The sequence below is a fragment of the Marmota monax genome, unplaced genomic scaffold (genome assembly GCF_021218885.2).
Source record: "Marmota monax isolate L192 unplaced genomic scaffold, Marmota_monax_Labrador192_F-V1.1 WCK01_AAM20220418_F8-fsc00018, whole genome shotgun sequence".
NCBI classification, from domain to species: domain Eukaryota; kingdom Metazoa; phylum Chordata; class Mammalia; order Rodentia; family Sciuridae; genus Marmota; species Marmota monax.
The window spans coordinates 8,065,479-8,209,657 of NW_026692201.1; the positions used below are offsets into that span (position 1 = coordinate 8,065,479).

The window sequence follows — 144,179 nt, forward strand, 5'->3', positions numbered from 1 at the left end:
ACCAGCTGGCACCACTAGAGCGAGGAGAGAGCCCTCAGTCAGCTGGCAACTTCCCAGGCTCCCCCCTGCCCTGCCCCATAAAACCATCTGGAAAATTAAAATAAGAACTTGTGCGTCCTACCAAGCTCCAGGGATCCTGTGAGGGACAGGGAGAGACTATCCACAAGGCCCTCACATTCCTAGAGGAGGTTGTCCAGGAAAAAACTATAGTCTGGCTTCTTTTGCCCTAAGTAGCAGAAGTGAGCCACTGGTCAGTGCTCTATTCAGCTGCCCTTGACTGTCTTTGGGAGCCACTTCTACTTCCCTCCCACCTGATTGAACTTTCTCCCAGGCTCCCACTCTCGCCTGCTCCTCCTCCCTGCTCTCCCCTCCAGCCCAGTCTGCAGTTCAACCCCCTGAAAAATGAGTTCAGCCTTGCTTCCAACTCGGTGACTCTGCCTTCACCCAGGAGAGTGCACACGTGGGAGGAGAGGGTCTCAGCTTCTGTCTGCCTCACCAGCTCCCTGATGATGCAGATGTCTCTGATCAGAGGCAGAAAGTGCTAGACAGTACAGCAGGAGGGAATTTTTGTTTCAAGTTTATTTAAGTAGAAACCTGGACTCTCACTTGATGAGAGTCAAGTGTGTTATTCCCCCAGGCTGCTCAGAGCTGTTCAGAGGCAGATGATGAAGCCAGGTCCCCTCACACTTTGAGCAGCATTGGGCATACAGCTCCAGAATCAAGGTGGCATTTAGCTGGGCTTTCAGGCCAGCACCAGCAATTAATCTACAGTTAGGCCCCTGGGAATTCATAAGTAGTCACAGCTCAATTTGGAAATGCACCTGAAAACACCCGAACCACCAACACGGGCGCTTCTCTGTACCGTCTCGCCCTCCTGCAGGATCTGGCCAGGCCCCAGGGTAGATTCCTTCTGGTTAATTGCACTTTTCCTGGCAGGGCCTCTAGACTCATGAAATCTGTCTTTTGCCAAAGACAAAGAGTACAGGCAGCAGCTGATCAGGTGCCATCATTTTTTAGTGACATCTTCCTGCCCCCCCCCCCCAATTATAGTCATACAACTCATTTTAGAATATTTAGAAAATGTTGAAAAGTACAAAGATAGGAATAATCTTATAATCCTACCACTCGGAAATGATCAGTTTGAGCATTTTGGAAAATGCCCTTCCAATTTTTTACAAGCATATTTGTGATCTGTATAGAATTATACATTGGACTCCCAAACTCCCTAATATTAACATTGGAGAAAAACCATTTATCCATGTTAATAACTCTTTGATTTCTAATAGTGATATAATTGGTATCCTAAGGATTTGCCATTATTTTGGGTGGGGGGTAAGGGGTGTATTGGGGATTGAACTCAGGGGCACTCACCCACTGAGCCACATTCCCCAGCCCTATTTTGTATTTTTTTAATTTAGAGATGGGGTCTCACTGAGTTGCTTAGCACCTTGCTTTTAGCTGAAGCTGAATTTGAACTCATGATCCTCCTGTCTCAACCTCCTGAGTCGTTGCAACTATAGGCCTACACCACTGCCTATTTAGGATTTGCCACTATTACCACTTACCCCTATTGGGGGCATTACTTTTTTTTCCCATCCTAATTCAAATCATTTTATTCTGGTCATCTTTCTACTGAAATCTCTACCCCTATGATCTCTATTTCCTTAGGATACATTTCTGAGAATGAGATACTGGAGTGAAGAGTTAGAATACCCCTAAAATTTCTGATAGATACTGAATTGATTCCAGAACACTTTACTGAATCCATCCCCCTGTAGCATATCTTCTTTTATTCTTTCCCAATTTGGTAGGTTAAAGATAGCATGCTTTCCAGCCTGCACTTTGTTTAGTGAAAGTACACTGTGGCTCAGTATTTTTTTTTTTTTTATGTTTAGCAGCCATTCAGGTTTCTTCCTCTGTGGACAGTCTATAAGCATCCTCAATGTGTGCATTTTAAGGAGCGAGAACAAGTCTAAAGGTAGTATGCATCACTACAGGATGGTACCCACCCATGGCCTCTGGCATGCTGTGGCCACCATGCTATTGTCATGGTTCCCCATGACAGTTGCCTTTGTTATTGGACTCCAAGTATTTCCACTCAAACTCCTATTTCTGGGTGCTGCCCTTACGACAACCCAGTGTTCTCAGTATCCTTCCTCAATTAACAATTACCTGTCCTGGGCCCCATTTCTTTAGCCACCTTCTCTATGCTAAGTTAAAAGAAATGGATTTGAACAGATTAACTAACCGAAGCTAAATGCTTTTGCCTAGTCAAAATGTTGGCCATGCACAAAAGCTTCTTAACAAGTGACCCTGCCTAGGAGTCACAAGCCAGGATTTCAAGTGAGTGAGGTGGAAGTGCATAAGTCCCATTTTGTAGAGAAGAAAAGTATGTCTCCAAAGTTATCCACCATAAACGAGGGGAAAGAAAACAGAGTTCATCCAAGTGCCCATCATGTGGGCTTGATGCCACAGCTCCCGTAATTAGGAGGAGCTGAGACACCCAGTCCCTACATTCAATTGTTACACACCTGATGTTCTAAAGAAGTGTCTCTCAATTTCAGTGTGGTTGCTGTTTTTATTGACAGTTTTCAGCAGAGAGAGGGATTAAGAAGACAAAATGCTGCCAAGGATCATTTCTGCCAGGGTGAACTGGAAATAAATTCTGTCACTTAAATGCAACCCCAGGTCTTGCCCAGCCTTGCTCAATCCCCAACTCAGGAACCAAGACACGTGTTGTAAAATTTTCTTCAATGATATTAGCGGATTAAGAATAACCCTCTAATATTTCTCACTTGTTTATTACTAACCCAATCTTTTTTGAATTTTCAGTTTTCAGTATGTACCTCTTTAGGCTGTAATACAAATGACACCATGTTGTAATTTTTGTTTTCTGTTTTCTGCAACTAGACTTTGAGCAAGTTAGGGCAGACCTCATTCCTTTTCATAATCCCCAAATTTCACAAATGAAGGTAGTCAACACAATTTTGTTGAATGAAGGAGTAAAAATTTTTCTGAGTTAACTGCATAACTCATAACTGCATAAAATATATAATTTTGTCATTCTACATTTACTTCTTTTAAGGTCTAATATCAGTGTGGTGACATTTAGTAATTTAAATCCAATTGTATTTATGAGGGCCAGGCAAGAGAGTACAAAAAATAGAGTCCAAGTGGAGGTATCCTCTGCAAGCAAGGCTTCTTTAACAAACGTTTAGTGGGATTTCTACCACTGCTAACAATGGGGATATTATAGAAAGGAGGGAAATCTTTTACGCACAAAGTTAATTCAACATTGAAAAGGAAAGAAGACGTCTGTTATGCTCACACGTAAAAGAAATCAACCATCAATCTGGTCTTGTCCAGGAAACCCAGGCTGGGTGAGGCTGAGGCTGATGGATCAATGTGGGGAGTATAAAAATAGGTCCCTTCCCTTTGGCCTCTCTGGCACGCCATCTTGTCTCGTTCCTCTTTGCACAAGCTGTATTCAATCAACTTTTAAAAGCCTAAAACCAAGTTTTCCTGTCAGAAAGGCCAGACTTTCCATTCCATTTTGCACTGTGGATGTTCTACCTGGGCCTAAGTCAATAACATGGATTTTCTGAGGAAGAAATAGAAGGAATAGAAATTCTAGCCCTGAGTCTCCCTCCCCTTACTGGACAGAGAGTGAGACAGAACCATCAGTTCTGATTGCTATGAATGTCATCAGAAACTTCCATTCAAATTCTCCATTCCTATCTCAGGGACTTGTGTGTCATATCTCCATGCCCCACCATCGTCACACCCAGGACTCCATGGTGAGAGAAGGTGTAAAAGTCAGTGTATACCTGCTTTTCCCCTCAAGGTGGGTGGATACTAAGTAACAGAGCTCAGAAACTAATGGCTCCCTTGCCAATAGGATGACATTCTCCTCCAGTGACCCCCAAATGATCAGAGCTCGGCTGTCATCCCGTTCTGCACATGAGCTCATTCATGAACTACATCCCTTGGGCCAGGCCTGCTTGGATCTGGAGGGAGATGCTGTAAACAAGAGGATTCAGGTTTATGGAGAACATTGTGGTTTGGATATGAAGTGATCCCTGAAAACTCATGTTTGAAACAATGCAGGAAGGTTCAGAGGTGAAATGATCAGGTTGTGAGAGCTGTGACCTAATCAGGGATTAATCCATTTGATGGATTAATGGGTGGTATCTGTAGATAGTTAGGATGTGACTGGAGGAAGTGGGGGCATGCCCTTGGGGATAGATAATCTCTGGCACCCTGTACTCAGGCTCTCTGCTTCCTGGCTGTCATGAATTGAGTATCTTTCTTCCACCATGATGTTCTGCCTCACCTCCAGCCTAGAGCTATGGAGTCAGCTGACCATGGACTGAACCTTTGAAACCATGAATCAAAATAAACTTTTCCTCCTCTAACTTGTTTTTTGGGGGAGGTTCCTGGGGATTGAACTCTGGGGCACTCAACCACTGAGATACATCCCCAGCCCTATTTAAAGACAGGGCCACACTGAGTTGCTTAGCACCTCCCTTTTGCTGAGGCTGGCTTTGAACTCACCATCCTCCTCCCTGAGCCTCCTGAGCCACTGGGATTACAAACGTGTGCCACCATGCTTGGTTTATCAAGATTTTGGTCACAGCAACATAAAGTGGATCACAACAGAAACTGTGACTCTCCAGCTCTGGTCACCTGCAATTGCAGGGTTTTTCACTACAAGGATGAATATTTTGCATGAGGAACAAAGTGAAAGGGAAGACTATGTAAGGAAATGCTTAAGCCAAGACTCCAGAGTAAGACAGGCCAACATTCCTCTCCTCTGTCACTTACTCTCTGAGCCTCAGTTTCTCCATTTGTAAAACAGGCTAATACTCGTACCTATCTCATAGATTGGTGGATTCAGGTAGAGTGGTTAACCTGGGACCTAGTGCATATTAAATGCTCTATAGTAGGGTAATGGTGATGATGTAAGTCTAACACAAAGAAGAGAAAGGAACAAACACCAACTGATAATTACCTAGGACCAACTGTCCCCAATTTCAGTGATCTCTTTCTCTGACTTTTAGTTTTTCTTATCATCTGTCAGCACACTTCACTACACTGTGGCCTTGAATTATATGATCCCTGGTGATTTTAATTTATAAAGCAAGCACAGTGTATTAGTGTTTGCTTTATAACTATTAGTGTTTGCTCTCCTGAGGCTAATAGCAAATAAACACAAACTGATGACTTATAACAAATTTATTATCTCACAGTTCTGGAGGCCAGAAGGCTGAAATCAAGTTGCCTACAGGGCTGTGTTCCCTCCAGAGGCTCTGGGGGACAATCTACTCCTAGCTACTTGGAGCTTCTGGTGGCTGGCAGCATTCCTTGGCTTGTAGCTCCATCTGTCCAATCTCTGTATATTGTTTATATTACCTTCTATTCTCTATCTTTTTCTCTACTGTGGTCTTTTATAAGGATACTAGTCACCCAATAGATAATCCACGATGATGTCATCATTTAAAGATCCTCATTATATCTGCAATGTTAACATTTATAGATCCGGGACTAGAATATAGGCATATGTTTTTGGGAGCCACCAAATCTTAGTCTTTTCAGGCAGCTATAACAAAGTACCAGAGACTGAGTACCAGAAATGTGTTCCTTATAGTACTGGAGGCTAGTAAGTCCAAAACCATAACATCAGCAGATTTGGTGTATGGTGAAGGCCCACTTGCTGATTCATATGCCACTGGTCCTTTCACCGTGTCCTCATGGTGGAAAGGGTCAGGGATCTCTATGGGGTCTCTTTTATAAGGACACTAATCGCATTTATGAGGGTTTCCCTCTCATGACCTAATCATCTCTCAAACAGTGGGATGGATTAGGGGTTAAAACTTCAACTTAAAGAATTGGGGGTAATACACTCAGTTCATTGCTCCACCATTAAGCCCACTACTCATGGTAACTAGGAGCATGGACTTGAGAAGAAAACTGACTTGGATTTGAATACCTGGCACCTATCCCAAATCCATCACTTGGGTTACTATGTTAATCAGTTTCTGTTGCCCTAACAAACACCTAAGACAAATCAATTTAGAAAGTGGCAAGGTTTATTTTGGCTTACAGTTTCAGATATTTTGGTCTATGGTAAGCTGTGTTGCTTCTGAACCTGTGGCAAAGCAGAACATCATGGCAGGGAGTGTGTGGTGGAACAAAGCTGCTTACCTCATGGTAGCCAAGAAGCAAAGTGAAAGAGGAAGTGACCAGTGTTCCAATATCCCCCAAAGACCTAACTTCCTTCCACTAGGCCCCACCTCCTGAAGTTTCCACCACCTTCCAATCATGCCACCATCTGGAGACCAAGTCTTTCACACATGGGCCTTTGTGGGGCTTTGCAGATCTAAACAGCAACAGTCACCTTTATTAATTACTTAACATCTTTGAACCTCAGCTTCTGGAAAAGAGCCAGCAATACTCATTCCTCAGTGTTGTTTGTGGGAATTAAACAAGTTAATATGACAGAGGTACTCAATCAATGGTAGCTTACCCTCCTAGGCTGCAAGCTGTGAGAGCAGGCACCATCTATTTGCTTCCTTTGCAGATCTAACACAAGTCTGCAGACAGTCCCTCTTCAGTGAAGACAGGATGACAAAGTGGCTGAACAGGTGGCCTAGACAGTTACTGCCACTAATTACGTGGATTACATGGGGATTACGAAAGTTGAGTTCAAATTCTCCAGGAATCTAAAGGAAGCTATTAGAAGGTTTCAATATTGACCTCAGCCTGAACATTGTGTGGAAAAGCTGAGTGGACTTTGGACAGAGAATAGGGCCACTAGGGCAGGCATAGAACCATCTGTACTCATCATCCCTTGAAAGCTCTCCTGGTGACTTCATTTCTGGGATAGGAGAGCAGATATTCTGGAGAAGCTCCAGCATTTCACAGAGCATGACCCCTAAATCCTATTGAGGGGCACCTTTCCAGACCACAGCTAGGAATTCACCTACTCATTTCCCCTGTCCCAGAAGGGCTAGCTGCTCTAATCTATTACCAACATTGCAGCACCTCTGAATATCCTAGGGAGATGGTTTAAATGCAGATTTCTGGCCTTCAACCGGACTAGCTGAATAAAGCTTTACTGGGGTGGAAATAGGAATGAACCATTTTAAACAAGCCCCTGAGGTAATTCTGATTCATTGGAGAAAGCCAACCATAATCATATCATAACTCAACCCATCCCTGGGCATGGACCTGAGCTCCAGGCATTCTACCTACAAAGCCAATATGGAGAGTAAGAGTTTGGGATTCAGACAGTATTAAGGTCCTTCATATAATAGTTGGGACTTTGGCAAGTTACTTGACTTCTCTGGATTTCAGCTTCCTCTTCTAAAAAAGTCAGAATAATTTACATCAAGTGTTGTTGTTAATTAAATGAGAATCACGTAAGTGCCAGTGCATAGAGATTGAAGCAGAAGATGCTTCTGTTCAGCAACCCACTTACACTTCTTCACTGATACATGGCTAGATTATATTTCCCAGCCTTCTTTGCAACTGAGCATGACCAAGTGACTAGTTCTCACCAAGGGAATATAAGATATAAGTTATGGTGCCTTTTCTGGGCAAAGGTTTAAAGAATAGATATGCGTCTCCATGTTCTCTTTCACCTTGCATGATTTGATGCAAGTGACAGGCCCCAGGGAATTGGGGGAGCTACAATATGGAAGGAGCCTGGGTGCCTAATGCATTGGGTAAAAGAAAACCACCCATCAACCATAACACCTGCCTTGGATGTTTTTCAAATGACATAATAAGGTCAAATACCTTTAGGTTCTAATTTTTTTTATAACCAATAGGTAGTCAGGAAATGTTCACCCTCCCTCCTCACTTCCAAATAAAAGCCACACATTATACTTCTTATCCTAAAACATCCTCCCTCCAAAAGCAGAAAGTGTTCCAGCATAATTGTACCCTTAATCAAGTACATCTAAAAATTTTTTAAAACCTTCCCCATGAAGGAAGGCAACAGAGGTTTGTCATGAGACACCAAATATACAAATGACCAGGTTATATATATTATAGAACTCAGAGCTGCAACCTGTAGCAACTAGGGTAGAAGCCAACCTACTATCTGCAGCAACTGCTCCAGGAGGCCAAACAGTGTAATGCTTGTAGTAATAGGCCCATGAAGGCCAGCACTTATGAATGATTGACACTTTCCCTTCCAACTGTGAACTAACCAGAGAAAGCAAAAAATGTTCTTCTAATCAATCACATAGAATGCTTCACTGCTGGCTGACTTACTTCAGCTTCCCCTGGGCCAATGACCTCTAATCAAGGAATTTCTAAACCTTCCCTCTTCCTATGATAATGCCTTCCTGCTCCTCAGCCTGCCTTTCAAGACTCTGCTAAGTGAAAGAGATGGTGGTTGACTCTCTTGCTATAGTAACCTCCAAATAATCTGTTCTCACTTGGATGATCTTCATTTATTCCCCCAGTCCTTATTTTTCAGGCAGATTTAGGGCTCAGAGATATAAGGAAATCTCATAAAAGGCTGCAGGAGTGTTTCATGCAACCTCAAAGAAAGTGGCCGGGCCATGGGAAGACCCTAGAACCAGAGCCTGGAAAAGCAATCACAGCTCTTTTCTCTTGCATCTTCTCTCAGATAATGTTCTTGAATCTGTCTTCTTGCAAACAGACTTCTCTCTGATCCAAATGGCAGAAAACATGAGCATGGATAGGGCTTGTGCTTGTATGGACACCTGAGAAGGATAATTCTGGGTCCTGATTCTGCAGACCTTGAGTTGAGTGACATCGTAAACAAATTCACTAAGTGCCCAGCCCCCACCCCAGAGCAGAGTGGTTGCCAGCACTCCTGTTATAAACCTAGCAATCAGAAGTCCATTCCTGTGGAGGGGAGGGGAGAAGAGGACTGTCCCCCACTCAAAAAAAAAAAAAAAATATATATATATATATAGGCAGGCAGACAACCCAACAGGAGGCCACCCCTTTCCTGATGTCATAGTGAGACAGTGACCACGTAGTTAATAGACTCCACATCTTCTAGCGTACCAGTGTCACTGACCAGCATGGTCTAGTTACTGATTTTCCTTATGAAGGCACCATTTATCCAGTTAGTGCATCCAGTCTTATGTTAGGGGATAAGAACACAAAGTAAAGGAAAATCAGAACCACAATCTCTGCTCTCAGGCTGCGGCAGGGAGAGCACACCACATAAGTGAACAATTAATATACTGTGAGAAGTGCTGTGCTCAGTCTCTAACCTAAATCAGATCAAGAGCTGGGTTGAGGATGTGGCTGCCAAGAAATGTTTCCTAGAGAATGTGATGCCTGAGAGGGATCTTGAAAATCAGGGAAGTTGATAGAAACAAGTGAAGAAAGAGTGTTCCAGGCAGAAGGAATGTTCACTGCCAAGAAAGGGTGTTTGGGGGAAACCAAAGTTTATCGTGGCTGAGAATAGATTGAGGGTGTCTGGAGATGGGGAGACTCAGTTGGGCAGTGTTAGGATGGCTATAGGCCTGAGCCTAAGCTACTCCATTTTAAAAACTCCAGTTTGAAACCTGCAGTCTCACCAGGCACACCCACAGAGCCCTCCAGAATGACCTCAAACATGTTACTTTCCCTCACCCTGTTAAACAGATGAAGCCCCTGGCAGGCTGTCCTCGCCTGATTAGAGGGAAAAGCGAGAAGATCAGGGTGGAGACCACCAGACCAGATGTTTCTGACCCTAGGGTAAATGATGTCATGGAGAAATTCAGTAATAGCTGATAAGGATTGAAAGCGGGGTCAAAACCCCCCAAATTTAGTGTAAGTAATAGAGCAAGTGAATAAGGATTCAGCCAGCCGAAACAAGGAGAGCCTAATGAGGACCTGACATCCCATCACTTGTCATCGTTTCCTGAGCCTCTGCATAATCCTCATGGCTCTCAAACTCTACCGCCTCATCTGGTCCTTGGTGAGAGCCGCAACTCCTCCCTGCGACCCCCTCCTCAACCAGTCGTCCATTCCACGTCAGGAAAAGCCTGCCTTGATTCCTGACCTGGTCACCTTGGTCTGAGTGAGTGTGCATCTGCTGGACATAAAGCCTAAGGCTTAAGACTTTTGAACTTAACATGCAGAGGAAATGTCTGTCATTAGCCTGTCATGATTAAGTGTGTTTTACAGTGCTTAGAATTAACCTAGAATTGTATGCTGTGAATTGCTTATGTCTATTGCAGTGCCTAGCATTAAGGATTGTGGGTTTTCTTGATTAAGAACCTATAGAGTGAAATTGTATGGAGTAATTTGAGTGAATAAAACATTGAAAGGGGCAGAAGCACGTGGACATTCTTTATTTCTCCCCTTGACTGCATACGTCTCAATTTTGCCCCTTCAGACAGGCAGTTGTTGCAGTAACCTTGGAATCACACAGGTGGCCTAAGATAGCAGCCTTGTATATGGAAAGTGGGTGGGATGAGGTGGAGTGGGGAGGGGAAATACGTAAATGAGTTATGACTTGAAATAACAGAAAGAAAATGTGAGAAAGTCACAGATTTTGTCACTATTTACTTGGCAAAACCACAAGCCTGAATCAAGACCCTTCCTACAAATATGAACTCAAGTTTGTTCAGATCAGACATTCTGTCTGAACAGGCTGGGGTTGTGGCTCAGTGTACAGTGCTCACCTAGCAGGTGCAAGGCCCTGGGTTGGATCCTCAGCACCACATTAAAAAAAAAAAAAGAAAGAAAAGTATTGTGTCTAATTACAACAAAAAATTTAAAAAATTTTTTTAAAATTCTGTCTGAAGGGAGAGGAGCTTATGACTCATCAGTGTAGCCTAGTGATTTGTTTTTTTAATGTCTATGGGACAAAGGAAGATAAGAGCACTTCAGAGTCATCACTCTGAACATTCAATTGATACACCGAAAAGCCAAAATGAGAGGAGGAAAAGGGAAGAATCAAAATCTGATTTAATATTGCCCAACAAGCAGAACTGGGACAGCAACAGCCAACTAGTTGCAGATCCAATTTGGATTATAAAAAGCTGATTTCTCAGTAAGATGGGTCCTGACTGTAAAATTGGTACTAAGTATAAAATCAGAAGCAAATGAAGAGTCAACTAAACACAGAAGTTTTACTCTGACAATACACAGTAAAGTCCAAATTGTAAGTTTCCTGCCAAAGAGAAATATAATCTTCCCTGGTGACATAAATCAGAACTCCATGACATCACTCAGATAACCACAGAAGAATGTATCCTGTAATGCAAGCAGCCTTTCCCTACCCAGCTGACCAACAGTCACCATTGATGAGTTTAACAAACACTCCATTTCATAGTCTTCTGAAGCTGACATGAACAGATACATTCAAATAAATATTTTTAACTTCAATTTTGTAAGATGCATTTATTTTTTATTTTATTTTATTTTTTGGTACTAGGGATTGAATCCAGGTGCTCTTAATCCCTGAACCACATACCTAGCCCTTTTTTAGATTTTATTTTAAGACAAGGTCTTGCTAAATTACTTAGGACCTTGATAAATAGTTGAGGCTGGCCTTGAACCTTTGATCATCCTGCTTCAGGCTCTCTAGCTACTGGGATTATGCTTTTTTTTTTTAAGTATCATTCTACATATGCCACTTTTCCTGTATGAAAAACTACAAATTAGCTACCCACTACCTTTCTTGTCCCAGGGAAGTTTACAATTTTAATCTGATTACAAAAGAATTTTTTTAAAGTTTTGATTAGCAAACTTTGATCTGGCTGCAAAATAGAGAGATATTCATTGTAAAAATTTTCAAAGAAAGCAAAATCACAGAATTCTAATGCCCAAAAGCGATTGCCTTCTGAAAGTTAAGACATATTGATAGCACATACCAGGGAAAAAATAATAACTTTTTAAAACTTCCTTAATCCCTATTAAGGTGGATTGTATCATTGTCCAAAATATCTGCTGCCCCACCTTGGGGGAGAATAAAACTTCCTTCTCTCTGCAGCAGCCTTGAGTCTGTGACTTGAGCCCTTCCTTGAGGATTGAATATCTACTCCACCCAGTTGACCTCAGGAGTAATCATGACATTTGCTTTGACAATGCAGTGACAACAGAAGTGATGTGTGCCATAGCTGTAAGAATCATCACATGGTTATACCATTCTTTCTCTCCCATGTAATCAAAAGTATCCCAATAGAGACTGCAGCATCAGTCCCAGAGTAGAGCTCAGAGTAGAGCTGCAGAGAGCCCACGAACTGGACTTGGGTCACTGTAACCCACTGAGACGGTTGGAGTCGCTTGTTAACACAGAGTAACTTAGCCTACTCTGATACACCTACATGCAAAACGTCCACTGAATCCTTTAATGTCTTCAGAGATTTTGTGCAAAAGAAATAAATACTTGCTTGCCACTTATATTTCATACATTTATATTTTAAAACAATTTTGAAGTTTTAAAATTTGTGTTATCTTATTTACAAACCCATTAATTTTGCTAATAGTTTATCACCTAATTTTACATTTTGTTTATTGGAGTTACCTGGGATTGAACCTAGGGGTGCTCTAACACTGAGCTACATGCCCAGCCCTTTTTATTTTTTAATATTGAGACAGGATCTTGCTAAGGGCCTAGCTAATGTATTGGGGCTGTTCTCAAACATGTGATCCTCCTGCCTCTGCCTCCTGAGTCTCTGGGACTATAGGCATGCATCACTGCACCCAGCTAAATTTTATGTTTTGATGAATTCCCAACTGGCTTACAAATTTGAAAAAGTACACCTAAATATTTATCAAACTTTTAGTTTTAGAAATTCCAAATTATTGGGCTGGGGATGTGGCTCAAGCGGTAGCGCGCTCGCCTGGCATGCGTGCGGCCCGGGTTCGATCCTCAGTACCACATACAAACAAAGATGTTGTGTCCGCCAAAAACTAAAAAATAAATATTAAAAACAATTCTCTCTCTCTCTCTCTCTCTCTCTCTCTCAAAAAAAAAAAAAAAGAAAAAAGAAAAGAAAGAAAGAAAAAAAGAAATTCCAAATTACAATAAACCTTTAACTGATTTTCTTCAGACCTTCGAAAAGCCAAATTAGTCTTACATTTTCTAATATAATTAAACTCTTACACTTAAAACTAAAATGTTTATTAAATCTTACTAAACCCCAGCACACACAATCTAAATGTAATACTATCATTTAAACATTGGAACACTGTCTCCAAACTTGATTATCTGTATCTTCTTGAGTTTCTGCTAATATGTCAGTCTCTATGCACCTTAAAAAAATAAGAAACAGTACACAAAATAATACAATGATTACAAAATTTCTTTCTAGATAAAATTCCTAACTAGACATAACTTAACTTGTCATCAAAAGTCTTTGAAAGTATTTTGTGTTCTGGCAATAACAAGATATTCCAAACTCATTTTGGTATTTCCTGTCCTAAAACACAAAATATACTTTTTTCGAGTCCAGCCCCTGCTCTGGACTTTTGGTTGGAATGTAGATGAGACAGGTCTGTGAAGCAGCCCCTGGAGGCCACAGAGGGGAAAGAGAGAAATTCACAGTAATTTTTGGCCTGACATTGTGAGCGGAACCAACATTCCAGTGTTCAAGTCCATGTACCACATCTGTTAGTCAAATGCAATTCCTTCCGGACATTGCAGTTATACAAATATAGGGAAGCCAGATGGAAGCTCTACCTGGGAGAGCAAAGATGGCCTGAAGGGCAAAGTTGGGGGTGGGTAGACAGTGAAGAGAAGGTGGGAAAGGGAACTGGAGAGGAGAGATCTGGCTGCTTCTGTAAGAGCAAATGCACTAGGTAAGGATTTTAGGAAAAGTTGGCCCATTTTCCCCATGTGTAAAAATGTGAATTAGAATAGAAACATCCATAGGACCATTGTGAGAATTACACGAGACACACATTAAGTGCTCACCAAATGCTAGCTATCATTAATTTTACTTTATTCAGCTGGGCCTCCAGAATGGACTAGAGCTAGAGACATTTTTAAGGAAATCCAGAAAGGCCATTCAGTTTTGTCCTCCCTTCCTCCCTCATTCACAATTGCTCCCCTGCACATCTGTTTTAATCCTCTGAATTCCTGAAAATTGGCTTATTGTGTCCATGATGCCTAAAACAGTCACTGACAACATCTTTTTAGGTTTTCTCAATTCCTTCATTCAAGTCAGCAGCCAGCCTAAAGCTGCGCTCTTCCAGTTCCAAGTTCAGATTTCTAAGGAGAGGCTGCCCAACCTGATGGAAAATCCACTCCTAGACCAATTAACCGTAGCTACAACCAGGCTGCTCCTGTTAAAAATGTGGAAACACATCTCAAAGTAGAGGGGGGGCGGTCCTGTGAAAATAAAATGAACTTGGGCACACTTCCTGCATGCGTGTGCGCACATATGCACTTCACACACGTGCAAGCTGGATTGCGCTACAGTTTTCTACATTGTTTTCCATTTTACAACATAGAATGATACAATTTTCTATGACACTATTTTTATTGTATCACTTTGATGTATAGGTGTGAATCTTAATTCTATTATTTTTGCTTTTACACACACTGTAGGATCTTCTTATAACAAAATAAGAATTGTGTTAATTGACTAGACTTAATTTCTTAGGGAAATTCTTTGAATTGGAATTGCCAGGGCCAAAGGTGTGTTATTTGTAAAGAGTTCTGATACACTCTATTAAGTGTGTATTAAGGCAATCTAAGCCACTCACACAACACACACAAATGCCATTTTCTTTCTTTCTTTTTTTTTCCACAAATGCCATTTTCAACAACATAATCTTTTAAGTTAAAAATTACTTGCCATTTTGGTGAAACAAAATGAACATTATTTTTATGATTATCAATTACCTGTTCTATTAGAATAGATATTAACCCTTTATTGCTTAAATTGCTTAATTTTTCTGACCCATCATAACCTTGACATAGTTGTAGTTTTTTTTTTGTTTTTTGTTTTTGACGTGGGGTGAGGGGGGCGGTTTTCTCTTTGGATCAAACCCAGGGCATCGAGTACGCTAAGTACATGCTCTTCCATGAAGTTATATCCCCAGTCCTTCATATACTTTTTCAAGTTTGAATACCCAAATCTCTGCTTTCCAGCGCCTAACTTTATATATGCCTACAGGGTATCATCCTGTACCTCCCAACCACCCCATTCCAAACCTCACTGCCCAATTGCATAGATTTTAGACATTTCGATGGGCATTTAAAGCCCTTCACAGGGCACCAAAATTTCTCTAGCATTATCTTCCATTACAGTCATTCACAAATCCTTCTTTTGCTTATTCATTTATTCACCACCTATTTTGAACAGCTATGATATGCCTGGTGTCATTCTAGATGCTGGAGACATTGGAATAAATATAATAGATAAAAATCCCTGCCCTAGTGAACAAATAAGAAAATGAATAGTAGGTCAGATGGCGATGAATATAGCAAAGAACAGAAAAGCAGGGAGGTGGACTAAGGAATTGGAAGAGGGTAAAATCCTAGAGTGGTCAGGGTGTACTCCACTGAAAGGTAATATTTAAGCAAAAGAGTGAGGATGGTGAGAGAACCAGCATAGTAGCAGCAATCCCAGTGAGACATGTTAAAATAAGGGAGAGTACCTGCGGGAGCCAGAGGGGGACACACATCTTATAAGCATGAACACCAGTAGGGAATCCAGTAATGCTGAGTCCTAGACGGGCAAGATCATGTAGGGTTTTGTGGGCCCCTGTAAAGACCCTGGCTTCTCCTTTGAATGAGACAAGAAGCCAGTTAGAGGGTATGGGAAATTATGTTTCCCAAGATAGCTGTTAAAATCTCACACCTCACAGTCTTTTCCATGATGACCTTGCTACTTCTCTAGGAAGAGAACAGGTGGATGGATAAAGAAAATGAGGCATACATATGATACAACACTATTTAGCCTCAAAAGGGAAGGGACTCTTGCAACACGTAACAATTTGTACGAACCTGGAGGACACTCTTAAGGGAAATAAGCCAGACAGAAAGATGAATATCACATGATCTCACATATGATATCTTTGAAAAGTCAAACTCATAGAAGCACAGAGAACTGTGGTTACCCAGAGGATTGAGATAGAGTTGGGTGATATTAGTCAAAGAACACAAACTTTCATTAAAACAGGAGGAATAAGTTCAAGAGATCCATTGCATAACATGGTGACTATTGTTAATGTATACTTAAAAATTGCCAGGAAGATTAAGTATTCTCACCATAAAAAGAATATGTATCTTAATTAGCTTAACTTGACCATTCCAGAATGTATACCTGTTTCAAAACACCTTATTTGATACCATAAGTATATACAAGTTTTATTTGTCAATTAAAAAAAAATCAGCAGACACACTATAAGGCCTGATTAACATGTGAATCAATACCTTTGGAAAATATTAACTGAAGGACTTGAATTATATGTATCTAACAGAAGGAGAAAAAATACCATGGTTTTCAATTTTACCTTTTATTAAAGTACAGAGTTAACAAGTTTTGCATTTTCTACATAGGAAAAGACTGATCAACTTCAGATGCTGTATAGAAAAATTAGCATTCAAAAAACAAATACAAATTCATAATCGGCTTTGTAACTAAAAGGAAAAATAGCTATTTCAAAAGTTAGCAAAACCTAACCATATCACAGACCTTTATAAACTTCGAACAGTAGATTTACCACACCTATTGCAGTTTCAAATTCTAATATAGCAAAACGTAACCACAAAATTTGGCTACAGCTAATTGTTCCAAAAAAGTTTAAAAAATTAACAAAGTTATGACTATAAAATTGTTGGTTTTCTTTGCAAAATAAAAAAAGCTTAAATCTTTAATAAAGGAAGACAAAACAATCCTCTTAAATTTCTTATAAATAGCTCTCAAGACATATATTACGCATCTGTTGTAAGCTTTCTTTACCTGAGGGAATTTCCCAGGATCCTTTATCACAAAGGATTACCTTTGAACAGTTCTATCATTTTATTCACATGAATGATTAAACTTCTAAGGAAGTGGATTTGGACATACGCATTCTTAATCTTCCCTTCCCCAATTAAGTTTTTTTCTGAAAGGATTTCGTTTTAAAACAAAACCAAAAAGCTTCTTTGGTAAAAGCCAAATATTTCAACCTTTCAAAAATGACGGACTCTGTGAATATCTACTGAAGAAGAAAGATCTAAAGATCCGTGTGAATAGCTCTATCATCCCATGAAGTCACAGGTCCAACCTGAGAGAACCCTTCTCTGCCTGAAATGTAAAACTCAGCTTATTCGCAAGATGCAGAGAACATCCCATGGAAAATTCCATGAGCCAAGAGGCTACCTGCACTGTCCTTGACGGAGGAGGGTCCACTGGTCTTTCTAGGTGTTCAGGTTCTTATTAGCTCAAGGCCAGAACCCTCTTGGTTGGGGGCAAAGCCCTCTTTCAACTACAAGAGGTGTAGGATGTGAGTGTACAACAAAACGAGATCTTATTCAGAAAGGCAAGAGAAAGAGAAAAAAAGAAAGCCCAGGAAGCTTAAATACATGCCCTGGAATTCCCTTCACAGGATAACATGAAGCACCAATGATGGTAAACTGTCTGGCAAAAATTAAATAAGAACGTCATCTTAAAAAGGCAGAGAACAACAATTTGGGGAGAGGGGTGATTAACTGGAGGCTGAGGTCATTCACAGTGAAGGATCCTCTGAGGAACTGCAAGTCCTCAATGTGGGAACTCCCTTGCTGGCCATTACTCACTGGAAACAGAAACCCTAAGAGTCCCAGTGACTCCACCCTCCCTCCCGCCTACACCCATAGTCTATCTACTCAATAAACCTCTGGCAAACAATTTGTAGACAATTTCCCAAGAAACTGTGAAGACAAAACCATAACCAACCAACTAGTATTACAAAAGCTCAACTCAGTAATGACATGGCAGGTTTTCTGAAGACTTGAGATTTAGAAGATTGTCTCTCGTCTTCATTCAGGTTACATGTCTACCTACAGTGACACTCCCAGGAGTCTCCCTCATGAAAATGAGAGGGAGAAATTTTCCACATCAGATGAATGGCACAGGGGAAACAGACGCACAGTCTCTTAAAATCTTCAGCTTTCATCTCCAGAGGAGCCTGACCAGCAGCTTCAGGAAAGGCACCTTTGTAATCAGGTACAAAAACTTGGAGGAAGCAAAAGTCTGTTATTTTTTTAAAAGACATCAGTGAGTTAAATGAACACCACTGTTATTGCAACTGAAGCAACTGGCACAATTTTTCCAGTTTCTTAAGTCTCAATAACACAAAATGTAGTTTTTTTTTTTTTTAAACTATCAATGTTGATTCATCACCTGAATATTGTTTCTCATTGTTCATAATCATTAAAGTTGACTTCTTGTCTCTACACCCTAGGTTCTCAGAGTGCAACCATCTATCTGTGGCCATCCCAGAACCTTGCTAACACTGTCAGTTGAAAATAAAAATGAGAAGGACCTTCATCAGACCTTCAGAGGAGAACACTGTGCCACAAACCAAGAGTTGTGCGGCTACACAACGGGGGTGGGCTGGGCTGGCTAAGATGGAAGCTGTGAGGGGCATTATCTTCATTTATGTTTCTCTGAGCCTCTTTCTACAGAACAAAGGGGCCAACAAAGGCCAGCCCAGGATGCATGGCCTTGTCAGCAGGACCCTGACCTGGCGTAAGGGTCAGTTCTAAAGTTACCCCAGCTGGCTGCCAGACCCACATGGGAAGACAAATCAAGAACTCAACTAGATCTCTGCAGGAAGAAATTCAAGGAAACTGCCTGTGATTCTACCTTGGCTATTAAAGGGCTTCTTATGGTGTTTCCTAAGGGTGACCTTGGCTGACCGAGAGCCCCCAGGTCACTGCACCAGGCACTGAAGTGGCCTCTGCCAGGGGGCTGCCACACACAGCCTCATTTCCTAGACTGTCACTAATTCATGGAGCTTGCTCTCCAGTGGCTTCACTAGAGTCACTCAGACTTGGTGTACAACTGTTCAACTGTTTATTTGGTGACTTTGGATGCAGCTTTGAACTGCTCAGCATGGAGTTCTGCCCTACAAAAAAAAATATGCATACACTGACATAGGCATACATTAAGGGCCTTTTAAGACTGAATCTCAAACACTATAAAAAAGGCAAATTCCTAAAGGAATTCACTCCTGTCTTTGCTTCCTCCTTGGTATTTTTTGAGAAGACGGCAAAGGAGTGAGTAGAAAAGAAAAATCTGAGTAATTTCCCCCATTAGCACGTTGGCACATGGGAGCCAGGTTTAGGTGAGACTCAGTTCTACTCAACTCATACAGAGGGGCACAGAAAAAGGGTCTACCAAGTCTTCCAGGAGGTTCAAAAAGAGTCTCATGGCATTTCCACTGGTGTGAACTCAGGGATTGAACTTAGGGGTACTTGGCCATTGAGCTACATCTCAGCCCTATTTTGCATTTTACATAGAGACAGGGTCTCCTGACTTACTTAGCGCCTCACTTTTGCTAAGGCTGACTTTGAACTCATGATCCTCCTGCCTCAGACCCACAAGCCGCTGGAATTACAGGCATGCACCATTGCGCCTGGGTCCACTGGTGTCTTTACTGGAGTTACACTGAACAAACCTCCTCCCTGATAAGAACATCCAATACTGAAAATGTACATCTCACATAGCTGCCAAAAGTCAATTCTCGTTTTACTCTACAAATATGTATTTTGGAAATTTCTCTAGCTGTTGTTTATGGCTTAATTAAATATCCCCAACCACCCACCTCTTCTTCTAAGGATATTTAGTTACTCCACAGCTTCTAACAGACTTGTCTGGTCAGCCCTGTTTGAGAGGCCACCTGGGATTTTCACCTCAGCAAATCTACTCCAAGGAAATGAAACCACAATGGACATTAATAGTGTGGTCACATTACAAATTCAGGAAACAAAAGCTCTTTTGCTTTTATAATTTCAAAGGCTTCACGGTGGAGGAGAAGCTGAGGGGCTAACCTTTACACTTGAAAGAGGGGTGCAGCAGATTTCAGCCAAGAAGAAACTTTTTGTTAAGGTCCTTAAAGTATTATTAATTATAGCACGAACAAGTAAGAACCATAGTTCTCCATCGCTTAGGCAACGAAAACATGAATGTTGTTCTAGAATCACATGAACACCACCATGGATAAGTGCCCTACTTATTGCAGTAACTTGGATCAGGTAGTGTTAACATGATGGGGAAACACATGGACAGTGATGGCAAATTGTGCTTTTCACATTATTACAAAGATGCTAAACCCAGAAAGGATGAGGGGACCTCTGGAAGGCCAAGGGCAGAGAGGGAAAGCTGTGATTCCCAGCATCACAACCACAAAGGGAAACACTTGGGGACCACGAGGAGGCAGCACTGAGGGTGGATTTAAAGACAGGTGCTTCCTCTTGTTCCCTATAAATACTAGGGAGCTGTGAGCAGAGCCCTTTGGGGAAAAGGCTCCAGGAAGTGATTCAGGAGATGAAAGTAAGAGAGACAGGGGTCTGGATTCTCTTGGGGGCTGGAGACTCAACATTTTGCTTGCTTTTTAATTCCAAGAATGGGAATAACAGGTCACACAAGATAATTTTTATCCCTGTAAAAAGATGTTATACCATTCTTTTGGTGACAGCATATCCAAGTACCACTACCCAGTTCCTAAGGGTAAGACATAAAAATGCATGTATCACAAGTTCAGGTTGGTTGGAAATCTCAATTTCTTCAGGACAAATTGGTAGTTTCTTTCTGAATTTCAGAATTAAAAAAGCTCATCTGGGTTTTTTGTTTGTTTGTTTGTTTTTTCCTTATCCCCCTGAAAGCTTTTTCAGACACATTTAAAATAGCCAGGGGATATCAGCTTTTCATAAGGCGCCAGTTGCTGCTCAGACCCTGGTACACTTGTTCAAAGGACAGCTCTTCCAGCGCAGCCTGCTGAGCGAAGTGGCCAGCTGCCATCCTCACACGGAGAACTGCCTAGAGGGACAGCAGAGGGGAGCGACCAGCGTCCACAGGTACAGCAGCACGCACACCCAGCAGGAGGCCATCTTGATCCAGAAGATGGACCAGCTCCCACTGAAGAAGGTCTCGATGCTGGCACTTTCATAGCTGTTGGAAATAAGACATCCAGCCATTAGAATAGAAAGGAAATGAGGGGAGAGTCTCTGCCATTAAGGGCCTCCCTGCTTCCCGTCCTCACTGAACTTTCTTTAAAAAAAAAAAAAAAACAACCCCACTGGAGGTATAATTCACACCCATTTAGAATGCATAATTCAGTGGCTCACAGACTTGTGCATCATAACTACTATCAATTTTGTAACATTCTCATTACGCCAGACCTGCACACCCCTAGTTCCCCTACCAAGCTCAGTTCCCTGGTCCGCCTGCATTCATTAATCTATTAATCTGTCTGTATGGACTGGCCTACTCTGGACATTTCATAGAAATGGAATCATGCAGCCTCTGTGACTGGCTTCTTTTTTTCTTAGCTTATTGTTTTCCATGCTCTTTTCAGGATGTAGTATGTACCAATACAGGTTGAGTATTCCTTATCTGAAGGCTTGAACCACAAATGTTTCAGAGTTTGGAGTTGTCTCAACTTGTTTGATAACTTACGATAGACAGATTTTGGAATATTTGCATGGACATTACTGGGTGAGCATTATTAATCTGCAAGTCCAAAATCTTAAATGCACCAAAATAGGAAGCTTTTTGAGTGTAATATTAGATTTCAAAGCATTTCAGATTTCTGAATTAGGGATGCTCAACCTTGCTTCATTCCTTGTTACAACTATATAATATTTCATTATATAGACTTGGCATATTTTTTAATCATCAGTTGTTGGACATTTGGCTTATCTCTGACTTTACACTGTTATGAATTATGCTGACATTAATATCTGTGCACAACATTTTAAATGAATATAATTTGCGGGGGGGGGGGGGTACTGGGGATTGAATTCAGAGGCACTTAACCATTGAGCCACATCCTAAGTCCTATTTTGTATTTTATTTAGAGACAGGGTCTCACTGAGTTTCTTAGCACTTCACTTTTGCTAAGGCTGGCTTTGAACTCGTGATCCTCCTGCCTCAGACCCCTGAGCTACTGGGATTATAGGTGTGCACTACCGTGCCCAGCCATAATTTTCTTTTTGTCTTTTGTTTTATACTTCAGAATGGAATCACTGGATCATATTTGTGTTTAACCATTCTAAGAACTGTCAAAATATCTTCCAAAGCAGCTTCATTTTACATTTCACCAGCAACACAAGAGGGTTCCAATTTCTCCAAATCCTCAACAACATTTGTCGTTATCTGCCTTTGTTAGTACAGCTCTCTTCACCCTTTCTTCTGCATCCCAAGTCAAAATTCCCCAGGAATTCTCAAAGCATCACAGGGAAGCATTACAAGTTCCTTCCCCTCCCTCATGGAGACATTCGGGGATGGCAGGCATGGTGATCCCAGCTACTCAGGAGACTGAAGACCACAAGTTTAAGGCCAGCCTGGGCAACTTAGTGGGAGCCTTGCTCAAACTAAAAACTAAAAAGCTCAATAATGGAGCATCCCTGAGTTCAATACCAAGTATCACATACACGACAAAGGGATGTTCGGGAAGAATATCCTCAAAGAAGTCTTTTCCTATCAATGGGTCTGAAACTTCACCCCCACCCGACTGGTATTTTTCATCCCCTTGCCTCATTTTAGTTTTATACCCAGTGCGCCTCATTTTATGACACTGTAATTGACTTGAATCATGATGTGTCTCTCCCACTAAGCTATCAGTCCTGCTACCTATGGCAGGGTGACACAGAGGATCCATTTTCTGAATCAAAGACAGTACAGAGAGCCTGCTATCTTTCTAGTGTCTATCCTAAGTTATCAAACAAATTGCGAAACAACGGAAACTTTGGAACAGTTTGAAAAGTATGAATTTCCACATAGTAACAGAGAAAGTCAGGTCTGTTACATAGCAATAACTTAAAAACTAGAAAAAAAAAATCAGTACAGTGGCACATGCCTGTAATCCCAGCTCCTCAGGAGGCTAAGACAAGATCATAAGTACAAGGCTAGCCTGAGCAACTTAGCGAGAACCTGTCTCAAAATAAAATTTAAAAAGAGCCAAGGATGTAGTACCCAGTAGAGAGCCCTGCATTCTATCCTAGTACTGCACAAAGAAAAAAATAAAAAAGAGACAACATTTGAAGTAGGAAAAACAAAAAAAGGATATTTTCTTCTTTTAAAAAAAGTATTTTCCTCCATTGCTATTACTGTGTTTTTTAATCAGCCTTGTGGAGTTCATCCATTATTTCTCTTTTGTTTTGTTTCTGGGTGCTGGGGATGGAATCCAGGGACTCTCACTCTACCTTTGAGCTAGACCCCCACTAACCTTCCAACTCTTAATGCTGCAGTAAGCACCACCAATTCCCAGGGTGAAAAGGACGCTGATCAACAGGTAAGGACTGTTTGTTCTTAAGGCTATGGGTACAGCAAGACCTGGAGAAGGGTTTAGTTCCTCCAGGAAGTCTGAGCTACATCCTGGCACTTCAAAAAGAACAACACTTAACTTAATTTTTTGAATAATCAAGTGGGTCACTCACTGGAACCAGTTGGTAACAGTCATCATCACATACAGGGAAGCCAAAAAGAACACGAAGTGGAAATAGGAATAGCTGTAGACAGTGCCTCTCTTCTCATCATAAATGACCCGAGGTCCCTCTTTCACATTCTGCTGCTCTTCGGTATCTGCAAATCACAAAGGGGGCCCAAGCGAAGAGAGTCAACATGAGCACACCTCCGGTCTTAGCACTCATTTCTGTCCCAGTAGCTGCTGAGCAGAAAAAACTATCCAGAGCCATCTTTCCCCCCACCCTCACCCCATAACTCCCTTGATCAGAAGAGTCACCAAGCACCATGTTTATGTTAGCAGAGCAAAAGAAAGAGAGCCCTTAAAGACATAAAGCATATTAGAAGCAGAAAGGGAGAGAATAGCCTCTGGGATCCTCCCTTCCAAAAGAGCAGTAGTTCAAGGAACAAAATGGCCCTAAAATGAAATGTCAGGACCTCTTGGATTTTCCAAATCCTTCCTTTAAAAACTGTATGTTCCACTTTTCTAAGTCTTATTGTATAAGTTAACTTCAATACGAGTCAGAATACAGACTGATTTTCCCCACCAGAATATCAACACAAACAAAGCTCCTTGAGGAAGAATGAGAAAGTATCGTGGAACAAAAATTTCCCCCTTACTGTTCAGGACATTAATATCTGGATTGCAAATGCCTACAGTGAGAGCTGCGAGCCCACAGGGCCCAGGGACACACGGAATGAGAGTATGCCACTTACCCACTCCATCAGGCCCGAAGCAGAAACAACACCGAGCTACCTGGGAAAGCAAACGAAACACAGTCAGACGCCTGGTTTTTGCTTGCTATTTCCTCATCAGTAAAGAACTAGGGGACACCCATGTGCCAACCCTGCCCTGCTGGAACCATGGCTTAGGCCCTGAGCTACACACTTCATCCTCTCAGAAGAAATGATTAAGCACATGCTGTTTCCCAGATAGGCCAGGTTCTGGTGACTGGAAACACCATGGACATGGAGATGTGTCACCCAGACCTCCTCAAAGGGCTTGGTGCTCCCCCCACTGAGTGCTGGGAATAGAGCCTCCAGATAACAGTTCCCTAATACTGCAGGTCGGCAGCAGATCTGTCCAGCCCCACAGCCAGCGCCTGCCCACAGCAAGCCCTATCTGGGCTTCCCCCAAGGAATGATAGACCAAGCAGGCAGAGAAGAGCCTGCTATTAGAACCATCAGAAAATTAGGACCCCCAGGAACAACATGCTCTGGGTCATACGAGCACCCTCTGGGGTTAACGAGGCTTTTCCAGCCTATACTGCCCTTCAACTTCACCCTCTGCCCAACTCTGCCACCTCATAAGACAAGAAGTCCCCCTCTTCTTACACTCCCTGCTAGTATGACCTCATCAAATCCTCTTTAACCTTTGAGATTAGGACTATTATTCTGTTTACATTTGTAAAAACCAAGTTAAATAACTGGCCTGAGTCACCAAACTAGCTCAGTGTCACAGGATGGAGACCACAGGGTCTATGATTCATAATAAATGAGATAGGATACTAACAAGAGTAAAGCTGACAGAATCTGAAATGGGAAAGTTAAGGAATTTGGAAGGACAAGGCCGGTCTACATTTCCTATCAAGACAGTCTGGGAAGTGTGGGGTCATCAAAATTTTCTGGCAGAAGACATATGAAGTACAAAAAAAACAGCCAGGCCTGAGGATGTGGGCGCTCTGGACTTTGTCCTGTTTGAACCCCTCCAGGCCAAGTCCTTGTTTCCCTCCTGAGTGGTGAGTAAACATGTAATAGAGGTATCAGCCTTGACAGAGTCTTGGAGAGTGTGACCTGGTTTAAGATTCAATATGCTAATTCACTCAGTGAGCCCAAGACCCGGTAGGCTGAGGTCCTAGTTCTTTTGAAGCTTAAGTTACCACAAGAAAATATCAGCCCTTTCTTTTAAAAGGTGTATCCTGTGAAACTGGAGAACAAACTGACTTGCTCAGAGGGAAACCCACTGGGCCGTTTCCCCACAGAGTGAGAAGAACAACATCCTCTCTTAAATCTAACTTAGAGACTTGTTTTTCTTTGAGCTTGCACTCTGTACACAATAGGGACATTGAAACCATAAGCATCTAGCCTCAGCAGGTGGCCACCCAGTCAGTTGTGAGAACAAATGCCTGCCTTAGAGACCATTCTCTACTGTATAGTAGGCAGCAACCTATTCAAAGTCCTCACAGTTTTCTCCTTTAAGTGACAGAAAGAGTTGGTGAATGATGCTGGCAGAGTGACAAGCCTTCATAATAGTCCACTATGTTGGGGTCAGGTGCAGGAAAGTCCATCCCTAGACACCCAGCTGCAGAGTAAAGTGCCCATAACTGGACAGACACCAGGGCTCTTCCATCCAGAGAAAATCATTAAAATGCAGACAGTGGCTGGATGCCAGGCAAGGCCAGCAGCAAGGACCAGGAGACATCAGCTGAGCGCCTGGGCAGCATGGTCAAGAACACGGACACTGGGGCCTCAATTCGAGGTTTCTATTCTGGCAAATTGAAACCTACAAGTTTAAATGACTTAACTTTTCCATTCCCCCTGCCCCTCCCCCGACCCCCCGTGACAATGGAGATACAGTTAGCAGGTCACTAGGTTTTTGTTTTTGTTTTTGTTTTGTGTGTGTGTGTGTGTGTTTTTACAACATTTAAAAAGAAATCACATATGGAAAGCTTAGAATAGTGCCTGGCACATCAAGTGCTATCCATCCTAGCCACCAATGGAACCCTTGCTCCATGCCATTTGGGGGGTCAGGACTGAGTCTTTTCCTGGCCACCTCCATCTGCTTGACCTTTCTAGCCTTAGTGAATACCCTAGAAAGAGACTTTGACCACCTTAATTCTTGGGACATGCAGGAGAAGGAACTGATGGGCCTGAAATCAGTGCACTCATAGTTCATAATTCTTTACCCAATGACATGCCCACCTGATGGACCTGATACAGTCAGGTGAGCCCATGCATTTACCTGTTCAGTAGTGTCTGTGCAAGACACGCAGTTCCCTCACTTTCCCATCTTTCTCTCCCTTCAAAACAACTGTTACATAACCTCATAGTTACACTGCATATGTAGGGCACATCAGAGAAAACAGATGAGTGGAGCAAGAATTAACACATACACACACACACACACACACAGAATTTTATGACCAAAGAAAAATTATGCCAGTCTTTGGTGGAGGGTGGGCAGTAAGATGCTATGCAAAAGGCCAATACTATTAAAGGAAAAATTAAGAATTACTTGTTTCTTTGTGTATATGGGGTGTGGGTGTGCATGTGCTGGGTATGGAACCCAGACCCTCTGCTTGCTAAGCACTACCACTGATCTATATCCCCAATCTAGGTGATTTATTGTAATCCCATACTATATACAGGAAAGGGTGTGTGTGTATGTGTGTGTGTGTGTGTATTATTTTTTCCTGAGCAGATAAAGAGGATCATGGAATGCAGATTAATAAAGACACAAACACAAAAGACCTTCCTGAGAAGTGGATCTTGAGTTGAAGCAGGAAAAGAAACAAACTTACTTCCAGTTCAGGAGCTGCATATCGCCCCTGCAGAGCATCAGAACTTGATCTTGTTGTTGATGTCAAACTAAGAAACAAACAAAACGTCAGCAGGACATATTAACATGGTCTGTTGCCTAGAACAAGGGAAAACTGCATGGCCACTGATCCAGTGAGAGACTTACTTATAAGCTGTTCTTAAACAAAAGTACAGTTGCTGTCCTGGCCTCATCTGCAGATTAAATCAACTGCAGATCAGAAATATCTGGGGTGGTAATGTCTACGGTGAACATGTAAAAAAAGAAAAAATCCCCTTTCCTTTTTCCTTTAATAACACAATATAATAACTATTTACATAGCATTTGCATTGCATCAGGTACTATAAATAATCTGAAGATAATTTGAAGTATAGGGAGGATGTTCCTGAGTTTACCACATCATCTTATACAGGGGCCTTGAGCATCTACAGATTTTGGTATCCATCTCAGGGTGATGAAGTCCTGGAACTAATTAATCCCTACAGACACTGAGGGATGGCTGTAGTCTTTTTTTTTTTTTTTTTTTTTTTGTACTAGGGATTGAACCCAGAGGTGCTTTACTTCTCAGCTACATCCCCAGCCTTTTAATTTTTTTTTTTTTAATTTGAGACAGGGTCTCACTATGTTGCTTAGGGCCTCACTAAGTTGCTGAAGCTGACCTCTAACATGCAATTCTCCTGCTTCAGCCTCACAAGTTGCTGGGATAACAGGATGAGCCACTATGCCCTGGGGTAGTCTATTCTAATATCCCACTTTATTCCTAAACTGACTGTCCAAATTCTCCAGCTGATATCTTTTTATGTGCATTGCATTACAGCATTTTATGCAAAGGGAGGTATAGAGAAATACGATTGCCTTTTGGTACTCTATCTTGGCTTTTAGTATTGGTTTTTGCCTCTCCTCCCTCTAATGTCAAAACAATTTTCTGATTTCACCTTTATTTTTCCTTCCCTATGAGTAGTCTTACTTAGAGGGACTCAAAAGCTATGAGGGAACCCAGAGGTAGCAACAGAAAGCAAAAGTACGAAAGCAAAAGTCACAGTTATTTACTGTGATAGTCGCCTATGCCAGAAGGACATTTCCCTTTGGAAATTTAACACAGAATAGCTTTCAGCATAGTTTTAAAAAAAAAAAAAAATCTTCTCATAATTTTCCCCACATCTAGAGAGGCAAAATGTTATAAAATTTGGTTTACAAGGGTAAAGCCTTATTTTTCTCTAAAAACAAAAACACAGAAACATTTTAAGCAAATATAAATATATATAATACTTAGGGTTCCAGTATTAACTTGATAGATTCATTAGCAAATATGTAATGAAGTTCTGTTGTATGTCAGGCTGCCTTCTGAGCACTGGGACTTAGAAATAAAAAAGGCAACAATCCCGCCTCACAAAGCTTCCGAGCTTGCTCAGAGATGGGTGACAAGTGTTGCTCTCAGGAAGCTGTTTGCTAGTGGACAGGCACAGAGACTCATTTTGATCCAATAAACCCCATGAGGCAGCATGGCCTTCTTTGCTCATTTTCTTCTTTCCCAAAGAAAGATCAATGAGCTACAGAGAAACCATAAAAAACCTTGCTCACAAAGAGGTCCTCTGGGATCCACCCACTTTGCTGTTCTACAGTCCACACAAGTCCAACAGCCTCACTTTTATTTCTGCTTTGAAGTGACAGATGCTAGTGCAGGCCCACTCCATTCCCACTTCCTGACTTGGAATGCACATATCTGCCCCTGCACTTAATTTAAGAGTGCCTAATATTTGGTTCATATGAATTATGTTTTAGTATAGTATAGAGTTTTCTCAGGGGCAAATGTCATTTTGGGGAGGGGGTACTGGGGATTAAACTCAGAGGCACTCAACCACTGAGCCACATCCCCAGCCCTATTTTGTATTTTATTTAGAGACAGAGTCTCGCTGAGTCACTTAGCACCTTGCTTTTGCTGAAGCTGACTTCGAACTTGAGATCCTCCTGCCTCCGCCTCCCAAGCTGCTGGGATTACAGGGGTACGCCACCAGACCCAGCTGTAACTTTTAATTTTAGGATGAGATTGACACCTGAAATCTTCATCTGAAAGATGATAAATGAATATTCTTCAAGAGATACACTTAATTGTTAATTGTAATTCCATTTATAATTTTTTTTAATAAGACTGTTTCAGAAAGACAAAGCTTCAGATTCGAACACATTTGTCACTTCCTTTCTTCTATCAGAGAGCACCAAACATGGGGAAGGTTTTATTTTGACTTCTAAAATATTAATCTCTAGTTCATCATTTAGTGCCATGATTTCTTTTTTTTAATATTTATTTTTTAGTTGCAGTTGAACACAACATCTTTATTTTATTTATTTATGTTTATATGGTGCTGAGGATTGAACCCAAGGCCTTGCACATGCGAGGCGAGCGGTCTGCAGCCCCAGCCCCTAGTGCCATGATTTCTATAAGTAGATGTTAACATAAAATAAGGTCATAATATTCAGTCACAGCCTTTCCCCAAGTAAAACTCTCTTCTTGGAATTATCAAGAACATATTGATTTTACAAGCTCTTTAAGCTAGGAAATTCTTATTGTCTGCATGCAGGCTGCTACAAAGACCCATCTATTTGGTCAGCATAGCATAAGTAGCTATAAAAGAATCCCCAAGTTCTCTTAAGGTCTTCTCTTCCAGGGCTAAGGTATGTGTGACTTTAACCTGGAACTTCCTGAGGGAATAGGGGGAGACTAACAGCCTATGGCCCAGGCAATGCTTCATCTTCAGAAAGCATCTAACTCACTATAGCATGTTCACCATCCCAGGACCCACAAATGCCAGTAGAGCCTCACAGCCATTAAGAAATCCCTCAAAGTGTTGCCCTCCTTCCTTTCCCCCACCACTGTAGTAGGCCCAATCTCTTCCATATTGGCAGAAGGATGCACAATACAGGTTCCCCTTAGTACCTGCTTTAGTTGATTTTGGAGCCAGCCAAAGACCCTTGGGTTATTGAAAATCTCTAAGCAACATGTGCAGACTTTGCTACTAGATGTCATAAATCCTGTCCTCCCTGACAAACTCACAAGGCAGGCCTAAGAGGGATGGACTTATAGAAAGAAGCCCTGCAAATGGGCCAAGGTGAGATGGGTCCAAGTTGGGATGCTCCTTTACAGCCATCATTCCTGGGTGCAAGGGATGGGAGCTCTGGAGACGTGATGGCCACAGGTGGAGAGCCAGGAAGTAAGTTTTGGCTGAGCCCTTCTTCCTTCTTCCTAGCTGAGATGGCACTGAGTACAATCTGCTCTCAGTGACACCGCAGTAGCAGCCCTCATGAGAGAGAGAGCCCCAAAAGACTTAAGCGTCTGAGTTGTGGACCAGGGAGACTCCAGAGAGGTGAGAAGAAGAGAGCTCAGTGGGCTGAGCCTTCCAGAACTTCACAAAAAGTGAACCCCAGGCAATCTGGGCCTTGCAATGAACGCTGGTGATTTCTGTCTCCCTTTAATTTGCACACTACTCAATCTCCTAACTTCCTACAATTTCTATCAAGAATTATAGATATCTCTGCAATCATGTTCAATGTGGCCTCTTTTTGTAACCTCATCCAACCCTTCATTCTCTTTGAGCCATGGAGGAAAATGTAAACTTGAAGAAGAACTGAAAACCCCCAAATGGGCCAAGGCCCATCACTTCTGTGAGAGGCCGGTTTGTAATTTGTTTAGACGGATTTGTGATTTGTTTAGAGCCTTCTCAAAGCTGACGCCTCCTGGGGCTACAGTGAGTAATTACAGCAAACATCAATCATCAGACCCCCATATGGCACTTCACTCACTCTTGAGAGGAATAAACTGTCCATCTGCACCGAGCGTGTTCATGCCTCTGGGTTAAAGAAACATCTCACAGAGTAGGCTGGTTACCCTCAGCTCCACTTTGTGTGAGCTGCTATTTTATATCTCATCACTCCATTGGCTACTACAGTTTTACAGTTTAATTCATGGCATTTAATAAGCTTTGTTATTGGCATTTAGACAGATTTTAAATGGTAGCTGTCAGCTTTGAAAATTGACATCTTTGGTGAATATCAGATTAGCCCTGCCTGACTTCCATTGTAATGCCTTAATTTTGAAAGAGACATTTTATGTATCATCTCTCACTCAAGGGCAGATTCAAGGGTGGCTAAAAAGTGATTCTTTATGCTTACTAGAAAACCCAAGATGTGATTGAGTGAAAATTCCATGCTGTAAAATAACTCCAATTCCACGTGGTAATTTTACACAACACATTAAGTAAAATCTTTGCTATCTTTTTTTATAGTAAATTCAAATTCTATTTTGTCTAAGCGGTAAACTACCCCCCATCCCATAACCCATTGACCATCCAGCCCGGTTTTGCTCTGTAGAGTAGAACACACCTGTAATCCCAGCAGCTCAGAAGCCTCAGTAACTTAGCAAGGCCCTAAGCAACTTAGTGAGACTCTGTCTCAAAATAAAAACATTAAAAAATTTTTAAATGGCTAGGGATGTGGCTCAGTGGTAAAGCACCTCTGGATTCACCATCCAGTACCAAAACAAAACATAAGGTTTTACGTTGTAAAATACCTTTGTATTTTTTATTTTATTTTTTGTAATACAAAAATTAAAAAGATATGCTATCTCACTATTAAAAAAAAAAGCTGTTAAGAATAAAAAGGGGGCAGGGAGAAATACCAGTTATCTCTAATGCCACTATTATTATAAGTGGTTTATTTTCTTTCTGGATTTTTTCCTACATGTGTAGATACAGCTATATTTTATTTTAAAAGTGGATATGCGGTTTAGTAACCTACTTTTCTTCCCCTGATTTACAAGCATTTTGCCTGCCAATACAGAAAACAACTCAGTGAAAAATCATGAATTGAGCTTGTTGCTGCCATTTCCCCTCAAAGCCCAACAATAACAGACTCAGGAAGGAAAAGCTTACTCAAGGAAGGAAGAGCCAAGAATCAGAATTCAAAATCTCCATAACTTTATGGGTATTTTCAAATGTTCCACTGAATTGGGCCTGAATTCCATTTGCTAATTTGTAGAAAGCAGGTACTCAGTGAACAATGTGTGGAATAAATACAAAAGAAAGCACAGAAAGTGGCCATTATGGTCCCTTCTGCTGCAACAAAGAGACTCTGTCACTATGGGACAGACTAAGGACCAATATTAGACCACCATCATTCTAACTACCTGCAACATAACAAGTGTTCTCTGGCTGATACATACTCTGGCCTGTGTCCTTGTGGGCCCCCTTCTAACAGTAAGAGTAGTGAGAAAAAGTGCCAACATGCTCAGAATGACATTTTGTTTACACACTCTATCACCACCAGGACCGTTTAGTTTCAGTAAAAGGAAGATATAATGTGCCCACAGCAAGGTGAAATTCTTATACGCTGAAACATTAACAAACAACTTATAAAACACACAGAAGTAAAACCTACTTGTGAAAAAGTTACTGTCAAAAAGAAGCTTAATTGTCAATGAAATATGTAAGAAGCCATTCCTATCCTTGACTATTCTTTCCCTAGCATTTTTGAAACCCTTTCAAAGTAGAAGGTTTTTTCCACATGAGCATCTGAAAGGCATCTACTCTGGGAGGGGCTGCCTTACCTACTCACAATACTGTGGGTTTTAGCATTAAAAAAGGATATTTCCTGTCTTTCCAGGACAGAATGCACAGAATGACCATGTATGCAGAGCGCTGTACTCTTTCAGCAACAACAGAACAAATGCGATTTCCCTTGAATTAAAAAAGTTGCCAGAATATTCTGGCAATACACTAACTCTTCCTTTTTGTTCCCTTGCTCTTCAAGAATGCTATAGCAACTAATATTCAACTGTCTTTTAAAGGGCATTAGGTAACATTACTACAATATACTGTGTGTTTATTCTTACTTACCCCAATAAATACAAGTAAGGTAAACAGTTCCAACATGGAGAGTTCACATTGTATCTCTTTGTTACTTCTGGCCATTTCTCCCTTCTTCAGATGGTATTTGTTTTGCTGCTTCACGGGTGCTGAAACTTATTTAAATTCTTTTCTTATAATTTCAAAGTCTGCAAATTGGCCTCAAGGAACTCCTAAGACTTACCAAGAATATAAGATGCACCCAATCAAGAGGATAGTACCCAGCGTAGTCACCAAGTTTTCATCTCTATATAGGTCCTGACCAAAGTTGGGCACACAAATGGTAACATTCTTCCCATGTTCATCCAGAGCTTGTACAGAAAACAAAGTAATAAGAGTTCAATTAGAAAAGCCTATTGTAATTCACAACAGCATTCATTTGGGGAAAATTCAGGTAACTCTAGTGTGATTCCTTAATCATTGGAACCTTCTACTGTATCGCCAAGTCTATTCAGACTAGATTTTTGTTATTTCAATGCACCACTCTTCCACATTGGCAAACACTTGGAGCGAGACTCTCACATTCCAGATTATTGCTAAAGGGAATAATTGAAGAGACTTTCTCTTTTTTAGTACTCTTCAAACAATACTGAAAAGAAAAAGTCAGATCCATTTTTCACTTGATTTGGGAGCTGCTGAAGACAGAGGGGCAGGGTGCTGAGGCCAGTCACAACTAACTCACAGGAGCAGTATAAGCCTCCTGGCCCAGGCTCCTAAACCAGAGAGGTCAATTTATGTAGGTAACACAAAGGTCCTGACCTCTTTTGGTCTATAACTTAGGTCTGAACTTTGAAAAAATGTGAAAGGCTACATATAAAGATTTCTGTAAGTGGGGCCCAGTGTCACCCACCTATAATTAATTCCAGCAGCTCCCTAGGCTGAGGCAGGAGGATCACAAGTTCAAAGGCAGCCTCAGCAACTAAGCAAGGCACTAAGCAACTCAGTGAGACTCTATCCCCAAATGATATATATAAAAGGGCTGGGGATGTGGCGCAGAGGTTAAGCAGCCCTGAATTCAATACTGGGTACTAATGAGAAAAAAAAAAAAAAAAAGATTTCTATAACATTACCACCAGTGGTTATTTACTTTTTGTCTATCCTGCTGTGGTTTAAAAACCTCTTTATCCTTAGGCCAATGAAAATTTTTGAACAAACTATAACTTTTCTATTTAAGTGGTGCCACCTGAAGAAATAAATGTGTTTTGCTATTTTTAAGTGATATTTGCTATTTTAAAAATACTGTAAACAAAAATCCCATTAAGTAAAAACGAGATTAACATACAAACAAAAGTCCCATTAAGTAAAAACTGGAGATTAATATACAGTCATAAAAGAAAACCTGAAAGAGAAATGGATTTAAATAAACATATAGAATCAAAATAGGCCCTTTTCTTTTTTAAAAATTAAATCTAGAATAGTCTAAACTTACTGTAAGACTTCTAATTATATCACTTTTCATTATAAATAGCTATAAAGGCAATTCACAAAAATAGTATCCATATATGCTAAAACCTTCAAAATTATCATTGCCTTTGCTTTCAAAATTTAAAAGACTTCAATTTTCTAAAGAGACTATATTTACTCATTTAATATAAGATGAAACATAGCCCCAAACACACATATTCTTATGTGTTGTGTGTATGTATATCACAAGTAATAAAGGTAAGGATAAAATATAATGAGCTTGAAATCAAAAAGAAAACTTGATCCTTTACTGGCAATTCTTAGGAGTCTATATTAATATCACAGGATATGAGTGTTTTTAGCTTAAAACCCCTTTTTAAATAATCCACAATTCTACAATAGTAGCAACTAACCCTTACATAGAACCTACTATGAGCCAGGAATGGTTCTAAGTGATTGATATATATAACTTGAGAGCATTCTCACTAAATTCTTAAAAGCACTCTAATGAACCAAACTATAAACCCAGGCAGTCTGACTCCAAAGATCACACTAACCACTATGTTCTGCTGTCTCTGTAAATAAATGTCATTTAAGATGAGCAGTTGAGGTCACCCACCAACAAGTGGTGGATCTGGATTAAAATCCTGTATTCTGCTTCTTTCTCCTGCCATATCTTTCCATTTTGTCTCTGTTACAGAGAAATAAGCTCCTAAAGAAAATTAATAACCAACTAGAAACATAAATAAAGCAAAAAAAAAAAATTCCTTGAGAACAATACAGCAGCAAAATACAAAATAGACTAACAGCAAGAAGACCCAGAAGAAGGAATTTTCATTATAGCCCAAGTCAAAGACTTTGTTTCTTGAAAAAGTCTAGATCATCATCTTTGATTTATTGAATCTTGGATATTTTAACAACAGCTCATGAATATATTCACACCACAGACACGTGCTTCTAACAAGGCTGGCTTACCTACTTCTACAGGTTTGCTAGACAGAGCTGAGAAAGTGAGGTATGTGACGTAGCAGCTGATGAGCCCTGACTGCAGCAGCCCAGAATGTGGCTGACCTAGAAAATGACAAGAGACAGAGTGAAGATCAGTCTTAATAGGCCCCCTCCCCCTGCCCCAGCCCCAATTACATTCTTTCAACTTGAAGGCGCACCTCTGGGAGAGAAAAGACATATATAATGTGTTTCCCATATAGAACTTAAAATTCAGGGGGAGGGAGTTATACACCCAGCCTAATGCTGCTATTTCAGACATGCCAAATTCTGCCAAGTTCTCCACCAACACCTTATCAAAGTTGTAACTATCCATAAACACACTGCTTAGTTCCCCTGAGGTTTATAACTTTAGTTCTTAAACCACAAGATCAGGAAAAAAAAAAAATTACCACCATTATTTTGTGACACCACATAATTTAGCAGAGTAAATAAGACAGATTTCTCAGGGTGTGCATCCTGGATGATTCTACAAGATTATTAGATACTCTGTAGTCCAAGATGGCAAACCCTCCCACCCCTACACACACACACACACACACACACACACAATACCTTATCTGTCAATGAAAAAAAAAGGGGGAGTGGTGGGGCACACTAAATGAGTACAAAAGATAGTCCAGGCTAAAGAAGAAAGGTATGAGGCTTGATATTCACTGGGAGAAGAGTTTTAAAGTTATAATATTTAAATTAAAACTTTGTGTTTGGATCATTCAGAGTAACCAGTATGTGCCAAGGGATTTTCTCTTTTTTGGTAAAATTTTCAACTATCTGTTGACATGAAAATATTCAGCCTTCCCTCTGGTTAAATTTGTTTCCAAAATGATCATTCTTGAATTATAATTATCCATAAAGGTATAGAAATAGACTCACTTATAATATTGCTCTTTGGCCTGAGAATAAGACCTGACTTAGCAACTAATGGCATTAAACCAAATATTTCAAAATGTTAAACCTATTTCAAAAGGTAGGGTTTAACCCAAAAGAGATTTTAATCTAAACGCCAAGAGTTTGATCACTGTTTTAGAAAGGATTCAAGTGGGCTGCAAACTTACTGTCCGTATTTGTCTTTTCCTACCTGGAAATCTGAATGTCCTATGCATGTGAAACATCTATACAATGAGATCACTACAAGAAACACCAGACCAGGAACATCTCTCTAACCCAAAGAGAAAACATCAGAGACATCAGAGGTAACGTACAAATGACAATTCACACTTCTACTTTCTGAAGCAATTTTCAAACCACGTGGCCTATTCCTTTGGGGCTTTGAAACACCCTAAGCAAGGTCAGGCTCCCATGTTTCTGCTGACTTCCTTGAAGAAGAGCCTGGGCCTGAGGAAGGTTAGCTAACAAGGCCAGCTGCTGCCGGGATAGGAGTTCCTACTTCCTGAAGCCTAGACCACACTGTCCTTGCTATCTCCACAGCCTTGTGTGAAAGATGACCCCAGAAACAGCTCCTTCCAGAGCCCATCACCTAAGTTTCACCCAGAGGTCACAGACAAAACTCATAAACAACTTGCTTAACATACTCTAAGTACACTTCCATTTAAAGCCTCCTTCATTAAGTTCATTAAGTTTACCTTTTTGGCCACAGGTAAACCTGGTTATCACAGGTACAGAACATGAAGAGGAGACTGGCACCCCATCCCTCCTACTGCTGACCCATCTACAGTAGGTTAAAGAATGGCCCTGGTTTCACAAAACCCCACTGAGTTTGTTCAAAGACATTTAGAAACGTGGAAGAAAAGAAAAAAAAAAGTGTGCTTACGATTCTGGACACAGGGTGAGATGGCTACCATTGAAATAAGCAGGCACAGGCCTCCGTTTAATCCCAGGATAATCTTGTTCTCCATGCAGCCGACTTTCTGTGTGTAAAATACTGCCATCACAATCAAACCCCCGACGGCAACAGAGTACATGATGAGAGTCACCAGGGACAGAGAGGCATACCACAGCTTGTTACTGGTGGTGCCTGCAGTCCTGTTTCTCCAGGAAGTGGGTAAAACAGAGGAGAGAGAAGACAAATCAGTGAAGACCTCCACTCTTGCATGTTTTCCATCCCTCGGGCATTAACTAATGCCACCAAGTCCCATCAAGGCCACCATTCCATGTCAAGAGACACCTTTTAGCAATGATTATGCTCCATCACAGCTAGAAAGTTCCTGTAAATATGTGAACTTCTTGGTTCAGAGTAGGAATTTTCTCTAAATACTGAAAGAATTTCATTTTCTGATTCAAGTATACTCATGGACTGGGAAGAATACCCATAGAGTTTATTCTAACGTCTCTACTCTACGTGTGAAATGTCCCGGCACAGGTGCTAGAAGTGTTAAGGTAGGAGGCAAGGGTGGCTCTTCCCTGAGGTTCTCTTCAAGTTTCTCTATAGATGTAGAATCCAGATCTGCCACAGTTGCTTGCTCCAAGAACTGTCAGCAGCTCCGCTAAGGTAAAGCCAATTTGAAGCAAGTCTGGCTGGCCCCAGCTCCTTTCTCGCTGTACTAAAAGGAGGATTGGCAACTGGATTGGAAAATAATATCAGAAAATATTAAAGAAGAAATGGGCATTTTTAAAAAGTAAATGCAATCAGGCAAAGAAAAAATTTACTGGTATGAACCATAAACAAACTCCTTTGAAGAATTAATGCTATATATATAGTATTAATAAAGAGATATGTACATGTGTGGGTAAATATATATATATATATATATATATATATATAGTATTAATAAAGGGATAGGAAAAATAGATGGTTTAAATTCACAGAAATTATTTAAAACAAAGAAGATTGTTTCTAAATGCTGAATGGAGGAGAGAACATCAGGGTGACTGGATTGAATCACTGTCATCTGCCTCATGACTCAATTCCTCTCTGTGACCACATTCTCCTGAACTGTAACTCAGAAAGCAACTCGCTTAACGTTTTCATGAAACTGGAAAGTGTTCAAACAACCCAGCTAAAATTTTTAATGATGGAAAAGTTACTGCTGCCAGAGACAAGGAAAACAGGAAGGAAAGGCCAAAATGATAATGACCATCGTATTCCTGAAACTAAGCCAGGAATGTCACAGAATTATTCAAACATAAAAAGCACATGAAGGAAATGAGAGAAAAGGAGACTCAAAAAAGGGGGGTAAATTACAGAACCAAACAATAATGGAAGGACACAGAGTGAATTATACATAAAAAGGTGACCATGGCTGACTGGTATGTGGGTAGGAGGGTCTGACTTTTTCTCCACTAGATGTTATTTGTATATGAAGAATTTTCTTATAGTTTCAGATTTATATTCCCAAAGTTTAATCTTCAGCCCTAACCTGTCCCCTGAACTCCAGACTCATATTATTCAATGTCTCCACTGAACGTTCTGATTGGCATCTCAAACTCAGCATATCCAGGCCAATTTCCTTGTGTGTGCGCCTCCCTCCCCCAAACATGCTCACGTGCAATCTTCCCAGTCTCAAAGAACAGCAATTGCAATCTGCCATTGTTGGGAGGAAGGCAGGGCAGAAACAGAATAAAGAGTTACAGTCACGCTGGACTTTCCCTGCCCCTCCCCCACACCAGAGCCATCTCCACTAGTTCCATCTTCAGATTATACCAGAATCCAACTGCTGCTGCCACCTTTCTCCAAGCTACCTCCTTCTCACCTGAATCATCACCCAGGGGCCTCCTTACCTGCACCTGTGACCCTCCCTGATCTTAAAAACAGATTAGATTATATTCCTCACCTTCAAAACCCCTGGGAGTCCCATCTTACTTAAACACTAAAACCCCTAAAGGCACAGCAATCTGGCCCAGAGCCGGCTATGATTTCATCTCCCTCATGCTTCCTTTACCTCTGGGTCCCAGCCATGGTGGATGCCCCTTTGCTCCTTAAAGGCATCCAGCAAGTTTAAGCTCAAGCTGAGTCCTGCCCCAGGCTCTCATTCACAAAAGGATAGCCTGCCCTCCTCTCCCAAGCCCTCTGCAGCTTTATTTTTCACCCGTGTACCTATTGCCTATTTGCCTGATTCTGTGTTGATGTCTATCTCCCCTCAGGACAATATTAAGTTCCACAGGACAAGCCCCGGTTGTATTCCCTGTAATACTGCCACTGTCAAGAATGATGCATAGAAAATGATAGGTGTTCACTTCCAAGACTGTCACCTGTTTTTAAAAATCACTTTTGGTGGTAATCTTAACAGAGAGGCTGCTATCCTGCTACTCCAACTTCATTTGGTCCTCCTGATGTCCTCTTGTTTTTGGAGACAGCCCAAATAAGGACTGTGATCTATTTATCTTTATACTCTCCATGCCAACCACAGTGCTTTCTGGCACACAGTTAATACTCTGGCTAAATGCAAAGCACTGAGATGGAGAAAAGAAAAGAACCAGGCAACCTTAGCAGCATGCGGGCATCAGGCTGGGATGTCAGCAGGGTTCCGGCTTAAGGTAGGGTTAAAATTAAACTAAACCAGGAGAGTGAATTTAAGATCAGTATATTTAGAAATATGTGAATATACTACCTATTTGTACAAAATTGGAGCTAGAAAAACATTTTTAAACATCTAGGTTAACCCATCACATTATTTTACAACGCCTAAATCAAGGTCAGAGAGGCCAAATAATCGACCTAAAGTGAAACTGCAAGCTAGAGGATGAGGGACACTAAAATCTGCATTCTCCTGCTTCCAGGTCCATGGCATTTCTTTCTCTTTCTTTCTTTTTTTTTTTTTTTTGTGGGGTGGGGGGATACTGGGGATTGACCTCAGGGGTACTTGAGCCACATCTCCTGCCCTATTTTGTATTTTATTTAGAGACAGGGTCTCACTGAGTTGCTTAGCACCTTGCTTTTGCTGAGGCTGGCTTTGAACTCAAGATTCTCCTGCCTCAGCCTCCAGGGCCGATGGGATTACAGGTGTATGTCACCACACCAGGCCCATGGCATTTCTATCCTCCTGCTTTGGGGATCTTCTCCTTCTGAATATATTCACAAGAAACGAAACTTAAATGGAAATGGAATCATCCCAGATACCTGTCAATGGATGAATGGATCAAGAAAATGTGGTACACACACACAAATGCCATAATTTAATTGTTCTCTATGAGTTTTACTCATCCATAAAGAACAATTAAATTATGGCATTTGCTGGTAAGTGGACAGGAATGGAGAATATTATGCTGAATGAAATAAGCCAGACTCAAAAAGTCAAGGGTCAAGTGTTTTCTCTCACGTATGGAAGCTAAGGCAAAGTAAGGGAAAGAAGGCAGGGGAGGGGGTGTGATTGGGTGTCAGAAAGACATAGGAAAGATCAGTGGAGTAGAAGAAGGAGATTGGGCTGGGGCTGTAGCTCAGTGGCAGAGCGCTTGCTTAACCTGTGAGGCCCTGGGTTCGATCCTCAGCACCACTTAAGAATAAACAAATAAAATAAAGCATTCTGTCATCCACAACTGAAAAAAAAAAAAAAAAAAAAAAAAGAAGAAGGAGGAGAACAACAGGAGGGAGCAAGAACCGGAAAGGGGAAAAGATACAGAATGAATGTAACAAAATCATGTTATATGAATATACCACAGGTAATTTCACATTAATGTATATGTAGAAAGTACCAATCAAAAATAAATAAATAAATAAACAAGCGAAAGGAAGATTAATTGAGTAGAGGAAGAAGAATAGGAGGGAGGGAAGGAAAAATGGGGGAAATAGGGATTAAAATCAAATTCCAGGTGCATATGATTTTGTCAAAATGAGCCCAACAATTGGGGCTGGGGTTGTGGCTCAGTGGTAGAGTGCTTACTAGCATGTGAGAGGCACTGGGTTGGATCCTCAGCACCACATAAAAATAAATAAATAAAATAAAGGTATTAAAAAAATGAATCCAACCACCATGCAAAACTATATACTCTAATAAAAAGTTTTTAAAAAATGAAAAGTACTTTTGTTGTTCTATCAGAAGCATATTTTCTAGGTTAACCTTGTAAGAGTTTCTCTTTAAAAATACAGGAAGGCAGGTGTGGTTGCACACTCTAGTAATCACAGCAACTCAGAAGGCTGAGGAGGAAGGATCACAAATTCAAGGTCAGCCACAGCCCCTTAGCAAGATCCTGTCTCAAAATAAAAAAAAAAAAATAGGAAGGGCTGGGGATATAGCGGAGTGGTAAAGTGTCCCTGGGTTCAATCCTAGTACCCAAAACCAAAACAAACAAATAAAAAACCCTGGGTTTGATCCCAAGGATTGCAAAAGAAAATAAACAAAAAACCCAAAACCAAAAAGACTACTATATTAGATAGATATAAAAGAAAAGAACAATATTAGTAAGCTTCCTATCTTATTCCTAATCTTAGGTAGACAAAGCAACTACAAATGTGTTGACAAAAAGGGTTTTTGTTGGGATTTTGGCCTCAAAGTCAGGGTAACAGCAACATTATTTGTTTCAAAGCTCTTAAGCTATTCTTACTGAGTAGTTTCTAGAAAGTTTTTTAAACAACCAAACTCTTCCAAAGTGCCTGTTAAAATCTGGCATCAATAATTGGTCCCAGGGCTGGCGTTGTGGCTCAGTGGTAGTGCGCTCGCCTAGCAAGCGCGATGCCCTGGGTTCAATCCTCAGCATCACACACAAACAAACAACGGTATTGTGTCCAACTACAACTAAAAAATAAATATTTAAAAAATAATAATAATAATAATTAATCCCAGAAAATGGTTTCGGAATCATTGAAGTTAGAGTGAAGAGGCATAAGTATTCTCTGAGAAAGGCTATTTTATGGGCAAATCAGGTCTTCAGTCTTTAAGATGCTAATATTTTACCATGAAGTACCCTAATTTTAGAATGACATGCTTATTTTATCTTTAAAAAAGTCACAGTGAAAGAACATACATCAAGAATTATTGGACCAGACAATGGTGCCGCACACCTATAATCCCAGCGGCTCGGGAAGTTGAAGCAGGAGGATCAAGAGTTCAAAGCCAACCTCAGCAATTTAGTGAGGCCCTAAGCAACTCAATGAGACCTGTCTCTAAATAACATACAAAACAGGGCTGGGAATGTGGCTTAGCGGTCAAGTGCCCCTGAGTTCAATCCCCAGTACCAAAAATTTTAAAAAATAAAGAATTATTGGGGAATGATATTAATTAATTAAAATGCATTTCCAACATATTATGGGTGTTTCTTCTGTGCAGAAGAGAAAATAGAGAGATACAGGGCTGGGGATGTGGGCTCAAGTGGCAGCGCGCTCGCCTGGCATGCGTGTGGCCCGGGTTGGATCCTCAGCACCACATACAAACAAAGATGTTGTGTCCGCCGAAAACTAAAAAATAAATATTAAAAAAAAAAAAATTCTCACTCTCTCTCTCTCACTCTTTCTTAAAAAAAAAAGAAAGAAAGAAAATAGAGAGATATAAAACTACAGTTCACCCATTTGATTTGTTTTATAAGAACTCTATTGCCTCAAAACAAGATCTAGGAGAGACCACAACATGAATTACTAGGTTTTGAGGAAGACTAAAAACACAGAAAGCATGCAATGACTTTACAGTATGACTCAACTGGGAAATCCATATAATTGTAGAGATTAAGACTTTAAAAAATTCTAAAACATCCATAGTGCTGTGTGTTTTGACTATGTAGTATGCTGTAAACATTTTAAAAACTGGACTTATTTGACTGTGTTTAATCTAATATTTACCAAATACTAAATTATTGTTTTAATTTTTATGTGTATGTGTGATGCTGGGGATTGAACCCAGGGCCTTGTGCATGCAAGGCAAGTACTCTACCAACTGAGCTATATCCCCAGCCCATAATAAATTATTAACACTATCTTTTTACTGATGTATCCCTGCAACCGTATCTCATTATCTGATTTTTAAAATACAAAAGCAGAAGAAAAGAACAACTACCAAGCCGAAGAGTATATTCAAAATAAAAAAATATTGAGAGAATTTGAACAGTGTATTTGTTTTGCCTTACCCAAGTTAAAAAAAAAAAAAAAAAAAAAAAAAAAAAACTCATTCATGACACTTTCTGATTTTTTTTTTTTTCAAAATTCAGTATAAAAGAAAATGATGCCCACAAAATCTACAAAAAAATAAACCCAAAATCTTATTGGGTGTAAGAAGGGGTTATTTTGGAAGCAAAAATAAAGTAAAACCAGGTGCAGTGGGACACACCAGTAATCCTACATACTCAGGAGGATGGTTGGTTAGAGGCCAGCCTGAGCAACTTAGTGAGACACTGTTTCAAAATTTAAAAAGGGCTGGGGATGTAGCTCAGTGGTTGTGGCCCTGGGTCCACTCCCTAGTGTACAAAAAAAAAAGCAGTGGGGGTGTGGGGACCTGCAAAGAAATTAAGACAGAAAGTAAAAGAGAAAGCAGTTAAGCGCTTGGTCCAAAATCAGAGAGAAAAACAAAACACCAGAATCACAAAGAGAATAAATTTGGCTTTAGAACTTGGCCTGTTGATTGTCTGGTTACCATTTTGGGGAGATACTAGGGATTAAACTCAGAGGCACTCAGAGGCACTCAACCACTGAGCCACATTCCCAGCTCTATTTTGTATTTTATTTAGAGACAAGGTCTCACTGAGTTGCTTAGCTCCTTGCTTTTGTTGAGGATGGCTTGAACTCTGAATCCTCCTGCCTCAGCCTCCCGAGCTGGTGCTGGGATTGCAGGCATGTGTCACGATGCCTGGCAAAACACACACAATATTTTAAAAGGAGAGAAATAAACTGACACATGCCAATAATCCCAGTGACTCAGAAGGCTGAGGCAGTAAGGACTGCAAAATTTGGAGGACAGCCTAGGCAACTCAGCAAGACCCTGTCTCAAAATAAAAAATAAAAAGGGCTGGGGATATAGCTTTGTGATAGTTGAACCCCTGGATTTAACTCCCAGTACCAAACAAACAAACAAAAAAAAAAAAGAAAAGAAAGAATGAGACAAAAAAAAATACTATATCATACACTTTACAGAAGATGAATCTTCAGCTCCATAGTAGTTTGTTTTGTTTTTAATATTATAAGGATAGAAGCCTAAGATAAAGACGAAGTCTAACCATGTTTAGAGCCACCACAAAAACTGCAGAGCTGGAACTAACAGGTACCAGCAATGGGATCAGTGTGGCTAACTTACATCACTGGTTGACAAGAGAGTCCAGGGGAAAAGAACATCAAAAAGTGGGAAGAAAATAAGTGTAAGAGGAAAGGGCAGAAATGACAGAAAAATAGTATTGGTAGCTTAGTGGCAGAGTGCTTGCCTCGTACCTGTAAGGCTCTGAGTTCAAGCCCTAGAATCACACACAGGCAAAAAGGGTGGGTGGGGGCCATGTTGGAGAGGTCCAAAGCACAGATGTGAAGGAAACGTGCTGGCACAGATTGTTTTTGCTGTAAAGAGACTGCTCATCTCATGGCAGAGCCTTTCTCAGAAGCAGGCAGTTTCTCTGAGTCAATGAGCGAGCTGGCTTGGAAGCTTTTCATAAGAGCACATACCAGTTTTTGTTCCATTTATGTGCAAACTCCACAATCAGAAGGAGCTGGATACCTATAAAGATGAAGCCTCCGAAGGCTCCCACGTAGCGCCAGGCTGCAAAAGAAGACCGCAAGGAGCCAATGAGAAGCACTCCGTGTGTTCAGTTCAAAAGAAAGAAGTAATTTTCACTGAATACTCATTGTACCTGTGACACATTCCGTTCCCACACAATCACATAAGGGGGGTACTATTATTAAATTCTCTTGCTTTCCAGATTTAAAAAAAAAAAAACAAAAAACTGAGAGGCTGTGTGAGTTAACAAAGGCTCAAAGCCAGTAAAAGGCACAGCTGGGATTTGAACACAGGCCATTTGGCTCTGGAGCATCAAAGCTTACGCTCCACACTAAACTGCCAGACACACTGACAGATGCAGTCATTCACACTATCCACAGCGGCCCACAATTTAAAAGCAACGACACACATCACCAGAAAAATCAAGGGCTTAATTCTTACTGGCTAAGGAGTCACCAGTATCCAGGGAGGAAATGAGGTTCAGACTTGGGGGACAAGAACTGAGCTCTCCTTTTGGCTCTGCCAAACAGAAGCTATGACCTTGGGTGAAGAAATATGTCACGTGGGCTACAACTTGTCCGTGAAAACAACAGAGCTGAGGACTGCTGGGTCTCTTCTCATTCTAAATATACTATCCTAAACATGCTCAATATACATAAAAGTAACTCTGGAGAATAAAACCTAGCTCTAAAAATCTACAGATAAAAGCAAGACTTGGATACATATTCTTATGAAAAACTAGTATGATCCTAAAAATTTAGGTGGACCTATCTGAGGGAATTGGGCTGTTCCTTATGAACTGGTATGATGTGAAAGTTTTTAATATTTTAATTTAGAAAAGTGAATCCATTTGAGTTGAACAGAGTGTTTTGAACTACTGAGATTCAGGGTCCCCAAGCCCCTTCCACCCTAGCTCCTATGGAGAAGGGGGCCCTGTTATAGCTATGATTACAGGCCTCGTGTTAAATGAATTAGGTGGGTTCACCAGGTAGGGTGGCAAATGCCTATATTGCCTCAGCAACATGGGAGCCGAGGCAGAAGTTTTGCAATTCAAGGTCAGCCTGGGCCCTGAACTTTAGCCAGACCCTGTATCAATTTAAAAAATAAAAAAGCTCTGAGGATATTGTGGTAAAGTGCTCCTGGGTTCAGTCTCTGGTACTAAAGAAAAGAAGAGAAAAAATAAAAAGAAGATGTTTGGTGGGGTTCTGTCAATAAGGAACCTAACTCGATGGAGGCTTAGAAACAGATTGGAGGTGCTGGGCACAGGGGTGCACACCTGAAACACACCTGCAACCCCAGCCACTTGGGAGACTGAGGCAAGAGGATCACAAGTTTGAGGCCAGCCTCAGCATCTCAGTGTGACCCTGACTCAAAATAAAAAATAAAAAGGCTGGGATATAGCCAATGGTAAAGCACCCTGGGTTCCATCCCAAGTACAGACTAGAAGATGCCTTCTGTATCCCACCTCCACTGCTAAAAGGCTCTGTTTCCTGTGCACTACTGGAGGAGAGAGGTCTCTGTGGGCTGGTGGGGTCAAGCTGACATGCCAAACAGGTTTCCAAACAAATTTTAAGTGACTCATTTTCCCTTCAGGCCAATGACCTTAAAATAATCATTTCAAATCTTCAGCCAACAGAGACACAAAGGTCCTCCTAAGAGTGCCTGTAAGTGGGGGGCAAGAAGAGGTGCAGGAGATCTAAAGTGTGGGCAGGTAAGGCTAGATTGATTGATTGATTGAGGCCACAAGAAAATCAGTAGTTCAAAATATCAAAGGCCTCCTGGATGAGGCCTTTGAACAATTTCACTAAATGGATAAAAATAAATAAATAAACAGGCACCCCCCAACTCCCCATTTGTACCTTTGAGAAAGGTCTCCTGGTCTGGAATGAAGAAAGCTCCTGAGCACATGGCCCCCAACAGCAGAAGTTTAAAGAACCAAAAGCTGGGAGGGAGGAAAGGAGAGGAAATGCATTTAAATGATATTCAAAGGAGAACAAAAGACCTCTTGGAAGGTGGCATGTCAACCCATGATTCTGCCATTGCTAATGTTCTCTCCAAATCGAGGGGAAGTAATTAAGTGACTGAAGAATGCCTTTTCTCATAATTAGACACGCTTGGAACAGCCTCCAATTGTGCAAAACACCACTTCATTGCAGGACTGGAAGTGACCCAGAGGAAGGTCTTAGTACAAGAAATAAACTCTTTGCCTCCATTGACTTTCTCATTATGGTACCAGGTGTTAGAAACAGCATTCTGACTGTAAGGCCACTGGGTAACAAACAGAAGTTGTACTTTCCTCAAAATCAGGATCAACTATAGGAAGAGCAGTTAACATTGTCAGGAGTAGAAGGGACCCTGGAACACCATCCCTAATATAAGGAAGGAAAAAGCAACCCCAGGGAGACTGAGGACTTACCCATTGTGAATATGGGCTCTGCAGCTTTTACTGGTGTTGATTTTCAAGGTCAGCAGGCAGAAGAGAAAGAAGAAACACGCCATTCCAAAGCAGACTCGGTACACTGCAGAGTACCCCACCAGCGTCTCACAGGTGTCACCAGCTTTAATGCCTTTGCAAATATCTTCAAAAAAAGGAATCTGAGGGAAAAAATAGTGTAGAAAAGTTGTCTGTTAAAATGGGGTTAGAAAAGCTAGGATTAGTAAGTAGCGCACACCTGTAATACCACCTACTCAGGAGGCTGAGGCAGAAAAACTGTAAGATCAAGGCCAACCTGAGCAACTTAGCAAGACCCTACCTCAAAAACAAACAATAAAAAAGGGCTGGGGGTGTAGCTCAGTGGTGAAGAGGACCTGGGTTCGATCACAGGCCAGGAGTAGCAAGTGTGGGGATTGGGTCAGATAGGGGACTCAGGGAATGTTCATTCAGACTGAAGTCAAAATCCACTGTGGAAATGAATCAGGTATGTAACAAGATGAAGATTGAGGAAGAAAATCTTCCGGAGAATTTTTCTTAATTTTCTCTGAATCCTTTTTTAAAGATGCACTCTCAAAAGTACGACTTAGGGGGCTGGGGTTGTGACTCAGTGGTAGAGGGCTTGCCTAGCATGTGTGAGGCACTGGGTTGAATTCTCAACACCACATATAAATAAGTAAATAAAATAAAGGTCCATCAACAACTAATAAAAATATTTCAAAAGAAAAAAAGTACCACTTAGCTTTTACTTGCTCCAAAGGTTTCTGAAGTTTAGCATCAGAATTTTCATTACATTTGTAATACGTGATTATATTTTTATTGAATGCACAAATATAGGGAACAAAAAGAGAGAGATTACATTCACTAACACCTCATTCTTCTTGGGAAAGTAAACAATCTCATGGATAGGAGAATTTTATTAGTTCACATATATAAAATTGTGTATATGCATATATACAACACACATATACATTCATCTGATCCTACACATATGGTAGGATATATATATATATAATACATATATATACACATATATAATATATACATATATAATACATATATATAATATATACATATATAATATATATAATATATACATATATAATACATATATATTATGTGTATATATGTATTAAATATACATATACATATGTATTATATGTGTATCTATAATACATTTATACACATATATAATATATACATATATGGTATATATAATACATATATACACATATATTATATGAATAGCTTTTTAAAATAAAATATTTGGGCTAGGGATGTAACTCAGTGGTAGAGAACTTGCCCAGCATGAGTGAGGTCCTGGGTTGGATCTTCAACATGGCAAAAGATAGGAAGGAGAGAAGGAAGGAGAGGGAGGGAAGAAGGATAGGGAGGGAAGAATGAAGGGAGGAAGGGAGGAAGGGAGGGAGGGAAAAAGGAAGGAAGGAGGGAAGGGAGGAAATATTGTACATGATGTTCTGTGGTATTTTTCCCCAAAATTAACAGTAAGTCATGGAGCTCTTTGCCTGTTAATATATGTAATCCCACCCCATTTTTTAAACCATCATATTTTATAGTAAGGCTAGATAAAGATGATGATCATTCCCACAGTGACTATTTTTACTGTGAAGGGGTTTTTGTTTCATTTTGTCTTGTATATTTATTGTCTGCTATTACAGACACTGGTTCAGTACACATTGCTGGACATGCCTCATTGCAGATCTGCCATTATTTAGGCAGCTTAGACTACTGAGCTAGAAATTAGTGGGTCAAGTGGTATCTACATTTTAAAATTTCAAGACATAAAGCTAAATTATCCTTTTAAAAGGTATAACAACTTACAAAATCTTCCACAAAGAGAACAAGTGTTACAGGGCTGGGGTTGGCTGGGAAACTGAGGCCATGCTCCCCGCTCCAAACCCCAATTCTTGCGATCATGTCAGAAGGATTTCAGACATGTTGCTCGGAGTAACAGGCATGAATTTATTAGAAAGGGAAAAGGAAACACTCTTGAGAGAGAAAGCAGATCTTCAGAAAGAGGGCTGGAGCGCCCCTCCTGCCCTCTGTTTGATTGGGAGTCCCAGTGTTAGCGGACACAAGTGCAAATGCTTTCTTTGCCAAAAAATAATTTATCTGCAGTCCTGCCTGGCCTAAGGGGGAGATATTTGTGACCCTTTTTACAGACCAGATCTTGAAACTCAGGGAAATAAGGATAATTCTTCCTAATCATAAAATCTCTAAGAATGTATGATTAAGAATCCAATTAGAATCTGTCAGAATGGGCCAAAGTGACCTAGAGTTGTCATGGCAGTCAAGACTTAAAAGTCTCATATCACCCTCCTGTCAGTCAAAAGTCAAGAGGCAGACTTGGGCAGGACTCTCTGGAAACTTCTCTGGGATCCCCAATAAAATTGGAGTACAGGAGAGGGCCCACGATCTCCCTTGAAAGTGTCCCCTTTCCCTTTTCCTATCCCTTCAATAAACTCAGGCCTGTTACCCTGAGTGACGTAGGTGAAATCTTTCTGACTTGAAGGCAAGAACTGGAGTTTGAAGTGGGGGGGATGTCTTCATGCTGCTTCAGTTTCTTAGAAGGCCCCAGCTCTGTAACACCAGGGAAGGTTACTGAGTCCCGCCCAGGCCCATCTGACCTCTGACTGACAGCACAGGAACTATATGGGCCATGTCCAAGAGAGAATGGTGTGGCGCCCATGGAGCAGGAGTTTTTAAGGAAATTGGGTCATCCTGTTTTTGCCTCCATCCAGCTCCCTTAATTGGTTCATTATCCTTGAATAGCCCTCACCATGTTTTGTGAGGGTCTTGATGTTTTGGCCACTAGGGTGATTGGGGGTGACTGGGGGTTGTGACATAGTTTAGGTAATAATGGAGAGTCCTGGACTTGGTTACAATAGATCATGAAGTCATGGTCATTAAGACTGAGGGAGCTTTTACCCTATCTTCCAAGTGTTTGTTAAATGGGCCACTGTGCGACTTCAGTGGCCCTTTATTCTCTTTTCCCTGCTCTCCCAGTCATGGCTGCGTAGCTCCCTACTACAAGCAGCACACTTTTATGAATATCATAGAATAACGATTCAGTCAGTAGTTGAAAAAGAACTTGCTTCTAATCAACATCAAAGGTGATCCCTCTTCAGAACAGAAAAGGAGTTAAAGATCACATTGTAGCTGCTCGGTTATTCATAAGAAAAAAATACAAATGTCACCAAGGGAAATTATGACTCAAAAGCTGGAAGTAAAATTAAAGCATGAAAGAGAATTTAGTTTCTCCTCCAGAAAAGCACTTTAAAACAATAACAAGCAAAGATTTTTAAGAATAAGCCAGGCTAAGTTAAACTGGCTTTGGAATAAGAATTCTCTCCCCCTAAAAAGGTCTGAATTTGAAACATTTTTCCAAACACTCCCAAATAAAAGGCTTGGGCAGGAATACATTGTGTCTCAGACCCCGTTAGTATAGCTCTATTCTCATGAACAGACCTGAAAGACGGTCAAGAAATGTCTGATGTTTTGTTCCCAGAAAATTCCTAAAACTGCAAATATTTTTACAACAGAGCAAAATGGAGGCCATAAAGAGATGTCATTGTATTTATTTGAACCGGCTACTGTGGTTTTTTTGTTTGTTGTTTGTTGCTATACATGACAGTAGAATGTATTTTGGCAGAATATGCATATATAAAGAATAACCTATTCTATTTAGATTCCCATTCTTGTGGTCATGTATACAAATGCAAGGCTAGGAAATCATGATGAATCAATTCTACTGTCTTTCCTAGTCCTCTCCCCTCTCTTCCCTTGGTCTAATCCAATGGATTTCTATTATTCCCCTCCCCAATCTCCCTTGTTTGTGGTTAGCATCCACAAATCAGAGAGAACACTTTGGCCTTTGGTTTTCTAGGATTGGCTTATTTTACTTAATATGATATTCACCAGTTCCATCCATTTACCAGCAAATGCCATAATTTCATTCTTCTTTATGGCTGAGTAATATTCCATTGAAAAAAATATACCACATTTTCTTCATCCATTCATCCATTGAAAGATACCTGGGTTGTTTCCATAGCTTGGCTCTTGTGAGTTGAGCTGCTATAAACATGGATGTGGCTGTGTCACTGTAGTATGCTATTTTTAAATCCTTTGGATATATGCCAAGGGGTGGGATAACTGGGTCAAATGGTGGTTCCATTCCAAGTTTTCTAAGGAATCTCCATACTTCTTTCCATAGCGGTTACACCAATTTGCAGTCTCACCAACAATGTATGAAAGAACTTTTCTCCCCACATCCTTGCCACCACTTATTATTACTTATATTCTTGATAACTGCCATTCTGACTAGAGTGAGACAGTATATCAGAGTTGTTTTAATTTGCCTTTCTATAACTGCTAGAAATGTTGAACACTGTTTCATATATTTTTTGACCAGTCATATTTCTTCTTCTGTCAAGTATTTGTTCAGTTCCTTGGCCCATTTATTGAGTTATTTATTTTTCTGATGTTAAGTTTTTTGAGTTCTTTATATATCCTGGAAATTGGTGCCTCATCTGAAGTACTGGTGGTAAATATTTTCTCCCAATCTGTAGGATCTCTGTACATGCTCTTGATTGTTTCCTTTGCTGTGAAGAAGTCTTTCCGTTTGATACCATCCCATTTATTGATTCTTAATTTATTTCTTGCACTTTAGGAGTCTTGTTGAGGAGTTAAGGAATTTGATTCCCAAGCCAACGTGATGAAGAATGGGGTCTACTTTTTCTTCTAGTAATTGCAGGGTCTCTAGTCTAATGCCTAGGTCCTTGATCCATTTTGAGTTGAGTTTTATGCAGGTGAGATATAGGGGTTCAATTTCATTCTATTGCATGTGGATTTCCAGTTTCTTCCCCCCCGTACAAACCCTTAAAACAGACTGAAGTAGGGGACCCCTCTAAAACTGAGAGCAACTTCCTCATGCTGGAGTGGAGGCTGAGGGGCTGGCCCTGCCCAGAGGCCAAGATGGCTGAGAATGGAGGCTGCCCCCATCTTGCTTCCCCAAGCTGTCTAACCAGCCGACCAAATCTGCTATGTCCTGCCTGATGTCCCATTTTGCCGCCTCTTCTCTTTTAAAAGCTTTCTTTTTGTCTCTGAAGATGGAATTTTTGAGACAAAAAGATTCTATCTTCACTCAAAACTGGCTTTAAATAAAACTTATTTTCCTAACAATTTGACTCTGAATGTATGTGGAGGAACAAGGTGGAGCCTAACCTCTTCCCCAGGGGTTATAGTGCCACCCAATACCACCCTCAGGAAAAGTTTGAACTTACTTCTCTATGATACCAAACACACACACACACACACACACACACACACACACACCCCCCACAACATACAGGGTTTCCAGATCAAATGCAGAATAACTAGTTAAATTTCAGATAAAAAAATGAATAATATTTTTGTGTTAAGTATGCCCCATATAATATTTGGTATATAGTTAGACTGAAAACTACTGAAAGCTTGGTCCTTGTCCCTGATGCCAATTCATGCCAATTTAATAATGAAGACGAGGTTTTGAGAAAAAGGAAGAAAGAAGGTTTATTGCTTTGCTAGTAAAGGAGAAACACAGGGGACTCTGGTCTCGGAGGCTGTGGTTCTGTCCATCAGAGAAAACAGAGGGCTTTTAAAGTTCTTCAAAGGCTACATTTCAGTTGTTCCCTGACAGGGTCCCAGGTATGCCCTGAAGGTGTGTTGAAATTCACTTGTTAATTTGAGAGAGTCACTTCCTAGTTCTGGTGACAACTCTTTCCTGGAGCATAGATAACTCATCTTGTTCCCCACCCCCAGGTTAGGGAAGGGGAGAGAGAAAAGAGGGAAAGAAAAACATGTCCCTTGAAAAATAAGCAGCAAGGGCTCTATTCAAAAGGTGAAGTGGACCACTGTTATGTGAATATTGCATAGGACAAACACATCCTAAAACATTTATTCTTGGCAAGAGAGGAACCGAGAGAAGACATGGTCTAGTTGGGAAAGGCCAGGTACGTGCCATCTTGGAAGTCTGGCCCCACTCTGTAGGGAAGGGCCAAGTACTGGGTAAGCTAGAACATCTGTGTGCAAAGTGGAGGGCTGTTTGGAAGGGGCAGATGTGAGGCAGAAGGGCAAGTCTGAAGGCCACTGGTAGTAGATAAAGAAGGTCGACCAGGGGCAGGCAGCATAAAATAATTTCTATAGGTAGGATTCCCAGTTGGCAGCCCTGACAGGTGAAGGATTGAGGGGAAGGCTCTTTGAACACTTTGCTATCCGAGATGGAGGGGGGCACAACCAGAAAAGGTGGAAGCCTCGCCAGGAGTCTGGGGCAGCCCAGTGAGGACACCTGCTCTGGATATTGCTTCCCAGCAGCAATTAGGACAGAACACAAAGACACAGAAAGACCCCCGAGCACGGAAGCCATAGGAGTGCTCTCTGAAGGAGTTTGAACTTTTAAGCTGTGCTGTAAAGTGGATGAGCATCTGGCATGGTTAAAAAAAAAAAAAAATCTTCAGATACTGAAGCAGCAGGGGCCCAGGCACAAAATCCATGTTTCAGGGACTCTAACCCCAAACAAGTCACATCTGAATGAGAACACCCCCCTCGCACTATGATCCAACTTTTCTGTCAACACCAGCCCCTCTTTCACCTTTACCCTCCTTCTCCACCTTCCCACCCCCAAACCACTGATCTCCTTTCCTTCTCCCTCTAACCACCAACAGACGTGGCCCTCTTGTGTTTACACCAGGCCCCCCCAACCATGCCCAGAACCCCCTGGGCTCATCCAAGGATGAGTATGTGGTATCGCACATTTCATCCAGAATAAAAGTAGGCAAATAACTCTCTGCTCCAATTACTAACCAAGGCTCCTTTATGCTCTGTGGGTGACTCAGTAAGTAGTGAATGTTTTTAGGCAAAGAACCTCCTAGTTGAATAAGCAGACAGGATTTTAGCAAAAGGAATTTGCTCTGATTAAATATTTGTTGTTCCAAACTCCATCCCAGTTTTGGAAAAAGAAAACAGACATCACACACAGATTCCACACCGTGGGGGTGTCGCCTCTTAAGTCTGGTCTGGGCATCCAAGGACATAGCCCACGAGTCAGGCTGACACTGAGCCTGTGTTGTTTCTGTGCAGGCCTCTGAGAGCAAGGGGTTTCCTCCCAACCCTCAGAGGAACCAACCTCAGAGCCACAAACCGTCAAGCTAAGAATAAACAGCTCACATGGACTTCCAACCCTGACTCCATGGCTAACCTGGACAAGTTACACCTCCCCCCAGTCTCAATTTCCCCATCTGTAAAATGAAGTAATCTCATGGAGTTGACCTGAGAATTAAATCAGCTAATCCTTGTGAAGTGCTTACCACCATTCCTAAATGATAGTTATCACTATGTAAACTTCCTTAATTCAGAGGCATTATCTATTATGTAAAAAGAATTTCCAGAGGACAGAGGTGGGTACACTGCATAGACCTTGGAGACTGGTGGGTGCATTCTTTTTTTTTGGGGTGGGGGGCACCAGAGATTGAACTCAGGTGTGCATAACCACTGAACCATATCTCCAGCCCTTTTTATATTTTATTTAGATAGAGACAGGGTCTCACTAAGTTGCTTAATACCTTATTAAAATGTTGAGGCTGGCTTTGAACTTGAGACCCTCCTGCCTCAACCTCCCGAGCTGCTGGGATTACAGGCATGCACCACCACACCCAGTTTGGTGGATACATTCTAATCTAAACATGGGGGCCTTTGGGCATCTCAAAGCTCAGAGCATACTCTATTCACTTTACCAAGGGATTCATGAAGGCTAACTTTCAATAAGATAAATCCTTCCACAGTAGGAATCTGCAAGAACTCCACCTACCTATCTTTCACAACCCAGACATCCCCAAAACAAAGTATATCTGACTCAAGATTCTGGGAAAACATTTCCAAAACATGAATACAAATATTAAGCTCGAGGAGAAGGAAGCTAGAAGAAGATCCATACAATTCTGCCCACAAAGAAGAGATGCTTAGCCAAGCCCCCCAGACAGAGCTACATAAAGGCCTGCAGGAATAGTTGGCCAAGGGCCTCAGATGCTACAAACTTAGAAAAAAAGCATAGACTCTGGATTGGTTCTTACAGAAATGGAGAGAAAGGGGAGAGTCATGGTTCTATAATGTAGACTTCAGAAAAGAAAATGATATTAGCAAAGCTAATTATTCTTTCACTTCACTGTATCAACTTTCTAGTGTATCCAGTGAAACTAAGCTTAGACAGCTCAGCATGGGTGACAAATCAAACCCACTGAAACTAGAAGAACAAGATCTGCAAGTTCTGTTTGCTTATTCCTCACTTGAAAAAAAAAAAAAATGGGGATGAGAAGCATCACTTTGTCAGCCTTGCCCCTCATCTTGAAGATGTGCACTCATCTTCAAACCTTCCAGGACGGTTTATTTTCTCCGTAAAGAATTTCGGGGTCTGCCTGTTACCCAGCAGTGGACAAAAGATGTGTGACAGACAATACTGAACCAGCCTCCTCCCTCCCTCAGAGGACCTCTTTCAACAAACAGCCAATGTTCTTTGCTCAGTAAGTGAGCATCCTCGCCCTTTTAAGAATGTGGGGGCCTTATTTAAATACAGTAACAACAACCAGTACTCACTTCTCTTTTGTTTAGGTCTCTGAACATTTTTTTTTAAGTAGTATATCTTTATTGTGGGATGAGGCTTTTGTGGTGCTGGGGATTGAACCCAGGGCCTTTTCATGCAAGGTAAGCACTCTATCAACTGAGCTATAGCCTCGGCCCTCTGAACATTTTTTAAGAGAAAAGTCTACATTGTGTCCTTACTAAAAGCCAAAAAGAGGAATTAAAATTCTAGAGTCTCTGGGCTGGGGATATGGCTCAAGCGGTAGCGCGCTCGCCTGGCATGCGTGCGGCCCGGGTTCGATCCTCAGCACCACATACAAACAAAGATGTTGTGTCCGCCGAAAACCAAATAAATAAATATGAAAAATAAATAAATAAAATTCTAGAGTCTCGTTTTACCTGACCTGGCCACCTCTCAAACCAGGATGTTCATGTTCCCAAACAGTAAGTCTTCAGAGTCTCAACAAGCACCCAACAGGGACTGCCCTGGGAGTTCACAGCTCCACTTTTCATGGTCCTCATGATTAAACAGCTAGAAAATGACTCCAATCCAACTGCTAAACAGGACAACTCACAAAGGACTAAGATGGGAAGAGAAGGGCTCTTCCACACACCCAGAGTGGCTTCAGTGAATTTCAACTTCCACTGAGGAATCAGGTAAAACTGGAGCAGAATGTGCAAAGAACCGGCCTAGTCACTGATCTTGAAGGAGACACGGGAGCAAATCCCAGTGAAGAATGACGTAGCTCTTGAACGAGGCAACAGCCTTGAAGACTGAGGGCCAAGGATGGCCAGTCCTGTTTGATTAGAGGTGGCCTGTGAATAAAGGTAGAGGAACTCAGGACTAGGAATCCTGGTTTCAAGGTTGGCAGGCCAACTGAACAGTTTTGGGGTAGTGGGACAGTAAATCGCTTAATGGCAGGTTGCACTAGAGAGCCTGTATCAAGGGGAAGTGTGGGCAGAGGGCTCAACAGGGCATTCCAGAAAGAGAGCTGGACTAGAGATAAAGATCTAGAAGGGATACCCTCCTGGAGAGGAATGTGAAGAAAGAGAGGGAGGCAGAGGTCAGGCCATCCTGGAAACCAGAGAAATGCAGACACTCAGGGGCTGCTCAGGGCCTAAGTGAAAATCACTTAATTGACTAAATCAGCTTAACTTTCTTCTCAAATGTGTGAACATGGAATACAGTGGGGACACATTATACACAAATGCAACTATATAAATGACTGCCTTCTGTGCAATTTTGAAGAACCCCGTAAAATGACAGTTTGCAGACTTACTCTTTATTCCCTACCACAAACTACATAGTAACACACTTGTACAAATATAATAAAGCCAGGGTTTGATCATCCACTCATTTCTATCTACTATGTGCAGGTATTGTTCTAGGGAGGATATAAGCAATGAATAAAACAGGTTTAAAATCCACACTAAGGACTGAGGATATATAGCTTGGTGATAAAGCACTTGTTTAGAATGTGCAAGGCCCTGCGTTCAATTCCCAGCTTCAATCAATCAATCAACCAATCAATAAAATAAAATCCATCCTAACAAGAAGTTAACTTTTTTCATAGTTGATTTGGATTACTCATGTTTTTTTTTTTAACCTTAAGTAGGACATAAGAATCTACTATCCTCGCTGGGTGTGGTGGCTCATGTCTATAATCCCAACAGCTCAGGAGGCTGAAGAAAGAGGATCATGAGTTCAAAGCCAGCCTCGGCAACTTATCAAGGCTCTAAACAACTGTCCAGGCCTCTGAGAGCAAGATCTTGTCTCTAGATAATTTATTAAAAAAAGGGGGGGGAGGGGCGTGGGCTGGGTATGTGGCTCAGTGGTTAGTGCTCCTGGGTTCAATCCCCAGTACCAAAAAAAAAGCAAAAAGAACCACTGTCCTCAACACACCTATAGGACCCCAACATACCTATAAGCTCAAGATTCTGAAAGCCCCTAGCTACTTGTTCCCACTACTGGAATAAGTACCCACACGTTTGGGTTCCCAGTCTCGCATGCCTCCCATTACATGAGACCTGGAATTGGGGCTCCCTAGCCTCAGGGAAGCTGGGATGCCCCCATGTTCATTTTCTTTATCCTCACAACTTATGAGATCATCAAAACATTAGTCATGAGCAGTGAAATGCAAACCAATAACATGGAAGGGTCCCAGGTTTTCTTTAAATTGCTTTTAAGTCAAATGAATAATTGAGTTACTTATAGAAAAATAACAGGTGCACAAATCCTGGGAAGAAACAGAGAGAAACAAAGGGAGCCAATTAAGAAATACGTCCAGAAAGAAAGATCAATGGGGCTAACTCCTGACAGGGCTGACTGAAAAGTGAGGATTTATGGCCACAGGTTTCTCAAAGTATTTCAAAAGGGAAATTTAACTAATAGCACAGGCACACTAAGATAAAGTCTGCCCAGTCATTGGCCCCAGCACACGCATAAACAGAGAACTTACTGGTAGATGAAAAGACTGGTCCCCATCACAGTTCCAGAAAGGACCCACTAGGGTCAAAATCTCCCCCGCCCTACGGGAAGGAGGCGTTGAACATCTGATTAATAAAGACTGCAGGAGGTGGAAGCCAGTTTCCTGGTAAACATCAAACAGCAGTAAATTTGGAAGCAGCCCTGTTTCCTTTGTTCTCTGCTCTGCTCAGAAGATGACCCACTCTCTCTCAGGAGTGCTCTCGGTTTGAGCCCTACTGTATTCCACTCCTAATAAAATGCTCTCGCTTTTTGTGTCTGACTTTAAATTTTCTTTTGTCAGAACATAGGAACTGAGATTTAGAGCTTTAGCTTCCCACTCTCCTGTGACAAAAATGTTTGAATTGGATACATAAAAATCAATTTTACCTGTAAATGATTTTCCATTTTATTTAAAAATGTCACAATCCCAAGCACCAAAAAAAGCCACATATATACATATTTTGTAACAGGGACTTGGGGAGACTGACTTTTCTAGCACTGACTTTTCACTTTGGACTGCGGAAAGTAGATAAAAGCTTGGCCTCTCCACCTTCTTCCTTTTATTTTTTTTTTTTTGGTACTAGGGATTGAACTCAGAGGCACTGGCCACTGAGCCATATCCACAGCTCTATTTGGTATTTTATTTAGAGACAAGGTCTCGCTGGGTTTCTTAGTGCCTCTCTTTTGTTGAGGCTGGCTTTGAACTGGCAATCCTCCTGTCTCAGCCTCCTGAGCCTCTGGGATTACAGGCCACCACACTCACACTCCACCTTCATTTTTTATCAATCTCCCCTATTAACCCTAAACTTTGGGTCAGATTCCTGCTCGGTTTGGCATGTAGGCAAGCAACTCTCTAAAGAAGTCTGCGTATAGTCTGGTAATATAAGATTTACTATCCCTAAATTTATTCAACCTATTTCTTCCCTCTTTAAGACTGAGGCCACCAAGATAAGAATAAGGTATTTTCAAGATTTGCAAGACCATTCAACTGCCAGCTTTTACAATGCCCTGTTCCAAACCCCCTGTGGAGGGGAACTAGAAGTGTCCAGTCATTGCCCTACACCTTCCAGGGACAATGAGCCTTGGAAGCAGATGGCCCATGAAAAGACTGCTCCCCCACCCCAGCAGAAGCAATTACCAAATTGCCACCTTCCAGGATCATAGCTCTGTCAGATAAACATCCTGCAAAGCCATGGAGATTACCCCCTGAGCAGGGACAAAGATAAGGTTCTGTGTGATCAAAACCAAGATGATCAACAAGACCACAGTTTGACCAAATCTGCTTGACTGCACAGGCCTCTGGACCCCAACACAATTCTTCCTCTATTTAAACCTAAAGCTCACTACAAATGCACACCCCACTTCCAAATATGGCAATATTGATTAAAGTTCCTTTCCTGTTTCCCACTTGATTCTAGGGGTAAGTGGCCAGCCAAAGTCTCTGGTAACAGCTTTAGGCCACTCCCTCAAGAAGGGAGAATAACAGCTTGCAAACTGCATGGAGCCACCACAGGTCTAATATAGGAGTCAGCAAATGACAGCCTGTGGGTCACATCCAGCCAGCCTCCAGTTTATGTAAATAAAGTTTTATTGGAACACAGCCATGCTCATTTGTTGGCATGTTGCTTGGGCTGCCTTTGTAGTACAATGCCAGCCCACAGCCTGCAGCTCTTACTAGCAAGCTCTTTATAGGGAAACTTTGCCCACCCTTGCACTATCAGCAAGAATAGCTGAGGAGTTATGGAAACTGTTAACTAGGACCAGCAGAGAGCTGAGAGGCTCTTCTGGGTTGTCCCAACTCCCTTCTTCCATTAGACCCTGTCCTCAGTGGAACTTGGATTTAAGTGAATCAAATTGTACAGCTCCTGCACGTCATTTTTAGAGCATGAAATTAGGCGTCTTAATTTATCTTCTTTTGGAGGGAGTGGAAGGGGATGGGGTGAACGTGTCTGTGAGCTTCTTAGACTCTTCTTCATGGCTCAGAAGCCCTCAATAGCTCTAAATGAAAAAGTCCTCACATCTGTTACACAAACCCAGACTATGCATCCAAAAATAAAACCCACGCTGATGAAAGCCGGCATGTGGAAAGATAATTTTAGACTTATATAAAGACTGCAGAAACTGTCTCCCTGAAACTGAAATACCACACCCCCAAAATACCCAACCTCTGTGATTACCCTCAATCCAGCTGGAGACGGCAGCACACTAGTCCCCATTACAAACCACCTCCTCGCCACACTCTCAGTGTCCAAAGAGAGGGAGAAGCATTCCTAGATTCTGACAGGACCCCAAAAGCCAAGAGAAGTTAGAGCTGAGTTGACTCCACTGTCTCCAGAATTCACACCTGAAGTTCACACTGTTCTCTTTTTCCCTTACCTGAAGTCCAGTGCTACAGAGAGAACAACTGCATGCTGTGCTCACTTACCTCCCCAGCACACCCCAGAGGGCTTGCCACCTTTATACTTAAGTGAATCAATGGATAAGTAAATGAATGCAGATTGTTTTTTAAAAAGTTTTGAAGAATGTACTTAGGTTACAATTTAGTCAAAGTAACATTGTTAGAGGACAGACAGATGTGGATGGTGGAAACATGAGGTAAAGAGAATGATCCTATAAAATAGGCCCACTGTGCTGGCCCCACATGCCTTCTTTGCCAAAAAGCAATTTACCTGCAGCCCTGCCTGGACTAAGTAGATAGAATATGTCACATTCCTCAGCAAGCTACCTGTTATCTGCAAGAGAATGCAGGCAAGAAATTAGGTTAAAAAGAGGAACACAAGCTACTCTGAAGGGAGAGAATTTTGTGAACCATTGCACAGACGAGATTCTGGAAGATAAGGATAATTCCTCCTAACAGTAAAATCTCCTAAGAATGTAGTTAAGGGGCTGGGGTTGTAGGTCTGTGGTTGAGTACTTGCCTCACATGTATGAGGCACTGGGTTCGATACTCAGCACCACATAAAAATAAACAGATAAATAAATAAAATAAAGATGTTGCGCTCATTTACAACTAAAAAAAAAAAAAGAATGTATGATTAAGAACCTAATTAGAAGGCTGGGGCTGTAGTTCAGTAGCAGAGCACTTGCCTACCATGTGTGAGGCACTGGGTTCGATCCTCAGAACCACATAAAAATAAACAAGTAAAATAAAGGCATTATATCCATATACAACTACCAAAAAAAAAAACTTTTAAAAGAAAATTCAATTAGAATCATAGGCCAAAGTGACCCAAAGTTGTCTTGGCAGTAGGGATTTGAAAGTCTGATGTCACCCTGCTCAATCAAAAGTCAAGAGGTGGACCTGGGCAGGACTCTCTGGAAACTTCTGGGATGGATAAAACTGGAGTGCAAGAGAGGTACACTGTTCCCCTGCTTTCTGAGAGGACCCACTCTCTCGCTCCCTTGAGAATGTCCCCTTTCCCTTTTCCTATCCTTTCAATAAACTCATGCCTGTTACTCTGAGCAACATGTCTGAAATCTTTCTGACTTGATCACAAGAATTGGGGTTTTAAGAGGGGGTCTTTGCGCTGCCTCAGTTTCCTGGAAGGCCCCAGCTGTGTAACAATGAAAAACCAGCCTCTACCTCAGAGCAAAGCCTGGTCCTTGGAAAAACCCATAGAGCACTCCTAGGCACATACCCACCCTGCTGAGTTGTTTGTCTGTAAATTACAGGAGAGGTTTGCGGTGCCAGGTGACCCTGACTCAGTCAGGCTAGGTGAGGACCCATAGCAACCCCCTAGCAACCACCAATCAGCATGAGACAGGGAAAATACCTGGGATGCCAGATGATCTTCCCAGTAGTTTATGGTGGTTGAAAACATGTTGGGAAACCATGTAGTTCAGCACATACTCCCCTCATGGCTTAAACCACTCAGTTCAAACGAATCCCCCTCTTGTACTAACCAATCACCCTTACCCAACTTGTTCCCGCCAGTGAATGTGCTAATCATGTTTTAGAGTTGTTTTATGATTTTCCCGCAGTGTGTGATGATTTGCTAAGAGATGCTATGATGTATGTGAAGTCCCTGCCTTCCCCAAAGAGTGTATAAAACTGCTGCAAACCCTGGGCTCGGGGTCTCTCAGCATCACCAGTTGCTGTGTGTGCGCGCAGAGGACCGAGCTAGCTTGCAATAAACACCTCTTTGCTGCTTACATCGATCTTGGTCTCTGGTGGTCTTTTGGGGGTCCCGAAATTGAGCATAACAACAACAAGACCCTCTATTAAACCTGGTGAACAGTACCAAAGTTAGGCCACAGTAGCCTCACTTTATCCAGTGGATCTCTGAAACCATAGATACTATCAAAGCCAATATATGCTGTTTTTACCTATACCCACATACACCTATGATAAAGTTTAATTTACAAACTAAGTACAATACGGATTTATAATAATAAAGAATAATTATAACAATATATTTTAATGAAATTGCCAGCATCGCTACTCTTGTATTCTGGGACCTTAAAAAATAAGAGCTACTTGAACATAAGCACTGACACCCCAACAGGCAATACTATAACCAAGATGACCCAACTGGGACAAAGTGAGACATGGCACAATTAAAAAACTTGTAAACTTTTTTATTTCTGGAATTTTCTATTTAAATTTATTTTGGATTGTGGTTGTCCCCAGGTACAAAAACACAGAAAGCAAAACCTTACATGGGGGAGGGAAGCTGCTATATTCACAATATTTTCATTATTTCCTATCCCCATCATTCTGAGGCTACTTCATCTTAGTTCATTCTGTGGTGCGCCATTTGTCTGTTCCTTTGGCCCCATTTTTATCACAACTACAATGTTCACTTCCAACTGTAAACTCTCCTCTCTTCTATTTATCTACAGGTCCTTGAAGGCCCATCTGCAGGTTGGTTCCAGAACAAAGCCTTAGGGAAACTCCCATTTTCAATGCTCCTCATCCTCTCCCTCCCACAGTCAGACCAACCTTTAAAAAGATCCAATTAACATCCAAGGGGTTCTGGGTAAGGAATCTTCATAGACCAAGGACAATTAGTTCCTTGTATTCTGGCTCCGGACAGACCTCATTATTACTGGGCAAGGATCAAACCTCTTTGTCCTTGGTTTAGACTCAAAAAAAAAAGGTATCTCAGCAGGATATCCATCAGTTCAAATCGCTGCCTCTGGTACTAAACAATTCTCCCTCCCCCATTCTCTGGTGTGTGGGAAATGCCCCTTCCCACTTCCATGAGAGAAGCCAGGGCCTGAACAATGCAGGGACTCTTGCTTTCTCCTATATGGCCTTATGTCTGGATGGAATTTAGACCAAAAATAAAACTGTTTGGAAACATATGTTCCCAGAGTCACTCCTACTGGGAGGAGAGGGAACTCAGAGGACTTATGAGGTAGACCTCATTGACAGCTCCCCACAGGCAAACCCTAACAGGCCCTCAGAGTTCTACAATGGCCTTGAGATTCCCACTTTGACCTCAAAAACTTACTCCTTGATACACTTGACACCTAAGGTATCAGTGCTGTTCTGTTTGGGAAGAGAACTTTTAAAAAGCATTCCATCTCACCTGGGTTAAACAAAATAAAACAAAAACCCTCCAGAATCAAAGAACTGGGTAGGCAATATTTTTTAATTTGACATTTCTCTCTCTTTTCCTCTTGGTAATACTGGCGATTGAACCCAGAGGGCCACTCTACCACTGAGCTTTATCCCCAGCCCATTGATTGATCTACGTATGTATATATGTATGTATATATTTTTGAGACAGGGACTTGATAAGTTGCTGAGGCTAGCCTCAAACCTGTGATCCTCCTGCATCAGCCTCCCAAGTAGCTGGTTTATAAGCATGTGCCATAGCACCTAGTAACTCAACATCATCCTGACACAAAAACATAATAAGGTAGCTATTGAGAATGGAGAATTCTACTGGGGAATTCAATGTGCCTAAAACAACCCCTGATACCAGTCCCAGGTTTCAGTACACAGAACTCTGAACATTTAACCAGTAAAGACCAAATTCAAAACCACAGCCAGACATTCCAGCTTCAGCATGAATACCTGTCATTCTGTACTAAGAATACCTGGTGTTCTGAATCAAAGTGGCACATTTTTCACCAATGATGTTTGTTTGCTTTTAAAAAATGGTCACACCAAACACAACCTGAAGGTGGTTCCATTTTACATGCAAAGCCAGTAACTAAACATATACTATGTTTGTGGCTGTCCTGTTTTCCATTTCAGACTGACAGTCCTCCCTTGAGTTCAGCTTTTGGCCGTCAGGCAGGAAGGAGTCAGGTAGGCAAGATGATCTTTCCAGAAGGAACGCTGCTGCTCCCTGCCCCTGTGCCCAGAGGAACGTTTAGGGATCTGAGTAAGGCTATGCTTGCTACAAGGCTTTCACTGAGACTTCTATCAATCTAGGGCCAGCAAGCAAACCTAGTCACTCAAGCTGGCCAGGTGACTGGCAGTCCTGCACCGTGGAAACCTCTCACCTCTCACTGTCAAATGCCTGGCTGGTATTACTCATCTACCTTTACAAATTCAAACAATCCATTCAAATTATATCCTTAGAAAAGATCATGATTTTCTCTAACACTTAATGTCATGTGCTGCTTGCTTTCACTTTGAGAAACCAGCCTCTACCTCAGAGCACAGCCTTGTCCTTGGAAAAACCCACAGAGCACTCCTAGGCACATACCCACCCTGCTGAGTTGTTTATCTACAAATAACAGGAGAGATCTGCAGTTCCAGGTGTCCCTAACTCAGTCAGGCTAGGTGATGACCCATAGCAACCCCCTAGCAACCACCAATCAGCATGAGACAGGGAAAATACCTAGGATGCCAGATGACCCTCCCAATAGTTTATGGTGGTTGAAAACATTTGGGAAACCATGTAGTTCAGCACGTACTCCCCTCGTGGTTTAAACCAATCAGTTCAAACCGTATCCCCCTCTTGTACTAACCAATCACCCTTACCCAACTTGTTCCCGCCAGTGAATGTGCTAATCATGTTTTAGAGTTGTTTTATGATTTTCCCGCAGTGTGTGATGATTTGCTAAGAGATGCTATGATGTATGTGAAGTCCCTGCCTTCCCCAAAGAGTGTAATAAACTGCTGCAAACCCTGGGCTCAGGGCATCTCAGCGTCACCAGTTGCTGTGTACGTGCAGAGGACCGAGCCTCTTTGCTGCTTACATCCATCTTGGTCTCTGGTGGTCTTTTGGGGGTCTCAAATTCGAGCATAACAACTGATCATGGGTGGGTGCACTGCATCCTTTTCCCACTCATCTTGTTAACTGGAGCCTTAGCTAAGGACCTTGGCCCAGGTATTTTAAGATCCCTGGGACTACTACATGGAGGGCTTCCCACAGACTACACTTCCTGGCTGGGGATGTGGCTCAGTGGTTAGACACTCTGGGTTCAATCCCTGGTTCTAAAAAAAACGAACAAATACTTCCAATTATATATACAATTATATTCCTCTCTAGTTCTTCAGGTTGAAAATAGGAAATAAAGTAGCCCATCTACCAATCTGCAGAGCCTTAAACATACTCGATGAAAGCTCTGTCAACTCCAGGAACCACTGAAGCATTATATAATGTCACCGTGCTCTGACTAGAAGATATATTTATGAACTGTCTTTTGAAATCTAAGTTGTTTCTAAGGAAAATGGCTCCTATATTCATGCACAGTCACTATGCTCTGGTGACCCACAGAGTTTGGAGGTAGTGTATCATCTGGGAGAAATTCAAGAAGCAAACAGCTTCCTCAGCTCACCCACAGAATCAGTTATCAGGAAAAAGTTTGAGGGAAGCTGGGGACTTGCAGGAACTGCGGGAGTCCAAAGGAGGTGGATGGAGTATTTAACACCAGGAAGAAAGGCGTGGCTGGATTAGGACTGACTGCAAAGCAATCTGGGGAAAGCATATGGGCAGCACTGGATCTAGAAATGGAGCATGGAAGGAGAAAGAATCTATCAGTGTCCCGGCACTGTTCTGAGTAACAGATGCCTTTGCTAGCAGTTAACATATGATAATCAAAGCCAGAAAGAAATGAGCTGCTCCCGGAAAAGCAAGTGAAAAAAGGGCTAAGGGCAGCATTTAAGGCACAGGCAAAGAGGGCATGACGTCACATCCGCTAGGGGGGCTGAAATGAAAAGATACATAGATGGGGGGGGGGGGCATGGTGGCAAACGGCCCCGTAATCCTGGGCTGGGGAGGCTGAGGCAGGAGGATCATGAGTTCAAAGCCAGCCTCAGCAATGGCGAGGCGATAAGCAACTCAGTGAAACCCTATCTCTAAATAAAATACAAAAAGAGTTGGGGATATGGATCAGTGGTCGAGCCTCCCTGAGTTCAATCTCCAATAACAACAACAACATCAAAAAGATACACAGTAAACATTGGTGATGGTGTAGGAATTTGAACCTTCACACCTTATGTCGTTATGATGCCCACAAGCAGGTGGGGAAATGGTACAGTTACTTTGGAAAATGGTATGGCAGTTCCTCAAAAGGGTAAGTAAGAGCCAGGCACCGTGGTGGATGCCTGTATTCCATCAACTCAAGAGGCCCAGACAGAAGGACCACAAGTTCAAGTCTAGCCTCGGAAACTTAGAAAGATCCTGCCTCAAAATCAAAAATAAGAAAGGGTTGGGGATGTATTTTGGTGGTACTGGGGATTGAATGCCCCTGGGTTCAAGGTTCAACCACCAGTTGTAATACCACCAATATCAATAAAAAAAAAAAAAAAAAAAAACTTTTTTTGTGGTGACTGCACAACTCTGATCAAATGAAAGACGATGAACTGTATATTTTAAGTGGGTCCATTGTGCCATATTAATAATATCTCAGTAAAGTTGTTTAAAATAAAAATCAGCACCTATGAAATGCTTCGTGCTAGAGATGTCAATGTGTTTATTTGCTGGTGAGGAATCTATGTGTCAGGTATTGTGATTTTTTAATGGAAGAAATCACTAAATTCTCCCAAGACCCTATGGAGTAGTTTATTATGATTTTTTTTAGAGAGGAGATCAAAGTGGAGAGTGTAAGAAAGTTGGTGAGTGGTTGAAACCAAGCCGTCTGGCTTCCAAGCCCAAACTCTTAGCCACTGTTATACTGCTCCTCGACAGTGGGCCTGAGCATGGTCAAGGGGAAGGAAGGGCGTCAAGAACCCGAGGGACCAGCCAAGGGGCTGCAGTTTTAATAAGGATGACTCAGGAAGATGTGATCTAGAATGAAGGAGAGAAAGGAAAGGGCTTTGAGAAGGTGGAAGCCTGGTGCTGAAAGTGCCGCAGTGGTGGACGCCACACACCAGGACTGGGCTATGGGTGAGCAGAACCCAGAGGAAGGACCTCTGTGCCTGAATCTAGGATCCAGGTTTTCTTTTTCTTTTTTCTAATATATTTATCTTTTAGTTGTAGTTGGACACAATATCTTAACTTTATTTATTTATTTTTATGTGGTGCTGAGGATCAAACCCAGGGCCTCACACATGCTAGGTGAGCGCTCTACCGCTGAGCCACAGCCCCAGCCCCAGGATCCGGGTTTTCTTAACAGAAAAAGGACAGGAGCATAGAGAAGCAAGTGGGCAGTGAGAGAGTAGTTCAGATGGTGCACCAGATTCTAGCTAGATAGGCAAGAAAAAAAAATTAGAGGGAAGATGAAAGGCTATGAGAGCCAAACAAAAGAAGATTCAGGGGTCAGAATTCTCTAGAAGGCAGGGCGGGTGCTACAAAGTTCCAAGAGAAGGGAAGGGGATAAGAAACGGTAGTCAGGAAGTACCATTTTTAATGTTTAAAAATCTGAGCCAGGCATAGTGATGCACACCTGTAATCCCAGCAGCTCGGGAGGCTTAGGCAGGAGGATTTTGAGTTCAAAGCCAGCCTTAGCCACTTAGTGTGGCCCTGAGCAACTCAGTGAGGCTCTGTCTCTAAATGAAATATAAAAAAGGGCTGGGGATGTGGCTCATGGGTTAAGTGCCCCTGGGTTCAATCCCTGGTACCAAAAAATAAAAAAAGAATGAAATCTGAGAAGCCAACTGCTCTGAATGATGGACATCAATATTTTGAGATGTGGCTGTGAGACTCAAATGGCTACAAATAATCCTTTAGTTCACTTTGGCTTCTGTCCATATAATCTTATATCAGGGTCACTAACACACATAAATTTTTTCTTTAGCACATCTCTCTCTCCAATGAGCACAACAGTGAAAAGTGAAAATAACTGAGAAATACAGACTAAATATATCTATCTCACCCCTGAGGAATGTGTTCTAAGAGGGAGAACTTTCTGGATAAAGAGAAAAAATCCTTTAAGCCCATCCTGCTAACTTAATCCAAAGCATCCAAAAACTTGAATGGAAGGGCTTTTGCCCCTTCTCCAGCAAGTGCTGGACTTCATGATAAATGTAGAAAGTGCAGTTAGAAATACACTCTACCATCATGTACCTCTAAAAAGAACAAAATTTTAAAAAGCTGTAGTTAGAGTGTGTCTTGAAGACAAAAGACTAAAGATTGAAAAATAGCAGGACCGGCAGTGACTGTTTCTTGGGCATCAGAGAAAGGCAGGCTGTGGCTGAATGTCTGTTGAGAGCAGGGTGTCAAAGGGATCAGGATAGTCTCTAAATAGTTCTTGGATGCAAATGTCAGATATTATCTGGATGTGTAAGGGACAGAGTAGCTATGGCAGAGAAACACTTCTTGGGTCATGGCCCAGAGCAGAGCAGGTAAGTTTGCAAGGATCCCTTCATCATGCTCAGCAATTTACTTCCAATTTACACCCTGGTGGGTGGAGTAAGAGAGCCCTATGTCCACTTGACATTTGTAGACTTTTCAGAAATTCTTGAGCTCAAGAATTAAACCATTCCCCAAACTGCAAATGCCTTTCTTTGGGAGCAGATAGTTATGCTAAATGTATGAAACAAGATGTAAGTAAACATCCAGGATCACCATCACCATTGGGCCATCACAAGTACCCAGTTCTTTCCCCTCTGCCAATCCCCACCCCAGGGCCACACTATAGCATACCGGCCCTTCCTAAAGAGAGCCAAATGTGCCAGGCATGGTGGCGCACACCTACATCCAAGGGGCTCCAGCTCCAAAGGCCAAGGCAGGAGGATCACGAGTTCAAAGCCAGCCTCAGCAATGTAGCTGGGCCCTAAGCAGCTCAGCGAGACCCTGTCTCTAAATATAATATTTTAAAAGGGGCTGGGGATGTGGCTCAGGGATTAAGCATCCCTGGGTTCAATCCCTGGTACCCCTAAAAAAAGATAGTCAAATGTAACAGTGAAGGGGGAACTCTCCTGGCTAAACAAAAGCCTGCAAGCCAATTTATACACCTGGCTAGAAACATCCAGGTGTTGGATCTGGGCTCATCTCCGATGTGGCACTGGCTGTGACACTGGCTAATGAGTTAGGAATGGAGGGAGTACTAACCACGGGGACTTGCTTTCTTCAAGGCAGGAGAGGGAACAGAACGAGGGGGCTGCTTTATGACACCTCAACCTCCCCACCCCACATCCAGGTCCTATTCAATCCTGTCCTGTGATACTCTGAAGTCCTCTGTGCCCTGTGACATTGTCATCCTGCCTAGGGAGGCAATGACCAATCAAAGAAGTGTGGTTTTCATATTTTTACCCACTCAAGAGAACTATGCAAACCTGCCAGTGGAAAGTAATGTGAAAATAAATAATGTAAAATAAAATATATTTCCAGAAGAGACCAAGCAAGAGTACAAAGGAAACACAATACCTTCCAAAACAAATGAAGAAACGAAAGAAGACTCAATAAAAACAGAGACCTTAGGTGACTTTCCTCTCAGTACAACGAATACGTCTGCACAATTTAAATTTAAGATGAACACACTGCAACACCACAAAACCAGCTCCGTGCCTGGAAGTCCTTTCCACACTGTACACCAAAATCATAATTTCACTATGTAGTTCATGATGTGTTTTGATTCTGAAAAACTTCAGATGCAAAAAATTCAACTATCTCATGCTCTCGATAAATTGGAGCATCTCAGGGCCAACAGGAGAAAGGGAAGAAAAAAATGAATCTGAGATGGTTCCAGTTAGGAAATTTAAGGTTCTTCCCCACATTGGCCATGGCACAGTAAGTTCTCAGGAAGGAGAAAGGCCAAGGACCTCACTGGTCACCCGGCCTTCCTTCTCCACTGTAGGCTAAGTTTGAGGGTCCCTAGTCCCCAGGAAACAAGAACCTTCTTTTCTCCCCTCTCCCAAATGCCCACAGAGCTCCCACGGCATCCAAACCTCAACTGTCTCTGTATGGCTCCCAAGCACGGCAGTGACATGTTGACTTAGAGGTACAGGTCAGAAGACCTTATCCTCTTGCCTGTTTCTTTTTTTCCTTTTGTGCTCTACATTCTGCCTCCCCCATTACTGGGAATTGAACCCCGTGGTGCTTTACCAGTGAGCTACATCCCTAGCCCTTTATTTTTTATCTTGATATAGAGTCTTGTTAAGTTGCTGAGGCTGGCCTCTAACTTGTGATCCTCCTTTCTCAGTCTACCAAATTGCTGGGATTACAGATGTGCACCACTATGTTCTATATTCTAAAAGGGATCTTAAGTCCTTTAGGCATCAAATGTCTAATTTATACCTGTTTAAGTTACACAGTACATAGCAAGAAGGACCTGTAATCAAATGGCTCCTTATGTTCCAAGATGGGAAAAAATGCTCCAAGAGAAGGCAGAAACCATGCTCCATTCAACTCTGTACATGCTCCATGTTCAGGAGAGCTGACACAGAGCCAAAGCTTTCATGGGAAAGAGGAGTTTCCCTAGGAAAAAGCTGGCCCAGCATCTCCCTGTAGTTCCCTCACTGAGTGGTAAACAGGTCACATTCTGAAACCAAGGCAAAAACTGAAAGCTACTGAATAGGGAGCTATCCTCGTGCTGTGTTCTCAGCCCACACACCAAAAGGCCCATGTGACTCTGGCAGGGTCCCTCCAGTGGGCAGAGGCGAGAATGAGGGGTGGGAAGCAATGACACATCACCATCAGGCCAACAAGTACCCAGTTCTTTCCCCTCTGCTAATCTCCACCCCAAGCATCTACACAGGCCAACAAAGAGGGGGCGAGAACTCTAGCAGAAGCCCAGTGTGCGTCACACAAGGGGACCTTTCAACACCCACCCTCACACACCGCCTGAGGATGAGGTCAGCCTCCTTCTGAGGCCACGGAACAAGCCGACTTTGTGGCCAGATGGCCAGCCCCATGCAAGGCTCTAAAGATGGAAACGGGTTGAGTTTTACCCACAGGGACCTCACCCCTTATGTACGAAGCTCAGCCAAACCACTTTAATAGGTGTATTTAGGGGTGAGGCAAAGAAGTGTCTACAAAAACCACTGGGAGGCATCAGGGCTGCCCCGTCCCTTCCTCTCTCCCTCCATCTGGTCTCTGACCCCAAACCACCTCACACACACCATGTGGAGCTCACCTCCTTAAATCTCTCCATTTCAGTGATGATGGCCTCCTGCTCAAGAATCTACACTGGCTTACATTTGTCACCGAATCACATTCAAACACTTCACCTTAGCACTGAAATTCTGCAAGGTTTGGTCATTTGACCTTCTGTTATTCTTGCTGGTCCCTCGATACATACCCTGGGCTTGTTCTTCCTCCTCTCAAGCTACACAGTCCAGAGCTAAGAACACATTCAGACCAACTTCTAAATCCCAAGTCTCCCACCCAACAGCTGGAGACCCGGCTCAAGGAGCTCAAACGACCAAGTGCTTCAGTTTCCTTATCTCTAGAACAGGAAGCATAACAGCAGCTACTGTTAAGGCCAGTTACTGGGGGTAAAGGAGAAGACAGAGGTAAAATGCTTGAAATAAAGCCTGGCACGTAGTATTACCCAATAAACACTAGCTATTAAAATACTTAAATGGATGGAGTTGGATAATATAATGCTAAGTGAAGTAAAAAAACCAAAGGCCAATGTTTTCTTTGATATGAGGATGGTGTCTCATAATGGCGATGTGGGGGGAGCATAGGAGGAATGGAGGAACTTTAGATAGGGCAAAGGGGAGGGAGGGGATGGGAGGGGGCAAGGGGGTAGGAATGATGGTGGAGTGAGTTAGACATTATTACTCTAAGTACATGTATGAAGACACGAATGGTGTGAACATACTTTGTGTACTATCAGTGACTTGAAAAATTCTACTCTATATGTGTACTGTGAAATGATTTGCATTCTGCCATTCTGCATTCTGTGTATAACAAATACTTACAAAATACTTATAGTCCATACAAGACACTTCCTTCATGAAGCCTTCCCAACAAAACTGGGCAATATCTTCTGCTCCTTGAGTGTTCTACCGACAGTCCGAAAGCACAGATAACTGGCTGGAGTTGTTAGGGATTGTTTTATAGAGAAAGGCATAATCATGTATTAAAATTATTATGAGGGGCTGGGGATGTGGCTGAAGTGGTAGTGTGCTCGCCTAGCATGCGTGAGGCACTAGGTTCGATTCTCAGCACCACATAAAAACAACAAAAAAAGATATTTTAAAAAAATAAATAAAGGTTCGTTGACAACTTAAAAAAAATTATTATGAAATTCATGTTCTAAAACACATACCTATAGCTCACAAATGACCTTTACCTTCCAGTAGCAATATTTCAACAAATTCACTCCTAAGAGATAGTACATGTATGTATAGTTACAGATTTTGTCGCTTGGATCCCAGGCTTGATTCCACCAGGACTGAAAACTTTTGAAGAGCAGGAATCATGCCACAGACATCTGGGACACTGAGTTCCCACCACGGGACCACAAGGGATCATCAAGCCACTGCTTATTGAATTTTAAAAGAACATTATGCTCCTGGAAAAACAGAAGTAGTAAATAGGAGATTAAGAGCTCAAATCTACCCTTGTGGTATACCAATTCTCCAACTTCTTGCATACAAGGTTAAACCCTGATGAAATAGGAGAGCAGGAAGTAAACACACCAACACAGAGCAAAACTGGCAGCGACCCATGAGGCGGCCTCAGGTCTTAGCCTCCCTGCCTCTAAACTTCCACTGTATTTCATCCAGCCTTTCTGGATGAAAGTTCTGCCTTGTTTTAGGCCATGGAAGACTCCCCATCTTCTCTTCCAAATGATAAGCTTCCTTCCTCGTTTGAATGCTCCCATTCCAGTGCCTCATTGAGTTGTAGGTTTAAAGCAATCAGAGTATCCAAACTTCACGGGTTTTGGCATTAGTTTCCACTACACCCAATGCCATACGACAATTAAGAGTGTCTCACCCAAGAAACAGCTTCAAAAAGATATCCTCTAACTAATGGATGAGAACATGCCAAATGCTTTTAAGAAAATGGTGTTTTGGGGTGGGGATGTAGCTCAGTGGTAGAATGCTTATCTAGCATGCAGGAGGTGCTGGGTTCCATTTGCAGCACCACAAAGAGGAAAAAAATAAAATAATGAAAGAAAGAAGATGGTTGTTTTGAAGTAATTGAGTTCATTTAGAACAGCTGCAGGAGTTGCTCCCCTGTGAGGCATCTTCACACGGAGCTGGCGCCATCAGAGCCTGCTCCAGGCCTCTCTCCACCTCCCCACTGGTCAGCGCCCAGAGAACACCGCGCTGAATGTGAGTTTCCACAGGAAAATGGGGTTTGGATGTCTAGTCTTTTCTCTCCCACTTCGCATGGGCTGAGAGTCGCCTTCTCTCTGGCGGCCTGTGCTCTGGCAGATGAATTCTGCCCTGTTCCCTGCTGACCGTGCCCAGCTGGGTACGACTCATGTAGGGGCTCAGTAGGAAGAAACCCACCTCACCGCGGATACAAGCCACACTGTATCACATCACTTTATAAGGAATGAAGGTGATGTTGGCATCTAATCTCTTTTACCAACTAGTTCAGAACCTAGCAGAGGAAGAAGGGTGTTATTGAGCTTCTTCGAGGATCCCACCACACTCCCCCAGAATCTGACTGATCCAGAGCCTACTGTGGGGTCACGGGGAAAATTCCAAGAAAAGGCCTGATGGTGCGCATCCATGAGCATCACATACCAGGCCTACTTCTGTACACACTGCACAAAAAAATGACTGGAATCTATCACTCACCCCTGGAGACACCAGCCAACAACTGATCTGCCCAGAAAGGTTAAAAATCATCCCAGAGCCCACTCCCTATTATCTGTGGACCTATCTAAGCTGTATCCTCCCTCCCATTAAGAACTGTTTATAGCAGCTGCTTCTTGAAATACTGGCAGTCATCCTTCTGACAAGGGAAAAGTACACAGGTCTACAAGAGAAGCCTGTATATTTCACCAGGAACAGATATAAACAAAGCAAAGACAAAACACTCAGTCTTCTGATATAAACATTCTCCACCATAAGCATCAGACTACTCCATCCCACTCCTAAAGACCAAGCTGTTAATGTTGGCCTGCTTGGCTGGGAAGGCTTCAGGAAGGTTCAGGAAGAACAACTGTACCCCAAACCACATGGGGATGAGATCCCGTCCTCTAAATCATGTTTTCCGAACGCCTGCAAACAGCAGCAGGATCAAGAGCTGAAGACAGGCAAACTTACGTGCTCCTTCATCTGCTTAGCCACGGTGGGTGACATCATCATGCAGCAGAGGAAGACGACCAGGATGAAGTACAGCGCGTACATGAAGCGGGTGGTCCGTGACTGACGCACCTTGGGGCAGCAGCCGCAGCAGAGGGAGCAGCCTGCAGGCCCACAGCAGCAGGCCAACTAGAAAAGAGCACAGACATCCTCTCAGAGCGTGATACTGTGACAGAATGAGAAATACATATTTGGTCTTCATCCCGGGTTCCTAGCCTAAGGGCTTCTAAAACCCCTTGGATTTCCAGAGTGCTGGAGGAGGCAAGTCTGTGCTAATGAGGTGACTCTTGGGAGCCCTGGGTATTTTAGGGTAGGGGCAGAAGAAATCTGCTCTGTGGCTTAGTGGACTGGAAAGTTCAGCTCCCTAACCCATGCCTGGGGAGGGGAAATGTAAATTGAGTCAAACACCAAAAGCTCCATGATTTAATCAGTCATACCTATAGAATGGCATCTCCATGAACACTCCAATCCATGGGATTCAGAGAAGCCAGGTTGGTGAACGCAGCCACGTGCTGGGAGGGTGGTGTGCCCCAATCCCATAGGCACAGATGCTCCTGTGCTTGGGCCTTTCTGGACTCACCCTTATGTACCCTTTTACCTGGCTGTTCCTTGTGTTCTTTATAATAAACCAGTAAACAAGAAAGAATTTCCTGAGTTCTGTGAGCTGTTCAAGGAAACCCAAGGTGGGCTAGTGGAAACCCCTATTATAGCCAGTCAGTCAGAATACAGAAAACCTAAATTTGCAATTGGTGTTGTGGGACTGAGCCCTTAATTTGAGGGGTCTGCACTAACCCTGGGTAGTAAGTGTCAGGGCTGAATTAAACTGGAGGACACTCAGTGTCATATATTGAGCCACCACTTTAAAAACATGTTCATCCCAGCCTTCTGCAGGTCAGCCTTTCAAGCTCCAAGATGACCATTCTTTCTGACGAATTTAGTGTGAATCAGAGCTTCCACCAGAACTGATCTGATATGTCTTTACTGAGAAGCATTAATGGCTTGGGAGATGGCCAGTAATAAACAGGAAGGCACAGTTGGAGAAAACAGAGTTGGGGGATCAGCTAAGAGCAAGAAAAGAGGTCAAGAACCAAAGAAAGGATAAAGTTTGGTAGAAAGAATATGAAAAGCAAGAGAGGGGCCCAAGAGCATGGTCTGCCTAAATCTAGAGTCTAAGAAAGAACTGTATGCGCACCTAGGGACCCACCAGGATGGGAAAGGCTATGCTTTCAGCCACCCACCTCTGCAGAACATAATGGGAATGTGCAACTTGAAGCTCAAGGGACCAACTGTATACACATGATGCATATGGTGGGCAGGGGGCTGTGGCTCAGTGGAAGAGTGCTTGCCTAGGATGCGTGAGGCACTGGGTTCAGTTCTCAGCACTGCATATAAATAAATAAAATAAAAGCCCATTAACGACTAAAAATTATTTGTAAATGTATTATGTGTATACGTGTACATATATATACACATTCCATATGTTACAATTCAATAAGATACTTCTGGGGCTGGGGTTGTGGCTCATTGGTAGAGCATTTGCCTCCCATGTGTAAGGCTCTGGGTTCAATCCTCAGCACCACATAAAAATAAATAAAAACAAAATAAAGGTATTGTGTCCATCTGTAAAATATATATATATATATATATATATATATATACATTAAAATAAAAAGATACTTTTTTTGTGTGTGTGATGCTGGGGATTGAACCCAGGGCCTTGTGCATGCGAGGCAAACACACTACCAACTGTGCTATAACTCCAGCCCAGAGACTTTCTTTAATAGCCCAAAAGTTATTTTTCAAAGCAAACTATGCCAACAACCAAGGGAACAAACACATTACCTTAAGCTAAACTCACCAGATAGAAATTCAAAACAACATCTGTGAAATAGATAATTAGTTTGGCATTCTAGGAAACTCTCACAGCCCTAACTTGCTTCTAGAAGAACACAACTATGGCCCCTACCACTTACAGCTTATTACCCTCAGCATGTCACTCACCCCAACTGATCTTCACCTTTAAAACTGGAAACATCAATTCCTAGCCAGGCTAACTCTAGGACTGTCACAAAGTTGGACAGAAGAGACAGCATCTTATTGTCCCAGGTTCCAGAGGGCATAAGCCTTTTGTAGAATAAGCCAAGTCTAAAAAAATAAGTAAATGTAGAACCTTGTGTAAACTATGGGCTTTGGGTGATGAAGACATGCCAGTGTAGGTTCACCAGATGCCATGAATACGTTCCTCTGCTGGGAGTGTTGATAGTGGATGAGATTGTACATGTGTAGGAGCAGGGTGAACACGAGAGATCTCTCTATCTTCTGCTTGATTTTGTTGTAAACCTAAAACTTCTCTAAAAAAATAAAGCCTTTTTTTTTTTTAAATGAGCCAAACAATGCCTGTCCATGGTGGCTCAACAAATGGATGATGACCAAATAATGTTCAGTAAAGCCATGACACTGACACTCCTCAAAGTGGCTGAGGATTCCATTTCCTGGGGCCCAAGGCACGAATGGTGCCCTGCACTCTGACTTTCTCACCAGCATCGAATCACAAACAGTATTGGATACTGCACTCTCCTTTCCCATGAGAAATTATTCTATACTCAAAAGGGAGTCAGACAATCTCTTTAAAGAGCTATGCTTAAAATCCTTCTAGAACATTTCCACAAGAGTACAGGGATTTAGACACAAACACTGCAAAAAGCCTTACTGTCCAGCTATACAGGGGCTGAGGTTAAATGAATTATGGGCTATCTTCAAAATGGAATGTTATTTAAAAGAGTAAATCGGAGTTGGGCACAGTGGCACATGCCTGTAATCACAGCTACTTGGGAGGCTGAAGCAGGAGGACAGCAAGCTCAAGGACAATCTGGACAACTTAGCAAGACTCTCCCTCAAAATAAAAAGGGCTGGGGGAATGTAGCTCAGAGGTAGAGCCCTGGGTTTAATCCCCAATAACACACACACACACACACACACACACACAGTATGTCCATATTATGGGCTGAATTATGTCCCCTCAAAATTCTTACGTTGAGGTATAAAATAGGAAATAGGGTCTTTCAAGGGGGTAATTAAGGTTAAATAATCTCATTGGGGTGGTCCCTAATCCTATGTGAAGTGAGAGATTAAATTTCTGCTGTTTAAGCCACATGGATGGTGACATTTTGTTAGGACAGCCCCAGCCAATTGCATGTGGAGCGCATGTGGAGACACAAGACCACTTGCTAAGGCAAATTACCTGTAGAGTGAGCCTAGATGTGTGGAGGGAAAGGAGACACCTACTTATCACTGCTCTGTTCTCCTGTTTTGAGTATTTATCACATGCACATATTACTCTTAAAATTAAAAAATAAAAATAAAAAAGAAATCTAACTACTTGAGGAAAACAACAAAGTTTAAAGATTTTGCTACAAAAGCATTTGCAAATGTTGTATGGACTTATGTGATTTTCTCTCTTTCTAAAGAACCATCCCCTCCCCCAAACATTAAAAAGAAAAATCTTGCAATCAAAGAGCCCTTTCCCACTCTCACTTCTGCTGTTCATTAGATGTAGCAACAGCATGAACAGAAAGGCTTTCATAAATAAAAGGTGCTTTGTCTTTGCCTGGGCAAAGGGTCAAAATGAGAAGATAAGCTGGGAGCTCACTACCTGAGGCCGGGCCTCTCCCTCACAGCTTTTCTCCTTCTCCTAGGAACAGCCCCCACAGCACACACACACATTCCATGAAAACCGTCCGTCTCCCTCCCTGGCCTCTCCACTGACCTTGGCACAGATCCTTCTTCCAAGGTCTGAGGGAGGCCTGTGCAGAACTGCTCACAGAACAACGAGCCAAGGTTAGTACTGACTTCAGGTACTTCTGTTAAGTTAAAAAGCACAATACCCTCCTTACCTAGAATTCCCAGATGGCAACACCCCCAACTAGAAATAGCAAAGAATCAGGAAGAAAGCCAAACGGATGCACAGAATAAGCACGAACACGTGCACAACTTGTATCTTACTCATAAGAGCCCTTCTCTCCCCTCTCAAGTGTAGGAATCACAGTTCCAATGGCCTAATTACCAGGGTTCTGAAGCCCACAGCACATAAGAGCACCATCTGAGAACCAGAACTCTCCTCCAGGTGGCTCTGGGTCCTGGCTTTCCTCACCTGAAATTGGAAGGAGCCCAGGTAGACAGTGGACGGTAGGTGAGCGGATTTCATCTGACATCCTCCTGACGCCAGTGGCTGCCTGGAACTCTATGATAAAGAGGATTCTAAGTCTGAACACCTCAAAAGGGAACATGCGATGACCAATGAGTGCTACTCCCAGAAGCATGGGTAGAGTGATGGCATCTGTGCCACATTCTCATCTCTCTGCAAGAGGTAACAGGATATCCCTGTCAGCCGTAAAGTTTTAGATGCTGAAAACCATGGTGGTTGGAAAGCAGGCTGAGTCAACCCCAAAGCCCGAGAGAAAATGGATCAAGGGAAAAGCACCAAGAGCTCCCAAGCAGAGAACATGAAAGCTTTCAGACATCCCCAGGTGCTGCATGGTACCCTGTCACACACAGTGGTGCAGTGACTCACATTCATGATAATGGCCCAGGCAACAGGGTCCCTTCCACTCCACTTAAGAAAGCAAACGATGCATCTGTCACAAGAAGAATGATCCCAAACATGAACCATTTTTTTATTTAGTTTTAGTGCTTGGGTTTATGAGAGGATAAAGCCCTCAGCAATGTGAGAGACACCTATTCTGAAAGACATACTCTTTTTTTTTTTTTTTCAATTTGTTCTAATTAGTTATACATGACAATAGAATGCATTTTGACACACCAGACATAAATGGAGTATAACTTCTCATTCTTCTGGTTGTACATGATGTAGGATTACATGGGTCGTGTGATCATATATGCACATAGGGTAATGATGTCCAATTCATTCTACTATCATTCCTACACCCATCCCCCCACTCCTTTTACTCCCCTCTGCCTAATCCAAAGTACCTCTATTCTTACCTAGCCCCCCCACCCTTATCACGATAATGTTTTCTCTGATATGCAAATTAGCATTTGCATATCAGAGAAAACATTTGGCCTTTGGTTCTTTGAAATAGGCTTATTTCTCTTAGCATGATATTCTCCAGCTCCATCCATTTATAGGCAAATGCCATCATTTCATTCTTCTTTAAAGAGGAGTAATATTCCACTGTGTATATGTACCACATTTTCTTTATCCATTCATCTGTTGAAGGGCCCCTAGGTTGGTTTAGCTATTGTGAATTGAGCTGCTATAAGACATACTCTTTAATGGTTCTGGATAGCTAAGATGGCCTATGTGTCTAAACCAAATCCAAACCTTCCAAGGAAAGACATCCTTAAATCCAACACTACCCTTTCTTCACTCCCTTTTCCTGACTTCAGTGAGCACAGGAGCCCTAGCAAAGCTGAGGAAAGACATAAAAGATTTTTGTTAACTATGAAAATGACAATACTGCTCCTTGATAAATGGCAGAAAGTGGAATCAGAGAAAGTCCTCAAAACTATCAAAGGTACTCAAGCTGCTAGAAGAGAATTCAGGTGTTCCTGGGCATGATAGGGATTCTGCAATATCAAGAAAATCAAAGAAAAAGATCAAAGACATGAAACTGAACTGAGATAATGCTTTATATCCTATATTTGGATTCTGTATCTTTCAGTAATATACAATGTCACCCAGACTGTGCCAGGGCCCACTTCTCTTCCTGCTCTTTCACGATATAGAATTACCTTTGAGACCCTGTGGTCAGCAGAGAGGAAATGAGCAATTTATTCTGCTTCAACAGCAATGTTCACTGAAATTCTGGACCCCACAACCAGCATTCTGCAGCTCATTTCTCCTCACCCCATGTTCAGAAACAGTTTCCTACTAAGGTTATACAGAGCTTATCCCACTAGAGGGTGAGAAGATGGGGGTGAGGGTGTCAGTCAACTCTCACCATCACGGTGTCAGGGACCATACTTGACCAACAGTAAGGCAATGGAGTGATGGGACTTAAAAGCTAGACCAAGAACAAAAATCCCTCTTTCAATAGAAGAGTCTCACTCTTCAACCAGGGCAGCTGCAGGTAGATCTGGATTCACAAGATGACTGAGTGTGCTATAGAGAATCACATGTGTTAGGGAGTTGGCTTATCTGGGATTTATAGCAAATTTATGCCACACGAACAAATATAGGGCAGCCTTTTGAAGCTTACTTAATCCATAGGCATATTAGCTAACAATAGCTAACACGTATTAATCTCAACGACTATTACTGTTACCCATTATTATCACCACTGTTTAACAGAGATGAGACCAGGACTCAGAGGTAAGGCAACTTAAGGTCACAGGGCTAGTAAGTGGTAGAGCCAAGATTTAAACCTGGCAGACTTTGCCACTCTGACCCACTTTCTGCTGGCTTACGAGGGTGAACAGGACGGGTCACACTGGTCTGAAACCAGCCCTAATCCTTGGCTGCCTCCAGAAGGGAAGCTGGTTGTGCTGAGAGGAAGGAACAAAAGGAAAGCAGCAGTTTGTCTTTCCTCCCCTGTGTGTACAGTAAGCAGTCAAAATACCTCAAGTTATTGTCCTTCTGTGCCCCTCTATGTCTCCCATGCAACTTCTGGCCGCAGGGTCCTGAATGATTTCTACAGAGCTGTTTCCCAAGCAGCTCAAGCACCCAAGAACCAAGCTCCCTGCCTCACTCCCAAACCTTGCCCCATATTAAAAGCCCAGTTGCTCTGAAGTAGGAGGATCGCCAAGTTTAAAGCTAGCCCGAGTAGCATAGCAAGACCCTGCCCCCCCCCCCCAAACAACAACAACAAAACCAGTTCCTAATCCTGTGAAATAACCAATCCATTCACTCATTCAGCCAGCATTTCTTTTACAGCTTGCCTCCTATGTGTCATGTTCATTCCTGGGAATGCAGTAGTAACCAGAGACCTTTTTTCGAACTTTACTAAGAAAGAAAACAAATATACACATGTTACATATGCTTTTATATATATATATATATATATATATATATATATATATATATATATATATATATTTATATGTATGATACATACACAACACACATACATACATATATAGCCATCTACATGTTTGAGATGAGAAAGGAAACCTAAATATTCAACAGAGAGTACTGATCTCTTAAATTACGATAGATTCATCTTATACAATTTAATTCACTCATTAAAATGATTTTTCTAGTTACACAGGAAAACTAACTGCCATGGAAAGATGTCCATGTAGTATCAACTGAAAACAGTTAACAACACAATAGAACTCAGCCTCTGTGTTCCACACTTCAGACAACAGCATTTGGGCTAAAAATATAACCGTCATAGATCAGCAATAACAACAACAAAAAAACAATCTAGAAGGATATACCAACGTATGAACAGTAGTTAGGGGAACTGTAGGATTGAGTGATAATGCTGTTGTGTATTTTCCAAGCTCTGCAACATGCACATATCTTATAATTAGAAAAACATGACCACAAGTTTCTGTTTGGGAAGAAAACCAAACAGCATTCCTGTCCCATCTCGTAGGTGGTAAGCACTCAAATATTTGTGAAATGAATCAGCCAGAGAGTAAATGAAGCCTACATCAGCTACTCCACTGGTAAAACACAGCCAGAGTGAACTATTACTGTAATTGAGTCATTAAAAAAAGAAAATCCCTGCTGTACTGCGCACTAGAAAATGATTATTTCTCACACAGATTTCCATGTTCTAGAACATGTTAGTTTCCACTCTCAACAGTGCTTCCAGAAAAAGTGCAGTCGAGCATCAACTTGGTACCCCGAGCCATTGGAGCCAAGTCTGAACTGGGCAACGATGGGCTGTGACCAGCTTTAGGTTACTACGGGGCCTTGGGCAGAGCTGCTCTTCTTTTTTGGGAGCCTCTTTCTCACGAGGTTAGGGTTACTCTCAGAACCAAAAGGATGTTTATCAGGTTCTCTGCTCTCAGACGACAGTTGGAGTCTTTCCATTGATCGTTCCATCACCTCACCCTCCCTACTTGTATAATTATAAAAATACCACACTTGATACACTCCCCCTTTATCTGTGGTTTCGCTTCCCATGCCTTCATACTGTCAGTTCATCAAGGTTTGAAAACATTAAGTGGAAAACTCCAGAAATAAACAATTCATAAGCTGTAAATAACTTTTATTATAGTACATTGTTATAATTGCTCTATTTTAGTTTGGGGGATATAAACATACTTTCCTTTATTGCAAAATACTAATGAAAAGACACAGCTGTTATGGTGAACTATTTTATTATTACTTATTGATGTTTATCTTTTACTGTGCCTAATTTATAAACTAGACCTTGTCATATGGACTTATATGAAAAAACAATGTCTACACAGGGTCTGTTACTATGCAGGGTTTGAGGCATCTACTGTAGGTCTTGTGTCATATTCTCCCCACATAAGAGGGGACCACTATATATTTTAGTAGGTTGATAGAATCTGTACGATTTAAGGTTAAAAGTAAACTCCACCTTGTTCTGAGGGCTCAAAAGAAAACCAGTATTCCTGGGAGGAAAATCCTTTGATCAAGGTTTCTCAAACCAAGCACTTCTGATAATGGAGATGGATAGTGCATTATCCTGGGGGCTGTTATGCTCACTGTGAAATGGTTAGCAGTGTCCCTGGCCCATTCCAGCTAGATGCCAGTATCAACTAGCTACTCCTCTGCAACTCCTGACAATCAAAAATGTCTCCAGACAACTGTTCCACAGTTGAGAATCACTGATTTAAGGGTTAAGAGCAAGAGCTACTGAATCAGCCTGCCTGGGTTTATGGGCCTAGTATGAACCCAGGTTTGAACCCAAAGGAGCATCCCAGCAATTTGAGAAAGGCCCTTCTGTGTGTATAAAAATGCCTGTCAAATGCTCAAACTAAAGCTGTCTTTGTACCTTTATTTCCACTAAGGAAACAACCAAGCTATTGGAACAGTTATTTGTACCTTCTGAAGAAGAAGAACAGAGCAGCAAAAGAAGAGTCAAGCTCAATTTCTAGAGGAAAGGGGTGTAAGAAAATGAAACCATGGCCAGGTGCAGTGGTGCAAAAAAGTCTGGGGGTGTATCTTAGTGGTGGAGCTCCCTAGCACCACACCACAACACACACACAAAGAAGTGGGGGAAGAGAAGGAAGGAAGGGAAAAGGAAGAGGAGAAGAAGAAGAAGAAGAAACTAAAGAAAAGGAAAAATTCAAAAATATTCTCATAAAAGAGCAAGAGTGGAATCTTCTTATTCTACTTTATAAATAACAGCTTATCAACTGGCAGCTACTGAAACACTAAACCCAAAATTTGCCTCATTGTGTCATGGAGATTATGCTGCAATGGAGAAATCTGGCAAACCCTTTCCAAGAGATGCCTGATGCCAGCCCAGTTCCCAAGCCCTGCCAAGCCACAGAGTGCTTTACAGACGGGTGGTAAGGCCACAGAGCCAACAAGAGGCAAAACTATGTTCTGAGTTGGGGAACAGAAATGAGCTCATTTCACTACTGTCAGAGATCTGGGGCAGGGAGGACCTCCGAGCACAGGAGAGCCACAGTGACACAGACTTAGCAAGGATACACTCCTTTCTCTACCAGACAAAATTCTACACACAACTCCAGTGTATGAGACATGAATGAGCTATAATATAATGCTATAAAGGTAGTTAAATATTTATATGGCAAATGTTTATCCAAAACTTCTTAGTGAGCAGGGCTAGCTTGAGGAGCTAGTAGTACCCTCATAAAGTTCAAATTCTAGTGGATTTTAATCTAATTCAGCATCCAGAAAATTCAACTCAAACCGGAGAATGTCTAGTTAGATCAAAAAGATCAAAAACCTCTGATCTTATCCAGTCCTCATTTCCATGAAGTGAGAACTTAGGCTCAGAAAGGTGAGGTGATTTGGTTCAAGGACAAGTCTAGTGGCAGGCGTTGGTGGGCAAGCAAAAACTACACTGGTACAAACAACTCAGCAGTCTGGAAGGCGAACAGGCCAATAACTCAGTCTCTGTGTTCCACGGTTCAATATCTACAATACATTAATAGACATTCAAGACAACTAAGTGAGAAGTCATGGCAAATAGGTTTAAAAGATGCTATGGTGACCCTAGTAAGAAGGCAGCGTCTAAGTTGCAGGTTTTGAAAGGTTTCCATAACAACATAGTTAAAATGAAAATCTGGGACACAACACACTAACCCCAGAGTGGCCACAAAACTAAGTGGGCTTGTACAGTTAAGCCTACCCCATGATCAGGGCCCACTCCTGATGTACCTCCCTCCCTTCCCCCACCTGAAAAGCAGACAGCAGAAAATGTCCCACCACATCGCTCCTCTGCACCCCCCTCACAATACAGATGCAAGATCAATTACTGGCCACTTTCCTTCCCTATGCAACAGAAGGGGGTCACTATTCAAAATAATGCCTCTGACCACTGCCAAGTGACAAAGTCATTTCTCTTCCAAGAAAGTCAGCCTCACGGGCACAGTGGCACACACATCTATAATCCCAGCTCCTCAGAAGGTTGAGACAGGAAGATCTCAAGTTCAAGGCAAGTTTTGGAAACTTAGTGAAACTCAGTCTCAAAATAAAAAAAAAATTAAAAGGGCTAGGGATATGGCTCAGTAGTAAATTACCCCTAGGTTTGGAGAAGCCTGCACATATTTCACCTACATTGGGGTGTCCAGGACAGTCAGAGGATTCCATATAATCCTACTTTTTTGGATTCACAAAATGACAACATGAAGGCAATACATGAATAAAAGCAAATTGGAAAAAGAAGAGTCAGACTTCAGGTCTCTGCTTTGAAAAACCATCACTGTACTGGATGGTGTCGGCGCTCAGAGGCAGGAGCAGAGGCTCTGGAAGGACAAAGGGAGGGAAAGGCCCACAGTAACCTCCTACAGAGTCACCCTTGCCCCTTTAGCTCCCTCCCTTTCTGTATGAGAGGCTGGGGGTACATGAAAGGCTCTGTTAGACAGCTTTCTCTTAGAGCCAAAGTAACAGCTGTACTGATTTCCGACAGCTGAGAAAACATTTTCTCACAGTTAATTTTACCTTCCATCAGTCCCTCAAGACTTGAGGAAGGCTTCTTCCTAGCTCTCTTCTTTCATCCTTGAAATTCATCTCCCTCTCTCACTTTAAGGAATACATAGGTGTACTCTATTTAACAAGAAAAAGTTCATTGCTTTTTCTGCGGTGAAGCACTGCCCAGATACCCAGTAGATTTTTTTCAGCACCCTCTACCCACTTCTGAACCAGGTCATCTTTCTAAAGCCAGATGACTCACAACCCCAACATCCTCAACTGATTCAGATATGTGCTGCCTCCACGCACCAATAGGCAGAGAACTACCATGTGAGTGCAATTCCCCCTGGGCCCCCAACTTGAGAAAATGCACTGAAGTGCAGGGCACAGCGGCACAAACCTATAATCCCAGTGACTTGGGAGGCTGAGGCAGGGGGATCGCAAGTTCAAGACCAGCCTCAGCAACTTGGCAAAACCCTAAGCAACTTAGAAAGACCTCATCTGAAAATTTTTAAAATAAAATAAAATGGTCTGGGGATATAGCTCAGTGATAACATGTCCCTGGGTTAAATCCCCAGTACCCCAAAATACATTGCAAAAGGGTCCACAGCGGGGTACAGTGGCACATGCCTGAATTCCCAGTGACTCAGTAGGCTGACAGTCAAGTTCCAGGGTAGCCTCGAGGCCAGAAATCATACTTTCATCATAACACCAACTGAAATGAAAATGACCTCGTATGCTCCCCCCCACTGCACAATGCTCTTCTGACCTTCACTTTCCTGCTTCTTACTCATTAGGCAACACAAGCAAGTGTGGGGGTCTAAAGAGAGGTCTCCCCTGAGGCACTTCTTTTTCATCAAACAAGCCACCTGATTATGCTGGGAGTGATGCTCCCTCTACTTTTTGAAATTACAAAGGTACAGCTCTTGTCAGCCCTGTACTGTAAAGGCTAGCACCCCATCATCAGAATCAAACAAAAGGCCTCAAAGCAAGGCTAACATATACCCTAAATGAACTATTATTGGGCTGCAAGGTAAACAGGCCCAAGGGGTAGGCAGTTCAGGAAATGATCTTAATTACTATTATTTGTTCAGTCAAACCTAGCATTTCTCCAGTCGCTGGGTGGAGTGATGTTGGACTGAACAAACAGGGCTCCTTTGAAGGCCCTGAATCTGTCTCGCCCTTCCTTCCTTCTCCCAGGGAAATCCAAGGCCTTGGTGTTCATAGAGTCCCAAGTGGAGAGCCAGGGTGGGTCAAGACAAGTTTGAGCCATGGTGCCTCTGAAGTGGGAGCCACCACCCTCCATGGAAGAGAAGGAAACCGCACTAGCCCTGAGCTCCCAGACAGGGAACTGGGTGGATAGAAGTAACTGAAAAAAAAAAAAAACAACTGGGCTCCTGATTTGCGGTAGGGTGTTGATAGGTGGAGGGTGTCCTGGGGAAACTTGAGGAGCTTGCTGGGGTAAACAGGACAGAGGTTTGCTAAGTGTGTGGATATGCAAAGGCCACTGGGAAGAGCTAGAGTCTTGAATGCCTGGATGAGGGATGAAGCCAGGAAGTGAAAAGGGTCCCCATATACATAGTTCAGAACAAAAGCAGGGACTGCTTCATAGAAGAAGCAGAGAGCACTTGGTGCATTGTGGAAGACCAACTTCGCACCTGACTGAGTTAACTCCTCTGCTGGGCCATGTGGCATCAGGCACCCATGCTGCTAGACTACCCCACTCTTCTAGGGTTCGAGTGACTGTGTCTTGCTACAGCCCCATGGGTGAAGCTATGCTCACCTGTTCCTTTGTAATATAACCCCTTGCCCTGTTTAGGATAGAGTGTTCCATGGAAGTGCCTTGTGTGTGTCCCCTTCTCTTACTGTGCCCTTGGGTGTGGCCTACCTAGATGTCAGTCACCCTGCTGACAGTGGACATCATGAAGATAGACTCAGCCCCCTGAAACCTGACCCCTTGCCTCATTTGAATAGCTTCTCCTCAATAAAAGGGGTCAGCACGTGCTCTCTCTCTCTCTTTCTGCAGACCCTTAAGGTCAGAGGAGCCGTCACAGCGACCCCAAAGAAAAAGTTATTTGTTTCTCTTGTGTGGTTATTTTGCACAGCCCAGTTAGCCCAGTTCAACTGGAGTAACGCCTGAGCCTTTTAGTCTCGAGAACAGAAACCTGGCAGTGCATCCTAAATTACCTCAGCTCCTGACACTTCAAGTATGGCTCACAGGCCAGCAGCATGGGCATAGAGGGAACCAGAAATTCCCCCGGGTGGTCATCTGAGACCAGACCAACAGCAGGCACAGGTTTGTATTCAAACTGCACCTTTAAACAGTCCTATGTTGGGCTGGGAGCATAGCTCAGTGGTAAAGTATTTGCCTCTTATGCACAAGGCCTGGGTTCAATCCCCAGGACTATAAAAAATTAAGATAGCATTTTTCTTCTTCATCTTTTTTTTTTTTTTTTGGTACCCGAGATTGAACCCAGTGGCACTTTACCTGAGCCACATCCTCAGCCCTTTTTAATATTTTATTTAGAGACAGGGTCTCACTAAGTTGCTTAGGACCTAATTAGGTTGCTGAGGCTGGCTTTGAACTCGCGATCCTCCTGCCTCAGCCTTCCAAGCCACTGGAATTACAGGCATGGGCCACGGCGCCTGGCTTAAAAACTGCATTTAAATGATGACAACCTACATACCTACATCTTTATTCACAAGGCCCCTTCAATGACAGCAATGAAAATAAGTTTCCAGTGAGATCAAACACTATTTCAAGATAACAAGATATGGAAATTATGACAGACTAACACACAATCCCTGAAAAAGATGTCTTTAATGTAACACAGAAAAAGTGCTAAAGGGCATACTTGTGAAAGAGAAATACACTAAAATATAATCAGGGTTGTGGGATGTTAGATGACCTTTCTGTTCTTTACCTTGCCCTAGTTTCCAGGGTTTTAACATTAAGCATGAATTTCAGGGGGTGGAGTAGCTTCATGGTAGAGCACATGCCCTACCACTGTGTGAGGTTCTAAGATCAATTCCCCACTGGGGAGGCGGGCAGGGAGCATTTCCTAAATTGTTGGTATGTTTTTGTTTTTTTTTTTTCCTTTTTTCTCTTTTCTTTTGGTAAAGAACCCAGGGGCAATTTACCACTGAGCTACACCTCTAGTCTTTTTTATTTTCTTATTTTTTATTTTGAGGCAGGGTCCCGCCAAGCTGCTGAGGCTGGTCTTGAACTTGTGACCCTCCTGCCTCAGCCTCCTGAGTTGGGGAATTACAGGCATGCACCCAGCAAATTTTGTAAATTTTTTAAATTATAAGAAAATTATACAAAATATTAATTTCAAGATAAAAAAAATCAGAGTAGAAATCTTCTGGTCCAGAAAAAAAAAGAATAAAAACTAAAATGCCTATTTAATTTACTATGCTATACTGTCCATTTTACTTATAAAATGCATTCTATTGGTATACACTAAAGAGTAAGAGGAGGATTGGGGATATAGTTCAGTGGTGGAATGTTTGCCTAGCATGCATGAGGCCCTAAATTCAATCCCTAGAACCACAAAAAAAAAAAAGAAAAAGAAAATATTCTGGCTCAGTAGTAGAGTGGATCTGTCACATGTATAAGGCTCTGAGTTTCATCCCCATCACCAAAAGAAAGTAAAAGAAGCTGTGCAAAAATCAAAGATCATCAGAAGAAAAATACAATACACGAGGATAGCTTGAATAAAAATGGCACTGATTTGACATGAGGAAACACCCTGCTGTACTATCCTCCCTGAAGAACTACCACATTACAAAGCAACTGGCCTGGGGAAATAGCTCAGTTGGTAGAGTGCCTGTCTTGCATGCACAAGGGCCTGGGTTCAATCCCCAGCACCAAAAAAAAAAAAAAAAAAAAAAAAAAAAAAAAAAGGCAAGCAACCAAGGATGAGCTACTTTGCAAGGTTATTTCTCATAGCAGTGGGACAAAGTTTTGCTGAAGCACCATCTCCAGTCACCTCTCATCCGTGTGGGCAAGTCCAGTGTCTGCAAGGAGATAAAAATTTGTGCTATGTTGGCTTCTGAACAGAGCTCTACTCTGTAAGAACACAAGTGGATCACACGCGGACCAATCCAAAATTACAGCCTTACCAACACCTAATTAGCTCCTTGTTCCAGATCTACATGTCACATGCTAAACCAAGAGGTCCACCACTGAAATCAATCAGGGCTGTTTTCTCCTTATCCACAAGAACAAAACGTAATACAGTTACTATTTCCTACATTCTTAATGCTCCACAATCTGAGGCCCTGTCGTTGGCCCAGGAAAGGCTGCCCCTTTCCAAGGCTAGCTAATTCCTGGAGAAAGAAAACTATTCCCTTGTAAGAACATTTTCCAGATGCAACTAACCAAGCCAGACCCCAATCCTGCCAAGGACCTCTCTGTCTACATTCAAGAAGGCAACATACCTCTGCCCCAGTCACCCCAGGCAGCATCTACACCCCAGAGCACACTGAAGTTATTCAACCTAGCTGATCCTGAACTGCTTACCTGGCCCCCCATTGAAACCACAAAAAAGGCCAATCCTTTCCTCTGACTCCCTCTGCCTCCAGCCTGACCTGCCACTTCCCTTTGTGACCCTGTGTGATGTGGTCTGCTCTTCATATGGAACCTGTGAGGAACAAACTATCTTTCATCACAGTTGCGTCCTGATCTGCTGACCTCACCATACCTGAATAATGATAAAAGCTACATTTTAAAATGCACATAAATGGTTTTATTTTCATTTCTTAATCCCACAAATTTTCCTTAAGCCTTCACCATCTGCTTCCAATTACACATAGGTAGATGTTAGTTACATACCACAAATATTAATAGAAAATTAGGAAATAAATGATATTTAGCTTTTTTCATAAACAAACATGCATGGGGTTTTATATAACATCAATATAAAATCATTATCTAATTCTACCTCTAACTTTCTCGTAGTACACAGAAAGGAGCATCATGCTTTACAAAGACTAAGGTTTGTTAAGTTAATGAAGACAATTTTACAAGCTAAATTTCTGGCACTCTTAGGTATCCAGAATGACTTTAAAGGAAGCCTTCCTGGAGAAGAGGCTGGTTATTTATCACCATGGCCAGAAACAGATGGAAACCCAAAGGTTGAACTTTTGATGGTACAATTTCCACTCGCTAGAAAGTAAGAGTACTTGATGGACAGGCATTTTAGCTTACGACCAGTCTTTGCAAAGAAGCCAGTGGAGAAACTGGGGAAAAGTAGAAAACAGGGTAAAATAGGCAATAGAATAAAACAATTACAGAAGCAACAGCCACTGCCAAGCTTATACAAACACAAAAATTGTGGAGTAGCTATCATACACCTTCCATATTCTGGATTACTTTTCTATATTAGAGAATTTAATGTTCATCACAACTCTATGCTGTTATCATTAACCTCTACCATAAGTCCATTTCTTGCCACTACTTTATGATGTTAATTGTTCAACACTTTCACAAGCTCCCTCTCATACTATTCTTATATTCACCCTACTCAATAGGCAAGCATTATTCCCATTATTTTTCCATTGTAGCGATGAATGTGAAGCAAGGTCAGGTACGTTACTTTTAGAACTCATTCTTTTCTTTCTAAGGCAACATCTTGCAGGAATAAGAGGAATGAGCAGCAAAAACCTACATGATGCTGACAGAGACCAGGAACACTAGAAAAGACAAAGTCAACAGCTTTACTTCCTTGATACTACCTTGAAAGCACAGTGCTATTCTGCATGCAAGTGTAATATACTTTCACATGCACATACTTTCACATGTAATATACTTTCACAAGGCAGCAAGCAAACCCCAGAGACAAAACAATGCCTAGAGTCCCAGCCCTAACTTCACGGTGTCAAACTCCTGCAATAAGTTCAACAAGGTAAGAAGGCAGAGAATTATACGTTGTGCTTCCATTAAAACACCAAAAATTAAAGATGGGAGTGTCTTAGTCACTCAGCACTCATTAAAATAATAGTTACCTGCCAGTCTTGAACATTTTTGTTATTATTGAGGCTCTACACTAAGGTGTTTTCATTCTTAAATTAAATCTTCAAAAGAACCTTATGACGTGAGCATCACAACCACCTTGTTTCAGATAAGGAAAACCTTATCATGGAGAAGTTAAATGACATTATAGAAGTTGCTTTGGGAAAAACCAGAATCCTGATCTCTGGTTCCAAAACCCATCGTGATCCCAACAACAATCTTCATCAGATGTCCAGTGTACAATAGAATACCAGTGTTCCATCCATTATCCACCTACCTCCATTTAGTTTTTGGTTTTTGTTTTTGTGGTTCTGGGGATTGAACCCAGGGCTTTGTGCATGTGAAGCAGGCACTCCACCAACTGAACTATATCTCCAGCCCCCCTATCACCATTTAAAAAGGTCAAAAGATATTTCAAAGAGACCCTACAGCAGGTCCATGCACGTAAGGCCTGAAGCAGTCAGAAGAACATGCTGAATGCTGCACCTCACCTGCCCTTACTGAGAGCCAGTGCTGACCTCCAGATGTAAGAACATGGCCACAGCCTCAGGGAACCCAGTAATGTGCCACAGTGATAGGAATAATAATTTTTTAAGCAATGGAAAATTGCATTGCATATAGGTGCCAGGTAGGGTCCTTGGTTTTTGGCATGGATTCATTTCATTCTTCCAATAACTGCTGCTATAGTTTGAATTTTTTTCTTCTACTATTTTTAAAGAGAGAGAGAGAGAGAGAGGGAATTTTTAATATTTATTTTTTTTAGTTTTCGGCAGACACAACATCTTTGTTTGTATGTGGTGCTGAGGATCGAACCCGGGCTGCATGCATGCCAGGTAAGCGCGTTACCACTTGAGCCACATCCCCAGCCTCAACTTCTACTTTTTTTATTGGTGCATTATAGTTGTATATAATGATGGGATCTGTTGCCACATATTTGTACATGCACACAATATAACAATTATAGTTCCACCAAAGGCCTACATACTAAAGTCTTTGTCCCCAGCTAAAGTACTACTGTGGGAACTTTTAGGAGGTGGGGCCTAGTGAAAGGAAGTTAGATCTTTGGGGACATGCCCTTGAAGGGGATATTGGGACCCCAACCCCTTCCTGTCTCTCTCTTTTTGCTTCCTGGTCACCATGAGGTAAACAGGCCTCCTCTGCCACCCACTCCCATGATAATGTGTTGTGCCACCAAGCAACAATCAAGTGACCACTGTCTTGAAACCTCTGAAACTGTGAGCCAAAATAAACCTTTCTTCTTTTTAAGTTACCTCCGTATATATTACAGTAACAGAAAACTGACTAATATACCCCACAAGGCAAATACACTATTTGCCATTTTTTTCACAAATAAGAAAGTATTACTTAACTTTTTGGCCTGAGAATTAAATACTTTAAAAATTAGGGGGAAAAAAACATAACTGGATTGGAAAACCTGAGGGAGAGACAAAATTTTAAAATATAGGAAGAAGAAGAAGAAAAAAAAAGAATAATGTCAACTCTGTTTTTTCACAAATAAGAAAACTGGGAGGACATAGTGAAATGTTTTCCTAAGGTCCTGAGAAACAAGCTTGTTGCCCACTCTGGTGCCATCTCTAGCACACAATGGCCATCGAGAGCCGTTCTGACATAGACTCACTATGAAATCGCTTGACAAAAAATAGATTCAGCACAGGGTGATGATGTTTAGAAGTTCCTGGAGATTACTTTGTACTTTAGTCATTAAATAGACAGCATAAAGTAGTAAAAACTCAGTTCGGCACTTGTAGCAAGCATAAAATTTGAACCATGATCCAAATCTCCTTTCATCATTACCTTCCTCTTTCAACTGCTATTATTAAAATATATATATATATATATATATATATATATATATATATATATATAATTGTCTAGATTTTTATTCACTGTATGCACAACATGACCATTTATATAATAGCCCACAAGTCATATTCTTCCTGCTCATAGCATTAGAACGTCCTGTCTTTCTAAAATAAATAAAAAGATCATTCCAAACTCTTCAAAGTGAACTAAAATAAAAAGTAAAAGCAAAAGAAAACAAAAATTATATTTAAGCTTAAATCAAATTTAGTACAAAGTTCAGAAAATTCCCTTTCCCTCAGAAATATCATCAATATTTTACAAACTTATGAACTAACTCTTTGCTCATTCAATATCTAGAGATCATCTCTCTTCACTGACTGCATAAAACAAAATAGTTTTGTAATCAATCTTTAAAGTTATCAAATAAATAAAAATGATCAAGGTAAGAGCTAGGGCTATAGCTCAGTGGTAGAGCTCTTGCCCAGCATGTGTGAGGCTCTGGATTTGATTCCCAGCACCGATCGATCAATCGATCGATTGACAGATAGTATTAAAAAAAACAAGAATTTGAATTAACCTGCTGTTAATAGTCATAGTATAAGTCAACACAAAGAAAGGGTAAAATTAAATAGCAGAAGATTGCTATGCAGAAAGAAATCTCTTGACCAGTGAAAGAATACAAAAAAAGAGAGAGACAGACACTTGTTCACCCATGTCAAGTTATCATGAATACCTTTAAGGACTATATGAACTCAGCCCTATAAAGTGCTTAGCACACGTGCCTGGCACATTAGTAAGTGTGCAACATTAGCCTGTATTAAATGCTCACTTCATTCAAAAAAGGTTACCCAGTTGCTCAGTGCCTGTGTTGCCTCATGCACAAAATAGAGATAATGGTTCCTACATCTCAGGATTATTAGCATTAAGAATGTTTTCAAACCACTTAGGATAACAACAACAACATCAACAACATTAGCTATCAATATTATTCTTGATGCCCTTGAAAGAGAAGCTCAAGAGCTTTATAAGCAGGTATCTGAACCTAGTGGCTTGGAAGCACTAACGTCTCATTTCCCCACACTGGACCTGTAGCTGAGCTTAGTCAGGGAGATTTAAGTGGTTGCCAGCTTTTTTTCCAGCTGCTCAAGGAAACTCCCCAGGGACAAGGAACCCAAGGACTCTCTTCCTCATGGCAGCACAACGTTCCCTCCAGGAACCTGCAGCTGCCTCATTACCCAAACCTCAAATCTGACCAAAAGTGGCTGGGCGAGTTGGCGCACGCCTATAATCCCAGAGGTTCAGAAGGCTGAGACAGGAGAATCGTGAGTTCAAAGCCAGCCTCAGCAAAAGCAAGACACTAAGCAACTCAGTGAGACCCTGTCTCTAAATAAAATACAAAATAGGGCTGGGGATGTGGCTCTCAGTGGTTGAGTGCCCCTGAGTTGAAACCCCGGTACCCCCCTCCCCGAAATCTGACCAAAACCTATTCCTCTCTGAATTACTATATACCAACTAATGGACTGTCCTTTCCCAAGGGGATTTAAGGGCCATTTTAGAATTTCTTAAAACAACCATTCATTCATGCAGCACTCGCTTCCAAGTGTTGCGACAGGAGCTAGGACACGTGGACAGTTTCTCCCAGTGTGGGATACTCACTATTATTATTACCTCCCCTGGGACAACAGGAAGCTTGGGCTCTAGAAGTAAGTTGCCCAAGACTCCTCAGGGGTGCAGACAGGACCCAAACCTGGTATAATTTCAAAGCCAGCCTTTTTCATTGCCTTACCAAACCAAATGTGCGAAGAAGAAAAGGGTAAGAACACTTCTTAAAAACCAATAGTTATTTTAAAAACAAAATCAAAATTCATTTTCCAATTAAACTATTGCTTAATAAATGAAAGCATTAAATAAAACCCCAGCTACTACTCCATATGGCAAGGAAGTGTACTTTAGTCCTGACGACTTAGGGGCAGTGTAACTGTGACTCATGGATGGCTCTAGTGACCACTGCCACAATATTTATGTGTTGTGACTTGTGTAAACAAAATCATCTCTCATGCCACCAACATACTGTTGTTGGTGGTTTAACAATTAATTCTCTAAATATTTAACATCATGCTCACACAGAGATGAGTCAATCACCTAAGAATGACAGGTCAATCAGTATGCAAAATGTAGTCTCCAACTAATGACTACCTGCCCCACTGGGTCTAAATCCCAGATGAATTTCTCTGAAGCACAATCGATTAGGAAACATTAACAAAACTGAGAACTCAAAAATAAACATTAACATTTACAGTCAATTAATTGTGCTAAGATAATTCAATGGGAAAGAGTAACTATTTCAATAAATGGTATGTCCTCACACCATACACAAAAATTCACTCAAGATGGATTAAAGACCTAAATGGAAGAGCTAAATCTATCAAACTCTTCGGAGAAAACAAGACTTATCTTCATGAACTTTAGTTAAGCAAAAATTTAGACATCATGTGCACCACCCCCCCCCCAAAAAAAGTACACTACATACAGTTCATCAAAATTAGAAACTTTTGTAATATGACTGATACTATCCAAAAAGTGAAGAGAGTTCACAGAATGAAAGAAAATGTTTTCAAGTCACCTTTCTTATAAGCGATATTTCTGGAATCCAAAATATACAGAACCCTTAAAATTCAATAATGAAAAGACAACCCAATTTAGAAACGTGCAATGAATCCAAATAGACATTTCTCCAAAGAAGAAGTACAAATGGCCAACCTCATGAAAGACCATCAGTCATTAGGAAAGAGCAAATGAAAACTAAAATGAGATACAACTCACACTCACTAGAATGGCTATTTTAAAATGGGGTGGGGGTGGGGGGCAATAAGTGTTGGTGAGAATGTAGAGAAATTAGAACCCTCAGTGGCCTCTTCAGAAAACACTTTGCGGGTTCCCCAGGGGTTAATAGTTGTAAGAATCAGCAATTCCACTCCCAAGTATACACCCAGAGAAATAAAAACAGATCCACAAAAACCTATACACAAATGTTGATAGCAGCATTATCTTAAACTGCCAAAAGATGGAAAAAACTCAAATGATCATCATCTGATAAATGGTTAGTAAAACATGGCATAATTCACAGAAAGGAATGGAGAACTGAAAAATGCCACCATAGATGAACCTTGAAAATCTGCTAAGTGAACGAAGATGGTTATAAAAGGCCACATGTTTATTATACAGTTCACATTACAAGCAGCATCCAGAATAAGGACAGCAAGTAGATTAATAATTGCCAGGGCTTTGGGTGAGTTTGGAGGGAAATGGGGAGAGACTGCTAATGGGCATAGAGGCAATAAAAATTGATTGTGGTGACAGGTGGAGAACTTTGTAAATACAATAAAAATCATTGAATTTTTGTACACTTAAATTAGATAGGCTGTATGGTGAGAAGCTATTTTTTAAATGTTTATGAAGATTTTGAATTAAAATCTAATATAAAACAGTTCTTTTAGGATAAATAATGAAGTATATTTTAAAACTCTCAAATAATATTTTTAGGCTATTTGAACATTTGGGCTCGAATGAGCAATAAAAGCTTGGGCATTTCTTCAATTCCACTTTAAGAATAAAAATAAAACAGGTTTTTTTGAATACCTGTTAATTTAAACAGGAAAAAAGTGTCCCCAAAGGCAAATTCCCAGCACTTTAGGAGCTGAAATTGCTTCATGTGCTTCGTAAGTTATTAGTCTGCTGTAAAATGCTTTGTAAAGTTTACATAAAGCATTTTATGGATCTTTCAACGTTTAGTTTTCTTGAGAGAGTGCACACTTTGAAATGGCTTGGTGTTAGCACCAGAGTTCCCATATCTCTACAATTTTCTTGTCTTCTACCAAAGCGGCCCTTTAAATAATACTCCCCAATAATGCACAGCCAGCTGGGGCACTCCCACAGAGTCTGAGTTGACAGCTTAACTATCGTCTCAGACACCCCCCACCTCCCCTGCTTTTATGGGTGGCACACTCCTTTTCTCTACTTCTATTCACTTCAGTACTTTAGTTAAGAAAAATTCCCATTTACATATGTAAATTGTGGACATGTGGATAAAAATAAATTATGCCACAGAGTCATACCAGATGTGCATCAACTTAGTTTCCCTTCTAATGCAAAAATGGGTTAAATCTGTTATCACCAAGCCCACTTCCTATATACATTTATACACAACAACCTCCCTTCCTCCTTCAATAATATCAAAATGAAAACAATGCTAGAAAATGCAATTATTGGGCTGGGGATATAGCTCAGTGGGTAGAGTGCTTGCCTCACATGCACAAGGCTCTGGGTTCAATCCCTAGTACCCCACACACACACACACACACACACACACACACACACAAATGCAGTTATTAACATGGAATTTCATACATTTAGATTTGCAAAAATAAGCTTTAAAAATTTAAAGCTTAGAAACCAACACACGCTCATGATAAATTCCAAATAGCACAGCAAGCCATCAAATGAAAAACAAATGCGCCAACATTATCCAGTACCCTCCAATCTCCTTCTTACTCTACTACAATAACCACTGTGTATTTAAAAACTCTGAGAAATCTTTATACGTACACAAATATCTACATATATAAAGACTTAAGTGTCTACCCATACACATGGATTCAAAATACACATTATCTTTAACTCCCCTTTTTTAACACTACTACTTCACACCATCGTAGCTGTCTCCTCCTCTCTGCATACACAAATTTACCTCAATTCTCTCTTTTTTTAAATTGTGAAAAAAACACACAAAACCTACAATCTTAGTCATATTTAAATTTTGTGTGCATGTGTATATATGTGTGTGTACAGTACTAAGGGATTTAAATCAGGGGTGCTCAAACACTGAGATACATCCTCAGACCTTTTATTTTTATTTTGAGACAGGGTCTCACCAAGTTAAGACTGGCCTTAAACTTGTAATCCTCCTGCCTCAGTCCCCCTAGACGCTGGGATTACAGGTTCAGGGCCTCAGTTTAGTTTCTAAAAGAAACAGAAGTAGAGATGTAAGAACATGGACATATTTAATTATAATTCAAAGAGATTATGTCGATTTAAGTTTTTCTCCAAAGGTGAACAAATATCAACCCACAAAAGTGAGTTTTTAAGGGTTGAAGGTGTAGTTTGTGTAAGCTGAGTCATCATGAGGCAGTATCATAAAAAAAAAAGAGTTTTTCTATCATCTTGTCAATTCTAGATATTAATATTTTTTAACTTTACCAATGTGATTAGTAAAAAATATCTTGTTTTGAATTATATTTATTTAATTATGAATAAGTCTAAGCATTTATTTTTATATCTGTTGGCCATTTGTATTTTTTCCTACATTGGTCTTTGTCCATCTTTCTGCTTACCTTTTCTATTAATTTATAAGTGTACTTGGTATAAATTTTAAAAAGTAGATTTCTGAGCTGGGCGTGGTGGCCCACGCCTATAATCCCAGCAGCTCAGAAGACTGAGGCAGGATGATCACAAGTTCAAAGCCAGCCTCAGCAAAAGCAAAGCACTAGGCAACTAAGTGAGACCCTGTCTCATAAAATACAAAATAAGGCTGGAGATGTGGCTCAGTGATTGAGTGCCCCTGAGTTCAATCCCCAGTACCAAAAAAATCTGTATTGAGTCAGCCAGTGTTCCAAGTACAAAATCCTATGAAGGGAATACTAATGGTAAACCATTTTACAGATGCAGAAACTAAAGGACAGAGAGATTAAGTAACTGATCCACTTACACTGCTGGTATGTGGCAAAGAATACCTGAGCTCAGGCTGCCTTTTATCAGAACTGGCTCTTTTGTGGGGAAGGGAGTCCTGGAGAGTGAATCTGGGCTCTTGCTCTCTCTAGGCAAGAGCTCTACCACTGAACTACATCCCCAGTTCTTTTTATTTTATTTAAGATAGGGTCTAGGCTGGCTTCGAACTTGCAATCCTCCTGCCTTGGCATCCCAAATAGCTGTCATTATTATGGGGAGATGCCTCAGAGGGCACTCTAAGTCTGAATTTCAAATCAAAAGAGAGATTTATTTACCTAGCCAGGGACTGTCACCCACCGCAGAGACTCAAGCTCTGTGGGAGGACAGCAGCTTCCTGGTCCATCCAAAGAGAATATAAGCACAAAAAACACAACTCAGTGACTTGCTTATCGTCATGTAAGCTAGCCAATCATAGAAATTAAAACATTGATAAGTGGGACCTATGGGCTCTAGACAGGACTGGAATTTTCCAGTCATCAAGCAAGTGATAAACAGAAGCTAAAATAGCATTAGCTTTGCAGTTCAGTTGACCACAGTCCTGGGTTCAAGCAGGTGCTAAACAGTTACATCCTGAACTTGGGCGGGGGTCGGTGGGGCAAGAATCTACTTCAAAGTCATGTAGAGGGCATTCACATCCAGGACCTAGCTCACCACGACCACCGCTGCATCCTTAGTGGGGTACAATTTGTGGGGTACAAAGTACAGAAAAACAACTTTTTTAAATAAGAAAATAGCTTTCATTTCAGTTTCTCAGAAACAGCTCTTGTAACATTGTTTTATAGAAGGCAGCAAAATGGAGTCTTATTCCTGTATATGACAGTTCTTGCTTTATAATTGTCTTATTTCACTTATCAAAATCTTATACCTATAATCAATAATAATCTATAACCTATAACTTACACTCTTATTGATTGTATTTATCAGTTCACACCACAACAGAATTATAGGTATGTACCACTATGCCTGTCTCAGAACTGGTTCTTAACTATTTAGCCACATTGCCTCTACACTATCTGATCAAAAAGCTTTAAAGATGCACACCAAAAACGTTTAAGTGAATTCTCTTGCTTTTTAAAGCATGTTTTTCTCTTTCCAAGTCAAACATAACTTTATCAAGCTTAGTTTAAAAAAAAAAATATGTGATTCTTCTGGGCAATGTGTGAAGTAAACTCTCTCTAAAGTACAACTTTATATCCTTATGTTAGAGATATAAAGGATATTCTTAAGTGTGTATGTTATGTATGTCAAGGTGGTGCTATGATTAGAAGAATTTATCTTGTCCCCAGCCCCCAATTTAACGTCTGCAGCTCTGGACAACCAGAAGCAGCGTTGGTCTGTTTTCCAGGAGTTCAAAGCTATATGAAGAAATCAACAACCTCATCACATTCTCAGAAGTCTGGTAGGTCCCTGATTATAAAAATGGGGGCAGTGTTTTTGCAAAGACTGATAAGTGCTTCTGGCATCTGGGGGTCAGCAAATATTTCAAACATTAGCTGTCCTTTTTTAGGTCCTTCATAAGGAAGAACCTCTCTACCCAAAACACCAGCAGCACTGCCACTGGGAAACTCCAGCTGATGAGATTCCTCCCCAGTGCTGCATCTCACTGACAGATTCATAACTTTTTCATTACTCTGTCCTACTTATAACCTAAATAACTTTTTTGATCAGGAGCTCTAGACTTTGTTTATAGTAGCTAATTTTTATTACTCCCCAAGTCTTACAAAAGTCAGGCAAGGAGAATGGAAAGATAATGCTGAGTAGAAGAGGAGGGTTCTTTCTAATAATTAGGAAATACCCTTCAACCATGCATAAGGAAGGGCAAATGGAATGAGCATCATGGTTCTTTTCAAACACTTAAGTCCTGCTTTCTATCTGCCATACCACTGCAGGGGAAAAAAACATCAGAGACAGCTCCACTGGACCTCTAGCTTCCAAGAAATGGCAATTCTGGAGCAGCCGCGTCCTTCCCCTCCCCCCATCATAAGGAAATAATTTACTGCTTCATGCTTTTCAAAGCCTCCAGCCAGAAGCCACTGCTGGGCAGAGAGATTTGCATAAAGCGCCTCATTGGTTAACCAGCTGGGTCTAAATGGCCTAATACTCCTTACTCAGCAACCTGCAACTGGCACAAACTACATCACTGGATAAGAAAGTGTGTTCTTAAAACTGCTTTCTGTAAAATCCTATGATCTGCAGAGTAGAATTTTCTGGGGGGCGGAAACTGAATAATTGCTTAGGAGCTTAAGAGAAAGGAAAAGACCAAAAAAATAATAAACGGATTGTATTACAATAAAATACAATGTAAAAAACAATTTGAGATTCAAACCACAAGACTTTAAAATCCATAGCTTGAGAGCTCTTTGTTGGATTGCTCCGCAAAGTCAGCAGATATGGTCGGAAAAAGCCCACTATCCACCCACTCACTTTCAATATGTACTGTCAACTGTGTACTGGGCACTGGGGCACTGCAAAATTCAGGAAAACTGGGTGACAGTCCTTGCTGTGCACTGGTAAGCTGTGTGGCCTTGAACAAGGTCCTTTGCTCTGGGTACATGTTTCTTCCTCAATACTGTAAGAAGAGTGAACATGATTCTCCATTAAGGATTCTCCAAGCTGAAGAGGACTGAGTGACTTTCCAGATTCCCAGTACCCCTTGGACATTCCACAGCCATCTAAGAATGGTAAATCAGGGCCTTAAGCACTGGGAAAATCTCCCCTCAGAAACCTACTCAGTAGCAGCGAGACTTTGTCTTCCTACAACCAAACTCAATGAGTGTGCTAAAAGTTCTAATATTTTAGCTTCCGAGTGAAATTTCTCTTGCCCTGGGGCATAATTCCCTTTTGTTATCATGTTCCAGTTTTCTGTTCATGATTCGGGTGGACACTGGGGACTCTCAGAACCAGAAGCAGGAATGCAATCCAAATGTAGTTTTCTAGGACCTAGGAGCCAGAGATGAGGCCTGCCTTCCATGCCACCCCTTTTAACTCAACTGTAGAAAAATTACTGTGTCCCTCTCCAGGATATGAGCAACTCATTTCAGCCTTAAAGGGCTAGCAGGAAGAGGAATCAAACCCTAAGAATAAAGTAGAGCTGCCCCAGAACACAAGAATTTCCCTCTCTGGAGTTGTTTGCTTATTACAATACAAGAAAGCAGAGCACAATGGGGTCAGAAGAGCAGAAGAGCCTTCCAGCACCAACTTTCCGGGATCGGGTCCAAAGGGAGTCAGCTGGGCCAGCTCCAAACCTGACACAGTGAACTAAAGCGTGGCTTGGTCAGTCTTCCAGAAGGAAGTCTGCAAGTCCAAGACTTCTAAGCTTTTCATCCTACAGTTGCTTTGAAAATAGACACTTGTTCCAACAGGAATTGATACGGAAAGCTCTATCTTTGTCCCTGACGCCGATCCAATAACAAGGACAAGGCTTTCAGAAAAAGGAAAAAGAAGTTTTATTGTTTTGCTAGTAAAGGAGAAAGACAGGGAACTCCTGTCCCAGAGGCTGTGATTCTAACTGACAGGGGGGACGGAGGGTTTTTGAAGAGGGGATACAAAGGCGACACCCCAGCTGTGCCATCAAGACTCATAATTCATTTGTAGCCTTGAAAGACAGCCATTTCTTAGATCCGCAGGTGCCAGCCCTGAAGTCTGGACTCTTTCATTCCTGTGGTCAGTGAGCCGGAGGGCAGATAACTCAGGGCAGATAATCTGGCCCAGGGTGGGAGGAAGGTTAATCTTGCTTTCCCTGTGGTTAGGGAAGGGGAGAGGGATAAGGAGGAGGGGAAAACGTGTCAGTTAAACATGTTTTTAAAGAGCGTCACAGGCAGAGCAGCAAGGCTCATATTCAAAGCATGAGTGGACCCCTGTTACAAACTGACACGTTAGGGAACAATCTGAGCATAACAGGAAGTCCAGTTTTGTCTGTGAGAAACACTGTGTGAAAGCAGAAAGCTACCCAGCTGAACTGGGCTGCATAGTAATGCACAAATGCACACAAGTTAACAAGTGCATTCAGAGTCACACCAAAATACCACTGGGGGTACAGCATTCAGAGTCACACCAAAATACCACTGGAGGTACAGCCTGCGTCCTTTCAGATACCCCTCCTCCCACCACTTCACAACTTGACAGCTGTAACTTCCACTACCAACTTTCACAAATATACTTCAAGTCTTTTTTCAAAGTAAAGGGACAAATTTATCATAGTAGTTATGAATTTTTAACTATTTAACATTTGTAAAACTGTAATACCATTTTTACCATGCTCTTTTTCTTTTTTTTTTTTTTTAATGTGCTACTAATAAAGGAGATGAATGCTATGCCCCTAACTAAATTTTTTCCCATAAGACCTGTGGGTTTTGTTGTGCAATTTTTCACAATGTGGTAATTTTTAGCATGCACATGTCATGTTATGTTACATAGCAAGACTATTTCCAGGGCTCTAACCTAGAGTAAAAGGCACAATGTACAACACTTTTGTTTTTCTGATACTGGGGGTCGAACCCAGTGATATTCTACCACTGAGCCACATGTCCAGCCTTTTTTATTACTTTAAGAGAGGGTCTCACTAAGTCTCTGAGGGCCTCACTAAGTTGCTGAGACTAGCCTTAAACCTGTGACTCTGCTGCCTTGGCCTCCTGAGTCACTGGGGTTACAGGCATGTTCCACCATGCCCAGCACTTTTGGAGAATTCTTATATGTGAAAATATTCAATGTTATGTGAAATTGTTAGGATATAAATGAGAACATACAGTATGATCCAGTTTATTTTAACACTACAATGAAATACAAGAAAGTGTAAGAGGGTTTATTCTCTCTGGGATTACAAGTGATATTTTCTCCTCTGTAGTTTTATTTCCCAAAAGTACAGTGTCATGTACTAGAGTTTACTATACTCACTGTTCATAGCTGGCACTCAATTCGCTCTATCATCTCACATGCCTCCATGCCTGCCTTCTCCAGGGTATCCCCCAGTACTCAAGAATCTGGAAAGTTAAACCATATTTCCAGACTTTGCTGTTAACAGTACTGACAATTAGCAGCTTTCATTATATTTGGAAGGTGATAAGGGGGTTCAAGTCACTCTCCTGCTGTGGCTTCTCCTGTCAGGCAAGGTCCCGAGGTTACCAGAGACCTAGATAGTTAATAGGGGACCTGACTGATTTCAAAGAGTTACAACAAATTAGGTCTAGCCACTCGCCTCAGAAATCACACAGAAAAAATAATGGTGAAAGACAGGAAAGGAATTTAATCAATACAACTATACTGGAAAGACAAGAGGGATCAAGAGCTCCAACCCTCTAGGGGTACTGACATGAGCTTTAGGTTTGAATCAAAGAAGATCTGGGGTGGGGACTAGAGGTATGCACAGCAGGAGTCTGGGTCAAACTGTGGTCTGGCTGATCATTATCTGTTCTGGTCACAGAACAGTTTTTTTTTTGTGTGTCTAGAAAGTTGATTCTGCTCAAGGGCACTCTCTATTGCTTCCAGGATGTGTATCTATCTGACCTGGGGCAATTCGGTTCTCCTGAGATGACTGCTCCTGCTTATGGAGACCTGCTAACTAAGGGATGATCTGCCTTCAGAGTTCCACTGTTTCTGGGAGGTATGACACAATGACTGAAGATTTATAGGCACAACTTGGGGAGTTCTGGAACAGGCTTATATAAAAGCTGCCAGTTGAATGACCCTGCAAATCTTGAAAATACTTTTTAGTTATCTTAACTTGGAACCTTCAGTCTTGAAGGAATACAAGAAAGTTTAGGTCAATTTAGGACTAATAAACCTGTCATTACAAGTTTTTAGACACATTCCATAAGTGATTAGCATGCCTACATGCAGAGTTGAGCAGGAATCTGACCCAAAGTTTAATGTAATAAAGGAGACAGATACAGAAGGCAAAAATGTTTTTAGTTACCTATTGGCATTTGCAGGCTTTAGTGAAGAGTCAGCACTTTTAGCAAACGTAACCTCTAGGTCCCTGTTGTATTGGAAAAGGAAAGGCAATTGCAGCAACCAGACTTGGAGATCCTGTGTCAAGCCACCAGCAGTAGACGACAAGGTGGTAGGGCAGCATTAGCCCCTGACCTCTGGGATCACTGTGTTTTTAAATTCAAGAGCTCCCCAATGGTCCTCCAGTACTAGGGATTGAACCCAGGGAGTCACAAATAATAGGCAAGCATTCTACCACAGAACTACATCCCCAACCATTTTTATTTTATTTTGAGACAATCTTGCTGAGTTGCCCAGGCTGGCTTGAACTTGCAATCCTCCTGCCTCAGCCTCCTGAGTAGCTGGGATTACAAGCATATGCCACCATGCCTAGCAGCCCCCCCCACCCCCACCACCGCCAGGATCCTTGTTCTTCTAGTTCTGCCAATTATTGTTAAACACCTAATTTCTTCCACTAAATCCTCTTCTGCTTAGAATACTTAGAGTGGTCTCAGCTTCCTGCACTGAACCCTGTCACAACGACACCACCACTTCACAGGTCTATAATGCCTTGATCCTGTCAATAATCCTATGAGGAAAGCAAGACAGGAATTCCCCCCATTTGACAAGCAAGGAAACCAAAGCACAAAAAGCTTAAGAACTAGGAACAGCCATGATCCCCCCAATACTGGAGAGGTTCAAAAAGATACACAGAGGAGGGGCATTAAAAGAACATATAAACTTCAGGTGGTGAATACTGTAAAGGTCTCTTATCTCTCAGATTCCATAATCTGCTTCAAAAATCAGTAGGCAGGCAGCAAAACCTGGATCTCTTCAAAACTCAACTTACCTCGCCAGAATTTTCCAAAAAATAGAATCCCAGTTAATAATAATCCACAAATTTAGGGGCGGGAGAGAGGAGGAGAGGAAGGATTGGTCAACAAGTAATGACTTACATTATCAGACAGGAGGTCTAAGGTCCCGTGTTTTATTGCACAGTGCAGTGATTATAATTAACATTAACATATATTACAAAATGGAAGAATTCTGAATGTTCTCACCACAGAGAAATGATCATTTGAGGTGGTGGCTATGCTAATTACCTTGATTTGATCATTACACAATGTATGCACATATGGAACAACACAAGGTCCCCACACATATGCACAATTATTATGCATCAATTAAAAACAGAAACAAAAGATTCAGCAAAATTTAACAGAAAAAAGGCAGGAGTATTGAAGAAAAAAGAAGAATCAAGAGGATGGAGGGGCTACCTGCGGACTAAATTTTAGCAGGGTAAGATTTTACAAGGTCACTTAAGGAGTAAAAGATAGGGTGTTGCTAAGTTGCCCAGACTGATCTTGAACTCCCAGACTCAAGTGATCATCCCGATTCTGCTTCGCTGGTGCTAGGACTGCAGGTGGTGCCAGTACTGAAGAGCCATTAAACTTCAGCATCCTGCAGTCTGGGGGCAGAAGTGTTCAGGCCACTTTTCTATCACCCTTCAAGGACAGGCTCAAATCTCCCAAGACTCCTAACCTGCTCCTCCTTTTATCTTTTTATAAAATTTTTTAAATTTTTTGTTGTTGTTATTGTAGTAGGTGGACACAGTACCTTTATTTTACCTTTATTTTATTTATTTGTATGTGGTGCTGAGAATTGAACCCAGTGCCTCACATGTGCGAGGCAAGCGCTCTGCCACTGAGCCACAGCCACAGCCCTACTCCTTTTATCTTAAAAAATAATAATCTCTCTTCCCTGACTCAAGTTCCTCATCTCTCCAGTACCCAACTTAGCACTCTTACCTTCCAAGCCCACAAAAATAGGCTGCCAAAAGGCCTGGCACCGATTGATCTTTCTCTCTCTTGACTTTTGGATGTCACAGAACCAAGCCAGCAGCTCCAGCACCCACACTCAATCTCCAGCTCTTTTCTTTCCTCTCCAGGAAAACTCTACCCTCACTTAGATTTTCTTTTTTTCCTCGTTCACTACGGGGAATGTCTACTTTTTAAATGAAGGTGTCTCTCAAGGTTCTATGTTCATGTTTTCTTCTTATTCTAGCATTGTTTTCTTGAGGCAAGAAGGTTCCTTTGAGAAGCGGAGAAATAGCATGGAAAAGTGTCCAGAATACCCAAAGACACCCCTGGGTGTAACTGCAAGGCTCTGTGAAATCTATAGAGCCCGTTCTTGGGAACCTACTCTCTACATGCTTATTTACTCCCAAAGGAGGTGTCCAAGCCAAGGACCCCCAGGCTCCTCCCCTTTCCTAAGAGGCAAAAATGCAAAGCTGGGGTGCACAAACCCTCCATCTGATTATAAAGAAATTCTGCCTCAGGGGTCATCTTATACTGCTGAGAAACCCAGCATTAATTCATAAGTTGCTCCAGAGCATAAAAGTGGACCTAGTTACAGCCTTTGAATTACATTATTCTGGTTACCCAATAAATATTTATCAGTTGACATACTGCTTTGGGGATTTTGTTAGCTTTAAAACAAAACAACAGCAAGGGCTGGGGTTGTGGCTCAGTGGTAGAGCACTTCCCTAGTATGTGTGAGACACTGGGTTTGATTCTCACCACCACACTTAAATAAATAAATAAAATAAAGGTCCATCAACAACTAAAAAATATATACCTTAAAAAAAAAACAGCAAATGAAATAGGCAATTATGTCCTAAACCCTTAAGATAACATCAGTAAAGCTGAAGAAAGCTCATAGATATTAGGCTCTTCTTATGGAGACCAGTTTCATCACTATGGTTACAAAATACTGCCATTGTTTCCCAGAACACCCCTGGACATCAATGAGCATGAAGTCAGGAACAAAAGACTGAATTCCTCCCCAGTTTTGGTGAACCATGCTCACCAAGGATCAGAACATTAGGAGATTACTGGGATACAATGCAAGAACAAAAAAACTGCCAAAGAAATTCCACTAAGACCTCATGAACTGTGTTTCAAAATGTAATTAGCCAGTTTATAAAAATGGTAAGTAAACAAACATAAGCCTGATTTTCCAACTCTTTGTAAAAAGCTTTAAGGAGTTGTGTATGGGTTTTTTTCCTACTTTTGTTTTGACTAGACAGTTTTCATGAGAAGAAAAAATGCTGCCTAATCCCTACATACTGTAACATTAGTTCAAACCCACAAAGTGTTTCAAAACTTCGTCTGTGATAAAAACCAATCTAAGTTTTTCCATAACAGCTGCTTTCCTGAAACATCAGCAACTTTAATCTCATAAGGCAAACTACAGAATAAAAGCCAAAAGTAAAACCCTATTTCCTTTAAAATCCAAACAGATGTTTTATATAATCAGACCAATCCACTATTAGAATGTCTTACACACACTACCCTAACTCCCAGGTTGTTTTAAAATCATCTAAAACATCATTCATATACATGCCATAAAATATAAGAAATGTTTTTAAATACATTTTAAATAGGGCTGCAGAGGTTCACTTTGGACTACTTGAGAAACCTAATATTTTGGTACGATCACAGTGGTTTACATCAGTAACTCAATCACTCCTGCTCTCAGCACCCAATTGTAACCCAAATTCAATTGACAACAGCAGTATGTAATGAAAATTCACTAGCAAGGCTGCTTGACTGTGAACATAAGAGGACACATGATCTTTAGCTGTTAAACAGGTGTTCCCACCATTCTCAAATACTGGAAACAGCTGGGGTCATACCTCAGTGGTAGAGCACTTGCCTAGCATATGTGGGCACGGGCACTGGGTTCAATTCTCAGCACCACATAAAAATAAATAAAATAAAGGTCTATTGATAATAAAAACATATTTTTTTAAAAAAATACTGAAAACAGCAAACAGCTTGGTCAAGGAATAAAAAAGGAATTGCAACCAATGCCTAATTCTGCAGAAATACGGTCTTAGATGAGGATTTCCTTTTTTTTTTTTTTTTTTTAACATTTTTTAGTTGATGATGGACCTTTATTTTATTTATTTATATGTGGTGCTGAGAATCATGCCTCACACTTGCCAGGCAAGTGCTCTACCACTGAGCCACAATCCCAGCAGGGCCCGCCCCCCCTTCCTTTTTAAGGTCAAATTATCATAGAAAAGCCGGCCAAGTGCTGCCACAATCACTGCTCTACCTGTTAGCAGGTGACATCTTGCCCAGGGGGGAAAGAATCTGGGCCATAATGCTCACTGCTCCAGAAATATGTGGACTCAAATTGGTATGAAAAGAGGTTTGTTGTTTTTTTCTTTTTCTTTTCTTTTTTTTTTTTTCTTTTGGTAGTTGTAGATGGACAGCATGCCTTTATTTTATTTGCTTATTTTTGTATGTGGTGCTAAGGATTGAACCCAGTGCCTCACTCATGCTAGGCAAGTGCTCTGCCACCCAGCTACAGCCCCAGTCCTGAAAAGAGGTTTTAACCAGACACAGTGGCACACACCTGTTGGAGGCTGAGGTGGAAGGATCACCATTCAAAGCCAGAGTCAGCAATTGTACTTCAAAAATAAAAAGGGCTGGGGATGTGGTTCAGTGGTTAAGTGCCCTTGGATTCAATGCCTAATACCAAAAAAAAAAAAAAAAGTTTTATTTAAATCCAGCTTCATTGTTTCAAAAGTTCCATCTCTGAAAAGCTCCAGGGTGAGGAAAGTTTTTCAGAAGGGAAGGCATGTATTCGGACAAAAGCCTGGAGTTTCACAGGTTCAGCCCCCTTCAGTCCTTGGCTGAAAAGAGTTGGCTGAAAAAGAGTCTCACGGGTCCCTGGAGCCTCCTTATCAAAAGAAGCTAGGGCATACAGGGACCAGCATCTGTATCTCCCTTTTAGAAAAACATGTTATCTTTTTAACTCAAAAGAAAAGATATTACAGAGCGCTGTCTTAAGAACTCATAACACAAAAGAGAGGATGTTAGAGATGGAGAAATAGAGAAACAGTTGGAAGTGGGGGGGGGGGCTGTCTCCACTCTCAGCATGAGGAAGCCATTCCCAATTTCAGAAGGGGGAGGGGCAAATTCAGACCTTCTCTGAGGGTCCTAAATGTTGATAACATTAAAACTCCTGGGAAACTGAGAAATAAACCTTCCAGTTTCATAGGCCACTCCCAGTCATTCAGTATCTGTGGGAAATCTACTGCCTGTATTTATACAGAAAGGCGGTGGGAAGCCAGCAATAGGGCAAGGGTGTTACCTTTTATCTCTTCAGCACAGGATGAGTCAGAGGCTGCCTTCCATTCCCTACAGACTCTCTCTCAATCCTCCACGCAGTCCTCACACTCATCTACAGCAGCCCAGCGCTATTTGTCAGCAGGCCCAGGTCAGCTATCAGACAGCCCAAGAAAATAAGTCTGAAGAAACAACCTTCCCACCAGCTCTTCCCACCCCCACACCCCCACCGGCAACCCGCACATCCCACACCTCATGCTGTTGAGGGAAGGGGCAGAGGCTTATCTTTCCAAGACCCTAAACTTGACTACAGCACACAAGCCACCCTTCCAGAATCAGCTCACGGTGAGCCACATGAGCCAGAGTTCAACATGAACGGGATCACCACCTGTGTCAGTAAGTAAAGCACGTGTGTGGGTATTTTACCTGTGTTTTATAAAAATGAATAGAAAAATAAGTGTCTCATAGTAATGATAAAAATCACTGAATTCAAACTTAATGCATCTGAAACAAAGAGGAGCACCATCAAGCAGGAAAAAATCAGAAAAACAGCAATTCAAATACCACTGGACAGATGGTAGCTGTGTACACAGATGTAAAGAAAAAGATCAAAGTTGAAGAAAAAGTTGAAAATGACTGAAATATATTATAAATGACATTTAAAGGGGTATGATTAGACATTTTCACAGTATTTTAGCGTTTGGGGAATAGAAACACTCAAACCTATTAACACATTAACCCATTAACTGAATTACAAACATTCAACTTTAAAACCTCCAGAGAAATCTGGTTTGAAGGTACCACTATTTACATCCGCATGTAAACCCAAAAAGCATTAATGGCTGCAAATTAGTGGCTGGAGCATGTTAAAAACTTTTGTGGTTAAAAAAAACTTCTGCGGTCACCCTGATAATTCAAAGAGTGGGATTAAATACAGCACTTACAATATAATCCCAATTTTGCAAAGTAAAATCACATATATTAAATTTAAATGACTGAATATAAAACATCAAAATGTGGTTCTCTCTGTAGTAATAATATGTGGTTTTCCCTGTTTCACAAATACCCCACATTGTTCATAAAAGCATCAGTGATGGAAAGAATGAATTTCTATGCCTGGATCTCTTCCAAGGATAGAAGCAACATGTGACAGGAGGACCTAACATTTCCAATCACTATCAACAAGAGCAGTAGGAAACAAGGGTTCTGTAACCAAAAGCCCTCAACAGGGGTCCTGCTAGGCCACAGTAAATATAGACTCAGCCCAGGAGAAAAGATCCAACATACCCCTGCAAATCACAAGACACACTTCCAATGCATCCCATGACCAAACCAGGTGGTGTGGACAGGTCTAGGTGCAAGGACTCTTAAGAGAAAGCTCATTACTGGCGTTAGAAATACTGAGGTGCTGCAAGAAATCAAATATGGGCTTGGAAGTGGGTGGGCAAGGCAAAAACTGTACTTCTACAGAAGGGAGTGCCCCCAGAAGGAATCTGGTGTGCAAGCATACCTGGGGAGGCAGTTTGCCTGCTTTTTTCCCTAATGAAGTTCTACCCCTTGTTCTGATAGGAAGAGTACTTAAAAAATAAAAAGGGCTGGGGATGTGGTTCAGTGGTTAAGTACCCTTGGGTTCAATACCTAATACAAAAAAAAAAAAAAAAGTTTTATTTAAATCCAGCTTCAAAGGAAGATCGAAGAAACTTCATTGTTTCAAAAGTTCTACAGATTAGCTAATTTAAAATTGGGGAGGGCCACAGTTGTGACTGGATGCATGTCAGGAAATTTTTATATGACTATATTCTGACCACATGGTTTCCTAACTTAAAATAGTTCCATTATACAAGGTGAAATTTAAATAATAGTAAACATATTTTTGTGTTACATTACAGGTTTAACTTTGATAGAAAACATTAATATTATATTGGGGAAATATTTCTTGAACTGGGCTTGAAAACAGAGATTGAGGTTTTACTAGACAAGACGAAAGGACATTTCAAGGGTATCATTGTTATTATGTGGTGTTAATTTACTTTCTTTCTTTTTTTTTTTTTTTTGTACAGCGGATTGAACCCTAGGGTGCTTCACCACTGAGCGAACCTTCAACCCTTTCTATTCTTTGTATTTTGAGACAGGGTCTCACAAAGTCACTGAGAGTCTTGCTAAGTTGCTGAGGCTGGCCTTACCCTTGCCATCCTCCTGCCTCAGTCTCCTGAGTCACTGGGATTATAGGCATGCACCATCATGCCCAAAGTAATTTACTTTTTAAATAAGTCTTCATGGACTTGCATATGAGTTTTAGGCTACAATCTGAATGTACTCAATCACTTGCTCTGAGAGGGGATATCCACTCTACTAATATCTCATTGAAAGGTGATGCTCTAAACGAGTCTTTGCATGGGATTCAGTTGCCTCCAACTCAGATGATGCCAGAGGTTTTGTGAATTGGCATAGGTGAGAAATGATAAGGATTGCAAGAACTCTCTATGCACACACTTTGTTCAAACTCCCACACTAAGAGACTCAGTCAGACTGCAACAGGGTTTCCCAGCCCTGACCCAGCTTCCTTTAGAATCCCAGTTTGGAAAAGCTCAGGGATGTCAGAATTTATTCTTTGTTCTAGCCAACACCTGAAGATAGACACCTAACCTTCCTTTCTTAGAGTATTTACTAAAAAGAACTTACACCTATGAATCCTTCCTCAGTTTCTTTGAGACCTATATGTACATGGATTCAACCAAAAAATTTTCAAAAATAAAAAACTAGGCATGGTGACACATGCCTATAATCCCAGCAGGTGGGGAGGCTGAAACAGGAAGATCACAAGATCAAAGCCATCCTCAGCAATTTATCTAGTCCCTAAGCAACTTTGCAAGACCCTGTCTCTAAATAAAATACACAAAAGGGCTGGGAATGTGTCTCAGGGGTTAAGCACCCCTGGATTCAATCCCTAGTACAAAAACAAGAAGGGGAGGGGAATGTGTTTATACTGAATACACACAGACTTTTATTTGTTTATCTTTAATTATCTTTTGGTACTGGGGATTGAACCCAGGGGTGCTTTACCAAGTTACATCTCCAGTCCTTTTTACTTTTTGTTTTGAAGACAGGGTCTTGATAAATTGCTGAAGGTCTCACTAAATTGCTGAGGTTGGCCTCGAATTACAATCCTGCTGCCTGGGCCTCCTAATTCCCTGGGATTATGGGTGTCTACCATCGTGCCCAACAAGTGCAAACTTTTCTTGCTGTTATTTCCTAAAAAATATAGCATGTCAAGTATTGACATAGCATGTACACTGTGTCAGTGAATTAGGTATTATAAGTAATCTAGAGATGATTTAAAGTATATGGGAGAATGTGCATTGATTATATGTGAATACTGTACCATTTGATATAAGAGAATTTGAGCATCTGCAGACTTTGTTAAGGAGAGGTCCTAGAACCAATCCTCCATGGATACCAAGGGATAGGGATAATGCTACAAAGTGTCTTTCTCAAGGACCTAAAAGCAGGTTGGGAGTGTAGCTCAGTGGCAGGGCACTTGCCTAGTATGCAAGAGACCCTGGGTTCAAATCCCCAGCATCAAAAAAAAGAAAGAAAGAAACTAAAAATCATTCATTTAAAATGTAATCAACAAGGGTGGAGCTCCTATCTCCCAGTCTCTAAGCACAGAATCCTAACTTTGATCAGATCCAGCTAGAAGACACAGATGACTTAATCCCATTTGCACTGACCAACCTTTAGTAACTTTAACTTTTGACTTCTTGGGCTCCACCTGAGTCCCACTTATTCCCTCCCTATTCCCTTCTCTTCTCCCTTTAAAAGGCACAAAAAGGATAGATCTCTCAGTTCTTTACCCTATTGTTACAATATTTTATTATTACTGAAAAAAATATTTTTATCCTTTAACTAAGGTTCTTCTTTGTTTATCCTTGACAACGGATAGTCCTTGGTAGTATTCAAGGTTTTGCTAATTAATAAATAGACGTCAGAAGTGGGGTTTCATTGGGGAAATCTCAGTGATCAAGAAATATGAGGCAGGGTATGTTAGGCAGTGCACACTATAATCCAGCTATTCAGGTTGCTGAAACAAGAGGATCACAAGTTCGAGGTTAGAGGCTAGTGTGGGCAACTTAGCAAGACCCCTTCTCAAAACAAAAAGGGCTAGAGTTGTAGTTCAGTGGCAGAGTGCTTGCCTAGCATCCTTGAGGCCCTGGATTTGATCTGCACCCAGGTTGTTGTTGGTGGTGGGTGTCTATGATCTGTTGGAAATACCTGCAGCTGGGCATTCCTGCCCTTGCCTGGACTGGCTATGAGACAGTTTGAGTCTTCACTCTGAATGGCAATCATGGGTTGATCCATCCACATGGTCCTTCCTGCTGGAACAGCAGTCTTAGTTGTCTGAGTCCACCCAGAAAGTTAGCCAAGTCCTTACTACTAGAATACTAGCATCTCTATCCCAGCTGAGCTTTTCATGCAAGATACCTGACACAATACTAAGAGTAAAAAGCTGGAACTTCATGAAGCCTCAGAACAGACTACATGACTTCTGTGCATGCTTACCAATAAATGTCAGTATGTATAGTAGAATTTGGTCTCTAACTTTGACTTTTATAACCTGGACCAGGTATGAGGAAGAAACTAAACTCCATTATTGGCAGCCAATAGTATCTACCAAGACAGCCTTATTGTTACATACTCAAAACTGCCATAAGTCCATTTGAAAGTTATTCATTTATACTGTAATACTAAGAATAATAAGGAATATCAGTCTAGTACAGAGGTGGCCCACTTAATCCAGGTGGACCAGGGTTCAAAGGCCTGGCTGCCCCACTATGTAACAGCCATCAGTTAATTCATTTCTCTGTACTTCAGTTACCTCACCTGTAAAAGGAGGCCAAGTAGAACATAACCCATCTCATCAGGTTGTTATAAAGAACAAAATATATGTTTGTAAAAAATATAGCATACAGAGTAATAAAAGAAATTTTAGCTATCATCATCATCATCATCATTTCTTATATGTCTGCAGTAAACCATGCCAAGCTTTATTTTCAAATTGCCTCTGAAGGGTGGTCTAGACCTTTTAAGTACACTCCTCTTTTCACCTCTGAGACTATATACTGTCCTTTTCTATAGCTAACCTCCCCGGCTGACTAGCCCAGAAGTTAGAAAAGCAAAGAAGCTCTTTATCACCCTCCCCCAACAGTGTTCCATACCCAAGTGTTGAGTGACCACTCTCATGTCATTTGGGCATCCATTAACATCCATTAACCAACGACCAAAGCAAAACCTAAGGGAATATCAGAGTAGATGCAAAAAGAAATTAAGATGATCTGGAGATGGTCCTGGCACAGACAGGTAGTGACCACCAGTAAACAAATTCAGAGGCTCCTTACACTACAAAGAAACCTGTAATAAAGATTTTATTATCACATGTAGTAATCATAATGACCCTAAGAAGTATGATTACACCCATTCTACAGGGGAGGAAAACTGATGTTATAGAGGGTAAGTGACTTGTCCATAGATATGACAGCTCTTTGTCCAGATTTCCCAATTTGAATCCAGCCCACGGCTGGGGCTCAGCAGTAGAGTATCTGCCTGGGATGCATGAGGTCTGAGGTTTGATCCCTAGCACCCCCTCCCTGACAACACCCCCCCAAAAAACCAAATTTCTGTCTCTGACCTCAAATTTCTCTCTCTGACTTAAATGTCCAACTGGTGATTTGCTGTCTTAGTCCTTTTTCTGTTGTGATAACTGAGTACCTGAAACTAGGTAATATATAAGGAAAAGAATGTTTCTTAAAGATCTGTAACCTTTTCAGTTCTTCTTGCAGCATCGTAACATGGCAGAAGGCATCATATGCTGAGACAGAGCAAGTGTGCCATGGAAAATTAGATTTTCTAACAAAACCACTCCCTCAATAATCAATTAATCTATGAATGGATTAATATGCTCATGAAGGCAGAGTCCTGATGATCCGCCCCCAAGGTCCTACCCTCCAAATATCATTAATATATGAACTTGACTATTTAGTTTCTAACACATGAAATATAGCAGAGCACAATTGTACCACAATTTTACCACAATACTTGCCATCACCATCTAATTTATAATAGGAATCTCAAATATAACAAAATCCAAAGAAAACTATAGGTTTTCCTGGCTAAATGTCCATCTCCCTTTCAGTCTGCTACTTCACCTCAGTAAATGGTATCATCTACCCAGTTCAAACACCAAATCTTTCTCCTTCGCACACCAGACTCCTAATCCATGCTCTACCTCTAAACTCCAGCTCTACCTCTTAATTTAGCTTAATTTGGCTTAATTTAGCCAAAGCCTAAATTAAGGTACCATGCTCATTCCCCTTAGACTACAGTAACTGCAGATTGCAGGATTCAAGCTCCATCAGGAAGGGATTTCTGCTTGCTGTTGAAGCCTAGAACACTGCTTGCATATGCAAGGTAGCTGCTAAAGAACAGTCATTGAACAAACAGCTCAGACTATTCTCCCTACCTCCCCTCCAGCCTGATAGTCCAGTCTTCATACACTCAAAGGGATCTTCAGAGTGTAGACTGAACCACAGCTCACCACCCCCACAGCTTCTCACTGAAGCCAGAATAAAACCTAAATTCCAATCCCACTGAGGCTTGTTAGCCGCTAGGCAGGAACTTTTGGGAGCAAACACTTGTACTTGTTGTGGAAGAAGCTGTGGCCCCTTTAAAATGACTACTGAGCTGGGTGGCACCAGTTCTGCAATCCCAGAACTCAGCACTTGGAGAAGGCTAAGGTAGGAGTATCACTTAAGCTTAAGAGTTCAAGACCTGCCTGGGCAAAGATTGATACAGTCCCTTCTTCAGGATTTTTTGTTTGTTTCGGATAAGGTTCTCCAGCCTGGGACAAAAGCTCACAGCTGTGATCTCAGCTACTCAGCAGGCTGAGGCAGGAGAATCACAAATTCCAGGCCACTCTGAGCAACTGAGCAAAATCCTGTCTCCAAAAAATAATAAAATAATAATATTTTATAATAACATCAAAACATTAAATAAAAATAATAAAAAGGCTGGGGAATATAATTCAGTGAAAAAGCACCTCTGAGTTGAATCCCCAGTTCCCAAATAAAAAACAGATAAGGCCCTGAGAAAAAAAACACAGGAACTAAATCAAACCAGCCAAAATCACCCAGCTACTCTTCTAGTTGACCTAGAGTAAACTGTGCTTATTATAATTTCATTATAATGCTAGATTTTCTGACCTGGAAGCGTTCCCACTGGCAATCTTTGAACTTGCCATGTATGAAGAAGCTTGATCTCAAACTGAGCACATCAGAACTGTGCCCGCCTCTACTTGTAATGACAAGTCTTTCCAATATGAATATGCATAAGTCTCCCCAATGAAATCCCCTTGCTTCCTTTGGTGGGAGACACATTTCTTTGGGAGTTATCCCAGTGCTCTCTTTCCTTACTGCAAATAATAAACCTCTCTTCACTCTTTAATCTTGTGGTTGTGTTTATTAGCTGTGTTCTTACCAAGAAGTGCTATCCATTGTTCTATTACAGGCTCATAGTCTCTCTGGACTGGCCCACCTCTCAGACCTCATTCAGCCCCTGTTTAATTCCTTGAACACCCTGGAAGACTCCTTACTCAGATCCTACTGTGGGTGCCTTTCTTCACTTATCAATTCAAGGGGCATTTTATACTCCTCTACCAACAACTCTTCCAAGGCCTTGTTACAGGACTAGTGAATTTATTGTTCCATTGTTTACATGCTATGGAATGTGCGCTGGCTCTTGTGTACTCTCTCTAACACACACACACACACACACACACACACACACATATCACTAAGAGCAAAGATGTCTATTTGTCCTACTATTTTCCTGGCACATAGTATGTGCTCAAACAAACAATAAAACTAGCAGACCTGGCTTCTTTTGGTACTGTGAGCTTTGTTTTGGTGGGGGTAGGGGAATCAAATCCAGAGTTTCTTGAATGCTGGGCAAATCACTCTACCACTGAGCTAGACTCCCTCACCCTCCAGGTAAACTTTTTTTTTTTTTTTTTTTGTAGTTGTAGATGGACAGAATGCCTTTATCTTACCTATTTTTATGTGGTACTAAGGATCAAAACCCAGTACCTCACACATGCTAGGCAAGTGCTCTGCCACTGAGCTACGGCCCCAGCCCCAGGTAAACTTCTTGAAATCATGCTCACTGCATTGAAACCTACCACTATGATGCCTACAGCAGTACTAAGAAAGCAGAAGTTAACTTTCCTGTGATGAATGACAAGGATTTGGTTCTTTCCAACATCACAAATAGGGGTATTTTAGAGACGAGTCACTAAATCCTGGCAAAGTATCAATCATACCAATAAATTATTTTACAATACCCATTTGATTACTGGTAATAATTTTCAGAGCCCTAAATTGAGCACTGGGTATCACTGAAAGATCCTCAGAGGTTTTTAAGCAATCGGATGGATGCCCCTAAATATATATAAGTACCACATAATGAAAAGCATTATATCATTATTTGAGAACATATCTCAAAACAACAAGAATAAAAGATCTGCAGGGAGCTGGTGGTGTAGCTTAGTGGTAGCACTCACCTAGCATGTAAAAGGCCCTGGATTAGATCCCCAGCACCCCAAAAAGAAAGGGAAAAAAAAAACTTGCAGTTTTCTGAAAACAAATTTTGTCTTAGTCTCAAAAGCCCTGGGAGCATTCCTGTGTTTTCCCTTGCCTGTCTCAGAAAAAGTCATTTTGCTTAAAGTCAAAAAGCCTCAATTTCCTCATCTCTGAAAATGCCAACTTGAATGCATGCCAAACACAGTATTAGACCTCAGAAACCAAGATAACGCCACATGACCACTCCAAAGAGGACGGATTATTTGCCCCTGTAATCGGTGGGTTACAGAAACCTACAGCTTAACCCCTGCATCACTTACAGCTTTGCCTGGATTGTCCTGAAGTTGAATGTAAGCAAGGACACCCCTGCACCTGAATGCCTGACGGCCCCCGCAGTCAGATTCGATTTTAAAATACACCATTAAAACCCCATACAGAAATACTGACTACATGAAACTCCAAATTTAGAAGGTTTTACCCACTTCGTTTTTTCTAACCCTACAGAAAGGAATGAAATTAGCATCAAAGAGCTAAAAATCTACTAATTCTGCCCTGATGCACTACGAACTGGTAGGAGACGCCTATCCCAACTGGACATATATGGCTTAGATACCAGGGTTTTAATAAGCGAGATTAAGGAACAGGTTCAGGCAAGTTGAGCTACAAAGAGGGACAGGAAGGCTTGCGACCTACTAAAGGAGTCGGGCTACAGCCCAGCTAGGGCTGGGTCGGAACACTCAGGAAGCAGAACAGAGCCTTCCAGATCTGAGCCTTGGGGTTTGGAATCAGGCTCAAGACATTCTCAACGGTACAGAGCCCAAGTTCTAGGGCTGGAGATGCCAAATACAACCTGCCTGAACTGTTTTGACTAGAGTTTCGTTCAAAGTAAGGGGAAGGAGATGTTATGCAAATCCCGGTCTTTTCCTGAGTTCATCCGACAGACAGAACCCGGAGGGCTGGAGCTCAGCGCCACTAGCCGGTGTCCTACACGGGATTTGACACATCTTAGGAGACGTCGGATCCCGAGTGAAACCCTGCATACCCCGCCCCACGCGGAATCCCGGAGGCCGTGCGGGAAGATCTGGGTCGCCTCTCGGGCTTCCCCACGGTCCTTCCCGCCAGCCCGCTGCACAGGGTTTCTCGACCGCTGAGCATCTAGCTCGGCCCGAGACGCTCACCCAGGCAGCGCGGGGTCAGCCCGGGCACACCACCAGCCCCACCTACGGCCGCCGCGCTGGACGCTCACACAGACCAGCCCGAAGCTCAAAGGCTCCTGGCCGGGTCCACCGATCTGACAGCCCCTCTGGCGCCCGGCCTCGCTCACCTGGCCCGCACAGCACTGAGCAGACATCGCGGCGGCCGACGAGCACGGGGGCGCTGCCACTCAGGCCCTCCTGGCTCGCTCGCCACACGAGCGCCGCTCTCCGCACCCACTCACGCCTCCAAGCCAAGCAGCCTCAGCTGAGAGCTGGGCACCGCGGCCTGGGTAAAAACAACCGCCGCCAAACCCCGCCCCGTGGGCAGGCCCCGCCTCGGCCACACCCCGTGCCCGCCCCTTCCCGGGCGCCGGGCGGCGGAGCAGGCTCTCCCTGGGCTCGCACTTCCGCTGGCGTCAGGCGGCTGAGTGGTAGGGGTCACTGGTCCTTGGGCCGTGGGGCTCCCACCCTCCCGACCTGGTGAACCAGCCAAGCCTTTCCCGGTCCCTAGCTGGGGAGGGCGCAGCGCCTCTTCGCCTCTGCTTGGGTGGTTACTGACTCCAGTAGAGCTTGCAGCCTTTAGAGAGCCATCCCCCAGTGTTATGCACTGATCCTGCCCAGTGGAGATACTCTGTTGCGCTCTGCCTAGCACCAATGGAGACATACACGAGGTCCTTGTTCTGAAATCCCTTTACCTTCCTTATCTGCCAAGACCACTTTTCAACTTTGAGGCTGCCCTGTCCTCCCAAACTTCCTTAAATACCTAGGCTGTAATTCCCTGAGGTTCCCAGGATACTGGGCTTTCCGGTGAGAGCTCTTTCTGCGCTTCCCTGGATATTGAGACATTTCCAGCCTTTTCTTCCCCCACGGCCTGCGAAACCAAAGACTCTTTGAGACCTCGCTTCCTCTCACCGGACCTCGCTACAAGGAGGATGCCAGTAATTGCTTGTCCAGTGCAGAAGACAGAGAGAGCACTCCCAGTTTTGTTTTGTTTTATTTTGTTTTGTTTTGTCTATTCAGATCTCTTCTCACAGCCATTTAAGTCTTTGACTTTCAAATAAACATTACTGCATCCATTTGAGAAATGTAGCAACTGAAGCCCGGACAGGTTAAATAACTTGCGCAAAGCCTCACACAGTGAAAAAAGCAAATTTGGGACTAGAATCCAAATGTGTGATCCTCTGGCAAATAACAGGAGGCTTGACCTTCACTGGGCACAGCCTTTGACAAAGGAGTGTCTTGTTTGATGAGTGTAAGAGTTGGAGACTAAGAAGAAAGTTGCATGGGAATCAGTCCTCAGGTTATGAGCTGTGCTCCTCTTCCAGTATCTTGGATTCAGGCGTTTAGAGGAAGAGACATAATTGAGCAGGCCCTATTCAGAACCAGGAAAAGTAAAGAGGAGATTTGGCGCTAACTCAAAACAAAAACAAAAATAGGGTAAACCAAATCAGAGCAGCACTGCAACCTGCTGGGTGGCAGCCTGTGACTCATAAGAACTCTGGGACCTCACTGGAGTTTTACAGAGAGTTTCATTGTTTGCTTCCAGGGTCACTTCATTTCACTTCAGACTTTAGCCCCACTCCTGGCCTGGAGAAACAGGTTGGGCTCAGAGTTTCTGCCCCACTGAAAGGAGCTCAGCAGCTAAGGAGGTGGGGGTGGAGTGAAATCTATAAAGTTTGAACTCCTCCCCTTTGGGGAAAACTGGGGCTTAGGAAGACAGAGAACACACACCAGAAAACACTGGGTTAAGGGTCAAGCTAGGAATGAGGCTTCCTACCCCTGACTCCAGTGCTCATTTTGCCAAATTGGTGCCAGATTGGAAGGATTCTGTATGTATGGATATTGGCTACCTGGAAAAGAAAGGCATACCTCTTAATAACTTGGGGATTGGGTTGGGAGTATAGTTCAGAACAGTAGCAGAATATAAAATGAATTCAGTAAAGTAGCAGGATATAAAATCAACACCTATAAATCAAAGGCATTTCTGTACATTGGTGACAAATCCTCTGAAAGAGAAACCAGGAAAACTATCCCATTTATAATAACCTCAAAAAAATAAATTCCTTGGGAATCAACAAAAGAGGTGAAAGACCTGTACAATGAAAACTACAGAATGCTAAAGAAAGAAATTAAAGAAGACCTTAAAAGATGGAAAGATCTCCCTGTTCTTGGATAGACAGAATTAATATTGTCAAAATGACCATACTACCAATAGCACTATAAAGATTTAATGCAATTCCAATCAAAATCCTAATGACATTCCTTATAGGAATAGAAATTCATCTGGAAAAATAAGAGACCTAGAAGAGCTAAAGCAATCCTTAGCATGAAGAGTAAAGCAGGCGGTATCACTACACCAAATCTTGAACTATACTACAGAGCAATGGTAACAAAAAACAACATGGTATTGGCACCAAAATAGACTTATAGACCAATGGTACAGAATAGAGGACACAGAGACAAACCCACATAATTATAGTTATCTTATATTAGACAAAGGCACCAAAAACATATATTGGAGAAAAGATAGCCTCTTCAACAAAAGGTGTTAGGAAAACTGGAAATCCATATGCAACAAAATGAAATTAAACCCCTCTCTCTCACCATGCACAAAATGTAACTCAAATTAGATCAAGGACCTAGGAATTTAACCAGAGACCCTGTGCCTAATAAAAGAAAAAAATAGGCTCAAATCTCCATCATGTAGGATTAGATTTAAAAAGTTTCTTCTCAGCAAAACAAACAATCTGTGAGGTGAATAGACAGCCTACATCTTGGGAGTAAATTTTTAACCCTCACACATCAGATAGAGCACTAATCTCTAGGGTTTATGAAGAACTCAAAAAGCTAAACACCAAAAAAACAACTAACCCAATCAATAAATGGGCCAAGGAACTGAACAGACACTTCTCAGAAGATATACAATCAACCAATAAATATATGAAAAAATGTTCAACTTTTCTAGCAATTAGAGAAATGCAAATCAAAACTACTCTAAGATTTCATCTCACTCTAGTCAGAATAATAAATGTTGGTGAGGATGTGGGGCAAAAGGCACACTCATGCAATGCTGGTGGGACTTCGAATTGGTGCAACCAATCTGGAAAGCACTATGGAGATTCCTTGGAAAACTGGGAATGGAGCCACCATTTGACCCAGCTATCCCACTCCTCAGTTTATACCCAAAGAACTTAAAAACAGGATACTACAGGAGCACAGTCACTTTGATGTTTATAGCAGCACAATTTATAATAGCTAAATTGTGGAACCAACATAGATGTCCTTTGTAGATGAATGGATAAAGAAAATATACACAATGGAATATTACCCGGCATTAAAAGAGAATAAAATCATGGCATTTGCAGGTAAAAGGATGGAGTTGGAGAATATTATGCTAAGCAAAGTAAGCCAGTCCCATAAAAACAAAGGCCAAATGTTTTTTCTCTGATATAAGGATACTGATTCATAATGGGGATGGGGATGAGGATCATGGGAGGAATAGAGGAACTTTAGATAGGGCAAAGGGGAGGAAAGGAAAGGGAAGGGGTATGGGGGTAGGAAAGATGATGGAATGAAATGGACATCATTACCCTAGGTACATGTATGAGGATACATATGGTGTGACTCTATTTTGTGCACAACGAGAGACATGAAAAATTTTGCTCTGTATGTGTAATATGAATTGAAATGCATTCTACTGTCATATATAACAAATTAGAATATATACATAAATAATAAAAAAAATTTTAAATGACTGGCTGAGTGAGTTAAGCCTGTTTTCTCCTCTGCAAAACCAAGCTAATAGAACATTCTCCAAGAATTAGTAAACTCATCTCTACAGACCACGCAGTACAAAGCCTGGCCTCCTTGAAACATTGACTGAAAGGTAGCTCCAGCTGGACGCAGTGACACACACCTATAATCTCATTGATGGGTTCATAACTGGAAGGACTATTGGGAGGTGGTAGAAACTGTATAAGACGGGACCTAGTTGAAGGGAGGAGGTCCTAGGGAGTGTGCCCTTGGAAACTATATCATATTCCCCATCTCTTGTTCTCTTTCTTTTTGCTTCCCAGATGTTACATGGTGAGCATCTTTGCTACATCACATGTTCCCCATCATGATGTCTGTCTTACCAGAGGCCCAAAGCATCAAGACTAAGTGATCATGGACTAATTCTACTTTATTTTATTTATTGGTTCTAGGGATTAAACCCAGAAGTGCTTTACCAACTACATCCCTAGGCCTTTTAAATTTTTATTTTGAGAAAAGTTCTCACTAAATTGACCAGGCTGGCCTTGAACTTGTGATCCTCCTGCCTTAGCCTCCAGAATCAGCTGGGCTTATAGACATGAGCCACTGTGTCCAGCCCTTTTGGATATTTTGCTACAGCAACAAAAAAAGCTAACACAAGCTCAAACTCCCAATAGTGCCTGGTACCAACAAAGTCTCCAGAGTGTTGGCATCTGTACACAGGCCTGAGGTGAACTCTGGCCTGCTATCTGCATGTGACAGATGTTCTCTTTTGTTATTTATACAGATAAACTTGAGTCAGGATCTTTGAGTCAGGAAGGGAAAGGAAGGGAGAAAAAAAAAGAAAAATCTGTGCAGGTTCATTCCCCTGTGCCCACTCAAAGATCTCAAAGGAATGGCCAGGTCTGAAGGTTTACCCCTCCTTCCTGGCATTGAGGACTCCACGATTACTATTTTAGGTCTGTTTTAGCAGCATCTTTTACATCTGTGGTTGGTTAACAAAAGTAGAAGTGATGTTAGCAGACATAACATGAAACAGTGGCAACTTGTTTTTTATTTAAAATACTCCACAGACTTTTTCAAGAAAGACATGGTATTCCTAACATGTAGGTATTTATACAGTCAAGCTCTTTTGATGTGGATTTTTCAGGAACAAGCAGTAACAGATCTATTTTAGTAAGACTGTAGCTTTTGGCAGACCATGTGAAATATTTTCCCCACAAAAATTTTCTTAAATTAACTGAATTAGCTCCTTTTAGACACTGTAATTATATATGTATTTATATAAAACATAATTTGCTTTCTTTTCCCCCTCTTAAATTTTAAGATTTTTTTTTTTTTTTGGTAGAGGTCAATGTCAAGTTTAGAAACACCACATACACCCAAAGCAGTAGTATACATATATTGGTAAAGAAAAAAAGTAAATTGTAGATAACCCTCTATTTTTTTAACCTTTAATGAATTTAAAAAAACTTCAGTACCCTACATTTCAGTCCATTTCCTAGAGGCGACCACTTTCAGTCACAGCAGTTATTCCCTATTTATCTCCATGTTTTCAAATAATATCTGTATGCTGTCATTTCTTGATCTGTATTTACTGAATAGTACCTTTTATGGGAGCTGAACTCTTAACCCACTGAGCACCTCCACAGGTCATCTAGCTGATTTAATTATATCACAGTTTTCTTTAAATAACCAACATCTATTTGATTATGACTAATAAAAATTATTCAATTGTGCTGGGCACAATGACATATAACTATAATCCCAGCAACTTGGGAGGCTGAGACAAAAGGATCTCAAGTTTGAGGCCAGCCTCAGCAACTTAGGCCCTAAGCAATTTAGTGAGACCTTGTCTCAATATAAAAATAAAAGGGGCTGGGATGTAGCTCAGTGGCAAAGCACCCATGGGTTTAATCTCTAGTGCCAAAAATAAATAAGTAAATAAATAAAAGTATTCTTTGAATAGCTCCCTTCATACTGTATAAAAATAACATTTCTGTCTTGTCATTTTTTTTTCTTCTTGTCAACTTGTTGGTTGCTTTTCAATCTCATCCCCCTTTCATGGAGATCATTCTGACTTCCTTGGAGTCTGTTCTTTCGGTATAGTCTAGTGGTTAAGGGTAGGGACCCTGGGGTCAGATCTTTGCTTTGATCTTTGTTAGGTCTGTGATTTTAAGCAGTGACTTAATTTCTCAGTGCCTCCGGGTCCTTCTCTATAAAATGAAGAGGAGAATAAATTGATTTGCTTTAAAGCCCTCGGAACAACACCTCGCCTGTGTTAAAATACTTGGTGTTATAATTAACCTGCATGGTTTTATTTGCCCCTATCCTTGATTTTTTTTTCTCCATTTGTGTCTCTAGTTTGTCATAATTCTTTTTCTTTTGCTTTATACTTCATCTTCAGTCCTATTTATTTTTTGAGACAGTCTGGTTAAGTTTCTGAGGCTGGCTGTGAAACTGTGATCTCACCTCAGCCTCCCAAGTTGCTGGGGTTACAGGCATGAGCCACTTCACCCAGTTTGACTTATACCTTTTTTTTTTCTTTCGAGACAGTCTCACTGTGTTGCTCAAGGTAATCTGGAACTCCTGGGCTCAAAAGGTTTGGTCTGTCATAATCCTTGTTTCCCACCAAGCACCTGTGGTGCACACCTGTAATCCCAGGGACTAGGGATGCTGAGAAAAGAGGATCACACCTTCCAGATCAGCTTGGGTAATTTAGCAAGACCCTGTCTCAAAAGAAAATAAAAAGGGCTGGAGATATAGCTCAGTGGTAGAGAACCTGTGAGTTCATTATCATGTACAAAAAAAAAAATCTTGTTTCCCAGATCATCAACCAGATGATTTAGTGAACAGAAGAAATATTTGTATAACTGTGATGTAATTTTGTAACTATGGCAAACTAATGATTCTTCTTCAGTACAAAAATGGTGCTTTAAGAGTTTTGCCTCAATATTTTAGAGATTCTCCCTTTAATCCCTTGCACATTATTAATTTGCTTGGCAAGTCTTTTTTTTTAATTTTTATTGTTGGTTATTCAAAACATTACATAGTTCTTGACATATCATATTTCACACTTTGATTCAAGTGGGTTATGAACTCCCATTTTTACCCCATATACAGATTGCAGAATCACATCCATTACACATCCACTGATTTACATATTGCCATACTAGTGTCTGTTGTATTCTGCTGCCTTTCCTATCCTCTACTATCCGCACCCCCCCTCCCCTCCCCTTTGGCAAGTCCTTTGAGTGTACAAAGGAAAATATTCATTTACAACACTCCAGGGAACCCAAATTCCACATTAATGAAGAGTACTGAGAGTTGCTCAACAGGTTTTCAGCCCTTCACAACTCTTCTGGGAAGAAATTAATTCTAATGTTTTAAGTCCTCTTACATTAAGGCCTAGTCTTGACATCAGTGAAAGGAAAATATATCCTCATCTCTAAATTGTATGAGTTCCACTCAGATTTTGAGTTAATCCTTCTTGTCAAGAAAATTCAGGAGCTGGGGGTTGGGGTTGTGGCTCAGGGGTAGAGTGCTTGCCTAGCACAAACTAGGTTCGATCCTTTGTTAAACATAAAGTGTGTATTATTCTTCATGTAAATTTTGAAGTTTTTGTTTTTAAATTTTGTTTTTTAGTTGTAGAGGGACACAATACCTTTATTTTGTTTATTTAGTTTATTTTTAATGTAGTGCTGGGGAGTGAACCCAGCATGCATGCTAGTCAAGTGCTCTACCACTGAGCCACAACTTCAGCCCCTTTTGGGGGGTTTTGTACTAAAGATTGAATCCAGGTCCTTGCACTTGGTAGACAAGCATTCTGTAGTTGAGCTATGCCCCTAGCCCTGAGCAGAGTTTTGAAAGTCTTTATTTCCTACATTAGATATAAATATTTGGGTGAATCAGAAAAATAATCATTATAGTCACCATTCAATTTTATTATATAAATTTTAAAAGAGTGCTAAATATACCTCATTTCTGTTTTTCTGCAGACCAAGGAAAATTATTCTACTTTATTTGGTTTTTAAATTCAACCCCTCAAAAGTTCCAAGTTCTAATTTCAAATAAACATATTTTAATATGTTTGAGCTTGGCAGGAGGGGTCCCTCTTTTCAGTTTTCTTGGTTAACCCCTTGAATTAATTTCCTGAGGGGATGCACCATGGATTAGCCTATTTCTTTAAATAAGAGCACTTTAAGTTGCCTTATCTGTTCAATGTGTGTTTGAAGAGACTACTCCTGTTGTTTCTTTGCAATCTGCTCCATGTGATGCACTCTCTGCATTGGGCTCTCTGGGGAGGTGGTTGGTTTTAACAGAACCACAGCCAGTTAACTGCCTGTGTAACCACAGGGCTTCATGAAATCAGTACGAGGTTTTCACTGAGGATTTCACTTGAAAGATCTTTACATTGTTCTGTGAAGGACAGAAAGGCAGAAGGACCTTTCTGAGGCTTTACAGGAGGATAATCAGCCTATTTTTTTCATAATGGGATTTCATTTACAGAGAAGGTAGTAGATTTAAGAGTAGAATAACATTTTATGTATTTTTATGTATTTATTTATTTATTTGATCCTGATGATTGAATCCAGGGACGTTTTACCACTGGGTAACACCCCAGCCCATTATTTTCTTTAAGACAGGGTCTTGCTAAATTACTCAGGCTGGCCTGGAACCTGCCATCCTCTTGTCTCAACCTTTGGAATCACTAGGATCACAGATGTGCACCACCATTCCCAGCTTGGTATCCCCCCCTCCTCCTCCTCCTTCTTCTCCTTCTATTTCTTCTTTTTCTTCTTTTAATATAATCTTTCTCTTGCTCCTGTTGCAGGTAGGTGACTGAGCCCAGTCTGTGTGTGTTTGGGGTAGGGGGTGGTGGTAGTGTAGCTGGTGGAGAGATGAAGATAAGTTAAGAAGAAAGACAGCAAAGCAGGTCATTTAGTGGAGAAAAGCCTCGGTTGGAGTCCTCCTGGGAAACTTCAGGTAGCATCAGCGGGAGGCCTGTGCTCTTGTCAGCTCCAGATTACCACACAGCTCATGAAAGGCTAAGGGTAATGGATAGCTTCACACCCTCCAAGGGAACTCTCCCAGTTTCTCCTTAAGAAATGCAGGATCTCCTGGTGCTTGCATAATTAAACTCCCCTGGAACACAAAGGCTTTTAAAGAAGTAGGAGACCAGAGTAGAATGTCTTAGCTTCCACCCTAAATGTAAAGGTAGAAGGCTTTTTGGTCTTTTTTTTTTTTTTGTGTGTGTGTGTGTGGCTCTAGAGATCCAATCCAGAGCCTCACACCTGCTAGGAAGTACTCTACCCCTGAGCTACACCTCAATTCCTATAGTTTTTATCTATCTTTGTTTGTTGGCACAGGGGATTGAACCCAGGGAAGCTGAGCTACATCCCCATCCCTTACTGTTACCAAAAGCTTGGTCCTCGTCCCCAATGCCAATTCATGCCAATTCAACAATAAGGACATGGTTTTGAGAAAAAGAAAGGTTATTGCTTTGCTAGCAAAGGAGAAGCACTGGAGACTCCAGTCCCAGAGGCTGTGGTTCTGTCCATCCTGGAGAACAGAGGACTTTTATTTATTTTTTTTTTTCTGGTTCCAGGGATTGAATTTAGGGGCTCACCATTTGCCACTGAGCCACATCCCCATCTCTATATTGTATTGTTGTCAGGGACTAGAAGGAAATTCTCCTTCAAAGATTAGCCTGACAGCCCCCTGGGAGACATCCTGCCTGGGAGGCATCCTGCAGCCACCCATCTCCCTGGAGCATCCTGCGGTTATCAGGATCATCAGACATCTTGCACCTGGCAGTTTTACCACCCACAACCAGCAATTGTTGATTAGAGAGCTTCCCCATCCCCAGCATATAAATACCCCTGTGTGAACAATAAAAGTTTCCAGCTTGATCAGACACCTGTCTTGCTGTCACCTTTCGTGTCTCTTGTCCCTTCATTCCTCCCCATCTAGGTTCGCTGCCCACGTTGATGTGTCCTGCCGGACGGGACATATTGTATTTAGAAACAGGGTCTCACTGAGTTGCTTAGTGCATTCCTTTTGCTGAGGCTGGCTTTGAACTCATGATCCTCCTGCCTCAGCCTCCCAAGCCCCAAGCCACTAGGATTATAGGTGTGCACCACCATGCCCAGTTTGAATAGAGAGCTTTTAAAGAAGCTCTTCAAAAGCTCTTCAAAGACTAGGCCTTAATGTAATGCACACATTCCAGGTGTGCCCTGACAGGGGGTCCCAGATGTGCCCTAATGGTGTGTTAAAATTTGGGAGATAGTTACTTCCTAGATCTTCTGGTGCCATCTCCTTCCTGTGGTGGGTGTGTGCTCAAAATCTCGGCCTAGGATGGAAAAAGATAATCTTGCCCCCCCCCCCCCGCCCCCGCAGCAACACCCAGACTAGAGAGGGGGAAAGAGAGAAGAGGAAAAGAAAAATATGTCCCTTTTAAAATAAGCCTCAGAGCTGCAAGGGCTGTGTTCAAATAGGTGAAGAGGACCACTGTTACATTACTTGGCCTCTAATTTGTGATCTTGCCTCAGCCTCCCAAATTACTGGGATTAGAGGTGTGTGTCATTGGGCCTGGAAGTGTTTTTGAATAATAGGTATTTTTCACTCTAATGTAGTTGAATGTATCTTATCTTTTTTGTCTTAAGAAATTATTTCCAGGGCTGGCATTGTAGCTCAGTGATGGAGCACTTGCCTCACACATATGAGGCATGGGTTCTATCCTCAGCACCACATCAAAATAAATAAATAAAACAAAGGTAAAGAAATCCTTTCCATGAGGTTCTTTTCGGTGTTGTTGTTGTTACTATGCTAGAAAGTAAAATCAGGGCCTGGCGCATGCTAGGCAAACACTCTACCACTGCTCTACGCTCCTAGACCTTTTTTCATGATGTTCCAAAAACTTCCCCTTGTATATATTGTTTGTCTTATAATGCTGCTTTAAGTCTTTAATCTATCCTCTGTAATTTATTTTTGTGTATGTTTCCAGGTAGGGATCTAATTTTCCTAAATAGATCATCACTTGTTCCTGTCTTTTATTGAATAGTCTGTTCTTTCACATTCATCTGCAAGAAAGACTCTCTATGCATGAATCTCTTTTCCTATATGTGGGTCTGTTTCTTGGGCTGCTTATTGCATCCTACTCATCTATTTACTGTTCACATCTATCTATTGTTTTAAATTCTATAGCTTTTAAATAAAAGGTCTTAGTACCTGGATAAGTCATGTTCCAGCGTTTTCAGGAATGTCAGTTTTATTCTTGGCTCTTTGTTCTTCCATGTAATTTGAGAATCACTTTTAAAATTTTTCAAAAAGCCTATTGGAATTTTTATTGTAACAGCATGGGATGTATAGATCATGAAGCTTTGACATCTTTATAATAAGGACTTTTCCTGTGCTGGGGATGTGGCTCAAGCGGTAGCATGCTTGCCTGGCATGTGCTGGGTTCGATCCTCAGCACCACGTAAAAATAAAATAAAGATGTTATGTCCATTGAAAACTAAAAAATAAATATTAAAAAATTCTCTCCCTCTCTCTTAAAAAAAAAGAAAAAAAGGACTTTTCCTATCTAAGTATATAGTATGTATTTCTCTATTTGAGTCTTGCTTATTAAGTTTCATTAAAATTGTATAATATTCTCCACACAGATTGTGCACAATTGTTGCTAAATGAATGCTTAGATTCTGTTGTTTTTTTTAATCACGCATACAAAATAGCTGCAAGGTGTATACAACCAGATAGGTACAGTTTAAAGAATAATTATGGAGCCGTCGCTTATGTAATCCTACCCAGTTGGAGTGTAAAACCTTGTTTGACTTATGGTTTGACTATCAATGCCTGTATCTCCATCTGCTCAATTTTGCCTGTTTCTGATCCTTATGGAAATGGTGTCATGTTATATTTACACTTCTCTTAGTCAATACCATTCTGTGAGATTCATCCATTTTGATGCACACAAAGTATATTTTGTTGTATAAATATACTAGAGTTTGTTTATTCTACTCTTCTTGGGTGTTTTGTTTCCAGCTTTTAGTTATTAAAAACAATTTTCATATAAAAATTTATGCTTATAATGAAGGGGACAGACAGATGCAAGTGGTGGGAACGCAAGATTAAGGGAATACTTCCATAAAATGGGCCCACTGTGCTGACCCCCCACATGCTTTCTTTTCCAAGAAGCAATTTACCTGCAGCCCTGCCTGGCCTAAGTGGACAGGCTATGTCACATTCCTCAGCAAACTACCTGTTAACTGCAGGAGAAATACAGGCCCCAAATAATGTTGATAAGAGGAACCCAAGTTCTGCTGAAGGGGGAGACTTTTGTAACCCTTTTCACAAACCAGATCCTGAAACTCAGGGAGATAAGGATAATTCCTCCTAACCATAAAATCTGTAAGAATTAATGGTTAAGAATCCAATTAGGCCAGGTCAGCATGGGCCAAAGTGGCCTAGAGTTGTCATGGCAGTGGGGGCTTGAAAGTCTGATGTCACCCTGCTGTCAGTCAAAAGTCAAGAGGTGAACCTGGACAGGACTCTCTGGAAACTGCTCTGGGATGGATCCCAAATAAACTGGAGTGCAGGAGAGCTACACTGTCCTCTTGCTCTCTGAGAGGACCCTTGAGAGTGTCTCCTTTACCTTTTCCTGTCCCTTGGATAAACTGAGATAATCTGAGAGACATGACTGAAATCTTTCTGACTTGATCACAAGAATGGGAGTTTGAAAGGGGGGCCTTCATTCTGCCTCACTTTCCCAGAAGGGCCCAGCCCTGTAACAATAAGGGTTGTATGTATTTTTCTGGTGCACATGTGCACATATTTTTCTAGGTCAGTGGTTTGTTTTCCTGTTTTGTCTTTGTGGTGCTGGGGATCAGATCCAGGACCTTACATATGCTAGGCAAATGCTCCAACACTGAGCTACATCCCCAGCCCTTAGTTAGGTCAGTGGTTCTTAAAGTGTAACCACAATGATCACCCTTAAGGAAAGCTGATTCCTAATTATCATCTAGTACCCATTTTACATTCAGATTCCTCCAGTTGTCTCCAAAATATCCATGCAGACATCTTTGTTTTAGTTTCTGATATAGTTAAAATGTGTATAATCCACAGAACAAATGCTCTTTGGGGTTTTCTTTTTTTTTTTTTAAGGTTCTAGGGATCAAACCCAAGGTTGCACACATGCCAGACAACTGCTTTCCCACTGAGCTACATCCCCAGCTCTGTTTCAGATTTGTTTTCCGTACTAATGGTTGACTCCTGGGCATCATGCACCCTAGGCAAGGGCCCTACCCCAAGTCCTTTTCAGACAGGATCTCACTAAATTGCCCCAGCTAGCCTTGAACCTGTGATCCTGTTGCCTCCACTTCTGCATTATAGGCATGTACCCCCATGCCTGGCTACCTATTTCCAGATCTTAACATCATCTGCACTCTGTCCTAGCTTCAGGTATGTCCCCTTAATGTCACTTTACCTCATTGATTCTGAGGTGTTCCCCGTGCTAAGTTTTCTGGAATCCAGATGCAGTTACCTTCTGTTTTGGCCAAGGAGCAGACTTGTCTGACATCTTCTGGTGACAAGAGAGCACCAGTATCAAAAGGTGAAGAATAGATTTCAGTGATTTAGAAGAACCCCCAAGTCAAGAATGGAAAAGGTTTTAGGGATTGCATTTTCTCCAAAGCTTCTTCATGCCTACCTGAGACAATGTCATATGAGAGAAAAGCAGATACTGACTCCGAGTCCAGGTGTGATTTATATGTACCACAAAGACTGTGAAGACTGTTCAGAATACTTTAAGCTATTTACTTTATGTGCCTTAAAACATTATGCATAAATAAGTTTTTTTAAAGCTCTTTCAATAGCATAACATTTTTAAGTGATAAGAAAGCATTATTACAGTCTAATTAGAGTGTCTTTTTTCTTCTTTGTGGGCCCATAAAATGATGATGCATCTTGCAATTAATGCGATTTTTGATTGAATGACCACAGCATTGTACTTCTTGTACTTTATAAAATAAAGATCTTCCCCTCAGCCACTCTGCTGCTTCCAGGGTTTCGTGCCTTGCCTAGGTTGTCAAAACTTCCAGCGAAGACTCCTTTAGTGATTCATCCAGGTATATAAGCTTATGAAAGGCTTCCTGTCATTTCCAGATATGTTTGTACTAAAATTGAAATGTTGTATTTAGCTTTGGTGTGGGTGGAGTGGACAGATAACTATGCTTTAGGTATTGGCAGTGAGGACAATTTCTACTTTCCATTTCCTAACAGATGTTAGCCACTCTCCAGGGAGGTTGGAGAGAACAGTAAGGATCCTTGGTAGGAAGTTTTGGATGCTAAAATGACTTTTGTGTGCTCAGAAAATTAAGCCCAAAAAATTCTTGTCAGCTCAACAGTCTTTCTGTTGCAGGGCAAGACTACTCATCAATTCTGTGAATGCTCTGGAAAAAAATTTGAGGGAGAGGCGTAAGATACAAGCAAGAGTTTATTAGAAAGTGAGACACGAGGGAGACCTGCAGCATTAAGACCCAAGGACTGCCTCGGAAAGAGAAGGGCCCAGCCTTTACAGAGCCGGGAGTTTTTAAGGGGTTTGAAACCAACTGCATTTGGAATCCTCTGAAATTGGCCCCAGGAAATTATATTGTTTCTTGATGTGACAAGAAAGGATCCAGGGACTAGGAAGGGGCTACAAACCTCTGCAATTTCATCTTCATGAGTCCTGGAATCTTTGATCTGTGTTTTCCTGTAGATAGGCTGTTTCCTGGTAAATTTAACATCCTATTTACCTAAGCCAGGGCAGAGCCAGAGTGGCCTGACATAAACTGCTTTGTCAAAAGAAGGCCTGTGGCAGTGGAGTCCACACAGCAGGCCAGCCTATTGAACTTTCCCCAATCCCACCTTGTTTTTCTTTTCTTTTCTATTCTTTCTTTCTTTCCTTTTTCTTTTTGGACTGGGGATTAAACCCAGGGTGCTTCGCCACTGAGCTACATTCTTAGACCTTTTTATTTTCTGAGATAGGGTCTCACTGGCCTCTAACCTGCAATCCTTCTGCTTCAGCCTCCCAAATTCCTGGGATTACAGGCGTGCACCACCATGCCCAAATGTTCTTATCCATCATTTTTGTTTGCCACCTATCAATTCCTAGGTTGAGAAGCAAAGCACCCCCACTTTGACTCTGCTTCTTCAAATGGAACTCTGTAATGTTTTCAATACCAGAATCTCAAAGTATGTGACAAAATCCTCAACTGAAATTTTCCAAAACTGACTTTATTACTGAAACCTCCATCCTTGTCCCCAATACCAATCTAATAATAAAGACAAGGTTCTGAGGAGAAAAAGGAAATAGATGTTTTATTTCTTTGCTAGGAAGGAGAAACAGAGGACTCCTGTCCCAGAGGCAGTGAACCTGGCTGTCAGGGGGAACAGAGGGCTTTTAAAGAGGTGAGGCAAAGGCTACATTCCAGGTGTGTCTTGTCAGAGGTCAGAATTCACTTGTGACCCTGAGAGATAGTTGTTTCTTAGATTTTCTGGCACCATGCCAGTCCCAAGATCCAAATTAACTTAATCCTCTGGTGTGTACATTCAAGGGCAGATAACACAGTGTAGGATGAGAAGAAAGGTAATCTTGTTTACCCCGAAGTTAGGGAGGGAGAGAGGAAAAAGATAAAGAAAAAAAAATGTCAGTTTTAAAATAAGCTGTTCAAAGCATAGCGTGAACTCCTATTACAGCTTCATCTGGATTTGAAGGCATTATTTATTGAGACAATTAAAACACCTCTTGTCCAATCATATCTTAAAAATGTTTGTTCCAATTATAGCCAACCCTCATCTTATTTCGTCTTAAAAATGTTTCACCAGGCATGAGTGGGGCCTGTGATCCCAGTTACTACAGAGATTGAGACAGGAGGATTCAAGTTCAAGGCCAGCCTCAGCATCTTAGCTGAGACCTTCAGCAACTTAGTGAGACCCTGTCTCAAAATTAAAAAAAAATAAAGAGGTGGGGCTGGGGTTGTGGCTCAATGGTAGAACGCTTGCTTGCCTTGCATGCGTGGGGCACTGGGTTCAATCCTCAGCACCACATAAATAAATAAAATAAAGGTATTGTGTCCATCTACAACTAAAAAATAAATAAGTAAATAGATAGATGGTAAAAATAGATAGATAGATAGATAGATAGGACTGTGGATGTAGCTCAGTGGTAAAGTACCCTTGGATTCAATCCCCAGTACCAAAAATAAATAAGTAAGTGAGACCAGAAGAAAGATTACCCATAGGCAGCCAGGAAAAGGGTCTTGGAGAAAAAAAGGAGGAAGAGAGCATTGGGAAATCAAACTTCTGACCCCAGCTGGCCCTAGTCACAGAGACACTTCCTTAACAGCCCCTAGAAATGACCAACCACAAAAGGTACTTCCTCTTGCACCAACACATCCTCACCCCAGCCTTGTGGTAACAAGGGCAAAATCACCTTTTCTCCATATTTGCTTAAGATAACAAAATAGAAGTGAATGACCCCTTTCTGAATTCTATATTTACATGTCATCCCCCCAGAATCACCCATAGGGACAGATCAAGCCCATTAAAACCCCTAGACAACAGACATCCACTGGCAACCCTCTCGTGGGACCCATCATTCCTCTTCAGGAGCTCTGGGTTCTTTTTACCTATTATCCTAATCAGTCCTATTACTTTGCCCTCACCCTTGTGTCTGTGGATTTTATTCTTTGAATTCATGTGAAAAAGAACCCACCTGAAAAACATGCTCCATGTTACATAAGTAAGTAAAAGTAGTAAATAAACAAATAAAAGAATTGAATGATATTCCTACTGAACTACTCTACTCTCATTTCCTTTCAGTAAGACCAGGGGATGACATAATAGAATTGAGTCTATATTTTCTCTCATTCTAGCAATAAGCAATATTCACCCTTAGATTTCTGAATTAATTAAAAACTCCAGCTCCATTCATTTTCATTGAGAAGCTTTCTTTTTTTTTTTATATTTATTTATTTTTTAGTTCTCAGGGGACACAACATCTTTGTTTATATGTGTTGCCGGGGATCGAACCCGGGCCGCACGCATGTCAGGCAAGCATGCTACCGCTTGAGCCACATCCCCAGCCCCGTAATACCTTTATTTTATTTTTATGTGGTGCTGAGGATCGAACCCAGTGCTTCACACATGCAAGGCAGGCACTCTACCACTGAGCTACAGCCCCAGCCCCATTGAGAAGCTTTCTGATCAAATATTTTGGTTTGGGAAAGGAGAAAAAAATAAAATAAATTAAAAAAATAAAAAATAAATTAAAAAATGTCATTTATAAAAATTGGTAATATGTTTATGCTTTTGATCAATCTGCATTACTAATGACCATAGCTTACAGACTTAGAGGCTTATAGTCACAGAAAGTTAGGCAGAACTTTAAAAAAAATTTTTTTTTCTGTACCTGAGCTTGAACCCAGGGGTGCTTAACCACTAAGTCACATCCCAAGCTCTTTCTATATTTCATTTAGAGATAGGGTCTCTGTAAGTTGCTTAGGGCCTGACTAAATTGCTGAGGTAGGCTTTAAACTCGTGATCCTCCCACCTCAGCCTCCAAGGTGATGGGATTACAATTTTGCACCATGGTACCCAGCCTAGAATTTAATTATTTTGGCGGGGTCTGGGGTATCAGGGATTGAACTCAGGGACATTCAACTGCTGAGCCATGTCCTCTGCCCTATTTCGCATTTTATTTAGAGACAGGGTCTCACTGAGTTGCTTAACACCTCATTTTTCTGAGGCTGGCTTTGAACTCATGATCCTCCTGCCTCAGCCTTCCCAGCCACTGGGATTTCATGCGTGTGCCATCACATCGGGCTCCCAACCTAGAATTTAAAACTGATACATTTTCATTGCAGATAATTATGAGGGATGACAATTTAAAACTTCCTTTTTTAGGGGGGGGGGTAGATACTAGGGATTTTACCCAGGAGTACTTAATCAATGAGCTATATCCCCAGTTCCTTTTATATTTATTTTGAGACAAGGTCTCACCAAGTTGCCCAGGCTGGCCTTGAACTTGAAATCCTTCTGCCTCATTCTCACCAGTCATTGGGATTTCAGGAGTGTGCCACCACACCCGGTTTTAAAGGAAAAAAAAAAAAAAAAAAACCTACCAGGAATAAATACTGCTGGGTTAAACACTAATCAGTGCCTAGGAAAGCATAAAGTGAGATAAGGACTCTGAAAGAATGTGTTAACAAGAGAAATGGAGAGGAGCAGCTGGCCACTTTCCTTATCTTCAATCTTTAGGAGAGGATCTAAACAGCATGACCTTGGTTATAAAGTAAAGTACTCATAAAACATCTGAGGAAATCCACCTGTGCAGTGGGCATGCAACCTATCTTAAATATCCCCCCTGCTTGTAGGAACACTGTGGCCCTGTGTTGTACTTCAGCCAGCCCCCTCCAAGGAGTGTGTGAGTAATATGTCCAAACCTCTCCATTGAGTCTTCCACATTCTTCCTTTGTGATGGTGAGACAGTATGCTCAGGGGCCTTGCTGCCCTGGGGTTGGACAAAAACACATTGCATTAGAATGTAATCCTGGGGGGGTGGGGGGGGGGGCAAAGGGAATAGTAATATGAGTTCAAAGAGAAAGAGTGACATGAAATTTCCCAAGGTTAAAGAGGTGCTCATTCATGTTTTTTTTAAATTTATGGTGGGAGGGGGTATCAAACCACTATAACATTTAGAATCCACTGAATACATTAAAAGAGTAATATAGGGCTGGGGCTGTAGCTCAGTGGCAGAGAGCTTGCCTAGCTCATGTGAGGCCCTGGGTTTGATCCTCAGCACCATATAAAAATAAATAAACAAAACAAAGGTATTGTGTCCAAATACAACTAAAAACCAAAAAATTAAAAAAAGAGTAATGTAACAGCTAAATTTTTATCAAAATTTTAATATGTAGTAATTTTGTTCTATGTACCAAAAAGAAATTTAATGAGAAATATTAGATTTTTAAACTAGAATGTATGAAGTGGCATATAACTTTTAAAAACTTAATTTTTTTTTTTAGCTATAGATGGATAGCATGCCTTTATTTTATTTGTTTATTTTTATGCAGTGCTAAGGATTGAACCCAGCGCCTCACACTTGCTACGCAAGCACTCTATCACTGAGCTACAGACCCAGTCCCTCAAAACTTGTTTTTTTTTTTTTTTATGGAGCATATTAACAAAAAAATTGGAACTCCACTAATATAGAATGTTGACAAACATAGAGTTGGTAGGTGTTCATTCAACCCAGTGGCAAGAAAAGAGGTCATATGTACCTAGATCTCTGGAATTAAGTGGGAATGGAAGGACTTTATAAATATTTTAACTTTTACTCTTTGCTGAAACTGGAACAGTTCTTATAGGCACATCCCACAGAAACGAACTCCTTAATCAGCTCCACCTCTGGCACCAGCACAGGGGCCTTTAGCCAGGGTGGAGGAGGCCTGGCTCTTCAAGGAGACGCCTCTGTGAGGCACAAGGAGGCAGGCTAGGACCTAGGAGAAGAGGGACAGAGGAAAGCAGAGACCAGAGTTTGGTTGAATTCAGATCCATTTGAAGTAAGAGACCAGGAAAAGAGATCGAGAAATATTTAAATGTGTTGTACTTCTCTGATGAACACACATATACACACACCTCTTCTGAGTATTCAATTCAAAACTCACCCCACTTCTAGCTCACATAATGCTCCAGATTGCTTTGGAATGGCAGAAAAATAATTCATTTCATCTTCTCCATTCCATCACTAATGATGGCTTCTTGGATTAAATTTACAGTTGGGATTTTCTTTTAAAGAGTTAAAATCCTCCATTTTTTTTTCTTTCTCCAGTACTGAGGCGTGAACCCAGGGGCACTGTACCACTGAGCTGCATCCCAACAATTTATATTTTTATTTTGAGACAGGGTCCAACTAGGTTGTGGAGGCTGGCCTCGAACTTTGCTTTAGTCTCCTGAGTAGGTTACATTGTGTAGATTAGAGGTGTGTGCCGCCATACCCATCTTAGAGTCCCTTTGCTCATTCCTAAATTCTATTTCTAGAGCACCCCTTTATTTCTTTCTTTCTTTTTTAAATGTTTATTTAGTTGTAGATGAACACACAGTATCTTCTATTTATTTTCATTGTGGTGCTGAGTATTGAACCCAGTGCCTCATACACTTTAGGCAAGAGCTTTACCACTGAGCTAAAGCCCCAGCTCGTCTAGGGCACCCCTTTCTATGTCTCATTCTCCTCTTTTACTGTTGTGGCATAGATTACCGACTATCTACTCCAATACTTTTCCTCTCTTCCCAGGAATGCTCAAACCAGAAAAGAACATCAAAAATCTCACGAGTACACATGGAAAATCCTAATGAAATACAAGAATCACTTCCATTTATCTCCCATTGGCTAGAACATGTAGTCCTCATTTAGTACAAAGAAGACTGAGAAATTTACTCTACACAGCCTTGTGCCCAAATAAGAACTAGTTTTAAATTTTCAAGAAAGCCATTTCCCCCTCTTTATACTCAACAACATGACCCACATAAGCCAGTTTCCTACTGTCCCTTCAGTGATATGGTTTATTTCTGGTGTACCCTTACACATTGTGCTTAGCCTCTTACAGACCCAGCTTTATAGGAAAAGCTTCAAGAAGATTGATGTGGGCGTGGTCACCTCCCCTCCTGTAATACCTGTAATGGACTCAGCCATTAAAACTAAATTTAAGTTCATCATGATGTAGAGAAGAATCTGGTTCTGGTTCTGGGTTCTTTATTCCTCTGAATTCCTGCTTTCTCTTGTTTTTTTTTTTTTTTTTTTTTTTTTTGGCCAGCTCAACACTACAGTTACATAACTTAAAAACTATTCTCTCCAGCATGTGTAGTTATATTACTGATAAGTTTGACCAGGGTATCTAGATACCATCTTGCCTGAGTAAAAGTTTTTAGAAGTTTGTTTAATAAGACATAAAAGGACAGCTGATCTTCAGTTTGGACAAACTATTTCAAAGAACAGAAAAGAAGGAAAGTTACACAAGTCATTTCGCAAGACTAACTTTACCCTGACACCCAAACCAGATAAGGTCAGCACAAAAACAAAACAAAACTGAAAATCTTTCTCTTTATAAACCTAGGTGGAATTATGACTAGATTGTTCAATTAAATGAGCCAATAAACTTTCTTTTGTGCTTAAAAAACACAAACGAAACATTGTTTATAAATGTAATAGAAAATCCTAAGTAAAATACAGATAAACCCAATCCAATCATGTATTATAAAAAGAATATGATTCCAGTTCAGCGTGGTGGTGCACACCTGTAATCCCAACTCAATGAATTTTTTTTTTCAATACTGAAGATTGAGCCTAGGGGCTTCCTATTTCTGAGCTATAGCACCTTGAACACTGGACACACAGAGAAATAGCCCTCATTTAGCTCAACCCACTGAAAGATAACAGGTGAAATCTCTGAAGTTCAGAGTTAACTGTGCAAAGTGAAATCCTGAAACTCACCCAAGTCTGCTGATAGCACACTTAGGATTGTGACCTAGGCTTTCTGATGCCAGTCCCTCCTCTTTACACTTCCCTCTCAGGAGCAAAACCAAATCTGTCTACACTTTTATGTAGTTTAACTCTTTCAGTATTGTAGCATCTATGGATATTCATGACCTCAGGACTCACCTTCTATCTTCCAGGGGTGAAGGAAGAGGGGAGGCAAGTGGGATGAAATGAAATAGAAACCTTCCCAGAAGGAAGGGGACGCTTGTTTTTAAGATAAATCTTGGGTAGGGAGTTGGAGAAGCCCAAAGGGGGTCACACTGAGGTGATAGGAGGGATAAGCCACTGTGTCCAATTGTGCAGGTTGTGTGTGGCATGACTATCAGAGTCACTAACCACATCATCTTGTTGCAGATTAGTGCTTGGTATAGTTTGGATCTGGAACATCTTCTAAAGGCCCAAGTGGTGTAAAGTTTTGCTACTTAGCTTGGCTCTACTGAAAGGTGGTAGAAATTTTTAAGGGGTGGGGCCTAGGGGAGGTCTTAGGTCTTTGGGAGACATGCTCCCAAGTGAGATTGATGGGATACTGACCTCTTCCTCTTTATTTTCCTGCCATGATGAGCTGAGCAGCGTACTCCACCATATGCTCCTGCCATCATGTGCTGCCTTGCCACTGGCCCAATTGGTCGTGGACTGAAACTTCTGAAACTATGAGCTAAAATCATTCTTTTCTCCTTTATAAGTTGATCATCTCAGGTATTTTCTCAGAGTAATGAAAAGCTAACTAATACCACATTTATTACAACCTTGGGAGAAAATGATAGCAAAACATCCAGGAAAGAGAACATCCTGAAAAGGTACCCCTGGGGCCGACTGTCCTGCTGAGGAGAGCCTTAGCAGAGCTGGAGTAAGAACTGGGCATGGAGCTGTCTGCTTGATTCTGGAATTAAGACCTGGCTGCAGACACAATAGAAGAGGAATTCCTGGAGGGAGCAATGGATTCCAAGCTCTAGCTCCTCCTCCTTCTGGGGTGTTCTCTCCCCACCCCCAACCCCAGTTCTCTCTGGAATTGCTTCAGCCAGTGCATACACTGGGTCCTGGTCCTTATCTCTGTGCTTGGTACCTCAACTTCCTCTCTCTTCTCTGCCAAATCATTGACCCCACTCCATTCTCCACCATCTAATTTTTGTTTAAGCCTGGGGAAATTATAACCGACTTACTAGAAAGTAATTACTTTTGCATTTTCTTTAGGGACAATGTTTCTGTCCTTAAAAAAAAAAGTGATATGAAATGATACTTTTTATTTCCCTTTTGATCTCTTGATTCACTGGGTGTTTATGAGTGTATTGTTTAATTTCCACAAATTTTTAAAATTGCTCCTAGTATTGGTTTCTAGTTTTATACCATGCAGTCAGAAAAGATACTTGAAATGATTCCAATGTTGTTAAATTTGTTAAGACTTCCAACACACAATCTATCCTGAAGAATATTCTATGTACAATTTTGAGAAGAAGTATATTCTGCTCCTGTTGGATGGGATGTTCTATACGTGTCTATTGCATCCATTTAATCTATAGTATTATTCAAGTCTTCTCTTTCCTTATTAATTTTTGGTTTGGATGAGCAACTCATTGTTGAAAGTGAAATAATAATACTATTATTATTAAATTGTTGTCTATTTTCCCTGAGGTTCTGTTCATATTCACATTATATATTAAGATTCTCAGCTGGGTGCAGTGGTGCACACCTGTAATCACAGTGGCTCAGGAGGCTGAGGCAGGAGGATAGAGAGTTCAAAGCCAGCCTCAGCAATGGTGAGGCACTAAGCAACTCAGTGAGACCTTGTCTCTAAATAAAATACAAAATAGGGCTGGGGATGTGGCTCAATGATTGAGTACTCCTGAGTTCAATCCCTGGTAACACACACACACACTCACACACACAAGATTCTCTAATATGTGTGCACATGTATTTACATTTGTATGTCCCCTTGAAGCATTGACCCCTTTATCATCATACAGTGACCTTCTTGTCTCATGTGACAGATTTTAACTCAAAGTCTATTTTGTCTAAGTATAGCTATCCCTGCTGTCCTTTGGATACCTTTCCCATCCCTTTACTTTCAATACATGTGTATCTGTGAGGCTGAAGTCAGTTTTTATAAGCAGCGTTTTGTTGGATCTTGTCTTTAAAATCTGTTTAGTTACTCTGCCTCTTTGGACTAGAGAATTTCAAATCAAATTTCATTTAAAATAATTACTGATGGGTAAGGACTTACTACTGTCATTTTGTTAGTGACTTAACTGTT

The 144,179-nt window shown here is 41.5% G+C and overlaps 1 protein-coding gene and 1 non-coding gene across 2 annotated transcripts; both read right to left on the reverse strand.

The window, feature by feature from the left end:
* Positions 1 to 16,436: 16,436 nt before the first annotated feature.
* Serinc5 (serine incorporator 5) lies at positions 16,437 to 120,783 on the reverse strand. Its single transcript, XM_046427794.1, has 12 exons — positions 120,732 to 120,783; positions 75,002 to 75,169; positions 47,367 to 47,545; positions 46,810 to 46,892; positions 44,899 to 44,992; positions 37,204 to 37,415; positions 35,403 to 35,498; positions 33,208 to 33,334; positions 27,110 to 27,176; positions 24,306 to 24,345; positions 23,564 to 23,708; positions 16,437 to 21,074 (listed from the first exon to the last, which is right to left on the reverse strand). The coding sequence occupies exons 1-12, from the start codon at positions 120,756 to 120,758 to the stop codon at positions 20,927 to 20,929; spliced, it is 1,386 nt and encodes a 461-aa protein (XP_046283750.1). The 5' UTR covers positions 120,759 to 120,783; the 3' UTR covers positions 16,437 to 20,926.
* On the reverse strand, positions 76,728 to 76,798 carry Trnaa-cgc (transfer RNA alanine (anticodon CGC)). The gene has a single exon. It is a non-coding gene; the product is annotated as a tRNA-Ala (tRNA).
* Positions 120,784 to 144,179: the final 23,396 nt, after the last annotated feature.

Bases quoted from the DNA above. Each gene is read 5' to 3' on its own strand.
- Serinc5 (XM_046427794.1), bottom strand. From the start codon at position 120,758: ATGTCTGCTCAGTGCTGTGCGGGCCAG. The intron at 35,499-37,203 runs GTAAGCACACTT...GTCATTTTCTAG, and splicing joins CTCACCCTGTGTCCAGAATC to GTCAGCCACATTCTGGGCTG. The intron at 27,177-33,207 runs GTAAGTCTTAGG...TTTGTTTCTTAG, and splicing joins GGGTGCATCTTATATTCTTG to TTTGACATCAACAACAAGAT.